The 144,179-nt window shown below is 37.7% G+C and overlaps 2 protein-coding genes and 1 long non-coding RNA gene across 6 annotated transcripts in view; 2 read left to right on the forward strand and 1 right to left on the reverse strand.

Annotated features, from left to right (window-relative positions):
• LOC134538803 (F-box/SPRY domain-containing protein 1) overlaps positions 1–32,987 on the forward strand; it is a 43,054-nt gene extending 10,067 nt beyond the window's left edge. The window contains exons 2-3 of one of the 2 annotated variants that reach the window (XM_063380305.1): positions 4,029–4,119; positions 6,590–32,987. In XM_063380305.1, the coding sequence (XP_063236375.1) occupies positions 4,029–4,119; positions 6,590–6,684 (186 nt within the window). In that variant the 3' untranslated portion in view covers positions 6,685–32,987. Of the gene's footprint in view, positions 1–4,028; positions 4,120–6,589 lie in introns of those variants that run through there. The other variant, XM_063380304.1, reaches the window with a different exon arrangement.
• A 6,868-nt stretch (positions 32,988–39,855) lies between these two features.
• On the reverse strand, positions 39,856–111,085 carry LOC134538804 (transmembrane protein 164). Of its 3 annotated transcripts, XM_063380306.1 has the most exons (6): positions 110,437–111,055; positions 109,208–109,294; positions 64,967–65,083; positions 56,012–56,090; positions 52,490–52,590; positions 39,856–49,986 (listed from the first exon to the last, which is right to left on the reverse strand). In XM_063380306.1, the coding sequence occupies exons 1-6, from the start codon at positions 110,746–110,748 to the stop codon at positions 49,783–49,785; spliced, it is 900 nt and encodes a 299-aa protein (XP_063236376.1). In that variant the 5' UTR covers positions 110,749–111,055; the 3' UTR covers positions 39,856–49,782. The 3 variants fall into 3 exon arrangements, with proteins under 3 accessions (XP_063236376.1, XP_063236377.1, XP_063236378.1); XM_063380307.1 differs by lacking the exon at positions 109,208–109,294 and having other exon boundaries at positions 110,437–111,085; XM_063380308.1 differs by lacking the exons at positions 109,208–109,294; positions 110,437–111,055 and adding an exon at positions 72,345–72,544.
• LOC134538806 (uncharacterized) lies at positions 96,941–103,083 on the forward strand. The gene is made up of 2 exons (XR_010076211.1): positions 96,941–97,213; positions 99,043–103,083. It is a non-coding gene; the product is annotated as an uncharacterized LOC134538806 (long non-coding RNA).
• Positions 111,086–144,179: the final 33,094 nt, after the last annotated feature.

The following is a 144,179-nucleotide window of genomic DNA, read 5'->3' on the forward strand; positions in this document are numbered from 1 at the left end:
TCTCAGATCTTCATCTTTAGGTGTATGTTGACTTATACTGTTAGTACAAGATTCACAACGGTTGGTCATACAATCTTTGGATGAAGCATCACACACTAGAGTAGTAATGAAGGAATCAAAATCTGTTGGCAAGTCTGTAAAGTCTTTCAGTGCCAGTAGCAACAATCTGACATTCTCATGATAGGAACATACACACACAAAATGTGGAATTTGAGAAAAAAGTTTACAGTGTTTAGGACGAAGTGCACAAAATTTTGCTCGACAAATTGTAACCTGTGGGTGTTTCTCTACAAATACCTTATACGCCTCACCTAGTGACACCAAGAGATAACGAGCCTGGACTTCACGTTTCACTTTATTTCCATCCTTGTCTACATCTTTGTATATTACTCTGTCTTTCTTTCCTGGTGCTTGCCAACTGACATCATCATTCTGATAAAATATATGAACCCATTTTCTTAACTTTTCTGAAACTTCATTTTGTCTGGTTCTTCCTATTGGAGGAGTTACTTTAAAGCCACATTGGTTAGCTAGACATTGCACAACATGTTGCCTTTTTCGTGGAGACTGTGGCAAATTACGCTGAGTTTTTTTCATAGCCTTTCCTAAAGACTGTTTTGTTTTAAATGGAGTTGAACACAAAGGTATGTCACTGTTTTTTTCAATTGTTGCTGGCTCACCTTTTTTGTTATGATACCAACATTTCACTCTTTCACTTTCCTTTGCACGTAACTTCTTCAGTTCTGGCTCAGACATACTTTCCTTCTGTTGTTTTCTATATTTAGCTTTCCTTAATCGATCTTTCTCTAATAATTCTGCTCTTTTTACTGGATCACCACCCTTAATTCTTGCTCTGCGACGTGCCATCTTTTCTTTGTTGCTGGTCTTTGCCATGACCTAAAAAGAAAAGAAAAATTAAATAAACTATAGAAAGATAAGTAATGAAGAGAGTGCTTCAGATATATTATAAAAGGGCGTAGGCCCTTAGGAAGCAAAAAGACTGTAACTGTTAATTTCAGACATAACATTTATTCCTCAAATAAGTTCCATTAAACTTTGGCTTATTAACTTTTCCCATGAAAGTATTATAAACATTAATTTTTAGGTTAGGAGTTACTCTATATAATATGGGAGTATTGTAAACAGATGTGTTTACAGTATACATCATAGTAAACAAATAACTGCCTACAATAATGAACATAAATTACTTACACTGCTGTTGGTGTAGCTTTCTTTATCTGTTGAAGAATGTATTTCACTACAAAAATACTGCAGTTTCAACAATAGAAAGGACTGTGAAGGCCAGCATGGGTGACATGTGAATAACCAAAATGCACAAGTGCAGGTGTGACAACTTACAAAACAAAAATTATGTTCTACAAATATAAATAAAGATATTTACAATATAGGCGGTTAATTACTTCATAAAATCACTGAAAATATAATTTGGTATTAAATGTAAATATTATTAAATTTGGTGTCGGACGTAAAGTGTCGGACGTAAAATTATTTTTACGTCCCACCCCCCAGTTATATAAAAAGTTAATTCATAGCAATCTTTTGTTATGTATAGAAAGTAAAGATCAGTACAAACCTACTTTGTATGTGGGTTGTTAGAATTATATCACTAGCCTTGTGGGCTGTATAAAACTGAATACACATTTTGGTGTCGGACGTAAAACTAAAAAAACACCTGCTTTGAGGGAGGTTTATAGAACAGTTATATGATTTAGTCTTCTTAATTATAGTTTCTACGTGTAGCATTAGGCCACACAAATTGAATGGCTTAGAAACCAATCTAATATAGTATTAGTATGTCATCAAGATCAGCCAAGAAAGCAATTTGCGTACAATTGAAACTACTAAGAGAATAATTTTTATTAGGTTTGTTCATCATTATTAATTACATCACAAAGTTAAAGACTAATCTAAGGCCTAGTTTCTGGTAGAGAAATATGTTAGCTTTCCAATGATATAAAACATTTCTAGGTTATGTTAATTTTAATATTTGCTACCATGGTTGACCTTTTCATGGAACTGCCCAGCAACTGATACACCAACAAATCCACGCTTTTGTTAAATTGGTTGAACTTAAGTAGTAATTTGATGCAGAACTTACTAAGATTCACTAATCGTGAAATATCAGACTCTTGTATTGAAACCCGCACATACAAAGAGATGAACCTCAACATTGTACCAGATGCATCCGCCATGAGATCTAGTTTCGACAGTTCGGTTGGCAAATAAGGCATTTAATGTTGGGTACATTAAAAAATTCTTTGATAAAAGTTACAATTACTTTAGAGTCTACAGATACATGTTTATTACTTCTGTGTTTGAATTCAATTTGTTATAAAAAAAAAAAAAAAGGGTTGTCTGTAAAGTCGGTTTACGAACGATAATTTTACGTGATAATGTCATAAGAAAACATTAATGAAAAAATGCATACTTTTTAATTTTCAAGTATTATTTACAGTTTTTGCAAATTTAATTTCAATAATTTGTTTAAATATAATCACGAACAATCAGTTAAAAAGCCCGCCTTAACCTGTTTGATATTAATAGAAGATTTTCTCGCACGGTGGTTGGCCGGTTGTTGCACGCTCTGCTCAGGCAGAACATGACAGTGAGTCATGCTTTTTCGTGCATGCAGCCGGCATTTATCGATTTATAAGACGTTATTGCTTCAAAATGTTATGTACCAAAAATTAACCACATGGAGCCAGCCCACCTGCTGAGAACACACATGTTGCCCACAGCTTCAGAAGAATCCACGTGATTTGGAGTGGTGATCAGTTTCTGGATTTTGCTTTCAAACTGTAGTTTTATAGGAGAGAAAAAGACTTGAATGTGTGTTTTCAGAATGATTTTCAGGCATGAAACAACTGGTACGTATTCTTGAAAGCACCCAATGGCCTTACATTACACCTTTATCTTCATTTCTCCATCATGTAATGTTATGGGTTACCACTCAATTTTCATAGTTGCCCCATGCATGACAAGAAGCCTACACACTAGCTCAGAGCATTGTGCTTAGAGGTGATCCTGTTCTAGAAACACCAGCGAGTATCACACTTATGAACCTGCCTCACCAACATCCCAAAATAGGTGCCTCTTAAGTACATGTCATTTTAATACAATAGTTTTTTAAAGAGATTCACCCTTCATTTCTTGTTTTTACTAATATACACAAGATGCATGGCTAAAGTACATCTATGTATATTAGGCATATATCTGCGAGTACTCAAAACATATTTGGTATTCAGTGTTCGTAAATAATTTTATACTCAATTTGACATTTTAAAATGTAGGTACCTGTATGTATTTTTAAATATTATTTGTTTACCAATGGATATCCTTAACCATGTGGGACTCCACAAAAAAAAATTGCAAAATGTAACATGTATGAGGTTAAGATGATTTATTGAGAAATTTAAATTTGGTTTCTGTAAATTTCACACATGTTTTTATGTTTAACAAATTGGAGATTATGATTTAAAACTATAAATAATACTCTTTATTTTATTTATGTAATCATTTATAGAAACAAAACTATTTTCAAACTTAAAATATTACTGTTTAACAGGTTTTTTTAAATTATTCCAACAATTTACACCTCTTTGTTATGGTTCTATGTATATTCCTCTCTTTTTTTCTAGAGTATTGTATTTTGGATAAATTGTTCTTGGACTTTTGTGTTAATTGTGAAAAGAATATTTCACTGTAGGTATGTTAAAATTAGATCAGAAAACTACTCGATATTCGTGAATAGTATTGGGATATTCAGTTTGAAATTTTATTTGAATGAAAAAAAAAATAGTATTCACAGAAGCTGTATGTATATGTTTTAGTGAGTGTCAGATGTATTATAGCTAAATATAGGTAGTATTTATTTTTGTAAGTTATTAAATTATATCATTAATGGCTTTGTAATTGACCTAATTTTATTGCATGGGTTTGTCCCATCATGTGCCTGTGCCTTTGGCAGCTCAGTTGTGTTTGGATGTTTGACCTTGAACGTTGTGCAGGTTGGGGAACGGATACGAGTGATCCTAGACTGTGATGACAACACGCTGTCCTTCGAGAAAAACTATGAGTTCCTTGGTGTTGCATTTAGAGGTATTTCAGCTTATTCGTTTGCTGCATACACTCACCCACGTTACACTTCAGTCCACGCTGACGACACATCCCACATTTTGCAACATCTTCAGTCGAGGAGGAGAGAGATGGGTATCGAAAGATGCCATAAGTATTGGTTTTCAACAGGTTTTGGTCCCTAATATTTTTTTTTTATCATTTAGTAGTGAAAATTCTCCTTTTTTAAAGCATAGATCACACACCAAGAGATTTACAAAAACCTTAACATAATGTCTATTAACAGTATTATTAAGGTTGTAGTCATTCCAAAAAAAATTAATTATATAAACTAAAAGCCAAGGATTTTAAATAGGTTACTATTTGTAGCAGCCATTTATTATTATTGAATTCAGTCATTTCAATCCATCCTAAAATAAAGAAAATTTTAGGAAATTATGTACATAAAAAATGATTATGGACTCAAAAACTGTTAAAACCACCTTAATTTTAATGTATTGTGTCATTTTTTTGCTTTGTTCTCAAGTTGAAGATCGGCCCTTCAGTCTTAAAGAGGGTTCACAAATTATACATGTTGATTTTGAACTTTAGATAAATTCATATGTGGATTAGTTACCTAGCGTAAACATTAAGGTAGACGTGCAGCCTAGAAAATAAACATTTAATTTAGAAATACTGTTAAATTGAGATGATTATTATTATTGTTGTTGTTGTCTTTAGTTTTGTTATAGTTTAACTTCTTGTTGACAGCAATGTCACTAGAGACGGAAACCAAAACACAAGCCAGGAGTATTGGGGAAATTGGGGGAAGCAATCGGCCATGCCTAAAGTAAGGAACTGTCCCAGCATATTTTTGGAGTGGGAAACAGCAGGAAAAAGGAGTAATGATGGCCGTCTATTTGAACCGGAGTCATCTGGGATGTGAGTGCATTGTCATACCACCGTGCTGTCTTGCACCATAATCAGGTGGCTAGCAACATGGAAATAGTCAGGGAATATTTTTAATAATGAGGTTAATAAAAAAATTTAAGTTAAAGAAGAGAAGTATTTTTATTTGTACCGGTTTAATGTACACATCCTTTCTTTTCCCTTCCCAACCTGTGTGAGTGTCACAAAAAGTTTTCTTCCCGTTTCTTTTTGATCATAAGTACCTACATCAGTACTTCGACAATATGACGCTGACTTCTGCACTATTGTCAGTAGTGCGATGAAATAATTTATTGTTGTCCGTTGCAATAGCGAAATGTGTGCAGACGAGTTGCAATTTTCAATTTTAATGTTTGATAGTTAATGGCAAGTAAATAATTTCAGTGGTCAGGGAAATTTTTTTCCCAAGCCTAGAATAATCAGGGAATTTTTCATCACAGGTTTGCTAGCTACCCTGACAGTGGGAAACAAAGAGGGATATTTTTTGTATCTTTTTAAGAATGACATTAACAAACAAGGTAATATGCTTCTAGCCTCTTGCAAAACATATTAGCAGATGTAACACTGTACTTTCTGTAATAGTTCCAATGTTTGACATTGTAATATTACTTGATTGTGATCTTCAGACCTATGTGCAAATTTTAGGAGGTTTAAACCAGTGGTTCTCAAACCATGTACAAATTTATGAGAAATCTGTTATAATAAGTTAATTAGTCAAATATAACAGGGGAAAAAAATAATATGATTATAAAATGAAATGAAACATACGTTATGTTTACTCAGGGAACTCTCAGTTAGTACTTTAAGAAAAGTCACCGTGGTAAAGTCGTTAAATCGCTCGCCTTCCAGTAAGGCTATCTGGGTGTGATGATTTCCTGTGTTGTCGAAACCTGATTTCTGAAAGTTAGGAATGTGGCGGACATTGCTATTCGCTGGTGGATTTTGTTGATGGTTATGTATTCATTCGTTCTGTGAATGCTCCATGATTGTTCCTTATTGCATATCAAATTTACATCAAAGTTTTATGATTCAAATTTTCAAAATAAAATGGATTTTGGTAATAGTGAAGTTTATCGTCACAAACACGTTCAACTCCTTATTTTATTCTAATATTTTACATTAAAATACAGTTGAATACATTTTTTTGGAACATAGCTCCTGGGAACAATGTTCCTTATCCCGTATCCCGTTTATAACAAAGCTTTATAATGCATATCTTTAATATCAAAAATATTTTGGTAACTGTGCAGTTTCAAAATCACAAACACATTCAACTGCTTACTTTAAATTAATTTTTTATGTTGAAATGTAATTAGATATGTTGCATAGTACAATTGCCCCTTGGAATCATAGTTTTATACATATATTTAAAATTGAATATATTATGTTAATTATGTAGCTTACCATTACAACACATCAGTGCCTTTTTAATTTTAATATATGTTAAAATAACTCGATACACAGTAAGGAACAGTTAGGTTTTCATCATCTGTGGTGACTAAAACATCTACAAGTCTTTAAGCTCAGGCCTTTTCATTCCTTTATAATGTAACGTGGTTTGTTGCAGGTTTGCCGGACAAGAGATTGTACCCGTCGGTGTCTGCTGTCTACGGAAACACCGAAGTATCCATGGTGTACTTGGGCCCGCCGCTGGACGGCTAACGGTTGCGTCATGTCAACACGGTTAACGTTTCTGTCGCAACGTTTCGCCGGCGTGCCGTGCCTCGGTTCAGTATTTTTTCGCGGGGAGGTGGACTTTTATTTTCTACTCGTGGGGGAGAGAGAGAGACTTTTCCCGGTGCGGGCGCCGCGTCGCCCTGCCACCCCTCCTCCGCGTCGCGAGTCACGAGGGGACGTGCCCCGGCCGCAACAGTGCCTCCAGACACCCCGGGGTGCGAGGATGTCGAGTGTGCCATCTGTCTGTTTCTACTGCCCGTCTCGTTCGGCCAGGGTCTTCCCACCGGCGTCGCGACAGCAGTCGTCTGTAGTTTCCAAACGTGATGAGCGCGTGCATGGGTTTGTAGGAAGAATCTTTCGGCCAGCCCTTTTGCGGTAATTTTTAAACTATTCATAGATCGGCACAGAATTTAGGCAACAAATCCCTTCTCACCGTTTTAATATGTAATGCACCCCGAATTAGACATGTCTAGAAATCCTCTAGTTCCAAGTTACCCTTTGTACATCATGTGGAGGGAAGTTTGGCAGCATGCAAGTGTAAGGATCAGGTGATTGGCTATAAGGCTAAAATACGTGCTTTCATTTTACGCTCTTTGTAGAATCATTTACTTCTCGTAGAGGCCGGCGAAATTCGCGGATTGAATTCACGGTAAGATAAAATTCAAATACTTGTACATTTTTGATGCCTCTTCTATTGGCTCACAGTCTATCTGGATTATGATGATATTTATCCAAGCCAATGTGAAACACTCAACCAAAGAAGTGTTTAATCACAGGCTACCTAATTAAGAAGTTCTGATGTCTCGCAAGTCAGCAACCGGCGAATAGGCAATATTTGCCTGGCTGTGGAGTTTATCCTAAATTTAATTAAACCCGCGAATTTTTTCAGCCCCTACTAAAGTTTGTGCGGAAAACAGCAGATGATTTCATATGTGGTTTTGTCTTCCTTCAGTTTTTGATTTTAATCTGAGAACAAACTTTATATTTATTTTAACTCATCATATTTACTTGATTTGCTGTAAGGAATTGTAGCTAACCCTAAAAATATTATGTCTCTACTTTATATTTTCTTTTGCTTAAAACTACCTTGTAAGTATTTTCTCTGTGAGCATCCTACATATGGAGCTGTGTAGAGGTTGATGTAATTTGTGTGTGTAGTGAGTGCTATTTTAAAAATTTTAGTCAATATTTTTTCAAGCCTGAGTTGTTAAAGGTTTATAAAAAATTTAATAGCATATGCACACGCTTGGTGAGAAATTCTAACCAGCAACTGTTTTTTTTTATAATCTTGTTTCAAAATATATTTTTTTTTTATCTTTTTTCAATTCAAAATATGATGAAACTTTGTTTTGTAGTGGAGGATATTACTAAGACAGGGTATCTACAGATCATGAAAGTCACAACAAAAAAAAATCCAAAACTTTAAAACTTTAAAACTATCTCTGAAAAGGTTTTAGCATTCTAACTTAAAAATTGGCACGTTCCGGTGAAGAGTAGCTATATATTGTGATATGTTACAATTTTTTTCATTAAATATGAAAGTTTTACATTAAAAATATTTAGTAAACTTTTCATAAAAGGTCTTTGAAAGGTCCTGAAATAGATTAATCAGCTATTTGTAGAAACCCTGTAAAAGAGTAAATATTGAGTAAATTTGTATTTGAACTTGCTAAGTCAGACATATCAGTACTAAAAAAAAAGGATTTTATGCAGTAGAATAATTTTGAAATATGTTAATAGTATTTGTGCCACACACTTCAGGTTTCCTTGCTGTTTCAGATACACAATGTGTGGATGTATTAATTGCAAATGGTCATAGTGAATTGAAGAAATATGTACAAGTTTTATGTTTAGCTAGTTAAAAATGTGGAGCAGTTTTAAATAACTGCTTCTCTTTGCTTTTTTTTTTACTTTGATACAATCTAAAAAAAAAATTAACTTCCCCCCCCCCCCCCCCCCCCCCCCCCCGATGTCATTAAAAATGTGAAATTAGATGTTTACAGTTAAGTTGTATTGCATTCTTGCGTGTCTCATTTATACATATTGACATTTTTCTGTGGTTACTACAGGCTGTCTGTAAAAGAATTCCCCAGTTTCAACAGGTTAATTTAGACTATTTACAACAAATTATGCATCAAATTGAAGGTAAACTAACGTACGTTTTCTTAACAAATGTTCAATATGTGCACCTTTAGTTAAAAGGCACACATCCAGTCTAAGGTCCCAGTTCTTCCCTCACTTTGGTTAACACGTCCAGCATAATAGAAGCAATAGTAGCCTCTTCAATTCTGTGTCTCAACTCTGGCAAATCATTAGGTATTGGCGAAACATAGACACAATTTTTTATAAAGCCCCAAAGTAAAAAAAAAAATTGCATGGCATTATGTCAAGTGAACGTGGAGGTCAGCGAAAAAGAGCTCTGTTCTCGACCATTATGACCAATCGAACGGTCAGGGTCTTCGACGTTCAACCACTCTCGCACAAAGATATTCCAATGGGAAGGGGCTCCATCATGTTGTCAAAGTTTACAGGTTCACCTTCTACTATTCGGGGAAAGAGCCATCTAATTGTGCTGCTAGCGAGAAAACAACAAAGCAGTATTTGCGCATGCGCTTATGTAAAACTGTTTGAGTTACCCTTTGATTGGGACCTTTAACCAACATTCTACAACACTTATGGTTGATACTATTAAATTTTATAACCGGGACATTTTTATATAGACATACTATATTTTAGTTATGGTTGAGAATAGGAAATGCCATATTGGTTTAACAGTTTTTATGGCATATTTGTATTGCTTGATATGGAAATTTACTTTAGTTAAAGCAGAGTGAACATACATATTTAGAAATATTCAAAGGCCATGATATAGTGTATGTTGATATAATTTCAGTTATAGTCATTTCCAAAAGTTAATTCAAATACTAGTGACTTCAAAGTAGAAACTATTTGTAGCAGCCAGTGACTTTAAACTTCAGACATTCCATTGAATTGTATTACTATGCTTTAACAAAGTAGAGTCTTGAAAATTAATAAAATTAAACTAGATAATGGTTATGACCTAAGAACTATTGAAACTTAGAAACATCTTTTTGTTCCCATCTTTTTCCCTTAGTTACCGTATTCACCTGAATATAGTGCTATGATTTTTTTTTCCAAAACTGTGGAAACTAAAAGTGGGAGTCGCATTATAATAGCAAACCTGTACCTTGCCGATGGCTTAGTTGAAGAACTGCATGATCTGCCTGTAAACTGCATCACTCATGCCACTTTATTCCGGTTCTTTCTGAACCGCTGCACGGGCGTGACGAATGAGAGATGCAGGGTGAAGAAGGTGAAGTGCCCGCTCTAGGGGTCTCCTCCATCCGAGGCTTATTTATGTTTTCCACAGCATGGACGCATGTCGGGGTGGCTAACCCCTCACACGCCTTGCATTCCTGCCTGGGTTTCCAGCGATGGGTTAGTCTCCACTCCATGGGCCCCAACCTGACCCGCAGCCCTTTTCAGGATCTCACCTTTCCCAAGGGATCGATCACTGGGGACTAAGTCCCCCACCCTTTCGGCTTAGCCCCTGTTAGCAATCCAGCGGTACCACGAGGAGGTAGGGGTCGCCTTGCCCTGAGAGGCTATGATTGCACATCAATGGGCCTTTCCGCAACTATGATGGGCGCTAGTCTCGGATACTAGGACGACATGCCCCGACACCTCAAGCGACTGCATCCCGTCTCTCGAGATGGACCACTGTTGCCAGTAGTCAGAACTCGTTTATTTAACAAATAAATTTGTTATAAACATGCTTTGTAACAGGGTTACAGTAAAAATGCACAGGGATATAGAATAGACAAAAGAAAACAACACAAGATCCAGTAGTCTGGTTGAACAGCTGGGCTTTCTTCTCCTCTTCTCTCCGTCATCTTCCGGTCTTGGTGGGGTCGACATCTCTTCGTGCTTCTCTCAGGAAAATGATGCTGCAGTCAGTCAGCTGGGCCCTCTTCTTCTCTTCGCTCCAACATCTTCAAGTCTTGGTGATGAATCGCCTCTCTTATCTTCGACGTTGATTAGCTCTAATTGCATAATTATTCTTCCTCCAAATACAGGACATAAAGGTCCGATGGATCTTGACTCCGTATAACAAAACATTATGGATAATTATTCCAATCAGGGAGGCAGGCAATTTAAACCTTTTCCAAATAGCTTCATTTTCACTGAACCATGAGCCTCGAGCTCCGACCACAAAAGGAAGGTGGTATACCTCAGTAACAGCATACTTCGTTTGGACTTTCTCATTAATCTCAGCGATGTCGTACTTGCTCTTCTTTAGCAGAAATGCTGTCTGCAAGGAGTCTTTAAACTCCCAGCTAATAGTAGTATCTACTATGTAGGCTTGGTTGCCATCGATGACAATTATATCGGGCACGTATCGAGTAGACAAGGCATGAAGTCTTGGTTCCAAGAATACTTGAAATTTTTTCTCGGCAATAACCGCATACAGTAGTCCATTTGCCTTGTCGTGCCGTTCAATTCTCTGGAAGTGAGTAATTGGACATCTCTGAATAACGTGGGAGAGAGACTCCCTCACATTACAGACATTGCTGCGACATTTTGCGTGTTCTTCCTTGATATATGGTGGACCAATAGTGGGTAGTAGCCCCAGCCGCAGATGTAATGGAGGCGATATACTCCCTCCCTGACCACCAAGAGGGAGGGTTCAATATCCATTTACCCCCTTGGGGTACCATATTGTTAAGGCCACTACCCAAAGAAGTGTCATTATGTAGTAATGAAGTCCAGTACTTCTTACTTGCCGCCTTAGAGGGTCTAATCTGAGCCAAGATAACACACAATTTGTTCCGTAGTTGTTGCACAGGCATACTTTGCAATACTTCAAGTACACGTAGGTCAGTTGACCTTGCCAATCTATTAATTCTTCTTGTATATATTGCTCCAATTTGATGCCTCAGGCAGGGAATAGACAATCCTCCACTCCGGATTGGAGTGTAGAGGAAAGGTGAAGGCGTTGTGATAGGTAAATGTAATACCTTTTTAACGAAATTAGCAATAGCTCTATCGTACGCCTTAAGTTTGTGTACAGTGATATCCATGCACATGAGTCTATGGTAGGTCCTAGGTATTACATACCTACTGAGCATGGTTAACTTCTGCCATGGCTTTAAAGGAGCCTTCAAAAGCTTCATAAGCTTATCATGTAGGAGGTCAAGTCCTAAAGCTTGAGATGAAGCATTCACATAAATCTGCCCCAGGTATTTCCATTGGGACACTGTGTTCAAGGCTTTTATGTCGTCTCCGCAAATTTTTAACAGACTCTTGGTCTGAACAAACACCCTCTTAAGCTTGTAAACAAAACACTTATTCGCATTACATTGCATGCAAGTATCATCTAAGAATTTTTCTAATACGTATCTTAATCTTCTTCGTCATTTCGAAGGCATCCTTGGAAAGGAGTACAATGTCATCAGCAAAGGCCATTGTGTGCACATTCACCGTCTGTAGAGGGATGCCTTTTCCTTCCTTCTCCAGAGTGAAAAGTAGAGGATCAAGCACAAGGTTAAATAGGATCCCACTCAGGGGGTCATCTTGTCTGACTCCTCTATTCACGACTAGATCTTCAGAGTTTTCGCCTTTGCATTGCAATACAGTCACATTATTGGTGTACATGTTCATTATATGTCCGATTGTATGCTCATCAATTCCACTAGCATACAATGCATTTAGTATAGACTCAAAACAGACACTATCGAAAGCCTTACGAAGGTCGATACTTAGTGCAATTATAGGCTTCGCTTTATTCTTGTGTGTCTTCAGAATGGATTCAAGGATCAAGGAATTGCACAAGATTCCATCCTCTCGAGTGAATCCTTTCTGGCTGTGATGATGACTGGTCACAGCTTCCAACCTGTAATAAATGATCTTATCAATCATACTGATAAGGATGCTAGATATGGTAATAGGCCTCCAGTTACATTCTTGTTCTAGGTCACTATTACCCTTAGGAATCAAGACAGTGCGATTCTTCCTCATAACAGAGGGAATGTAATGTAGGATCCATATAACATTAGCCAATATGCACAAGTCCTTTTTATTCATGGACTCAAGATGTTCCTTTTTAAGGCCATCTAAACCAGGAGAAGAATCTGTCATAGTATTCAGTGCCCTCTCAACCTCTTCTTTAAGTAAAATTCCACTTAGATCATGCTGTGTATATGTCTGTTTCCTCACTTGTGGAGGATTATCAGGAGCTGCATACAACTTCTTATAGGCAGTGACAAAGACCTCCATAGGAGGTTTGACGTCAGATGTACTTTCGCCATCTAATATGGTGGCAGCATCCCTGGCTGGTTGCTTCCAATACAAGTGTTGCATTTGCGCATAATTAGCTCATCTTGCACTTTCCTTTACTGAAAACAAATTACGTTTACGTGTATTCCTTTTTCTTAGTACCCATGAAGAGGCAGGAGACTTCTTCTTCTTTACTGCATGGGAGTCAACTCCGCTTATATTGATTGCGTAAGCAATAAAAGTACATATAATTTGATCGATACAAACAATATCCCTCACCTTTGCTTGGCATTTCTTAATAGCCAATTGCATTGGTAAGGAAGGATCCGGGCAATAATCGCTCAACTCACTCAACATTGGTGTTATTTTATCTTCATCACTCTTTACAGAATTTGCAAGGGAGACAACTTCCTCTCCACATTGCAATTCTTTCTGGGTATTAGCATCCTCCAACTCACGCTTCAATCTATCCAAAACCATCTTATAGGTTTTGTACGAGCTTTCTTGATAGCTTCACTAGTGCGTTGCAGCTTCATTGCAATATCTTCATTAATTTTTGTTTATGCCCTTTGGGCATGCTCATTTCGATAGTCGCCATGAGCTGATAAGTCTCATCAGTGTACCGAACAGAAGTTCGCTGTTGGGCTAATTCAGACTCCTGTATATTATAAGCTTCAGTATGACTTCTTTTATCATGTTGTCGAAGTCCTTCAAATGTCTCAAAGGACAAGCTGCAGCCTGGTCTTTGGCAGTAGTATTTACCATCGCGGGCAACAGGAGTCTGAATACATCTGGTTATATGTCTTCTTCTGTATTCAATGTTTCGATCGGACAAGTCCCGCTTGCAGGTGGAACATTTGTCACAGTGGTCTTCTTTTCCCAGTCCTTCACCCCTGTGCATCCTTTGTGTCTCTTGGGCGTGGGAGATTACCTCCATTGCCCCCTCCCTTATTTATGGGGAACTCATTAGTTGAGCTTCCCCCATCTGAGGCTCTGCTTTATTGTCTGCAGCAATTAATGGGTAAACATGCCAGGGTTGTTAGCCCTGACATGCACGCAATCCTGCCGGTAATGCTTCCCCCTTACTCCGGGCCTGATGTTTGGGCTAGCGACGGGGGAGTCTCCACTCCATGAGTCCCAACCTGACCCCCAGCCCTTTTCTGGGCCTCTCCTTTCCCGAGGGATCAGCCACTGGGGACTGAGTCCCCCACCCTGTTGGCGTAGCCCCTGTTACAAAACCAGCGGTACCACGAGGAGTTAGAGGTCGCCTTGTTCCTGAGAGACTATGTATGACGCATCAGGGAACCTTTCCGTAGCTATGTTGGGCGCTAGTCTCGGATACTAGGACAACGTGTCCCGACACCTCAAGCGACTGCATCCCTTCTCCCCCTTAAGAGAGTCATAGTTACTCCCGCCAGGTGAAGAAGATTATGCAAATTTAGTTTGTCACTGGGTTCTTCCTCACTGTGGCTCCTCTTTCACCCCCCCCCCCCCTCTCCCCATGGGACCATGATATACCACTACATTTTTTCTCTTCTTTCTTTTCTAATTATGTCTTGGTGTTTCAGAAGAGACCATGTATATCACTCCACTGATGAAAGTAGCGCCAGAAAGATCCTAGTAAATTTGAAATAATTTAAATAATTTTCTGTATGTGTACATGAATTGCGATTTACAATCCATTAAGTCTTTTTCCTAAACTCATACTCAAAAAGTTTGGGATTGCATTATTTTTGGGTAAATGCGGTACCTTTAAGCTTTTTTTTTAATAACATCACTCCTTAAGGGGGCCATCTAGTCGGGATGTATGTGTGTTAGTGAGGCAGGATGGTAAATGTGACACTCGCTGGTATTTCTAGCACAGTATACCCTCTAAACGCAAGGCTCTAAACTGGCGTGAAATTTTAGCGGTGACCAGAACCTTATATGGGTGAGAAACGAAGATAAAAGTGTAATGCAAGGCCCATAACTGCGTTCAAGAATCTGTACCAGTTGTTTTGAGCCTAAAAATTACTCTGAAAACACTCATTTTAGCCGTTTTAACTCTTCTAAAAATACAGTTTAAAACTTGATCCGAAATCAAAAGTACTTTTCGGCCCTCAGCGAACTCTCAAATGCTGTTCGTAAGCAGACCTTACTCGGATATCTTGAGTAGTTTGGAAATTGTGTTGTTTTTTCTAAGGCTCTGCGCACCGTTTGTGTGTCCGGGTAGGCGGAGCCCTTAATATCCATTGTGAATTTTATCGCAGTTATTACGTTTTAATACTAAATGGTACAATTTGGATAATTTAACAACGAGGTGTAGCATTGGCTCCCAACGTGTGTAGATCTTTTACTCTTCTCTCTCACTGGGTGGCTCACATACCTCACACAGTCGGACTGCAGGCATGTCACAACGGACAAAGATCATGCTTATTTAGCATCAACACTTGACTTCTTCTTAAGTGAATGCTTGCTTGCCGAGGGATCACTTGTACAACTGTAAAGGAGCACAGCTGTTAAAATAGTAACAAAACACGAAAATTAGAACATTTATTTGCAAAATTATCCAAAGTTAACAACTAGATAATAAACATACTGGCATGTGTTAATTTTTTCTTGAATTAAATAATTTACATACTAAATATTTTAAATGCATGCTCAATTAAGGAGTCAAATCATTCTATTATTAATATGATTGTAAATATCTTACTAAGACAATTAAATGTTTTAATAATAAATTATTGAGAAATACAACTTACTGATCAGAAACATACTAATTGATCAACAAAAAAATTACTCAAAAATAGCAGGTCTTAATGGTCCTTAATTTTTTTCTGTCTGTGTGCAAGACAGTCTTCATTTCTTGAAACTAGCAACCGATTTCAGCCCCTGTCGCCACGTCAAAGTCTGGTTTAAATGTGCACTCGAACTCAAACTGGAAGTACAGAAATGCCTCAACTACACCAAAAACACGTAGCTTTCTAGGGCCAAACCATTGAAAGTTATTATATGTTTTTGCTCAATTGTCCAATCAAAATAATGTCATCTTCAACTTTCAGTCAGTAAATAAATAAAATTAATAAATGTAGTTACTCTTTTGTAGCCTCCAAACAACTTAAGGAAACCAGTAGTCAAACAAAGGTTAAAGTATTTGTGGAGAGAGTGAGCTAGTCTATTGTAAGTCCGTGAAAACAAACTACACCAAAAGATTTTTCCATCTGTATGTATTTCAAAATAAATACTTACCATACATGCACACTACACCTATACCTCACTTAGCACAAGTAATTTGTTCCTACAATCGCTCGTGTTATTCGAAATTGTGTATTCTAAAGCATTAGTTTCCATAAATTGCAAGGCTAATTTATTTAATGTGTCCCAAAATTGTGTAGGAAAATATAATTTATTTAATATAAATGCGTTGAATAACACTCAACTGTAAATATGTCACACCATTTATCTTCATATGCCTCCCATCGCACTTTGTATCACAAATACGACACTGTGTAACGGGAGATACCTGGTTATGTACTTTATCGTCAGTCGGCTGGCTGACTGGCCCGCCCGGGCGTGACCTTCAACTCACGTCGCGTACCTTCTCAAACCATCCTTTACTGACGGTGAAACCGATATTACTGTGACTTGATGTAAATTTTTGGACATACGCCATTGCTATGCACATGTATGTCTGTAGAAGAAAACTACAAAAAACACAAATGACAAAGAGTCCCACCTGTGTTTTCGTACCGTGTGCGTCTCTGCCTGAGGACGGGAGCAGATAGCAGTTCCCGAAACGTCGCTTGTTTCTGTTTTAGAAAACTGTTGTGTTTGTTTCGTTTTGTCTCGTTTTGACTGTTGTGCTCAATTTTTTTGGGTTAGATATTTTTGTGCTGTCATCATTTGTGGGAGTTTTTTTGTTCTCTTCTGTTTTTTGGAAAACTATTGTGTTTGGTTCGTCTTTTCGTTTTGCTGTGTTTTTGTCTTGTTTCATCTGTTGTGCTGAATTTTTTGGGTTCAGTATTTTTGTGCTGTCAACATTTGTGGGGGTTTTTTCGTTCTGTTAGTCCATTTTTCTTTGTTTTTCTTTGTTTGTTGACCATATTCCTGTTGTGGAGTATTGTGTGGTGTTTATATCCTGACAACAGCAATTTTTTGCTTAATTTTTTTTTTTTGTCATTTGTGTTTTTTTGTAGTTTTCTTCTACAGACATACATGTGCATAGCAATGGCGTATGTCCAAAAGCTTACATCAAGTCATGCACTCCCATTGCACAAATCTTTCAAAGATAGGATATTACTGTCCGGATAGTTACATTTTAATTTTTCAAAAATTAAAGTGCTTATTCGCGTATCACCTCCTGGTTCACACCAATCCTGTCAGGCAAATGATTATTTTTTTTCATTGCAACATTCATTTAACAACCTTTTCCATGTAAATCATCTGTTCATTTCTATTCCTGTATCTAATGTCAAATATATTCCCGCTAGTACAACCAACAGCATCAGACTTATATAAATTTTTGGTAAGAGACCTTATTTTGTACGATTGTGCGCACAATTGAATTGCTTAAAACTGAAGTGCGACCAACATAAGCGTGGCCTTCATGACAATCTGCCTGCCGTAATACTTCTAGTTTTGTCTCAAATACTTGAACACGATGCATTATGAGTGATCAAGCACGTACAGTTACCGTCAGCTGAATGGTCAGACGTTGCTTTTGTTTGAGTGAATTCCCTGCCACTGGCTAGACTGAGTTCACGGCCCGGTTTGTGGCCAGGCGACAACAGTACGGCACGGATGCATACGCACGGACGTAAAAACATTTGGTACTTTACACTCTATCGCCACAATTTAACTTGCCATAGCTGATGTTTGTACAACAGTTGATAGCGTAGTCTGACCAGCGCGCCCATCTCTTACCCCCTTGTTTGGCTAACTGTATGCCACGGCACATCTGTTGTTTACAGAAGTTGAAACAGACTTCGTGGTGTCGTGCCAGACTTTTTTTTTTTTTTTTTTTTGCCTACGGAGATTTCGTGCTAACTGAAATTTACAGACGTGCTATTCAAGACTGGGGCAGTAAAATTCACTTCACGCCAAATGAATCCGCGCAGTCTGAAGACATGCTAAGTGAAGGATAGGTGTATTGTCAAGTGCATGTTGAAACTATACTTAAGTCATTTCATGGCATCTGCTAAATAAATACTAAGTAAAATATCAATTAGGTAAAATTTCATCCAAAATTAAAGAACTCAACTAAAATGTTTTGGAAAAGTTACTGCTTAAAGAAAGATTATTTAACAGGCATTCAACAAAAAACATAGAAGGTACGAGTCAGTGGCGTACTCGGTGGTGCAAACCGTAATAATGAACTACGTGATCAATTCAATTTTTGTAATAAAGCTAAGTAAAGTATATGTTAGCAATCAGCCTGTTGCATACAAAGTCTCAAAAACAAAATCATGAGAAAAGCTATACCACCCCAAAATAATGTGGGAAAAAGCCCTCTCAGGTTCCTTCACAAATTTTTTTAAAATATTTAGGCTTGTTGAAGAATCAAAATAGAAGTTCTCACCAAGTGATGAATCGTGTAAGCTATTTTGGCAAGTATCCACTGAAAGATGAGTCATTGTCTGTATAAATTAAGGCGGGCAGGTATTGCCACATCGTTCGTTGTAGCCGCAAACTGTCCACCTTGTTTCACGTATCACATGGCTGTTGGCTCACAGTTCAAACTGCGACACCTGATCCCACATCACGAAGTCCGTTAGCAGACTGACACGACTCCGCCGCATAAGCATAAAACAAACTCCGGCTAAATTTCTAGCAATATAAACAAAAATGCTTTTAAAAAATGTGAACTGGTAAAAAAAATTCCTGTAAAATTTTTAAATAATCACTTAAAATACATTGATATTTATAAACAAACAAAATATTTTAATTTGGTGAAATCGAACTGACAAAAAATTTTGATGATAAAGAAAACCACACGTACCCATTTAACTTACCGGAAATAACTGACCTAAATCTTACCCAAAAAAACTTCAAAAATAGTATAGTAACAGTAAAAAAATTAAGTATAGTAACAGAAAAAAATCCTCTGAGGCAGATAACACTATGCCGTAAAGTATATCCTACTATCCTGAATAATTCTAAATATCTTATGTTGAGGAGGAGTAACAAACACAGATTACTTACAGAAGTAATTCATTCATGTAATGAATGTTCTGTGAATTTTTTTTTGCGACAAGGTAGCAAAATTTTGCCATTTCTACTCTAATTGATGCAAGTAGCCTTTGATGAAATCTCCTTCTGTTGCTTACTGCAAACCACTTGCAGATTTGCATTGTGTGTGATAAAAAAAATTATTTTGTGACAAGATGTTAAGTGTTGCATAAGCTGTATTCTGATCTATCCACTGCAAAAGAGAATGTTACGTCAGGAATAAGTTTTTTTTGCAGGCATCTCATAAAAGTGTAAAACTATATTTTTTTTATAATTTATAGTAAGTAAGGCTTTATTAATTTATTACATTTTCAGTAAGGTATTTTTAATTGGCAAGAAGCTAGGGAACCATATCCTATTTTATGATAAACTTCATATAACTATGTAGTGTAATCTAACTTTTATGTCTTAACAATGTTGAGGATGTTAGCAAATTAGCAAGTTCATTTTTTTTGTACTGATGTGTTTTAAGCAATTTAAAATGCAAGAAAATTCTTACCAGGATTGTACATAAACTTTTAGTTGGCATGAAATCTAGGATTCTTTTTTTTTATTCTTGTACAAATCTTCAGCTGCATCCATTTTTATACAAATTTGTATTTCTTCACTGCATCTTTGGTAATATACTCATGAGCTATTTCATTGTTCAGGGTCTGTGATCTATGGAATGTTTTGAAAAAGTACGATAGTTATGTGAATGAAACATTCATGTCAGTTGGGATTTTAAATTTTTAATGCCTCCCCTTCATTTATGGAAGGTTGTATTGTTTTTTATTTCACATATTTTGTTTATCAAGGCATAATTTTTATACAGAAGGTTGTCCATTTTCAGGATACCTAATCTATATATCTATAAGTATGTACATTTGTAGTTTGATCATGCCTGTGAAAAATATTTTACACCTTGCAGCTATAATCTAGCCTCGTAAATAATTTATTTTAAACATTAGCCCCTTAACATAGTTAATTTGCATGTAGTTCAATATTCTGTACATTTTACGTCAACATTTATTTAATATACGTAGGAATTTGTTCCATGGGGTCCTTTATTGTCGTGACCTATTTCATCACTTACGTACTTTAATGTTTTATGAGTATCTTTAAAGATTACTGAGGGGTAAACCTTGTTAACATGTCAGCATTCCTTTATGTTTTAAACTGAAATTTGTGAATTCAACTCATAATTTATTTATTTATTTTTTTTGGGGGAGGGGGGGGAGGGTGTGTTAGAAAATTTTATTCTGCCATATAAGTAGCATTTTGTAAATGTTATACATTTATGAAAAACAGCAAGTGCATATGATTAACAGTAGGTTCCTACCTTTCTGTGTTCTTTTTTTTTTTTTTTTGGGGGGGGGGGGGGGTTGGTTCTTTAAAACAGAGGCATATGAATCCATGACATTGCATTGTATTGTTATGTTGTGCTCTTGTTTGTAAAGTGCATAAGTAATTTTTACTTACTTTTAACTTCTGTAGAGCCTAGTTTAGATCATGAAAGGTATGTATTAAAACTGTTCAGATATGTTTTATGAACAAACCTCTCATTTAACTGTATGGAATATTATGTATGCACTACAGTATAGCCAACAAAAAAATTATGACTCAAAAAAATTATATTTGGTTGTTGATTTGATTTTATTATTTATACATTTTAAATTTTTGGAAGCAGATTTTTTTTATCGCAAACGTTCAAAAGAAACTACAGTGAAACCTCATTAATAAAAACCCAGTTAATACGAAATTCTCATTAACAAAAAAATTTTTCTCAGTCTCTAGAAATGCCATAGGGGTTATAGTGCTAAGTAATATGTTTAATACAAAAGTATGGTTATTAATAGACAAGATTTTATGGTTTTAATTTTAGGCCAATTTCATTTTTAAAATGAGAGATTTTAGTGTTATGGTTTTTATTTTTTTATGAACTGTGTTTACTCATAAAGTTATCTAAATTTTATTTATTTATTTATTTAAATTTTTTACATGCCTACCAACAGTCTTAAGACTTTAGAGGTGGGACTTTTCAACAAATACAACACTTTTTGGTTCAGTGATAAATACTTCACCAAAACAATGTAATTTTGATTGATACATGATAAAAATTTTTACAATATAATAATTTGTAATAAGCGTCTCTAACTACTGGTAACAATAAAAATAAATCAGCAATTACATGAGTGCTTGTAAAATGTTCCAATGTCGTAATGTCAAAATTAATTACTAATAATAGTTGCATTATCATAAAGAGCAAAAAAAATTCCATTCTAGTTACTACATTCCTTTTTGGTAAAAATATATCAATGTTAAATAATTTGTGCTCATTGAATTTAATTTATTAAAGATTTTATTTTTGTAATCTGAGTTGAGTTTTGATTAAATATGCTGATTAATTTCATGATTTTTGTTACATTTTGGTGCTTTATGGTGCATTGACACGCTTTTCAGTGTTATTTCGGCTTTATCGCAATTCACCATATAATCTTGTCCCTAGTTATTATGTAATAAAAAGTTGTTTTTGTTCCAAGGGTAATTAATTACATGTAGTAAAGAATGGTTAATACAAATATTCAAGAATAATATAAAGAAACAATGTGAAGTTTCAACTGAAATAATATTAATGCCATTGCTTTGGTTCATTGTAGGTACGCGAAAAAAGCTGAGAAATTGTTTTCTTCCAAAATGATGATAGTTTGTCGTTTTGTAGGTAATTTCAAGACCTTTGCTTTATTCTTCTGTCGTAAAAACAGTAGGGGAAAAAAAATTTTAAGACACATGTGTCGCTATCCTAAAATTATATTTTACAATCCCTAAAAAAAAAGGTAGATTTGGTTGGTATAAAACTGTGTGCAAGTTTTATCTTTATTTGAAATTTTATTAAGAAATTGTATAAAAATTGGGATTGTTTGGCTAGTGTAAACGTGGTTATTGCAAAATTATGGTCCCTTCAGGTTTGTATTATTGAGGATTTACTCTAGGTTAAACAGTGGAATGCCTAGTTTCGGAGTGTAAAAATCATTGTTGCTCTCCAATTTTGATATCCAATAATTACTTTACTTACTGTGATATGTGTTTTGTTATTGTATTGTTAAGTTTTTATGTGTACAGATTTTCTTTTTATACATTTTATAGTACAGAAATATATTTTGTCTCCCAGAAGATGGTTTTAAGCCATGCAGTAGTGTTTGATAAATGTGTGTATGTGTTGTTTGGTGGTCGTATTTAATCTACTGATGCTATTCACTAGTAGCTTGATGGAAGAATGAATATTGTGTTGGATGAATTTTGTGTGAAGTAAGTTTGAATTTGGGAACAAATTTTATTTTCCATTACTATTCAGTTGATGTTAAGTGTACATTTTCAGTGTGGCATCTGTTTAAAACTTTTTGTGTGGGTCTGAAATATGTGCAGCTGACATTCTGTTAGCTGCGAAGTTTATTTGTTAACCCTTTAGCGACGGACGCTGAGTGCGTCGTGCGCGACCTTGTGGCCGGGCATGTGGCCGGCCGGCCGAGCCCCCTGTACGGGCCTCTTCCGACTGGAATCCACCTGATAAGCGCGCTCGCTAGTTTTGTCCGCTCTTCTTAAAATAAATAACATTTTTACGAGTAATTTTTGATTTTCCAAAGAAAACGTTTTACATGATTATATTGTACATGCTACCATTACATTATTATTTAGTGAATCGGCAGCAGCGCACAAACATTATTTTAATTCGTATAGTTTTTCTTTGAATATTTACTGCGGTTTCTTAGCTGAGGTGTACTTGTAGAATAAGAACTTGGTACTTCTTGAAATAAACCTGGCTACTTGTCAAAATAAACCTTGGTTTGTAACAAAATAAACTCTTTCTTTGCAGTGTTTTAGTTTTGATTACAAACAGTCAATATTTATGTAGAATTAAAAACAAAATATTTTTATTTTAACTTACGAATCTGCTCCGCAGAATGAACAAAGCAGTTGTTAATTTTTTTATATTTGAAAACATTTTACACGTATATAAAGTTCATGTTATTTATGAATCTGCTGATGGGAATACATATTTCATTTTTTTTAATTATTAGCAAACCATAAGAATAACAAAGATACTTTGTTTTAAAGCTTCACATAATACTCTCACTTGCAGAGTACTCACATCGCTTACATAAAAACGTAATTGCCACTTGCTATCTTTAGCTCTGATATTATTACAAACACATATAAACAAAATATTTATAGTTTAAGCATATTATTTACAGCGCACAAAATATTTACATTGCAACCTTTGAATCAGCTCTGCATAATTAAACAAAGTATTTTTTACTGGAATTATTAGTCTACATTGAAATCATTACTATTATTGAATGGGCAAAACAAATGTCTTTCGCCTTCTTATGCATAGCAAAACAAACAAATTCACACAGTCTTTGCAAAGGATCCCAAAATTCAAAAACTTTTCAAACATATAATATTAGTTGATCAAAATATTAATTTTTTATGCATCGGCACCAGGGAAAATGTTTTTCACCTCGTGGTACATTGCAAAACAGGGAAATTCACAAAGTGTTTGCTTGCAGGCTTTACAAAATATTTTTGTTTGCTTTCTTTTCCCATGTTTCTTCTTGCAAACAATACATGTCGCATACTTTGACAGCTGTCCTGGAAGATGAAGTCCAGCAGTCAGCCTCTGTGGAGGATCACTACGTCTCCCAACCCCACTTGCTCTTCTGTCAACTTTAAACTTTTCCAGAACTTCTTGGATCAAGCCTAATTGAAAATTTGCATATGGCACTTTGCCGGAAGACAATTTGTATAGGCAAAATGCATTGAACAGAGACATGTCTATTATGTGGAAGAAAAGCTTTCTGTACCATTTGGTGCATTTCCTGACGCTTTCAACTGTTTTCATGATCATGTCACTTCGGTCAACACTTCCCATTGACTTGTTGTAGTCAATTACAACCGAAGGTTTGAGACATTTTGCACCTGTTCTGTAGTCCATTTTAGCAGTCTCTTGCATGTCTGCTGTGTGAAAAGTGGACAGCATATAAACATCTCGCTTGTCACACCATTTCAAAGCTAACATTAGGCCTGAAACAGACCTGAATGTCATTTCTCCTTTTTGTAATTTTTCTGCCATTTTTGGCATTTCCTTCCGGTTGTGCCGCACTGTGCCGCAAGCATTAGTTGCGCGATTGTACAGCCAGCAGAAAATAGTAGGACTTGTATACCAATTATCACAAAATAATGTGTGCCCATTCTGTAAGTAGGGCTCTACCAGTGTTGCAATAACATATCCAGAGACACCGAGAGATTGTGTTTTGTAAGATCAGTGTCAGTTCCACAATAAATGAAAAAGTCCAAAATATAATTTGTTTGAACATCACAAATCACAAAAATTTTGATTCCGAAACGACTTCGCTTTGCTGGGATATACTGTTTTATTTTTAAACGTCCTTTGAACAGAAGGAGTGATTCGTCCACACAAAGATTTTCAAATGGGTACAAATGTTCTCTGAAAATGCTCCAAAATGGGACGAAGTTTGAATAAATAATCTGTGGTTTCCACAGTATTGTCATTGAAGTGTAGGAACCTAAGGATTGACAAGTATCTGTCCCGTGAAAGAAGTTGAGAAAAAATCGGAGTTTCCAGAACCGGATTTTTTGACCAGTACTCCGATAAAGCCAACTTTTTTACCCTGGTCATAATGAGAGACATAGCAACAAAAATAAAAAAATCATTTGGGGTCAGTTCTGTCCACTCTTTCTTTGTCCTGTCCGTCAAATCGTCAGCCCTTTGTGTGAAATATTTGTTTGTTTCATGGCAAATATGAGCCACAATTTGTTCAGTTACAAACAAGGAAAACAAACTGAAAAAACTGTTTGTATCAACATCGCTTTTCAGTCCAGTCTCTGTGGAGGAAAACTTATGTTTTTGTGGGGTGAGATTTCTACAAGACCACACAAGTTTCCGTTTTGCTTCTGGAGATGTAATTGTTTCTTCATCCCCTTCCTCCCCCTCTGAAGAATCATCAGACAATTCAGGGTCAGGTGTTGATGAGGGGCCGGAAGACGCCGATGGGCCTGAAGATGTCGATGGGCCTGACCACGATTGTTGAGTAGAATTTTTTCGTGGTAATGATTCATTTTCCGATTCATCACTACTGACCTCAAAGTCACTGTCTAACAGAAGCTGCAAGGCTTCTTCGGTTGTGTAAAAACGTTTGCTCATTTTAAAGTCTAACCCACAAAAGTAATGCAATAAAACCGTCAGGGAAAATTCGTAAAAAAAAAAAACGAATAAATTTCCATTACAAATAATAATTGTCAGCTCACAACATACTCATACTCACGTTTCAACACAGTGATAACACAAAATAAACTTTCATTATAAGTTAACGTAAATAAAATAATTTAGCACCTTATTCCCATGTTTATACGTCTAAAACCACTACAGAAGGAAGCCAGAAACGTGAATTAGGCGCGAAAAATATTCGGCAGTGCCGCAGGTCGCCGAGTGAATGGTGATGACATCTAGCGGCAGAAAAATGTACTACTAGTATCCCGACAGCCCGCTAGTTATCGCCAAGGTCGGACTTCCACGGCAGTTCACCGTAGCGAAACGGGAAAGAGGTAGAGTCGTCAGGACTTCTAGAGCAGTCCACCGGCGGGAAGGCACTGCATCCAGTGGACTTCTGCAGCAGTCAGCCGTCTGTATGGCCCGACTTTGGCCGACTTCTACAGAAGTCAACAGGGGCTAAAGGGTTAACAGAGTTCTTAGTTTTATGCTGCTTTCAAATTAATTTACGTACGTGTGGATAATTAAAAAAATGTATATACGTTAAGGCGTTACTGCATTTTTTTCTACCATTATTTTGTTCTGGGACCATGATTAGAATTTAATCTCTTCATGGGTGCTTGAGTTTTTACTGTATATAACTAGATAAATTTGTTTACGTTAAGTAATTTAGTTTTTGTGTGGGTTATTATTTCATTGAATTTGTGTTGATATAGCACTGTACGAGAAACATGATAGTCTGTCTTTGAAATTGTTAGAAAATTCAATTGTAAATTTACTTTAACATGTAACACAGTTTTAAATGTTAAAATGGTATAAATTTATTGGCTATTTTTATTTACACCTTTGTACCAATGACATAACCTTCATGTTATATGATGTTAACTTTCTTAATAATATTTTAAGTTACTGTAAATTATATATTTTTTTACTTATGTAATCTAATAACATAACAGTAAAGCTGTTTATGTGCTAAATTCTATAGTATTTGTTTAATTTTAAGATGATAAGGCTTTTCAAACTTTAAACTCCATTCCAAATTTTTTATGGATAGTTTATTGTAATGAGCAATGTTCAGATTGCTGCTGCTTTTTTTTTTCTTTTTTTTCTTTTTTTTTAAATGAAAACTAATCAATTGAGGTGTGTGCATTTTAACTTGAGCATTTGTTGTGTTAAACAATTTATTGTGTTAGTTTTATAATAATTTAATAAAATAACAGAACTAGCCAGATTAGAGCAATGTAAGGAAATATTGAAACATGTATTGTTTTGGCTGTTGAGTGTTTGTTGTTTGTTGCCTATTTTCATTTTCAAAATTTCTTGAGAGTTAATGTCAAAATCCATAGGTCACAAAATAAATAAATGGTCACAAACATAGTATAGCTGTTTTTGAATCATACAGAAAGCGAACATCAGTTTAATTTTGTTGACAGTATGATTTTTTTTAAGTAGGTATTTCATTAGGCAGACCAACAGATTGGACCATAACTACCACAAGATGTCCAATCCATTTATTTATATAAAATGTTTGTTTCTCGAAGTCAAGTTACCTAAAGCATAGGCATTTTCGTAGGATAATAACTGGTTTGCAAAATTATATGCAGTTGTTTTGATCAAATTGTGAATTTACATTCAGTTTGATGAATACTGTTTTACCTTAGTTTAGTTTTGCTCGCCGTATTAAACAGAATACCAGTTAAATTATACCTGTTGCTTTTTTTTTTTGTTTATCCTTTTTTTTTTGGATGGTATATAACTATTTCAACTTGTAGATGTGGCTCACTGATGCCATGCACTGAAAATTTGTATGTACTGTATATATATTTAAAGGTAAATAGAATTTATTAATTTAACTATTGCTTTAGTGATGTATTGATTTTGTAAATGTATATATGGAGTATTACTTCATGTTGAAGGTAGAATATGCATTCAGCTAACAGGTTTTTGGGTTTCTCTTTTTTGAGAAATATGTAAATGGTTTTTTTAGGTAATTAACTTCAATTTCTATGATTCAGTCATGCATTACTGTATTAATCTGTGTATGAGTTTATGAACATTTCGCCCTTTTTTTTTTTTTTAATTTAACAATTTTTGATTTTGTTCATAGCTCATTTTGTACATAAGGGCTTGTGTGATTAGAATCATACAAAGTTCTGATTGTATGTACGTACATGTAAGCTTGGCTAAGAGAAGGTGAGTAGTCGTTTTTGCCATGTTGATTGGTCGCGACAGTTGAGTGGAAGCTGTAACTCCAGCTTTGTATACTATATTTAATAATTTATTTGTATGCTGTCTATATGTTTAGAAAAAGAGCAAAAATGTACGAATAGTTATGTATCGACAATTTTGTGTAGCATGAATTCTGCAATAATGGTACTTCCGATTTGCACTGTCATGTAAGTTAATCAAGATTTGTGGGGTTTGATTTCTTTGGAAAGAGGTCTGTTACTGCAGTTCAGAAATAGTAATTTTGGATTTGGGGAAAAGGATTTGGGGGGGGAGGGGGACCATATAAAATTTCTTGTTAGTCCATTGTTACGTACAACCTTTTTTGGACTGTTGTTAAAGTTAAATTTTAGGGCTACTTACCATGTTATCTTCCCTCGCACTTAAAATGTGAATGATAAATATTCATTTTATACTGCAAAACAATCAAGGCTATCAAATGTCACACCTTTTATGAATAAAAAAATAATGATGTGTTGCAACAATGTTCATCTGTATTGAATTACTTTTTGGCATAAAATTCATACATTTAGTTTATACTTTTATTTCCGCAAATGTATGCACACAAATTTTTTTCTCCTAAACACCATGAGAATGAGTGTGCTGCTTTCATGTCACAATTAGCAAAACATTTATAGTTATGGGGGGAAAACACAATTTCCGTCACACGTGATATAAATAGGCAATCAATATTATTTTCAAATGTAACTTTAATATGCAAATACATAATGTAGATGTGTCAATGCCATAATGTAACGATGTAAATAAATGCCTATATTTTTTATGTGAACTTTTCTTCACAAATAATTATTAGTATTCTTTCATCACCATTTTAAAATCCATTCACTTTAAAGTAAATCATTCTGTACAGGTAGATAAAAGTTTTTTTTTAAATATTTAAAAATTATTAAAAAGGTCACATTTTCAATGTTAGAGGTTGTATGAATGCCTTGTACGTGAAATACTTGCTTAGAAAACTGTGCACTAGGCCTATATTTTTTGTTTCGCTTACCAAACTGAAAATGGCTACATAGTACACTTTTTGTTGGGCACAACAGTAATAGTACTGTATCAAAAAAAAATTTATTGAAAAAGCTTAGAGGAATGTAAACTGATTTAAGGAGAGCCGTTGCTTAAGATACTTTTATTGTGTAATTCGCACAATTGCTTGTTCCAGGCCTAAACCATGTACCTAATTAACTACATGAATGCTAATCCAGGGCCTAAACAAACTGAGCTATTTTATTGGCTAAAGTTTTAAACTATTGACCTGGGTGTACAGTCCGGCAGAAACTTTTTTTAATAGAGTACTAGCGACCCGCCCCGGCTTCGCACGGGTGCAATGCTGATACTAAATATACTACAGCATGTCTCTATGTAATATTGATATTATAATAATAATAATTTTCTGCTCTCAATTTAGTTTGATTATTACGGATGTAGGCCAATCTCTCAGATTCAATTTTCGCATATTGCTGTATTGCTTAAAATCGCTTCGTAAATAAGCCATTATTTCTCGTAAAAAGTAAAGGATAAAAAGTGGTTATTGTGGGTTATCCCTAAGAGATAGACATATACCATCGCGGACTTTTTTGTAGACCTTTTTAAGGTGTACAATACTGTAGTACATTATTTTGATCTATCTCGTAGGGTTCAGCCAGCGTTTGCAATGTAAAGCGCAAAAAATGTGTTTATTTATGACATCACATTAGAAACCTTTAAAATTATCAGTGTTTCTCTACTATATTATACATATATTATACATATAAACCTTCCTCTTGAATCACTCTATCTATTAAAAAAAACGCATCAAAATCCGTTGCGTGGTTTTAATGATCTAAGCATACATAGGGGCAGACAGACAGTGGGAAGCGACTTTGTTTTATACTATGTAGTGATTATGTACGGCAGCATGCAGTTAATGGTTCTGCATGCTGAAGTAGAGTTTTACAGTTTATATATTATTAGTAGGGCCTGGAAAAATTAGCATCTATTTATTACATAATTAGCATTTATGATGTTGAAAATTAGCATCTATTTTCCAGAAATTAGCATCTATTTTTGAGAAATTTGCATAAGATATTAAAGTTACATAACAATACAAGAAGTTGTAATAGTGTTTATACCCATTATGACGAATTTTAACACAAACCAAAATCATTAAACGGTATTTGTAAACAAACGTTTGACCACTAGTAATTTCAGATGGAAACAAACTGACGATTCGAGTTGACCAACTTCAGTACGCTAAATGTGCACCACAAAATGTATGATTTGTCCCTATGTAAAATATTGATCAGAAAAAAAATTTGAAGACTAAAGTGATTATCAACGAATGTAAAAAACCGCGTACTAAAATATTTGTAGTAGTTTTCAGCATTTAAAATATTTTCATTTTTATCTTTGCAAGTTCACTACGATCCCGTCAACGACCTAGATATTTTCTAGGTTGTTGGTTTCCGTGATGCGCTTCCCGGGAAATTTTGTTTTGTTAGGTTAGATACTCTTCATGAACAGGCAACACACGATGCAATGGCGAACGTAGGCGAACGTGATGTGATCTAACAAAACAAAATAACTGCGTCGATAAGTAGTGTGAACATTCTTTTCTAAACAACATTCAACGGTATCTTGAGTAAATCGTAAAGAATAAATTTACAAAATTACTTATTCTATACTATCATGCGTGATATTTGGTTAAGGAATGTTTTATAAATAAAGGTTAGGATTCGGATTTTATTCCTTCAACAAGCCTTGTCAGAAGCTATTGTTTACGGTAATTGTGTTATGGTGGCTATTTTCAAAAAAAATACTTTGAGGAATGTGTGTTCAAGCCATTTTGTTGCATTCTATAGTGGTTTTTCGCCCGATAATGGCAATTTTACCGCGATTTCGCAAATATAGCATTTATAACAACAATTAGTAAAAAATCGCATCTAACCTCAAAATTCGCAAAAAAATCGCATCTATCGCAAATTGCGAATTTTTCCGGCCCCTAATTATTAGGCACTATTTAACCATTTATATTACTTTAAAAAAAAAACCTTGCTGTGCATTACAAAGAAGAGAACATTTCTATTAGAGGAAAATATGCAGTAAAGTTACTATAGGTTTGTTTTAATACAGTAGTGTCTCGATTGAGTTAACGTGGACCGTTGCTACCTCAAATAAGAATCTTGGATTACACCGATATAATAAGTGCCCAGTTGTGTCATTTTTCGAGGTTATGTTTTTCCAGCTTTTCTGCAGTGTAGATTATTTCATGTCACCCCATGATTTGCCCAATTAGTGAATGTCTTATTTGAGGTTATTTTTCGTTTGGTTTTTGACAACAGTTAGATCATTTTCTAGGTTCTCAAGCAAATATTCCTACAGTCTGCTGGTGTAATTCTGCTTTATGTTAGCTTGAATAATCCAGAACCTCGGTTAATCCTAGTTCTGTTAATCAAGACTACTGTATGGTTTTGGTGTTCAAACTCTGTGAAAACACTTGTAAACAAAAGCTGACGATAAAATTTTTACACCCAAAATGTCTACAGGTCACGAATGTCACGTACAAGTAGGTAAAGGTTACTAATATCATAGAAATGCCCCAAAATATACAGTAATGGTACTGTAAGTCACAAAAAATTAATATCCTGCAGTTTTCAGCTCTTTATTTTATTCTTTACCTTAGTCAATATTGTACATGAAATTAAAAATAGTTTGAAAATCTTAACAGAGTGATATGGAAATCGTCTAACTTAGTTTCTAATTGGCTTGTTCCTCCGATTAGTAGATCCAGTTAGCATTGCATTTGCTCACGTTTTATGCTGCTTGTATGTGAAATTACTCTGCGATATAAAACAATTGTCAGTATTTTTATTAAAAGGTCCAGTAATTGTCATGAATAAGTTTTATTCAGGTATTGGTAGATGCCGCTACTTTTTCACTTGTAGTCATGTTCTTTCCTTAGCAATTCACTGAGCTGTTTTCGTTCAAAAGTGATATTGTGAAAAATGGCACCGTATCAGCAAATAGTATCTAATGTTTTAATTTCCATCCCATCGCATTGCTTAGCCTTTAGGTAGGTGATTTTTGGGAATATTATGTTCTGGCCTAATGAAAGCAACTGAAAAAGAGGAAATCTTCTGAATAGTTCTGATTAGACCTCGCTGGGATTCTAACCCAGATCCCAATGGTGAAAGGTGAGATGCATGACCAATCAATTGCCATCTCGCCTTTATCCAACAGTAACAGTCCGGACAGGGCTACACCATGGCGAATTTCCATGGCCAACATATACTGTGCTTGCAAACACTGATACATCTCTGGCCCAATCAGCATCAAGGATGAAAACCAAAAACATAATAATATCTTCTGGGAAACAAATTTTTTTTATAAGCGTAACATTAGTGACACCACCGAGATTTGTACATTAAAACCACATCTTATATTTCATCTACAGAAATTATTTCTACTAACTACAAAAAACCCCGGTAGAAAGACTGAGTTTTGCAATCGCAAGCATGAAAAAATGTTGAATTTCCTGGAGCTCAGAATTCACCACCATTATTCACCAGTAAAGGAAAAAGAAAGTTTTTCCGACACCGATGCATTGCTTGTCTGAAGTCTAAACATGCTCTTTATTTAACAACACTAGATTTGAACATAATTATATTTTTCGGTGCTGGGTTTTGAATAGGTTTTTGTGAATTTGATAGATCAAGTTTGTTTACTTAAAGGAATAATGTTGAAAAAAGTATGTATTATGTGGCCATTTGGAGTTAATTTTATTATGAGACAAACATATGTAGGTTTTTGAAGTTGTACCTTAACACGCACTTTACTTTCATTAGAAGTGTTTGTTTAGTGTTACTGCTCTGCAATTATTTTTGAATGATTAGAAGCTTCCCATGCAATAGCAGACCTCTTTTTTGATCATTAGCATAGGGTTAAATCCTTTTTGTGCCAAATGTAATGGTAGCTGTCTTGTCGCCGAATTGGTTTCTTGGTTTTCTGGATATAGTACAATTAATGTCAGGATTGAGTCAGCACTACTAAAATAATTTATGAAAATTAATACTCATTTTGAATCATTATTTTGATTGTTATCCCATTGTGTGCATGTTGAACCATGTAAATGTTTAGTCGTTAGGTATTTTGTCGAAGTTCTCCCTGTGATTGGTCTCAGCTGTGTGTATGTGTGTGTGACATAAATATTATTGTTTTAAACCAAAGTTTTTGTTATGGTATTCAGATTTGTACAAACTATGTTAACTACGAAAGAATACAACAGAACATTCGACTGAGTGTTTATTATTCACCAATTTGTATTTTTTTCCCCCCCTCCTTTCCACAATATTTATGAGAATATAAATCCAGAGTTTAATTTCATAGTGAAATCATTAAGTCTGAAGTATGTTGCAGTTTTGAAACTTAACCTTTGAATTTACTCCAAACAGCTATTGACTTGGCTGACCTAGATTTGGACTGTTCTATGTTTAATATATATATATATATATATATATATATATATATATATATATATATATATATATATATATATATATATACATATATACATATATATATATATATATATATATATATATATACATATATACATATATACATATATATATATATATATACATATATACATATATATATATATATATATACATATATATATATATATATATATACATACATATACACACTATATATGTATTATTTTAGAATTGTTTTGAATCCAAAGTAAGTGTATGAATTTTAAAATATGATCTTAAAACTTCTCGACACTTCTGTGCCCATTTAACAAAACCACATTTACTTACATATATTTGTCATTAACACTTAATTTGTGATTACTTTCAAATTATTTTGGTCAAATAATGGTACAAAGACCAATCCAGTTTTTGGCCGCCCAGTCTTGATGAACAGTGGTGTTCCAGTGTTCAAGGATTCGAGATGTTTAAAACCTGTTTGATTAGTAATTGCAGCTTTGATTTTTGTGGTCCTTGGTTTCCGTGCTTGTCGAGGCATCGCATACTCAAGTAGTGAATTCATTCTTCAGGCATTACTCAGTTTATGCGCAATGATCAACTCTCAAAGTTGTTGGAAGCTCAACATTGCCTGTAACCTTTGTGCATAGTCATACAACTAACCTTTTTCTTTCTGACAACAGTTTACTTTAGCTGAATTGTACCAGTCATTTTTAATTAGTGGCTGTAAGCACAGTATCGTCTTTGTTTTAGCTAAGCTGAAATACTAATGTTCATTGGCAGTTCTCTATTTAGTCTATTTATTTATAGATTGGTGCTTCAATCCCTTTCAAATATTTAAAGTTTTTTTATGCTGGTTTGATTCATCATTGGGAACTAAATATTTTCAACTTATTTAAATGGTGATTGCAGAAAAAGATGTGTAGAAAGGTAGTAAATTTAAAAAGTGAAGATTAAAATAGTACTATAACATCAATATTAAGTAATCATAAAAAAAAATTAAAATATAATATTGTTCTAAATGATGTTACATGTTATGGAGCAAGTCGGGATTGTAACCTGCACACAATTTAAAATTCTTCGTAAAGGATTCTATTAAATTTTTGGAAGTTAAAGCTATGAAACTACTTGTGCGTCAAATTTATTTATGTTGTACTTCTTGTCCACGAGGCTGTCAGACAGGGACACACGGCACGCACGTAACGGAAGTTGGGGAATAAATTGGCCGAGGCTTAAGTAAGGTACTGTTCTGGCAATTGTCTGGAGGATTTCGGAAAAAACTTGGGAAAATCCAGATCAGGATGAATGGAAACAATTCAGACACCAAATACTTGTCTTGACGCATAACCTTTGCATTACTTTGCGCTGCATTGAACAAAGAATATTGCTGGCAGTCGATTTTTGAAGTGTTGGGTTAAGTGCCTCCCAGCCAATCTGATCAGACCAATCAGCGGTGTAACTGGAGCAACTGCATTGTTTCTTCTCCCTTTCAAATGTATAAAAATGGTGTTGGTTAACGTAATATTGTTTCTTTGTAAATGTGACAGTTTACATAAAAAGGTACATAACATTTTAGCTGAACATCACAAATTTTAACATCAGTCGAGCTGTATTTTGTGTGCAATTATTTTCTTCTTAAGACAAAAAGTGAGAATATACCTAGTCTAAAGTTATATCAATAATTTCCAGACATGTTTATGTAAATTTAGTTTCATCAATTCAAAAATGGTATTTAAAACCTGCTTTAAAGTTAAAAATATTTAATAAATCAAGACAGTAATTGGATAGTGTTATTCTGATTTAACAATTTTCTTACATGGCAGTCATACGTGCTAACCTTCTGTTACAGATGTTTTGTTTAACCCTTACCTAAATTAAATCTTGCAACTGCTAAAACCTCAGTGCAGTGGTTTTTTTCACGGGTGCTGCTATATTAGTCAGGCTGAAGTTGTCCGTGGGAGTGGCATGACCTTGTAAAGGAGTGTCTGAGCCCAAGGCCCGCCTATAACCTTTCACCGAGCCCAAGGCCGACCTATAACCTTTCACCGAGCACAATGCCTCGGTTGGCAAGTGCAGATCTTTTGCTCTTTTGCAACATATTTTTGTATTTTATTTCTGCGTGAAGAAAGTAGGTTTAAAGCACTCTCACACAAGTTCAATTCAACAGCATGAAGGTCTGTGTTCTTTTACGCACCTTGGTTAATGCTTAATTGGCTATTTTGTTCATAAATGTAACATGGAATTTTAGTGGCAAGCTCCTTCGATGTTCTTTCCTGGTTCTCTCAAGAACTGGATATATCAAACTGAGTTTTAGCTGCAAAATTTTAGTTTAGCTGCAAAATTTTAGAATATAAATTTGTGGGCTCACACTTAACTCATTGCCTTGAGTTTTTAAACTTTAAAAAAATTTATAAATATAATTTTTCATCCACAAGCTATTAATTTTTTTTTTCTTCACGTGTACTATGTGTTTGTACATTTTCAAATATTGTGCTTGTACAAAACATTTCAAACCAGTTCGGATGCTGGCTTCAGCTTTTCTCACTCTTGCCAGTATTATTGCTACTGTTGTACTCCTGAGCAAACTATTTGAAAGATATTATAGGAGAAATAATAAGGAACTTTGCTTTGTGTATTAATAAAAAATATATACAACTGTAATGTATGCTATTTATTTCAGAAACAATTTCAAAATAACAAATTACAATACGTGCAAACATGGTTTTCTAAATTTTAATAGTAAACATTTTACTGTACCACTTTATGCAAGTTGTGTTTTACCACAGTTTCAGATTAAATATTGAGACACAATTTAGTAATTGAATGTCTAGTTGTGAAAAAAAAGTTGCAAACATGAAATTTTTTGGTGTTATCTAGGTGTAACATTGCAACACACATGGATTTATAAATCATAAAATGAATGATTTAGTTAATGTTTCTTTAGAAATCCTAACTATCAACAAAGTTGCCAAACATTAACCTTACAACAAACAATTTCCTCATGCACAGAAGTGTGATAAGTGAAATTATGTTCGACTACACCAAAGAATGTTGCATTTTAAAGTGAGACTTGGCAATATTTATTGATAACTTAGTTCAGAACCTACATATTACATTTAAATTCATAAAAAAAATCTGGCACCACATATCTTCTCAAAACAGTGGTCCAGTTTTTATTTTAGTTAATTAAAAAATTTTAAATCGCAAAACATTTAGAGTACAAAGAGTGGGAAAAAATAGTGAACATGCATCTATGGGTATTGCAAATTGAAAAGCTAGAAATTATCAAATAGGCATGATAATCAAAACTAAGCAGTGCTGTAAGTTTTGTACTTCAGCAACCAACATAAGCCAATTCTGGTTTGCAGTAACTTACCAAGCATTGGAAGTATTACAGTCATTAAATCACTGTTATTGCTCCAGCACATGATATGTTAGTTTATACAAGTCTTGAAGAATAACGGTTAAATCTCAAACATCAATGTTCTCTCAAAATGACAAAGCCACAAAGTTGATATTTATTATTTGTAAAAATCTGTTATCTATCAAGCAGAAACACAGTCTATTGTACCCCAATTCTTTTTAACATAAAAAAAACACAAACAATCAAGACAAAATAACTATTAACTTTCAAAACAATATTTTTTTTTAAGACAAATTCTAATTTATAATTCTATCATGCAGTAGTGGCATAGTTACTCATAACTGTCAGTTGAATGGTGATAAGGAACCTCAGTATGGTTTCATTATCCATACAAACCAACATTGCTACGAATTTTACCCAAATTCTGCAGGAAATTCACAGTCATTTAGACTACTTAATTCTATCCTATTAATTATTTAATAGCTTCATAGCCAACAAAATAATTATTTCAGAGCCAGGTATGAAAGGCAACGTAGTCCATATTCAAAACAAAAGTAGGGGGACAGACAAATTGAAAATGAACAACAGGCCGATGTAGTCTTGCCAAGCTCGTGAATAAAAGTAGTTTAAAAGTAAGAACTGATGAATTGTGGGCAACTGCAGGTCCCTTATATTTTCAAGAGGAACCTTACCGAGCAGTCTGGGGTATCCAGACAATAGGATAAAAAAAGGGGGTTGGGGGATCCTCCTCCAGAAAATTTGAAGAATAAACTGTCTATATTAATGTTTTAGGCCAACTAGGAGCTTAAATTTCGATGATGGTTTTGCTAATTTTATTTATATGTTGTTAGTGTGACAAAATAATACTAATAAGAACAAAAAAGATTTTTGAAATTTTAATAAATTACGTTTCCATCATATATTAGAAAGGAGTCTGCCATTTATTGATTAAACATTTTAAGTCACAGACATGTCTGTAATCAAAGGGCGGCTTGGGGTCCGATTGTTGCCCGGCTTAACTGTCCCAAATGAAACAACCATTCTAAAGTTTCTTGTTAAAAATAAATGATCAGATTTTGGCATACCGACGCTAAACATGCTCGTACCTTCACTGATCATGTTCGGTCATGCAGTTAACTGGACCAGCTCGCATTTGAGTGGTCGCGAGTTCCATCCCGGCTGTCTGCACTGGAGGGGAAGGGTGGGGGGTCATTTTCTCAAACTTCACTTCAGGCCAATGCCAGTGCATTTCCTTCGGCTAGCTAAAAAAAAATTTTTAAATTATTTTTGATTGGAAAATTACACACTAGCTTATCAAAATTACTTCAGGATAAAATTCTAACTTCAAATGAGTGCAATTTTTTTTCTCTTATGAGGGAGTTAGTTTTTTTAAAATATAGATTTGAAAATAAAGATATATTCCCTGGTACTCCACGTTTTGTCAAATTTAGGCCATTAATGGACTTCACCAAGATTTTCCATCTTTATTTTATGCATCAGTCGGAAAGTTATATGTAACAAGCTTCTATCATTTCAGTTTATAACAATATGCACAATTATAAGCCATAGCTAATATTTTGGCTATTTCACTTATTTTTCATAACCTTCAATGTGATTTGATGCTTTCAACACAATTTTACTTTGAGAAGCAAAATAAACAGCTAGCTCATCTATGAGAAAAAAGTGTGCTTGCATTGTTTTTAACGCTTGGATTATTCGACCATTAGCCAATTTATAGAGACGGTTTAAAGGAAAGTGTGTGTGTATGATTAATTCAATGGCTCTATGGTTAAATCTAATTTAAATACTTTCATCCCCATATAGGAATAAAAAATTAATTCAATAGTAATTTTTGTACATGAGCGTCGAGAGCTGTTCATAGTTCGAAGTATTTTTGACTAATGTGCGGAGGATAAATGTGCATGAAACAACTAATTGTGGCGTAAAGACGTCTGGGTGAAAGTGGCATTAAATAACTATTGCATCTGTACTACTACTGTGTCAGTACTTACACACTAAAACTAAAAACATGAGGTGCTAGTCTTACCTATAGCAACAAAATTACACACACACAAACACAAGGAGTCTACAACACAGCAATGGTGCAAAATAACACTCTTAATTGTAACACTGTTGAACCTTGAGATTTTTTACCTTTAAGGAACGTAAAAAAATAATGCTAAATTACACACATTGAGAGCTTGTAAAAATAAGGTAAGACTGTTTCAGCTTTCACTGAACTACAAATATGTCTCCTTTGCGTATAATATAGGTTCGTGCTAGAGACAGATGAGTGTAAAATGTACAGTGGAAGGTGTATAAGCCAGCATTTTATGGTTACGCCCATTCTGCAGTCCGGCTCCTACAGAAACACATTCAGATTTTTTCAGGTTGCGTTACTGGGCTGCCAGAGTTTTTAGTTCGCTTGGGTTAACTGTTTCAGTCAGTTTTTATTAGTGTCGAGTCAAATACCCAAATTTCTGGAATCCTAATGCCAGAGAGTACCTCGAACATACCCCTCGAATCTGAATCTAGATGTCAAGGGTCAAAAATAAAACAACGTACAGTAAATGAAAAATACTGCCTATAGTGTTGAAACATTCTACCCTTTAAATGGTTGTTTCACAGACTAAGTCTCCAAAAATCAACACACATCGCAATATTATTTAAATAATACCACGTTAAAAGTACAATATCTGGGGAAATAGTAACAGGATAGGTATGTAGAGAAAAACTGACATAGTAAACTTCACAGGTTATCAGTGATGAATTTTTTTAAATTTACTTGATTTCTTCTAATATTGTTCTTCACATCTTTTTCCTCAAATATCGAATCCTTCGAATACTAAGGATTTAATGGTATTTGAGGATCTGAATGGCCCATCCCTAGTTAACATTTGAAAACAGTCTTTCCCGTTTTCTGGCAGGTTACATTTTACATTCTCACAGCTTTGTACGAGTATTTATTTTTTTGTATTGAGCAGCTTATTTAAAATTCTTTCAAACACCATTGCACTGTATATTAATTTTCCTTTGGTATTCCTGTTAAAGTTGTATTGATGTTATATAATCCAGCAAAATTGCAATCCAGAGCGAGCTGGATTTAAGACCTTTCACTGTACTACATTTCAATCACTACTCAAGTTATACATAAAATATTAAATAAATAGCACAACATTAAAAAATATCCATTGTTTTCATCTTAAATAAATAAACAACCTAAGCATTAACAAACATAAATGAACTATAAAATATAAATTAAATATATATATAAATAAAATATAAAATTTAAAAAAAAACTAAGCATTAGGAACTATAAATGTGATGTGTATTTCATTACTGCAAGAAGGTTGTAACAACAGAGAGAAATGAGACATAATTGTACTTGACAAAAATTAAAAATGAATAATGTAACATCCATACAAAATTTTCTTTACACTTCCTAACTTATTTCGGACACAGAGATTATATTCTTTGCCTCGGTTATTACAAAAGACCAGATTTCAGAAACTGTACTTACCAACTTTTTCTAATAACCCATAACGGTAACACTCTTAATTTTTTTAAAAGAAATGAGCAAATGAGAATGAACAGAAAAGAAGGTCCTCCAAAACATATTACAATAGTTTTTAAACACGTAACAAAGATAACTGCAGATTATTAATTTAAGTGTGTAAAGAATTAGTAAGGAAAGGAGTTTTACAATTGCAACTACCTTAAGACATAAGCCCAGACAATGGTAAATGAATCCATACTATGGAGAGTAACTCCCTCAACCAACAGAATCCATCAAGAACCGGGCAACATGTTGAAAATAGGCCATCTGCTAGTGTCGCAGAATTACGAAGTGCCACTGTCATTACACAGTTCCATTTTAGCTGTGCTCTATTTCAGTTGGTTTTATTTTATTTATTTATTTATTAATGTTGTAACATGCCTACCAACAGCCGAGGGCTTTAGCGGCGGGCACGATACATATATACAAGGACAACATATAAACAATACAAACAAAATACAAACAAACAAAGTTTAAAATATAACTATTAAAAATAAACATCAAAATATAAAATGCATAAAAAGAAATACAAAACATTATAATAAAATTACTAATTGCAGGCTTATGTAAAAAAAAATTTAAAAAAATACATTACATCACTTTTACAGATAAAGATTATCAATTTTATTGAAATTAGAAATGAGTCGAAAAATTATATCATTCTTTTTATGGTATGTACCTACATAGGGTAGATGTTAAACAGCTGTTAAATTGGGGAATTCTAATGCCAGTATTATCAAGAATGAACTTACAATTCAATTTTGAACAGTAACAGTTTTTAATAAATACATAATCCAGATAGATACGGCGTTCAGAAAGAGAATCTATTGTAAGCTGAGAGAAGTTTTTAAGTTTAATTATTTTATAAAATTTATTCTGAATGGATTCTAATTTAATGCTATCGGAAGCATTAATTGAATTCCAAATAACTGAACAATATTCTAACTTAGATCTAACAAGTGACAAATAAAGACAAAGAAGAGAGTCACTGTTTGTAACATAGAAAGTAATATATTTAATTGATTTGTAAGAAATAAGGTTTTTTTTAAATTAATGTTAGAAATATTCTTGCTAGTACTACATAAAAATTATTCATTATTTAATTCATTAGTGTACAACCAAGCAGACAATCAGTAAAACATGTTCCATAGCTATCTTTGTCACCTTAACATTTGCACAAGTAAAGTGCACGGAGTTGTGGTAGAAAAACAAGGTTATTTCTTCATTTCACAGTTTGGCCCAGATGGAACATACCAATTCACAGAAAATGTAAATATTGTAGTGTAGAAATATAACTGGAACTTTCTGTTACAATTATAGATAACATATCAGCAGCTAGTTATAAATCTATAAGCTGTTTACACCAAGATACTGTTTAATATCAATGGAAATATAAAGAGATTATTCCACATCTTTATCATTATGGCAAATGCTGCAAGGAGAAAATTACTTCTATGTATCACTAACCTATGCCTAATACAGGGTAACTGGAGTAAGTAAATTGTTTACAAGCAGAAACATTCTCCAGTTTTTTGTACAACATTACCACAGCACAAAAACATTTAACTCAATGGCAGTACTGCATAAACTCTTAATATCATAAAATAAAACTTATGTCTTTTCTATGCCTTAGTCTTTTAATATGGTAACTCTGTTACTGAAGCAAAGAATAAGTCTTGTACTGGTAACCTAAAATTCCTAACTAGAAAAAAAAGTTACTGCCCTGAATAACTGGAGGGTTGAATTATTGTTTCAAATACCAATATGGTACAAGTAACTGAAAATTCTTTAGTATACTAATACATGCTAAAAATCTTTAAACTATCCCAACACATACATGGGTTCGAAACAGCCTAAAACATTTGAGAACAATGAATGAAGTTGCCAGTTTGAGCTTTTAAACTTTAAATCACCCAGTAAAATTATTGCATAAATGTTCGTATGTACTTTTTTTTATTTGTTTAGTAGAAACTTTATACCTTAATGTACAAAGGTAAGATAACAATATAATTAATTTGGTGAAGACTTAGGCCGGCCGCACACCGGATACGGCGCGGCACGGCACGGCGCGGCGAGACGTTTTGCCTTGCCGCGCCGCGCCCGATGGTTAAGAGCAGCACGCGGCGCGGCACGGCGCGGGAAAGCAATTTGAGCAGACGCTCAGTGGATTGAAGAATTCAGACAAGTGAACCTGTGTGTTTGATAGATTGATACATATTTCGTGAAATCAGTTTTCAGTCTGTGACACGTGAAAATGAACGCAGAAGAAGAAGAGGCGACTGTAATAGCGTTGTGGTACTTCCTAAAGTCAATAGATGATTCCCCCAAGAGACAAATCTGGGTGCATCCTATCAATGAAAGACGTAACATAAAACTGTTTATTGCTGAGCTAAGAGCAGATCCGGAAAAGTTTTATAATTATTGTCGTATGAAACCGGCAACGTTTGATTTCATTCTTGGATTAATTTCTCCATCCATCCAAAAACAAAACACCAACTATAGGCTGAGCATAACTCCAGAAGAACGACTACTGATCACATTAAGGTAAGATTATTTTTATTAACTGCACATTATTCAATTTGTTAACTATAATTCGTTCATGTAGTATCCCCTAAAAAACAAATAATTACTTAAAATGTATAAAATAACCTGTGACAACCTCGGGTAGTAAAATGCCAGGTTTCAAACGTTACAAATGCTATTTTTATTGAGAAAACAATACAAAATATTTGTGGTCAATCATGGAAATTGATGATATTGTTCACCGTGAGTTGTACCATCATTATAGTTTACGCCATGCAACTGGTTAATCAGAGGAAAGAACTGATGGTTCAACGTTGAGCTTGAGGACGAAGCCACTGAAGCAGGGGACGGAGTGTAGCGACTCTGCTCACTATCTTGATCCTCCAACAGGCTATGCAATTTTGCCATGACCGATGATTTGAAGAGGCGTTGTCTTTTTGGAGAAAGCGTTTCGGCTTCGGACACTAAACTTTTAAAAAATGTTAACATTGCACTATCAGAATTTTCCTCTCCAGCTTTACGTTTTTCTGTGACAGTTTTTAGGTATTCCACCATTGGTGCAGCCACTATATCTGCTGTAGTTCTTCTTTGTTTTTTTGAGGGGTTAAAGTTGTTTTGCTTTTCAATAAGTGGTTGAGGATCGTCTTCAACCTCTCCCTGTACTTGTGATTCGTTTAATATGTCTTGGGTCACATCGGTGTTATTTTGCAAAAAGTCATCTAAACTACCTGTCATTTTCCGCGTAGTACCAATCCAAGGTTGGAGGAAGCTCATAGCATCAAATAAGTGCCACTTTTTCTTTTGTTGCTTGGAACCACTGGGTGTCTTTTTCAACTCCTTTACGTATCTAACGTATGAGCCACGTAGATTGGTCCACTTTTTCTTGCATGTGTTACCTAAAAAGAAACCAGAAGTTACGAAAGAGCACTAAATAAAATAAAAGTGGTAAACTTATTTTCCATACTGAAACAAATCAATTCCACATCTTAACAATATTATTTGTAATATTTAATTGTGGGAAAAATTGTAAGCAACTCTATTATCTTGTCCTTTTTTACAGATTTCTTGCAACCGGTGATCGGTTCCAGTATATGCATTTCAACCATCGAGTTGGCGCTACTACTGCAGGAAAGATTGTAGCAGAAACATGTACTGCCATTTGGTCCGTAATGTCTCCAATGTTCCTAATGACTGATCCATCACCAGAGAAGTGGAAGGAAATATCAGTGAGGTTTGAAGAGCTATGGAATTTTCCAAATTGTTGCGGTGCTATTGATGGCAAGCACGTACGCATTGAAGCCCCATGGAATAGTGGCTCATTATTCTTTAATTACAAATCATACCACTCTATTATTCTACAAGCTATTGTTGACGCGGAAGGTAAATTTGTAGCAGTCGATGTTGGAGAAGCTGGAAAACACAGTGATGGAGGTGTATTTAATTCTTCAACATTTGGTAGTTTGTTTAACGATGAAAAACTGAACTTACCAAAGCCCAAAACTTTATTTAAGACAAAGACAACTGATTTTCCCTATGTCTTTGTTGCGGATGAAGCCTATGCCCTCAGCAGACACATGATGACCCCCTTCAACAAGAATTCTTTGACACGAGAACGAAGGATATACAACTATAGACAATCTAGAGCACGTAGAATTGTTGAATGTGCTTTCGGTATGATGGCGAAGAAATTTCGTGTTTTCGAATTGGCTATGTTAACTCATCCAGATAAGACAAAAATCATTGTGTTAGCGTGTTGCGTTCTCCACAATGTAATTAGAGTAAAAGAGGGTACTATGAGTCAGGTGTATGACGAAATGATGAACATTGAAGTTGAGTGTGACAATAAACAAGAGACTTCGAGGGCAAGAGCAGCTAAAGCTGCTTACAACATCAGAGAGAACTTTAAAGAATACTTCAACACTGAAGGTTCAGTACCATGGCAAGACCAAATGGCTTTTGTATAAACAACATGATTTGTTATTGACTGTATTATGTATAGAAGATGTGTTAAATAAAGTATGACTATTTCTGAATGAATTAATGTTGCTGTTATTTTATTCTTAATGTCTTACAATATGCAGTAAGTTTCATCAATATCGGTCAATAAACATACTTAAATTTTGAATTTCGGTAGCCACAATCGATTTTCGGCCGTTATTTTGGATTTTGGCAGATTGAATTTTGAAATTTCAAAAGAAATTACATCATATTCGTTTTAGCGACCAAAAATACAGCGTGAAACATAGTTTCATCAAAATCGGTCAACAAACAACAAATATTGTTTTTTTTTGCCGCCATATTGGTTTTTTGAAAACTAGGGTCACTAAAAAAGATATTGTTTTATGTCGTAAATAAGTGTTAGGGTTTACAAGTGTGAGCGCTCAGTTTGGTAAAATTTTGCCGCTTTATTTATTGAGGAACCTAAAACTCACAGTAGTATCAAAATTAACATGTAATCTTAAGGATGCAAGGGTATTTTCAGCCCCACATAACAGCCCGCACTATAAAAATGTTCAATTTTGTGATTTTTTTTTCCAGTCCAAATATAGAGGAGAACCCACATTTCAAATTTCAAGTTTCTACGATATCGGGAAGTGGGTTATTTTTAATTGTTTCAGTGATTTTAAGGTGATGTTTTCTTGTAGTGACGTCATAAAACTGGCCGCTATCTTAAAACGGACGAGAGAAAGTAAAAGTCTTATATCTACATCGATCCGCTTAGGTATAAGGAACATACATGCAACAAAATATAAAAATCGGTCAACGCGTTTAGCCGTTATCGTAGGACAAAGAGACAGACAGACAGACAGACAGAAGTTTCTTGTAGCCATTTTTGGCCTATGCAACAATAACAAGTGCTAATATTAGGCCTAGCTTAAAACTTACAGGGAAAATTCTTAGCATATTTCGTTGTTGAACTATCTTACTATTAAAATACTCGCACAACAGATAGTACTAAAGACAGGCGTATAACAACATTTACCTGGTACACTCAGCTCTTTGCCAATGTCGTTCCAAATTTTTGAGATGACGTCCACATTATGGTGTTCCTTTAACGATGTATTGTAAATTGGTGGGTTGTTTTGTACATAAAACAACAACCTGTCAACATCAACACTAGTAACTGCATCAACATCATCCTCCTGGCTTGCCATTTTCGTTTGACAGACAAACAACTGCTACACGCCACTACCACTGCCTCTCAACTACGATTCTCGCGCATGCGCAGAACGCTTTGCATCAAGCCTCTTGCCCGAAAGACGAAACTTGACAAGGCAGTACAAGGCGCCTTGCGGCGCCGCCTCGCCGCGCCATGCCGTGCACGATGCAGTGTGCGGCACCTCCATTGATAGCAATACAAACCACATCGCATGCGGCGCCTTACGGCAAAACGCCGCGCCGTGCCGTGCCGCGCCGTATCCGGTGTGCGGCCGGCCTTACACGAAGGCATGTAAGGAAATGTACCTGCTTTCTTCTCAACTCTGGATTTCATTCGCAACTTAAGAAATGTAAGTCACATATTTTACTGCCAGTACGCTTGTCAAAATTATGTGGTAACTAGCCCACTTTTTTTTTGTTAAAAATTATTGAGAAATTTATTTAAGAAATACTGGTTAGCACCATTAATGTGGCTACATCCACTTGAGTCCCATACATCACAGCCTTACTTGCTTTAGTTACGTGTGGGGCGGCCAATCGGTGTTTGAATAGCGAGCCACCAAGGACAAGTGAGTGCCGTTAGAAGCAGTCTGGGAAAACTGTCCTGAAATATACAATGATATAGCGCCTCACATTTATTTGGTAAGGAGTCCAGACTTGTAATAGTTCAAGCTCAAAATTTAAATAGCACAGTCCTTCTCTGCACCGCCATCCAACACAAAGGTTGCTTTGAAACTTTCATCCAAACCAACACTGCTTGTTTCAAACTTTGAATTGGTCTGAATAAAAAAAAAAATTGTTATTTCTAACCATTGAATTGCAAAATTCATATTCTTTTATGTACAGCCTGTCAAGATGTGTTCACGTAAGCACAAACATAAGAACCTGCGTACCAAGTAAGAAAAATTCTTGAGCCATACATATCTCATATTTAAGTTTTATAAAGTTCATATTACATTTACAAAAAAAAATTTATCTAATCACCAAAAAAATAAATCATTACAAATTGAAGTTTTAACAGTTGCGTTGAGCTTGTTTGTTCAAAAACAAAGTGACATTACATGGTTTGTGGTTTCAATGCCAGCAAATGTTAATGTATTTTCTTGAAGCATATTTATCCAGAGCCTTCCTACAATAAAGTTATGTTGCTGACTCGGCCTAATACATAATATAAATAATTGAAACAGCACTTTTCCTTTCCCCAGAAATTATGGTTGCCATCGACACTACTCCCAAACAGGGTGTCCACAATTAGTACTTTCGTACTAGATCTAGTACTTTTATAACTTTTTTAGTGGTCTAGTACATTTACGCTCAGATATATTACTTTTTCCTTTAATATAATAATAATATAGTAACTCCAATATGTTTTATTATTAAGCGTAATTATTTTTAAAAACTATGGAATGTATGTGTGTGTGGTGCAATATTTAAGTTCGAGCATTGCAATGTCATAATAACTTCCTAAATTGTTAAAAACCATAACAAATTATAATTTAGTACTTTTTTTTTCAAATCTAGTACTTTTTTCTCGCCTAAGTTGGTACGAAATATTTTTTCCTTGCGGACACCCTGCTCCCAAACTGGCAGCTTCATCCAATCCTTGATATCACTACGCTCTACAGACTGGTTGCCGATACTGCAGCGGCTTTGTTAACTACAGGTAATCACAGCTGTGTCGTGAGCATAGAATAACGATGATGTAGACAGACCCACTCTTGGACGTACCATTTGCCCGCCAAGCCGTCGAAACTCAGCCAACGTAAACGATGACACGCGTATCTGTTCATCTGTTCACATGTGCTTCTCCAACTAGCTTGCATGTTTGCAAAAAAATATTAAACCTGAAGTTGTTAATTTCATTCATAACATATTTAAATGAACTTGACACTAGATACCATAAACACTTACTCCATTGAAACTTGCACCCTTAAGAATGTGTTACTGTACAGACCACTACATAAGATTTTGAGTCCTATCGGTAGACAAGCTTTTCAATGTTGGTACCACGAATCTATTACTTGTGCAGTAAAAAATTTGAACCCCTACATTGAAAGCTTTTGTTGTTAAGTTTATAAAAATCAAATATCACTTTGTCAAGTGATTTTCACTGTAGTACATGTTTCATTTTCCGTGACTAGTGCATTTAAATAAGTCCAAACTATGATAAAAAAAAACTGTATTTTATCATTTTAACACAAGCATGTGTGTTGGAGTAAGTACCATACTCATAAACAAACATGTCACTATTTACATTCCTTCATAGGCACTTTTAAAAACCTTACAAGGTTATCTCAATCAGAGTTAAAGCTCACTCTACCTGTTCATTAAAGTTACCCAGATAGTTTACCTGTGTTCAATATCTGGCATCTTTACATGATCAAATATAAGTAAAATATAGCAAATGATGAGCACAAAAGAGCAAGAGAAATCATAAACAAATACTTATATGAATACCTTTACCAGAAGTCGTTTCCTTAACATAACACCATTATTTATGTTCAACATAATAGTATGTTGATTCAATCTTCTACAATGGAAAAACCATTCAAAAAAAGTAGTTCCATTGTTTAATGAGATCATGGGAACTATTATACAAACCATATGGTGACAAAATTAAAAATAAAATAAAAAAATAAAAATTTCATTTGTGATGAAAATAAAATATTGTTATTTATGGTTATGCATTCAACAAACCATTTTTAATTAGTGAAGACAGTCTTAAAAACTAATTGTTTGTCTGGTTAAAAGATTACAGCTTGCAAATTAAGACTTGTTTCTGAATTGAGAAAATTCAAAATCTGTAATAAAGAATACTCCTTCTGGTTAGCAATAAATTTGTCACGTGACAGAATTACACCAAGTGAACTAAACAGGTTAGTTTTTCGTGAATATTTCTCTCTCTTGACAGTTCAAAGGCCCGTTCTACAATCACACGCAAACGGAGATGGATCTCATGGAACAGTGTGTTCTACAACGACAGGCAGACGGAGACAGACTCGGCAATGCTGAGCTCTTATGTTTACGTTGCTCTGTGCGACCAATAGAAACTTGGTAGCCATGTTTGCTTATGTTCTGAATACTTTAAAAATTGTTTCAAGTACAAGAATATCTTTTGTTCTATTATTACTTTGTTATTTATTTTTAATGCACATCTAAATTCTGCCCATGACATATTCTGCGTAATTTTTGACGTGATAACGACTTATAAATTGTTGAACGCCAGCTGCACGCACGAAAAATTGTCACATTTCGCCTGAGCCGAGCGTGCAAGAACCAGCCAACCGCCGTGCAAGAAAATCTTCTATAACATCAAACAGGCTTTAGGCAGGCTTTTTAACTAATTGTTCCTGAATATATTTAAACAAATTATTTAAATTAAATTTGCAAAAAACTGTATAAATAATATTTGAAAATTAAAAAAGTACAAAAATTTTCATCAATGTTTTCTTATGACGTTATCACGTGAAATTATCGTCCGTAAACAGACTTTACAGACAACCCCCTTTTTCTGAAACTGTTCTACAAAGACACGGAAACGTAAAAACCGGCAACCAATGAGATTGAACCTCACGGTTACTAACAATTTAACTGAAAAAAAAATAAAAGATCCAAGAACAAATTAGAAATTACATTATAATAAATATACACTACAAAGTAATACAGAAACCCAGTTTTTCTTATACTTAAAAAAAAAAACATTTTCACGTATTTTAAAAACGTAAACATGCACGGCTACAGCCACGGCCAAAAAATGTTCGACAACTATCGGTCGCACGGAGTAACGCAAACGGAATTCACGTCTGCAGTTATTTTTGGCTTGATTATCAGTTCACGACGTTTTCTTCAAAACACCTTCATTTGCGTGTGTATGTTACTTAGCAAACGGTGGCCCTGATTCCAGGCAGCTGTTCCCGAACCGAGCATCGCACATCTGCCAGGCATCGAGGTTAAGGTGACGTGTCCCGGAGAGCAGACGCTTGGGACCAGGGCCTCACTCGCCGCGCAGGCGGCCGTTGGCGGTGGCAGCATCGTCGTCCCGGCGCGGGGCCAGCAGCGACGCCGCGCAGCAGCACAGCTTGTAGGTGACGGGGCAGAGCAGCGCCTGGTGGAGCACGGCCACCGCCCGGTAGGACTGGCCGCGAAACGGGTCCGAGGTCGCGGGGCACAGCATGTTGTTGAGGTTCACCTCGGTCGGCTGCGACAGGCCAGCGCTATCTCACCCAGTGGCGTAGCCAGGATTTGTGTGTGTGGGGGTGTTAAGAAGCATTGCCCCCCCCCCCCCCCCGTATTAAAGCGGGAGGTCCGGGGCTCCCCCCCCCCCCGCGAAATTTTGGATTTTAAGGCGTAAAATAGTGCTATTTTAGCAGTTTTTTGGTACTTAAATTTAAATATTGTAATGGTAAAAATTTTATTAATTTTAATATGAAATTCGTTTCAGTGATGAATAAGATATTAATTAAAGATTTGGTGCTAAGGAGGGAGGGGGGGGTTTTGAACCCCTAACCCCCCCCCCCCCCTCCCCAGCTACACCCCTGGATCACCCAACCTCTCGTCTTGCATGCCACAACTACCGGATTTCAGCGGCAACCGTACACTACACGCCTCTGAGAAACAAAGATGAAGGAGTAATGTACATCCCTCGAGTCTTTCAAGAATATGTACCGAGTATTTAATGCCTAAAAATTATTCTGAAAATAACCGTTTTGGCCATTTTCACTCTCCTAAAAAAAAAAAATTTTAAAAACAAAATGTTGAAACGGAACCACTCATCTGTCCTCTCAATGTATTCTTAAATGTTTTTTCATAAACAGCCACCACTCTGATACCTTCAGCAGTTTCACACCGTATGTGTGCCCGGGGAGGGAAGGGGGAGCGCCTTTGAGGTGGCCATCTGGCCAGACCGCCAAAGGGCATGCAGAGCTCCGAGTGTTAACGCGCCATTCACAAACGGCTCACTATTTATTTATCGTGTTTCATTACTAATAGATTTTAAGAACCACTGCCCACAGAAGTTTCATTTTATGGTTCCATCTTGAACATGTAATTTTTGGACAGTGAAAAGTAGACCGTGAAAAAGAAATAGGTGTTTTAAGGGCAATTTTTAGGTACATATATGAAAAATTATAAACACAGTATTGTAAGTAGTGTTGAGACATGCAGGTAGTTTATCTTTAATATTCCAGCGTAAAATGATAGGGTCGCCACTTAAAGACCCCATAAAGATGTGTTACCGACACGAAGACTGCATGCCAATCAGGTGCCTGGTGCGTAGAGGCGAGGACGTTGATATGCGTGAGCCAGTGTTTCCCTTAGCGTCCCAATGCTTTTAGAGCTCACGAATTCAAACAGGTGGATGCTTAAGGCTCAGTTTTGCATGCTACACCCACTAACACATTTTTAATGAATTTTTATCATTTAATGTCTAGCCCTCAATAATCACCAGATATAGCTCCATTGCATTTCATGTTTCATCAAAAGTTTGGCCAACAGATATTTATTGAAGTGTTATTTAGTAGTGGTGAAGTCGTGCGCTTGTTCATTCATAATTATAACTCCGTAAAACCCACCTAAGAAAATCCAAATTCAGAGAATTTCCTGCTTAGAAGTTTGAAAAATTTAGCATTGGAACTATGACTATATAGAATTTTAAACATTTTAATAAAATTTTGCTGTTAGAGAGTTTAAATTTCTGTTTCCCTTGAGTAACTTCTCAACAAAGATTTACTGTAAATTGCATGACTTTTTAAAGCTTGCAAATAAATTTTACAAAATATTTCATGATTAAATTTCAGACAAAACAATAAATGCAAAACATGTATCCTGATAAAATTCCAGGAACAACCCTTGAGTAATAATAATGATAAAATCAAATAACCAAAATGATGCATGAAAACACACAGCACCTGCAAGATTACCGTGAGTTCAAAACCATTTGTGAATCTGCTGGGTGCTCATGTCTGCATGTTGGGATCAAAGGTAATTGTTCTTTATTGCATATCAACTTTATATCAAAGTTTTATCATTCATCTTTTCAAAATAAAATACATTTTGGCTATGTTGAAGTTATGCATAATATCAACTGCTTTACTGTATTTTAAATTTGATACATTATATAGAAGAATTACTCTCAGAATACCTAAAAATCAAAAATATTTTGGTAATTATACACCTTTGCATCAGTAACACATACAATTCATTTTTTTATTGCGATATATTATGGTAAAATACAACTGGACACACAATAAGAAACAATCACCAGATCAAACCCATTGCCACATAAGTGTGATGTGTTAGCAAACAAGACCACCAAACAACTTTTGTAATGTTCCAAGCATCAACGAAGGTGCAACAACTTTCAAGAGGAACTGATTAGGGTGCGACGTATTGTCAACATAGAGCTCATTTTACATGGGCAAGGGTTTAAACTGTGAGATGGAGCCGTCGTGAGGGGCTGTTTCGAATCGGCGTAAGAGTATATCTTTTACGCCATCATGGACCAGGCTACTAACTCTGTTCCAGACCGTGACGTGACCCATGTGGAGCTGCAGACACCCTCTCCCCCTTGCTGTGCGTTAAAATTATGACCCCCTCACCATCTCCCTACATCCTCATTTTCTAATGTCTGCTGATGTGACTTTTAGTTCCAAATTTTTTTTTTTTTAAATATACTTAGTTACAAATATTCATATCCCACTTACTATCGCAACAGCCTGGAGTATCACAAAATGATAGAGAAGGTTGATTCCATACGCCAGAGAACACCAACTCATGTCAAGTATACTCTCCACATTATAAGGACCTGTAAAAAAAAAAAATGAATTGGAACAATATTAGTGAAAACCACAATCACCATTTTCCAGCGACAAGCATTAGAATGCAAATAATCATAAAGCATCAACACACTTGAAAATTTACTTTGCTGATAAACCAAATTTTTATAAATAATAAAAAAAAATTTAACTATAATAAAAAAATATTCAATACGAAATAAATCATATACACAATAAAATAATACCTTACCTATACACAGCAGAAGCATTAGAGATTACATTCACATAAAACATAATTTTCACTTTTAATGAAAAAAGAGTTTTAAAATATGAAAATGACTTTTAAATATGTCTATAAATAAATAGTTTTATCATAAGCCAGAGAGGTATGAATGAAGTGAAGCTGGATACTTAAGTGAGAAAAATTCAAAGTACATGCATGTACAATACTTTTTTTTTTCAAGAGAGATGAGGTTAATGTGAGCCCAAATTTTAAATTTCACGGCACCCACTATATAATCTTAGGGAACAAAAATACGCAGGCTATTTAATATTTAGGCATAACTATTCTTGAACCAAGAGTACCATCAAATTAAAGTTCAAGAATCTCTGTAAGCTACATACGTTACTGCAGTCTCTTCAAACAAAATAATAAATATATCTTCTTTTGGCTGCCAATTGTCCGTGGGAGTTTTTTTTTTTTCCAGTTCGTTTGTGACTAAATGAACATTTAAGAAAATTTTCCATAATGATGTCTCTCTAAATGATTTGCACCTTCCAATTTCATGGAAAAATCAACATTGTCATGGGCACGTTATTCCTCAAACATGTTAGTAATGTAAAGTTGTAACAAAGTAACACTAACCCTGGCACAGCCTGCTTCACTGGCTTCAGCGACAGTGCCGCAAAAACCGTCACACACGGGAACTCGACGCAACAGAGATCAGCAGTTTCTTTGAACGATGAAAGGTTTCAAGGTGATAGGAAGAGTGTTTTTTTTAGCGAAGAAGTGATGGTTCAAATACCAATTTCTTGAATCCAAATCTCAGATTTGAATCACAAAGAGAACTTTGAATGTACCCCTTGAATCCTAATATAAGATTTCTAGAGTCAAAATTAAAATAATTAAAAATATTAATCACCACGGTGTTGAAACATTCGACCGTTCAAATGTTTGTTTCACAAACTCAGTTTTCAGAATCAATACATATTAAATTTATTTATAATTTACGTACATATTAAAAGTACAATATCTTGGGTAATGGTAGCAGGATAGGAATGGAGGGGGAAAAAAATTGGCCTAGTAAATTTCAAAGGTTATCAGTGTTGAATTTTTTAAATTTACTTAATGTCCTCTAATATTTTTCTTTGAATCTTTTTCCTCAAATATTGAATTCTTTGAATACTAAAAATTTGATTGTATGTGATTGATCCATATTAAGTTAAAAGTGATAGTGATCTTGCGGAATAGTGATCAATGGGAAATCATGGCTGAAAATCTCCCATACTGCTCCTGCTCTGGAGTCTGTGCCCTGAATAAATGATTGCTAACAATATCATGTACGTATGTCATTGTATGGGAAGAGTGAGTGGGTACATGATTATGTTTTTTATACTTACATATTTACAGATGTGTCTCTGGTATAACTTTTAATTTAAAGTTTGCCAACACTTCAATTTGGCTTGCATGGTTAAGCCGGCAACGCATACGATTCTTTGTGCTACCATACAGTGCCTTCGTCTTGCCCATGAAAAAATAAGATTCACGTAATGTTACATATTGTGTTACTTTCAGATATATGGCTTAACTCATATTCGTTTCTTCAACTGCAGTTGAGAGCAGCTGGAAAGATAGGCAAAGAGGGCAATTCTAAACTCACTCGTGCATTGCTTTTGCCCCGCTCGTGAATTGGCAGGCACGCCCAATACTCGTCACACGCACACGATACTCGGTGCAAATTTGTATAATTTCACATTTACGAGTAGTTTACATATTGCATTTGCCTACATAGGTGGGAAGTGCACATGTATGCAATACACATTTTACACATACACACATTAGGCCTACCATTACACTCACTCCATACTGATTGCAAATTTAATGTATGATGTGTAGGATGTAACAAATACCGATTGGGGGAGTGGGGCAGCTGGGGAGACGATACGTGATGGGAAAACCTAGAAGCAGGAGGGAGCACATTGGGAGACTCTTCAAGGTGCCAAGCACATAATGTGGAACTCGTAACACGGGTGACTTCTCCCTCCGTTCTCTCTGCCTAGGCATCGGAGAACAGTGCACTAGAAGACATCAGCGAGCATATAGCATTTTTTAATGGACTCTATACCTCTCTCTCTATCTCACACACAGCCTCTCTTTCTCGGAGAGAGGCATGTTTGTACATGTGTAGGAATATGAGTGCAAAATTATATTTTTTTATTTTTTAAAAAGTATTATTGATATCTGCAATGGGTAAAAAATCGGTGGTGGTTGTGAGAACGATAAGAGAATGTAATGTACTGGAGAAGGAGTGCGAATTGGCTAGGAGTGTAGCACAGTTCAGGAGAAAAGTGAGATTAAAGTAGGGAGAATTCTTGCCACCGGGTTTCTACCCATTGCAGATATGAATAATATTTTTAAAAAAAATTTTAAAAACTGATAATTTTGCACTCATATTTCTACACATGTACAAACATGCCTCTCTCCGAGAAAGAGAGGCTGTGTGTGAGATAGAGAGAGAGGTATAGAGTCCATTAAAAAATGCTATATGCTCGCTGATGTCTTCTAGTGCACTGTTCTCCGATGCCTAGGCAGAGAGAACGGAGGGAGAAGTCACCCGTGTTACGAGTTCCTTAACTCCCGCCCCTCACTCACCCCTGCTCTCATACAGCCTGCGTTCATTCCATTTTAATGTCAGCCAACGGAACATACAACTATGTCATTGGCTTTTCTAATGTTACATAAGTAATGTACACATTACAATAAAAAACACATGAGAAAAAATAACTTACAAGGCCTTGTAAACACAGAACACAACATATCTTAATTGACTTGAAAAAAAAATTCTACCACGCATCATTTAAATACATAAAATAACATCAAACGAATTTGAATTAAATCAATGTTTGGGGATGAATACAAAAATATTACAATGACACAATAAATTTATGTAGGCCCCAATGACATTAAGACATGTTCAATTGCAAACTTCTAGATATTTATCAAGTGTATAAAATCATTTCACTTGAAGTAGTATTCTTATAAATTTATAATCATTTTTTTTAATTAATATTATTTTACTACTCTTTTCTTTCATTTTTTTTTTTTAAATACTAGATTAAGAAGTGCCCACCCATATGTTTTTGATGTACGACTGGGGAATACACGCAATAGTAGGTAAAGCAAACTCACTTATATCACTTTTGTTCTATTTATCATCAGAGAAAACTTACCTCCTAAGCGTATTAAGTAGTAAGGCACTACCATCATCATTCCATGCTGGATCCAATATATAGAGGTTTCACATGGAAGCTAGAAAACAAATTATTAAAATGTTATCAGTTACTTATTATTTAATTTGTTTTGTAACAATAATTTAACATACAGTCAAACCTTGTAGAAAACATTTAAACAGTTTACTTACTTGGGTCAATCTTAAAAGTTTTTCTTTGAAATTTCTTATAACTGTGCCATGGATTTGGAAAAAAAAAAAAAACATTATTTACATAGTTTTCGAGTAGGCCAATAAGTGTCATGCTATCTCCAGAAGCCAATATAATTTTTTGAAATTTGTTTTCCTTTAACTTAGATTGTGAAAAACAACAAGAGCGACTTTAGATGATGACACTTAGCAAGTTCGTAAACTTTTAGTTTGAGATATTTTTATGTTGCATAATTATGTCCACTTTAAATGTAAATTTGTGAGATACTTTATATTTAATTACACCCCATTAAAGATTCTTCCAAATTTGGTTTTGAACACCCATCAATTGAACAGCATGCTAATTTCTGATTTGGTTGCTTTTGATTTGAAGATCATTCTATTGAAATAATATAGTATGTCTAGTAATACACTGATACATCAATATCCTAAAATTGTTCCAGAGATTGTAATTACTTCTTTAAAGATGTAGTTTTTGACACATGCCATTGCTGATTACACTAAATGTCATAAGAAACCTAAAAAAAAAAAAAACAAGAAAGATAATATGCAAACACACAGAAAACATGCCAAATTCAGGCAATGTCAAAAGAATAAATAAATTAATAATTATTTAAAAAATAATATAACACATTTTAAAACTGACTAAAAAGTATAAAATAATTTCCCTTAGCCCCATACAGATTCTTAACCTCATTGTGATTTTCCTTAAAATTTGTGATTGTGAATTTTTAATACCTTTGAAAATACTTGTCAGATTTAAAACTAACAAAATGGGGTGCATTCTATAGATAATAGAAAGGAGTGTTGGGAGTATATGTCATTGAAAAACACACACAATAGCTCATTTCACTTGCAGTGTAATAAAATTGTTAGTGAATAATTAGTTGAAATATTCATGCATCAATCATCTATTGCATGCGCACCACATTTTTCATCTTAAATCTTACAGTTATTTTCATAAGTATTAAAGTTCACAATCACAAATTTTCAAGACAATCTATATGGGGTTGGAAATCCATATGGGGTTATAAACCTGTATAAGGCTCTTAAGTCAGTTTTGAAAACGTAGTACATTAATGTTTTATTCAAATAATTATTGTTTTTTTTTTTTGCTTTTTAGTCTTGTATGTGCATTGTCAGCCAGTTCTGAGCTATGTTAAAAGTTTCGAGTCAGGAAGTTAAATGCGTTGATTAATTAGTAAAGAGCATTAAAAAAACACAGCTGGAGAATTTACAAAAGATTTTGGTTAAATGTTGCACTTGGTTTTTATGAAGTTATTCCGACCTACATCCTAATGAAAACGTTGAAAAGGCCAAGAGCAGTCGGTGATTTAGACACCGCCTGCGGAGCGCTGGGTTATGCATCCCGCATCACTGTACTGTTCGACGCGTAGCCTAAAGCCACGAATCTTTAGGGCATTGCAAAACAAAACAAAAATTTCTACCGAACAGACAAACCATCAGACAGACCAGAAAGCGAGTTAATATTGAATTGTTATCCAGTTCTGAGCTATGTTTAAAGTCTCTAGCTCATCGGGACGTTAGTTTAAAATCTAATCAGAAATTTTTACCGAAAAAAATTGGTTGTCTGTAAAGTCGGTTTACGGCCCATACAGCACACAATGTTTCAGTAACATGTCTGTGATATTTCAGTAACATGTCTGTGATATTGCAGTAACATTACTATGTTTCGAATAGATTACATTTCATCTGTCATGTTTCTGGAATATTTCATAAACATTTCATTGGACACATAGTACTCATGTCTATAAATGAAGTTTCAGATACATTTCAGCAAGATTCGTTTGGCAATGTTACATTGTGGTTGATTCTGAAATGTATCTGAGACATTATATTGAAACTTCCCATCATGCTTGTTGGCACTGAAGTTTAGAAATCTTTGTCTTTGTGTATTATTTCTTGTTTTGGCGCAGTATTTTGGTACTTGGATTTTTATATGTGGTGAATAAATTGTAAGTTTTAACATTATTTATTTCATGTTAGTTTACTTTTTTTTTGTTTTTACTTTCGCACTTAAGCAAGTACCGGTATAGAAACATTCTTTTATGCGTCTTCGAAATGTGTAAAGCTGTAGGTTAAGGAATGTCTTTTTTTGTCGGTATGCTTAACATTCCCGTGCCATATTTATATGTGCGCTGTTTTCAGTCTGATTTTTTAATTTATGTGATGCATTAACAGGATATTCGCGATTTAATAAAATTGCGAAAGCATCTAATGAGTTTTCTACTTACTGTAGCTATATATGGTCGTTGACTGTAGAACACGAATGCTAATGTATGGGTTATTTATTATCTTTAGTTAAAAATCACACAAATATAGGCTTATAGGTTCCTAAATATTTTGGTTTTAATAGCATTTGATTAAACCAATTTATTTCGGGCTTTTATAATATACTTAAGTAAATATATTTCATAACCTATAATATGTAGTTAAGGGTAATTAATGTTTATTTACTGTGCACAACACATAAATTAATTATGTTGTGTTTATTTTAATATAAATATTGAAGTGTTTTATTTGAAATAATTTACAATTCTACTGGTTAAGTAATAACTTTTATTATGTTATGTTCTGCACTCTGTAGTACTTACATCGTATGTTGTAGGCCTACGTATTACTATTAACGGAAATTTAATAAAGCCTGCTATTATATCTGGCTTGTCATAAATGTAATTTATTGTAAGTGAATGCACTAGGCCTACACATATAATTAGACAGCGGTTTCATTAATTGCCATTTCGCTTAACAAAGTTATTTCTGCAATCTGGCCTTCCAAGTCTTCGAGTTGTGTTGTACTAAGCATAAGCATCATTGGTTTTTCTATTTAAATTAGTTTTTCTTATGCTAAATTATGGTAGTAACCAAGTATGTTTGATTTGGAGAGTTTGACAAAACCTAATTCCATCCATTAAATGACAATAAAGGAAACACATTAAATGATGATTTATTAGATTACATGTGTATAGTTATGTAGTGGTAGCAATTTAAATAATGAAAATAAACATTAAATGTGCACTACAAAGGATAATATTGAGAATCTGCTCAAAAAATTACTAGAAATTTAAGAGTATTATTGCACAAAAACATGGGCTGAATTGTAATGATGTAACATCACAGGCACTGTTCACACAGACACTTATTAGGAAATCATTAGGTTTTAAATTTAAGTTTTCTTTTAAAACTTTGCTTAAAATGTGTTATTATACAATGTCATGGGCCTCTTTGCATTAACCAGACACCATTAAATTGATTATTAGGAATGTAAATAGCATGTTAAGAAATTCCCAGTGAAGAAGTATTCCTGCTTAATAAGTTTGAAAAAAAAAATGCATAGGTTGCAATACCAATTTGTCCATTTTAAGATGCTTTCAGTTTTGAAATTTATCATTGGCATCAGAAACTTTTTTTTTCTGTTTGCATGGTAATTTAAAAATAAATAATGTAACAACTTAGTGTCTACATGTTTAAAAATCTCACATACATGTCATAATTGACCTGAAACAAGTTAAAAATAATTGTTTTTTCTTCTTTTTTTTCCAGCAAAAATCTCCAAGAACATCTGCATAGAGAGTCAGTTAAAAGTTTCATGTATTGTATATATTATTTATATATATATATATATATATATAGTTTTTTTTATTAAAGTCTACTTCTCAGACTATGTTGTTATTTGTTATTGAAAATACCCCTTTGCATCTTTGCCTCTATTGTTAAGTATTCAAATGGAAAGAACCTGGTTTGACCTGGTGTGGCTTTCTGATTATGGTTATACATGGTTCTTAACTTACTTCAGGTGCATTCTTGGCTGGTTTCATAACATAGATCATAGAAGTTACAATCCAAAACCCTATTGTCTGTTTGAATAAGTTTCTCTATCTCTAATGACTTCATTGTTGACGAGTTAGGCCAAACTAGCTACCTTCTATTTTGTACAAAGTATAACTCGCCATTCATATTATTTTAAAATTTTGTACTGCATATTACAAAATTATTTATATTATAGTTTACAATAAATTAGTGATCTCATTTGAATATAGTTTGTGTGGAAGTACTGTTGTGTTAATATTATTTTGTGTATTTACTTTGAAAATTTGGATTTTAGAGACCCTATATACTATTGCCATATTGTATTTGTTGTTTTATCCTTAGGCTATTTAGTCAATTTGGTAGTATTAAAATACAAATATAAAACCTAGCTTAATCCACGAACTTTAGGTAGATTAACATGCTATCTATAGAAAAAATTAAGGAAACCAGATTTTTTATGGACTGCCACTATTGTATCTTCAGCAAGTCACTGGCCACTCAATGTTAGGGAAGCTGGATCAATTTGAGCTCTTGTCTGATACAATAAGTCTTTCAATAAAGGAAAGTGACATTACAATGTTAAAGAGTATTTCTCATTGCACATTTGTTTCATTCCTATTTATATTCCACTACTACACCACCATCTCACTTCATTTAGGCTGGTCAGACAAGTTTTTTGTTTAGTGAGGACAGCCGATTCTAGTCCAGTCTCATTTATGTTGAGCTTGTGTGAAATGGAAAACAATATGTCGATTATAAAGCTATATGATGAAATTGTATTAAGACTGCATTGTTTCATATTTAGACCCTCTGTAAATTAGTATATGTGTGTTTAAGAAGAAAAAGACATTAATTATAACATAAAATTGTTACATGTCTTTTGAGGGTTTTCAAGCGCACATTTTTTCTTGCAAATGTCCAAAAAACAAGCACCAGCCATATATACTTACTATAGCATTAAATAAGGAGAAAAGTACATCACAATACGAGCACAGGTCAAGTCTCATGGCTGTTCATTATGTTAATACCGGTTTCCTGTGCAACATACAAGTAGGAATTTTCTATTATAATATGTTAGTGTATTGTATATAGGTATATTATTTTTTTATTTCTATAACATTTCTTTGAGGTTGAATGCGATTTTTTTTCTTGTGTGTATCAAGTATTTCAAGTTAATGTAATACCACATGATTATCTAGACCACTGATACCGTACACAATAACAGTGTCGTGATTTTTGAGAATGTCAACATCTGGAATGCAATAGAAAACCATACCCAAATTCTCAAGACATTGTTCAAATACAGATAAAGACATCGATGGACAAGTGCTCATTTATGATACTCAAAAACAAACTTGAAGTGGCCATAACACATTGGGTTGTGAAAATTTTATTTTAAAATGCTCAGTAATCATGTCTCCTATGCAAGTGGGGTTTGGTTGTTATGGATTAAGTAAATATTAGCATACTTTCTGTGCTGAGCATAAGGAGATCACATCCAGATAGCTTGGGGAGCCTCAATTTAATTTATTCATTACAAGATGACATTGTCATTGTATTTAATAATGGAACCTTTGTGCATTAGCTTGTCCCTTTTTCCCCATGTACTGATGTAGATGCATGCCTGCCTGCCACTATATCACATTCAAATTCCCCATTAAAATAAAATGCAATGGACAGGAACCATGGACACCAATGCTGGGCTACCTATTACATTCATGTAAGTTTCATTCACTTTGCAAGCATACTGATGACTTATTTAAATTTTACTTTTATAACCATAATTTGTTTTTAGAATAATAAAATAGTTTGTAAAATTAATGTTAGGCAAGTCTGGTACGCTGACCTGGGAAAACATCTGATGTCTTTATTAATTAAATTATTTCTTTAACTTGGTTCATATATATATATATATATATATATATATATATATATATATATATATATAAAAATTATAAATTAAGCTCAGTAGGGTGGAGAATATGGTTTCATTAATTTACCTGAATTGTTGGATTTTGTCGGCAGGCCTTTTTAATCTTACATTAGAAATTATAAGTAAATTTTTAATTATTGTACAAGCCAAATTATTAAGTAATATAATCAATTATCATTACATTAAAAACGACAAAAATTTACATTCTATGCCCTACCAGAGCACATCTTTAAAATAATTTCAAACAAAATAATATTACAATATCTATTTTTTTATATAATCAAAAAATTACACATTACTATGGACAAGCAAAACTTGACGAAAACAAGAAGATACGAACAAGATCATATCAATCCACCGATTAACACTTTCAAAGGGTGTGGTCAAGGGGCATTATGCACAAAATGATCAAGAGGAAGTGTACGAGGGAATGCTGTGATGAATTGGAACACAGTCACTGCACTTCACTGCAACTAGCTGACCAATGCAGCTGTAACATTATGGTATCTGTTAAAGTGCAATACTCTTTTAAATTATAAATATACCCTCAGTCATCCTAATTTCCAGAGGTATTTTGGGTCACATGATACATTTTATATGTATTTCAGAACATTTATGGAAATATTTCGGTTAAATGTTTCAGAAATATTGATGGGACATTAGTGGAAACATTTCAGAAACATTACCATTTGATGTTGCAGGGAGGTTTCATTGAAACATTTCAGAAACATTACCATTTGATGTTGCAGGGAGGTTTCATTGAAATATTTCACAGGGCGGACATTTCGACGTTTCTGAAGTATATCCGAGATGTTTCAGGTAGGTTGCGAAATGTTTCAAACATGTTACAATGTTTCAAAAGTTATATTTCTGAAACATATCTGTAACATTTTGTGCTGTATGGGGGACGATAGTTTAACTTGACAATGTCATAACAAAACTTTGATGAAATGATTGCATACTTTTATGAATAAAATTGAATAATTTTTATTGACTTATTACTATTTTGTACGGATACAAAGAAGGAGTGAAATGAAATCTACAATTTAATTGATAAATTTACTTTCATTTGCACTCATTAATTCAAATATGTTTATTACTTTAACGAAGAGATTATTTTAACTATAACTTTTATACATGTTTGCTATTTAACTTCTTCCAATCTGTGTTATTCTGTTAAGGATAGGACGATGATAGGAAAAGTAGGAAACGAATGGGAGTGTTTCAAGTTTAATGTGCCTCGAAAAAGTCAAATCGATGGTTGTTCTAATCGAGTGGAAGAGAGATAGATTAGGCGCAAGCGCACAATGAGCGTAACGGGACAATGTGCGTTACGGGACACTTTTCGTGCGTGCAGCCAGCGTTCATCGATTTATTAGACGTTGTCACATCAAAAAAGAATGTTTTTTAAGAGTAAATAATGTACCGCGGATCCAAGCATGTCTAAGTGCAGCATCAGATATTTTCGATTTATAACAGATCATGTCTTTAAAAATACCTTTATTTTAGACCACAACATCGTTAACTCATACTTTTTTTTCCAAAGCGTGTTTATAAATGCCTAGAGTTTTTCGTTGAGCCAGATAAACGTTATCTCAAGTTACAAGGCTATGTAGCCAGTGGCTGATAACTAATTTGGAAGAAATTAATTAATTACAAGTCTTTTCTTGCCAGCCCAACGCGTAAAAGAGGTTGATGAAAAACACGGTATCATTGGACGTGAGTTTTTATTGTGATTTATGCTGGTTTGGGTCTGTAGTACAGAAACGATCATCAACATGGAGGTTGATACAAACGAAAACACGCAGCACAATTATTCATGAACATTAGGAAAGTATATTTGACCAAAGCACGTTGTAAGAAACATGCAAAGCGGTTTCTCTAAGAACCGCGGGAAACCAGATATCGAGATGGGCAAGAAGGCATTCGAGCCAGATTCACGAAGTGAGTAGTCTCTCGATGTATGGCGCCATTCTTCCTCGCAACTGGATGTGCTGTGTTCAATGCAAGGTTGCACTTCTGTTTTTTTTTTTATATAGATACCTCAACGAACTTTTAAAATTTTTAAAGCTGAATATGGTGACCCGATTTAAAAAAAAAAGTATATATCCGTCCTGTTTAGACACTACCAAATTTCAAAGTAAAGTCCAAGGTAAGTATCCATACTGTTTGGACACTACCAAATTCAAAAGTCCTAGGTGCGTATCCGTCTTGTATGGCACTACAAAATTCAAAGTCCTAGGTGAGTATCCATCCTGGTTGGACACTACAAAATTCAAAGTCCTTGGTAAGTAGTATCCGTCCTGTTTAGACACTATGAAATTCAAATTCCTAGGTGAGTATCCATCCTGTTAAGACACTACCAAATTCAAAAGTCCTATGAGAGTATCCGCCCTGTTTAGACACTACCAAATTCAAAATCCTAGGTGAGTATCCGTCCTGTTTAGACACTACCAAGTTCAAAAGTCCTATGTGAGTATTTGTCCTGGTTGGACACTACAAAATTCAAAAGTCCTAGGTGAGTATCCGTCCTGTTTAGACACTACCAAATTCAAAAGTCCTAGGTGAGTATCCGTCCTGGTTAGACAATACCCAATTCAAAAGTCCTATGTGAGTATCCGTCCTGGTTAGACACTACCAAATTCAAAAGTCCTTTGTGAGTATCCGTCCTGTTTAGACACTACCAAATTCAAAATCATAGGTGAGTATCCGTCCTGTTTAGACACTACTAAATTCAAAAGTCCTATGTGAGTATCCGTCCTGGTTGGACACTACCAAATTCAAAAGTCCTAGGTGAGTATCCGTCCTGTTTGGACACTACCAAGTTCAAAAGTCCTATGTGAGTATTTGTCCTGGTTGGACACTACAAAATTCAAAAGTCCTAGGTAAGTATCCGTCCTGTTTGGACACTATGAAATCCAAATTCCTAGGTGGTATCTGTTTATTTTTCGGGAAGGGAGCAAGAGGGACTCAGAGACTCACCAGCCGGGACTCGGTGACGGGGAACACGCACGCCAGGACGGCGCCGTTCAGGAAGTTCATGTGCAGCCGGAACAGGACCGTCACGGCCCGGCTGGGCGCCGCCGCCAGCAGGTAGATCTGCGAACAAGTCCCCCCCACCGTGACAACCCGCGCACGCACGCGCCTCGCTTGTTTTAACAAACCATTGTGTTTGTTTCGTCTTTTCGTTCTGTCGTGTGTTTGTCTCGTTTCAACTGTTGAGCTGAATTTTTTTTGGGTTCAATATTTTTGTGCTGTCATGATTTGTGTTTGTTTTGTTTTTTTCGTTCTGTTAGTCCATTTTTCTTTGTTTTTTCTTTGTTTGTTGACCATATTCCTGTTATGGAATATTATGTGGTGTTTACATCCTGTTGACAACCACAATTTTTTTGCTTAATTTGTGTTTTTTGTCTTTTGTGTTTTTTTTTTTTGTAGATTTCTTCTACAGACACATAAGTTTTTAGCAATGCCGTATGTCCAAAAGCTTACATCAAATCATGCACTCCCACTGCACAAATCTTTCAAAGATAATATCAGACGCTCGCGTGAGGCGGCGAGCCCGACTCTCCGGCCCGTATTCCAGGACGTGTCCGAACCGAACACGAGCAAGGGAACAGATCGGCGACCGATTTAACAAAAAAGTGCGTTTCAACACATTACAGCGGACGTTTTTCAACCATCGATACAATTGTTACGAAAAAAAAATGTACTAGAGATGGCAGCACCACCGCACAAAAATATCACCAACATTTCTAGTTTTCTCAAGTACGTTTTTTAAGTAAAGATCATTTCTTGTTATGACCATTAAAGTGTACAAAATGTATTCCAGGATAGTTTCGCTAACGTAAGTTTTCATTTGACACACCAACACGCTTGCTATACGTCCATCGATGATCACAAAAAATGACTATATATGAGATAACGGCGCCACAGGTGGACAAAATCAAAGAAGAAGTGAGCTCTGCGCATACGCGGAATTCGGGCAACATATCGGCTACGGACAGGACACCAAAACCCGTTCCATAATAACAAGGGACTGGACTGTGTCCTATCGTGCACTAGGAATACGGTTAGGGAACAGGTGTAGCATATTAAACAATGAAACCGTTATTTTTGAGTCTTGGAATACCGGCCCCATAACACGACGGACACAATGCGACGGCTAAATATCGCATGGCAGTGACCAACCGCTTTCCATCCAACCACGCTACAAAACAAAAACAAACTTTTATCAAATTATCTTCCCCCATTGCATCCGCATTACATAATTATGTGACAGTGGTCAATGTTTACTAGTTTGTTCTAATGAGTGTGTTGAAAAAAAATATCTAAATTTAATTCGGAAACATATTATGAGAACTAATTTAAAACCTCAAAAATACACAAATCATGATTAGGCCTAAGTGATAATTCACTAGTTGAACCATTATTTGAAAACCAATTTTTGTGGTTTATTTAATCAATTTAATCAATTTCAGGCCATCGACGCGTACGACAATTTTGTCGCAGACATCGCGTCGCGCGCCTCGACGTTGTGATTCCATCACAGACACGACAGCTTCAAACAGTTGTTGACTGCAAAGAAGCCAAGGATCGTAACGTCGATCAAAAGTACTGGGGGAGAAATTCGTTCAACACCTTCAAGCAAGGCGTTGGCCCACAGTTTTGTCTGAGGTGTTTCCGAGACAGTGTGCGGGTAAACAAATTACGATGGTCTAGTTTGGGATCACCAACACACTTGGCTCCGTGTATCGCTTTTGAAGTCAACCTTGGCGCAGAAGATAAGGAGGTGGTTTATTGTCCTATGACGTGGTCCGGACTTCTCGCCGATCTATACGTCCAAAGGCAACAACAACTGCCAAATGAGCAATTGTCAAGTAACGAAGAAAAGTATTTAAAAAAATATAATAACCACGGTAGTTATCCAAAGGATGTATATGTTCTCTGAAAGCAAATTCATTTAACAATTGGGAGGGGTTAAAAAAACACATTCTCTCCGTAAATACCGGCCACCTTTAATGTTAAATAAAAAAAATTGGTTGTCGGTTTATGGACGATAGTTTAACGTGACGTCATAACAAAACATTGATGAAATGATTGAATACTTTTATGAACAAAATTGAATCATTTTTATTGAATTATCGCTATTTTGTATGGATACAAAGGAGTTAAATGAAATCTAAAATTTAATTGATAAATTTTATTTTATTTTCACTCATTAATTCAAATATTTTATTCCTTTATCGCACAGATTAACTATAACTTTTATACATGTTTTTTTTTATTTAACTTCTTCCAATATGTGTTATTCTGTTAAGGATAGGAAAAGTAGGAAACGAATGGGAGTGTTTCAAGTTTAATGTGCCTCGAAAAAGTCAAATCGATGGTTGTTCCAATCGAGTGGAAGAGAGATAGATGCGGCGCAAGCGTACAATTAGCGTAACGGGACACAGCGTAACGGGACACTTTTTCGTGCATGCAGCCAGCGTTCATCGATTTATTAGACGTTGTCACGTCAAAAAAACGTTAGCGATATTTTTCAGTACTCGCTAGAGATGTGTAACATCTAACATCGGTAACGGTCAATTCGTGTTTTCTCGTGTTGCAAATACGCTTGTAATACGAAACTCAGATACGATAACTAACGTAAAAATAAACATTAATTTGGCTTAAATTTAAGAAATATATCTGCCAATTCGAACACGGCCAATACATAGTAATTGCGTAGGTCTATTAGCTTTCGTGATCATTTTTGTTGCCAGCTAGAGGCCAAGGTTAACATGTTTGTTTGTCATTTGTAAAAATGAAAGCATAATAAATTATTTTGTAAGTAATAAGCTTGACCATCTGTAAGAGAAAATTTGGCAAATTTAGTTTTCAGCTACAGTACAACAGTTATGCATAATACTGTGCTGTGTACGCGAAATGCTCATGTTCATTGTGCTGGAGCCTTAACAGACCTTAAACTTAGCACAACTTAATAAATAAATCCGAACTTGCAAGATCGCGTACTAGCGTGTATTCACAATCTAAAATGTAACTGTAACAGCAGGTCGTGTACTCAAAATGTGACCACGTTTTAGAACCTAAACTGATTCAGAACACATAGGACTCGCTCATACATATATGTACGTATACATACATATACATACATATAGTATACACATACATATAGTATATACATACACATACATATAGTATATACATACACATACATATATAGTATATACATTCATATATATACATACACATACATATATAGTATATACATTCATATATATACATACACATACATATATAGTATATACATTCATATATATACATGCACATACAGATATAGTATATACATTCATATATACACATACATATATAGTATATACATTCATATACACATACATATATAGTATATACATTCATATACACATACATATATAGTATATACATATATATAGCATATACATATATATACATATATGTACATATACATATATGTATATATACTATATGTATGTATATATATTATATACATATATATAGTATATATACATACATATATATATTTATATTATACATATATGTATATATATTATATACATATATATATATATATTATACATATATATACATATATATAGTATACATATATACATATATATAGTATACATATATATAGTATACATATATACATATATATAGTATACATACATATATATAGTATACATACATATATATAGTATACATATATATAGTATACATACATATATATAGTATACATACATATATACATATATATAGTATATATATACATAAATACATATATATAGTATACATATATATATATAGTATACATATATATATAGTATACATACATATATATAGTATACATACATATATATAGTATACATACATATATATAGTATACATACATATATATAGTATACATACATATATAGTATACATACATATATACATATATGTAGTATACATACATATATATATAGTATATATACATATATATATAGTATATATACATATATATAGTATACATACATATATACATATATATAGTATACATACATATATATAGTATATATATATACATACAGCAGGCAGGGAGGGCAAGACAGTGACCAAGCACCACCAAGTTCCAGAGGGAAAACAAGGAATGTGAAAAGACAGGAAGGGGGGGGGGGGGGGAAGAGACCCAAGAGTCGCCGCAGTGCGGAACAGCAGACGCAGCACGAACAACCCCCCCCCCCCCTCCAACCGACCACGGGGCGAACTTAAAGCTGTTACGTCCCGTTCCAGATTCATACCTACATTCCACCACGGCTACACTTGCCGACTGTTCGGGTGGCTTAACTTTCCCAAAATTATCAAATAAATACTTCGCACACTTATGGCATAATTGTGTGACAAAGTTGCAATTTTAAAAGAATTTGTGCAGCATGGATAAGGAGAATCAAAAGTAATATAAAACTGGAAATTTTTAAATTTACAGAGAATTTTACTGTTTAGTGATGTGGTTAAATTTATTTCCTAAAAAAAAAATCATCCATTTTTATCTAGCCTTTTAAAAATTTCAAGATTTTTTATTTTTATTTTTAAAGGATAATTAATATTAATAAAAAAATTTCTAAAAGAAATTATAAACAAGCCACGCAGTAGCAACCTGCATTGCCTTTAAAATCGAACACATTGTTTTTTTTTTTGTTTTTGTTTTTTAAATTCCATTTGGTTCTTCTTATCCGTACGATAAAAATTTAACTTCGCCAGCTATTTGTGGAAAAACACATGGACTATTTTTTCTTAATTTTGTTGAAAATGTGTCCACTAATTAAATCTACAATTACAACCACATTAAACGTAAAAAATAAAATAATGCGCGCTCTTTTAAAGTCTAGAGTTTTTGCTCAGGGGTTTACATCGATTTTGATATAACCACATTAAATAGTCTCTAAAAGTTTTTCGGACACAATAAGTTTTATTTGATGGTTTTTTAATAACTTAAATTAAAATTTTATGTCAGTCCTAGCATGTACTGAAAACATGAAATCATGTGGCATACAATTTTGGATTAACCGTTCATAATGTATTATATAGCTTCGAATCCTTACATTCATGTTTTATTTTTCGAAGTGATTTTTTGGAATTCTTTTTAGTATTTTTTTCTTCTTAATTTATATTATTCCTTAAGCTTACTTAATTTATTGTATTCAATAGTGTGGTCCCAATGTTCAGTGTAAAAGTGTTTTTATAATGCAGTGTAATAACACGAGTAAATTGCAAACCGGCCTAGTGCTGAATTTTGTTCGTGTATAAAATAAAATAAAAATAAATAAATAAATAAAGTAGCCTTCGTCTTGAAACTTGTTCATAACTTTTATTGATTTAATGGATGATAAACCAAAAATAGAGCTTTTTTACATCCGAACAGTTAGTGAAAAACTGTGTATCACACGATTTCATGCTTTTAGTACATGCTAGGACTGACATAAAAAAAATGACTGAGTTCACAAAAACCATTCAATAAGAATTTGTTTGGTAGAAAATTTTTTTTATAAATATTAATTGTGGTTGTATTATGAATTATTTAAAAATAATACGCTAAAAAAAAAAAGGAATATTTTAAAGAAAAATCATTTAGAATACCGCCCCTATAAGATCCACTTCATAGTGGAATAGCAGCAGAGCGACTAGTGAAGAGACGGCAAAATATTGCGATAATGTGTATTTAATTAGCGAAATATTTGATGTTTGAAAGAGCGGCGCGAGGATGAGCCTTAACCGACCAGGAAGCCTTCATTTCACAGGCGCTTTTTTTTTCCCCCGTTCTATCTCATTGTACAAACCGGTGTGGCATTAAATTTTGCGGTCGATTAGGATAGATTCGCTACATTATAAATACTTTAAAACATTGCGGACTGTTGATTTGGTTAGGATAGCTACATTAAAAATACTGTAAAATCATTTTATAGTTGCTTAGCAAATAACTTTTTAATCTATCCAGGGCTAGGAAACCGTTTACAAGATTTCACAGTATCTTTAATGTAGCTGTCCTAACCAAATCAACCATCCACGATGTTTTAAAGTATTTAAAATGTAGCTAACCTAACCTTTTACGACGAGCCAAAAAAAAAAAAACCGAAGATGCACGATTGGGCGTTTGGCTCTCTCGTCTGTGAAAATAAGGCTTCCCTAACCGACCCGGCGAAGGGGCGTCGATCAATGACGCCGCCGACTAGAGACCACCTTCCACGGCCGTGGGCCGGCCCATAGGGGCCCGAGGAACCGCCTTACATGGACGTAGGCCGGCCCATAGGGGCCCGAGAGACCACCTTACATGGCCGTTGGCCCGCGGGCCGGCCCATAGGGACATGTCCAAAGGAACGGGAAGCCTTCTTTTCACCGACGAGAGAGCCAAACGCCCGATCGTGCATCTTCGAGTTTTTTTTTTTTTTTGTTCATTGTAAAAGGTTAGGTTAGCTACATTATAAATACTTTAAAATATTGCGGACTGTTGATTTGGTTAGGACAGCTACATTAAAGATACTGTGAAATCATGTAAAAATATTCCTAGCCCTGGATAGCTACATATTAAAAAGTTATTTGCCAAGCAACCATAAAATAATGTTACAGTATTTTTAATGTAGCTATACTTACCTAATATAACCAACCATCCAAGATGTTTTAAAGTATTTATAATGTAGCTAACCTATCCCAATCGACCGCAAAATTTAATGCCACGCCGGTTTATACAATGAGATAGAAAGAAAAAAAAGCGAGCATGAACTTCGGGGAACTTCGGGTGTGGCTCTCTCGTCTGTAAATGAAGGCTTCCCCAAGGGAACAGCCCAAGGGACCCGCCCGCCGTTGTGAACGTCGCACGGTTAAAAGATACCTGCACTAATCTATAATACTACTTTCGTTGACCCAAGAAAAATTTACAAATAATGGGCCCATCTTTCAGTGTTTTGCTTCTACGCGACGAGAAGCGTTATAAGAAACAGAATATATGGACCCAAAATGGTTGCAGGAGAGGAAAAAAATTGTCCATGACAACGGGCTCCGCCTACCTAGGCACACATACGGTGTGCTGAGCTTTATATAAAACAACGCGACTCGAAAACTGCTCAAATCATACGCTGATTGCGGAATAGTAGCTTTAATTACATATTTACTTTAATAAATGTATTTTTTAGAATAATGAAAATGGTTAAAACGCGTGTATCCAGATTTTGTTTTTTGGCATGAAACGCCCAGTACAGTCTATTGAAAGCACTCAATGGACTTGCATTACGCCTTTATATTCATTTCTGCACCATACATATTTTGGTTATCATTAAAATATCATAGTTACCCTGTGCAATACGAGAAGACTGTGTGTCTGTCCACAGCCTGAGCTTAGAGGCGACATCCCGCTAGAAGCACCAGCGAACGTCGCACTTACGATTCCGCCTCATGAATACAACCCCTTTTCGTGAAGGAGAAGCCACAGTAAGCAACGTACTAATAGAGAAGCTCTGTATGTGTCTGTTGTACGTCCGACCACGCTACTACACATTGCCGGCTGTAAAATGTTTCTCATCCAAAATAGTAGCAGGTGGCCAAATTTAAAAAAATCTAGTAGCCAATCGAACGCTTGATCTGGAAACTTTAAATACCTCGCTCGCTCGTAATGGCGCGTAACAGCTGTGGCTAGTCCGACAGTTTATCAAGCACATTCTCGAAACTAGTGGAATAATCTTTTTAGTACTAGCCAGTGATGTGTAAATTCTAACCTCGGTAACGAGCAATTGCATGTGTTCTCATGTTGCAAATACACGGGGACGCACCACAACGCCGAACGTACAATAACGCCGAAAACCATAACGCCGAATGCCAAATTGACTACAACGCCGACAGCTAGAAAACTGCTGTGTACCACAACGTCGAAATACATTAACCACGAAAAATGTCATTGCAGGACTGCCACAAAGGTTAGGTTAGGTTAGGTAAGGTTAGCACACAAATTCATTCAGTTGTTTTTCATTTTGCTCCTGTGGCCCCCCCATTCCCGCAGCAACATTTTTCGGCGATAATGTATTTCGGCGTTGTGGTACACAGCAGTTTTCTAGCTGTCGACGTTGCGGTCAATTTGGCATTCTGCGTTATGGTATTCGGCGTTATTGTACGTTCCGCGTTGTGGTATTTCGGCGTTGTGATAACGACCCAAATACACTTACAATACGAAACTCTGGACACGAAATTTAACGTGTAATTCTTTAAAATAATGCAGTGTGTGATAAATATACGAAAATTGTGTTTTCAACTACATGCGTTAACGCGAATCGCTTGTAGTTTCCGCGCTCGCCGCTAGAATTCGCTGCCGGAGCAGCTACGTCGACTATCGAATCATTCGATTTGCAAAGCTAGATGTTAATGTATGTATAATGAAACGGCTCATATAAAAGCGAAAGAGGCTTGGGAAAAAAAATACTAAAACCGGGCTTTGGCCTGATTTAGACACGGAGTTTTATTAAAATACTGCACATCTTGTTAAAATTCACTAAACAGTTAATAAGTTTCCCCTCTGGTTTGTGAACTTTTGGTTCGCGCCATCGTCTACAGATGGCAGCACCGTGGTTACACATTTCCGTTCCACTCATGAAATTACTCCTGCCAGATGTCGTATACAGAGAGCTAATATGTTTCACATCAAAAAAAAACGATAACACGGGAGAGTTGACATGCGAACAACTTCGCCAATATCCTGCGACAGCGTGACAAGCCATTTCCCCGGGGGGAACTGTTCCTGGTGGTGTTGGAAGGGGGGGGGGGGGGGGGTGGACTCGTGTAACACGTCACGATTACACGAGCCAATTAAACGCCTCCCAGTTCGGCAGACAACCGCGCGTCAACTGTCATTTGACACCCCCCCCCCCCCTCTCTCTCTCTCTCTCTCGCTTCAGCTCCGGGAAGCCGCAAGGATTCACTGAAACCGCGAATCAGTCTCCAACATATCCCAGGTTCATTAGGCATGCAACGCGCTGAAGAAACATTTTTTGTTCTTTTTTTTTTTTGACGTGAAAACGTCCAATAAATCTATGAACGCCGGCTACACGCACGAAAAAGTGTCCCGTAACGCACATTGTCCCGTTACGCGGTGTCCCGTTACGCTCAATGTACGCTTGCGCCGCATCTATCTCTCTTCCACTCGATTGGAACAACCATCGATTTGACTTTTCCGAGGCACATTAAACTTGAAACACTCCCATTCGTTTCCCTACTTTTCCTATCATCGTCCTATCCTTAAAAGAATAACACAGATTGGAAGAAGTTAAATAGAAAACATGTATAAAAGTTATAGTTAAAATAACCTCTTCGTTAAAGTAATAAACATATTTGTATTAATGAGTGCAAATAAAAGAAAATTTATCAATTAAATTGTAGATTTCATTTCACTCCTTTGTATCCATACAAAATAGTGATAATTCAATAAAAATTACTCAAATTTATTCATAAAAGTATGCAATCATTTCATCAATGTTTTGTTTAACCACAGAGATTCTAATCCATACTTTTTAACCATTACCAAAAGTTTGAATCAAAATTTTCTCAATGTTTTGGGCGAAGCAATATGGCGATGGCGAGGTAAAAAAAAAAAAAAACCAACTACGTCAGAGAATGCCATCTCCTAGTAATTAAGAACTCCATGATAATACCCACTCAATTTACATTCGCACTTCCATCTCTGTTTGGTGTACATTTTTGCTTTCTAATTTGCATCTCCTTACGATAATCATAGTAGTATATCTTTGTCGGTCCGGGGACAGGGTTCAGGGTGTGATGGTGGCGGCGGGGTCTGCTGCCTTGGAACCTACATCTCTGATGACGTCATGGTGGCCATCTTGGTGTCAACATTCTTAAAAAATGACTCAAAATATCTAAAAATGTCTCCATTTTGAGGGAAAAATTCCCGGTTTCAGGGGAGATTTCCCATTTTTATTAACAATAATTCAAAAAATTCGAGATTCGAAATCCCGCAAAATACATTTGTCTTTAAAAGAACCAAAATTCCTTTAAAAAAAAAAAAAAAGCTTAAGACTCCTAATAGCAGGCCATCCTAATCCACTGAAAATATAAATATATTTAAAAAATGCTAACTTTAAATGTTTAGTTATCGAATCAAACTCAGTCCTCGGTTCGATTTACGGTAAGAGTAAACATATAAATGAATAATAAAAAAATTTAAAAAATTCTTAATTATAAATTCAATAAAATTTTAATAACAAACCTTGCTTGTAACACCTGCCATCTTGGATTATGAAATCACACAAACCATTCTGAAAAACTGTAATTATTATTATTAGAAAGAAAATTAGAAAATTTTCTAAAATTTTCTAAAATTTATTAAAAAGTTATTCAAATACACTTTTAGTAAAATTAGTATTCATTAGTAGACTATTATAAAAAAACACGCCATAGAGACCTCATATCAAACTCCGCGAGAGCAAAAAAAAATGGCGACGGACCATTCTTCCACGGAAGCCACCGGCAGACTGATCTCCAACCACTAATGCCAATGTATGTCTATCATCAGCTAGTATGAAGTCATGTCTACCATCTTGTTTTTGTCCACTGGAGGCCACCATCTTGGATCCGATATATTTTTTTTCGTATGTTAGTGAGCACGATCGCCATGTTATTTTAATTTTTACCCGCTAGAGTAAAGTAATTATGTTTTGCCAGAACGACCGCCATCTTGACATTTGGCCGCCATCTTAGAAATCTGTATTTATTAAGCTAGAAATTAGGGAAAATTACATAATTTACCAAAAATTCACGAATTAATTAATTGATTGGATCGTTGTTTGATAAAAATATAGTTAATTTTAGGTAAAAAAATTATTCAATAAAATATGACGAAAATTCCTAAAAGCAGGATATATTCTTAGTCTGCCAAACTCCAGAAATCTGATGATGACATTGGCCGACATCTTGGAAATTCGCAATAATTAACTTATAAAAATTCCAAAAATCATTAAAAAAATTACTCATTAAAATAAAGATGTACTCGATCGATTACCATCCTTAGTTCGATTCTCCGTCAGTGACAAGAGAAACTAAAGCTTAAAATATTTTTTTTTTAATTGTTTCCCAACTACCTTTCGTAAAGTTTATTAATCATTCACTCTAAAAAATAAAGACTTTATTCAAGATACCTGTCTGACGAAATAAATACGTTGTCGCTGTGCCTACCGTGGAAGTCCAATTGTTTCGAAACGTTCCAACCAGGCATTGTTAAATGCTAGGCGTACAGACCAAGCATCTCCGAACCGAGAGGTGTTTTTTTTTTTCGATGATATCGTGACGTCACTCGACGACGCGGCATCGGACAAGAAGGAATGACGGATGACCGCGGACGGACCGTTGAAACCAACGTCACGCCACACTCGGCCAAATGAGAGAAGTGTAAAGGGGAAGGGGAGAGATAGAGATAGAGATAGAGACAGAGTCAGAGACAGAGTCAGAGACAGAGAGAGACAGAGAGAGAGAGAGAAGGAAAAAAAGTAAAGAGTATCGATTCTTGAAGACCCACGCGGTGTCACGCCACGTGAAGTGTGCGGCGGCAGGCACTCGGCGTGTCACAAGGCTAAGAAGGGCGACTCTGTTCGCGCACCTGTATGCCTTGTCGCCTCTACACCGTACTCGTGCGAACACGAACACCTTAAAATACGCTTTTCGAAGAACCAAAAACACACATCTGACAACTTATCAAAACCAATTAAAAATAACCATGTATAAAAAGGGGGGGGGGGGGGGGAACTTGGTGAATAAATTCAATAATTTTTTAAAACGACCTTTTAGCATTATTTTCCTATAGGTACCTAAATTTATTTGTCATCAATTATATAAATACCATAACAACGCAAATATTTCAATCCATTTTAGCAACAAAAAAAACACGCAGTTAATCAATATAAATTTGGTATAATGATATAATTTTTATTATTAAGTTAAAAACTGTTTGAATCAAAATAGTTCATTTTTAAATTGTTTTTATTTATTGAATTTCCATATTATTATTTAATGTCTTATTATTTTTTTGTTCGAGTATCGCGCAAAAACCACTGGACAAATTTTTATGAAACCTTTAGTGTTTAAAAGCTTATGATTAGAATTAAAAACTGATATTATTTATATAATATATATCGCTACGATGACGGGAGACGGAGATTTAATAACAAAACTACATTTGTTTCACCATCAAGTGCAACCATCATAAGATGAGCTATTTCTAGCAACATCCACGTCTACATAACATAATTATTTTATTCTATCACAATCAATAACTATTTCACGATTGATGATAAATTGTTTACTACATGATGTGATAATTAAATTTAAAATATCATCGGGCGATTTTTCACTCGAAAACACACAAGTAGTATATCTATATAACAATAATCAAACATGAGCAAATGCAATATGAAATTTTCTACTATTGACAGGAACTTGCCAATTTTTAAGATAGAAAGCTAAAACCTTATCACAGATAATTCAAAATGAATTAAGTGGATAGTCTCCAACTATTGATATTTAATGAGAGACTATAAACTGAATTGAGGCATTTAAAAAAATGCACGTTATCAAATGGCTGTTTGGAAATTAAAAGTGAATATTCGTGACATCCAGCCGCGCTGCTGTTTATTTCGGGACTTTTTCGTGACCAGTCTTTCAGTTTCCTTACTTTTTCGCAAATTTCGCGACATGCAGACAACCCTGAAAAAGCTGTTTCATATCTAAGGACGCGGTTACACATGACTCTAAACTACTTCATGTGCACATGTCGGGTCAAAAGTTGTTTTTTTTATTTAAACACGATATCATTTTAGGAATTTATTAAAGAGCTCTACATAACATTCGTGTCCGTGTACAATCAACATGAGAACACGTGAATTTGCTCTTTATCGAGGTTAGATGTTACCAGGGGCGGGATTTCAGCATTTTTGTTGGGGGGGGGGGGGGGGCAACGGAAAAATGAAGTAACACCAACCCAGCGAATAAAGCGGGAGGTCCGGGGGCCCTCCCCCGGAAAATTTTTGAATTCAAGGTGCAAAATGGTGCTATTTAAGCAGTTTTCGGCCGCGTTGATGTAGAAAATACTGTAGGGAAAAAAAAGGGATTGAATCTCAATAAAAAAAACCATGATTTTAACACTGACTCCCATTATAATATATGTAGCCTTATTAATACGAAGGTTTTTTCTTACAGAAAATATATTATAGTGACATAAGTAACAAAAAATGTAGTCATTTAACTGTAAAAAACACACAATTTCAGTTAAGTTTTTCTATTTTTTCTCATTCAAAGAAATGTAATCTTCGCTTACGACTTGAATTAAAAGCAGTAATCACATCCGATATGTCAATTTTTATGTCAGTAGTATACGAATGTATGTTCTGCGGCTGGCGCGGGCGCGTGGTTGTGGTGGCGGTGTCAGCCATATTGGATTGTGACGTCACGGCAGCCATCTTGGATGCAGCGTAACGGGACAAAACGTAACGGGACAAAACATAACGGGACAAAACGTAACGGGACACAGCGTTACGGGACAAGTAGATCACGGCGGCCATTTTGGATCCGCCATCATGGATCCGACATTTTGGATGACGTCATTTTGTTTTCTCGAACATTCCGACATTTTGTTTTCCGCCATACTGGATGATGACGTCACCGTTGCAATTTCCGTTACGGCCGCCATCTTTAAAATCTTTATGTATTATCCGATTTTAATGAATTTTTTTTTAAATTATAAAAAAATTTAAATAATAAAATTTTAATATATTTTTTTAAAAAAACTAACATTTACGACATGGAGCTCGGAGTCCTCGGTTCGAACCCGACGGGTGCAAAAAAATTAAAAATGGCGACCGATCCTTCCCTCACAGTGGCTGCTGGCATACTGACCCCCACCACTTATGTCAAAGTATACATATCTTCACCTAGTATGACGTCATGTCCGCCATCTTGAAATTTGGACGCCATCTTGAAAATCTTTATTTAAAATCCGATTTTAATGAAAAAAATTCCAAAATTCATCAAAAAATTAACGTATTTGAATTCTGTTTGATTATATCGATGTGCGTCCTTAGTTCGATTCCCGACGAGAGTAAACGGTCGATCCTTCCTCCATGAAAGCTACCTAGACTGATCTACCACCACCAGTACCAAGGTATATATCGTCAACTGCTATGACATCATGTCCGCCATCTTGTCTCATCCGCAGGAGACCACCATCTTGTTTTCATCTGCTAGAGTGCCGATACCATGTAGTATAATTATCTGGTCACCATACTTTTGTCCTCAACTGTTGACATTGATCATTGACCTTGACCTTTGACCTTGACCTTGAACTTTGACCTTGAAATTTGACCTTCACCTTGAAATTTGACTTTGTCCTTGTCGACCATCATGGATTAGACATTTTATGTTCAGTACATACTACCAGGAGCTACCACCTGCTGGAGTACGCCATCTTGTGTGTGTACTTGTATTATAGAGTACATTTCCATCTGGATAATTTTATTCTAACCCGCTACAGTGCAGTAATCATTTGTTATTGCTGTGACACACGCCATCTTGAAATTTGGATGCCATCTTGAAAATCCGTAATTATTTAGCTAGAAATTCGGGAAAAGTTCCAAAATTCATTAAATAATTTACTCATTAAAGTAATGATTGATTAGATCGATTCCCGTCCTTGGTTCGACCCCTGATAAATACCAAACAACTTTAATTTTAAAAAATACCACAAAAGCGACAGGTTTGAGAAAATAAAAACACCACAAGTTCTTTTAAAAAAAACTTTTATTACATAGATACTACACTACTACAAGTACAAAAAAAAACAGACAAAGTACTAAAGTCTTGTGGATTTCTCGATTCAAACAGTCTTCTTATTGTACGGACTAAGCCTTTGACATGACTTTAAATGTCTATCCGATCCGTTCATCACCGCAGCCAGAGTCGGACTGAAGTTCATATCACTTATATAGTCTCATTAGCCGGTACAACACATGAGTCAAATCAATAACCATGTTCATTATACTTCTCGGAGAATTTTTATAATGACGATGTAAGCTATCGAGACATGAAATTAGTTTATTGCACTTATTGCACTGAAATTGTATTCTTTGAACATTATTAGAACATCCGCTTCTTTCATGTCTGCGAGCATTTGAGGTGATAGTAAATGATGTGCCACAGTATTTGCACTGATGCGAAGTACGCTCTTCATTAATTGAAGTATTCAATGCTGATGAAACTTCAGCTGATGGTGGAACAGCACATATCGAAGTCTCCTCCAGTGTTGTCATCGACGTTGCCAACGGGATCTGCTCCAACATCGTCGTAGCTGTCGTAAAGCTTCCCGTAGACGAAGGTACAACCTCCGAGTTCAACGTTAAAGTCGGTAAAGATGCCATCGAGGTCTCAAGAACAGGCAATTACACGACTTATGCACCAGAAGAAACAAACTAGGTGATCTTTACACCGCTGACGTAAGTAACAAACTGAGCGTCCTGCTGTCTAGGACTCGCTTATATACATGCACCGTATGGAATAATACGCTAGTCAAATTAAGATCCATTTACAATATTACTAGAGTCAAATCTACAAATTAAAAAAGAGGATCATTTGATCAAAAAATATTCGATCTCTCCAATATACACCAGGCTCCAAGAGCTACAATTCACGTCATCAGATCCATCTTCATTTTGCTCCTATGCTTCAATTGACCATTAGCTGCAAGTGCTCCAACAGCTCCATCAGCTCCAACACGTAATGTACGCAATGTACGCACAATACATGCAATTTACACGCAATAAATGTAATGATCACACAGTACACACAGGAAACGGAACGTACACACAGTACACACAGGAAACGGAACGTACACACAGTACACACAGGAAACGAAACGTATACACACAGTACACACACGAAACGGAACGTACACACAGTACACACAGGAAAAGGAACGTATACACACAGGAAACGGAACGTACACACAGTACACGCAGGAAACGGAACGTACACACAGTACACACAGGAAACGAAACGTACACACAGTACACACAGGAAACGGAACGTATACACAGTACACACAGGAAACGGAACGTACACACAGTACACACAGGAAACGAAACGTACACACAGTACACACAGGAAACGAAACGTACACACAGTACACACAGGAAACGTATACACACAGTACACACAGGAAACGGAACGTACACACAGTACACAAAGGAAACGAAACGTACACACAGTACACACAGGAAACGAAACGTACACACAGTACACACAGGAAACGAAACGTACACACAGTACACACAGGAAACGTATACACACAGTACACACAGGAAACAGAACGTACACACAGTACACACAGGAATCGAAACGTACACACAGTACACACAGGAATCGAAACGTACACACAGTACACACAGGAAACGAAACCTATACACACAGTACACACAGGAATCGAAACCTATACACACAGTACACACAGGAAACGAAACGTATACACACAGTACACACAGGAAACGGAATGATCACACATACAGTAGCGGAAACACTCAGGCTTAGTTGGAAATCAGATACAAGAAATAAAAACACTACATTTTTACTTTCAATATTTAATTACTTCTCAATATTACACAAATACAAGTAAAAGAAGCCATTATTGTATGTAGCCAGATTTCCTCAGTTCTTTGAGTATGAAGGATATTTCTTTGATGCACGAATAGTTTCCTGCACAAAGCGAGCCATGCAGAAGTCTTAGCCGGTCAACCAATATGTTTGGATCTTTCCATGATGTGTAATCAATCTCTTCTACCACCATCTTACTTGCTTGTTTATTATAAATACTGTTAATATCACAATCGTCCCAGTGATCATAATAAGCATTATCAGATTTATTTATTATAACCCGACGTTTCCATCGTTTCGGTCTCATGACATCGCCACATTCTTCGATCTTGTCAGCTCTAGGTGCTTCATCACAGGCTATGCCTTTGTCAACAGCCTCAGAGACACTGTAACAATCACTGTAGAAGACATCCTCTTCACCCAGATTACCGTATGAATTCGCTATCGTTGATGTCGAAGTGTCTTCATCGTCGTCTTCATGCTTCCTTTTTAGAAGTCCATCATTTTTACAAAGAATGGAGGATCTACTGAACATAGGCTTGAATGTATTCTCACTTTTCACGGTGTTGATACTTCCATTAGTTTCAGTCTTCCCGAAGCCATTAGCATCCTTCAATTTATGTTCTTCCTCACGATCGGGTGAGCTAATACCATCACGCTCAGGACAAGGAAAATTATTGTCGTAATGCAGATCACTCTTCTTTAGTCTAGTGGATCCATCGGTGTCCTCTATGCCGTAAGTAGTCTTGACTTTACATGTTCTACCATGTCTTTTTAAGCTGTCAATTCGTGTTAACAACCTGCTACAACGATTACAGCTTAACATGTTGCGTAGTGGGTTTCTAGCACAATCATTCTTCTCATGACGTCTAGCATTCCTTCTCATGGCAAAATCCTTGCCACAGTATCTACAGCAGCTTCCTTCCGATTCAGCTGCAGATAACAAACCACGATCCATGGTAGCTTCTGTGACTAATGTTAGATACAAACTGTCAGTTTTCTCCAATTGGAACCATTTCTTAAATAGAGTTTTTGAAATATTTCATCAGCGAGAGTTAAGTTATCTAATGCAAAGCAAATTGATGCAAGTAGTTCTGGCTGTCGTCAACAGATGTCGCCACGTGTTGCTTGCAGGTAAATAATATCTATTTCATTAATGTGGGATGCGGAACGCTCACTATCGATCGCAAAGGGAGGTTGGCTTCGATAGTCTCCAAGGAGAAAAAAGTTCGTCCTTCCTGCTAGTGCTTCTCAGATTTCTCACGGTCCACCATCTTGGATTGCGACGTCACGGCGGCCATCTTGGATGGGTGTGACCTTGACCTTTGACCGAAACCGCAGGAATGATCGCAAGCACACGGATTAACCATCAAAATATTGATAAGAATAATCAGGAGCACACGGAGAAAACCATCATAATATTGGCAAGAATTATCAGGAGCACACGGAGAAAACCGCCACAAGTTTTCTTTGATATCATAAAAATACAAAAAAAAAATAATAAAAAATTAAAAATAAAAACGAAAAAAAATTCAAACATTCTGGCTTGTACTAGAACTCTATCTTTGCTCAACAATGAGAAGTTTACAAGCTAGCAGAATGTTTGAATTTTTTTTCGTTTTTATTTTTTATTTTTTATTATTTTTTTTTTCGTATTTTTATGATATCAAAGAAAACTTGTGGCGGTTTTCTCCGTGTGCTCCTGATTATTCTTGCCAATATTATGATGGTTTTCTCCGTGTGCTCCTGATTATTCTTATCAATATTTTGATGGTTAATCCGTGTGCTTGCGATCATTCCTGCGGTTTCGGTCAAAGGTCAAGGTCACACCCATCCAAGATGGCCGCCGTGACGTCGCAATCCAAGATGGTGGACCGTGAGAAATCTGAGAAGCACTAGCAGGAAGGACGAACTTTTTTCTCCTTGGAGACTATCGAAGCCGACCACCCTTTGCGATCGATAGTGAGCGTTCCGCATCCCACATTAATGAAATAGATATTATTTACCTGCAAGCAACACGTGGCGACATCTGTTGACGACAGCCAGAACTACTTGCATCAATTTGCTTTGCATTAGATAACTTAACTCTCGCTGATGAAATATTTCAAAAACTCTATTTAAGAAATGGTTCCAATTGGAGAAAACTGACAGTTTGTATCTAACATTAGTCACAGAAGCTACCATGGATCGTGGTTTGTTATCTGCAGCTGAATCGGAAGGAAGCTGCTGTAGATACTGTGGCAAGGATTTTGTCATGAGAAGAAATGCTAGACGTCATGAGAAGAATGATTGTGCTAGAAACCCACTACGCAACATGTTAAGCTGTAATCGTTGTAGCAGGTTGTTAACACGAATTGACAGCTTAAAAAGACATGGTAGAACATGTAAAGTCAAGACTACTTACGGCATAGAGGACACCGATGGATCCACTAGACTAAAGAAGAGTGATCTGCATTACGACAATAATTTTCCTTGTCCTGAGCGTGATGGTATTAGCTCACCCGATCGTGAGGAAGAACATAAATTGAAGGATGCTAATGGCTTCGGGAAGACTGAAACTAATGGAAGTATCAACACCGTGAAAAGTGAGAATACATTCAAGCCTATGTTCAGTAGATCCTCCATTCTTTGTAAAAATGATGGACTTCTAAAAAGGAAGCATGAAGACGACGATGAAGACACTTCGACATCAACGATAGCGAATTCATACGGTAATCTGGGTGAAGAGGATGTCTTCTACAGTGATTGTTACAGTGACTCTGAGGCTGTTGACAAAGGCATAGCCTGTGATGAAGCACCTAGAGCTGACAAGATCGAAGAATGTGGCGATGTCATGAGACCGAAACGATGGAAACGTCGTGTTATAATAAATAAATCTGATAATGCTTATTATGATCACTGGGACGATTGTGATATTAACAGTATTTATAATAAACAAGCAAGTAAGATGGTGGTAGAAGAGATTGATTACACATCATGGAAAGATCCAAACATATTGGTTGACCGGCTAAGACTTCTGCATGGCTCGCTTTGTGCAGGAAACTATTCGTGCATCAAAGAAATATCCTTCATACTCAAAGAACTGAGGAAAGCTGGCTACATACAATAATGGCTTCTTTTACTTGTATTTGTGTAATGTTCAGAAGTAATTAAATATTGAAAGTAAATATTTAGTGTTTTTATTTCTTGTATTCTGATTTCCAACTAAGCCTGTGTGTTTCCGCTACTGTATGTGTGATCATTCCGTTTCCTGCGTGTACTGTGTGTATACATTTCGTTTCCTGTGTGTATTGTGTGTACGTTTCGATTCCTGTGTGTACTGTGTGTACGTTCTGTTTCCTGTGTGTACTGTGTGTACGTTCCGTTTCCTGTGTGTACTGTGTGTATACGTTTACTGTGTGTACGTTTCGTTTCCTGTGTGTACTGTGTGTACGTTTCGTTTCCTGTGTGTACTGTGTGAACGTTCTGTTTCCTGTGTGTACTGTGTGTACGTTTCGTTTCCTGTGTGTACTGTGTGTACGTTCCGTTTCCTGTGTGTACTGTGTGTATACGTTCCGTTTCCTGTGTGTACTGTGTGTACGTTTCGTTTCCTGTGTGTACTGTGTGTACGTTCCGTTTCCTGCGTGTACTGTGTGTACGTTCCGTTTCCTGTGTGTACTGTGTGTATACATTCCGTTTCCTGTGTGTACTGTGTGTACATTCCGTTTCCTGTGTGTACTGTGTGTATACGTTCCGTTTCCTGTGTGTACTGTGTGTACGTTCCGTTTCCTGTGTGTACTGTGTGTACGTTCCGTTTCCTGTGTGTACTGTGTGATCATTACATTTATTGCGTGTAAATTGCATGTATTGTGCGTACATTGCGTACATTACGTGTTGGAGCTGATGGAGCTGTTGGAGCACTTGCAGCTAATGGTCAATTGAAGCATAGGAGCAAAATGAAGATGGATCTGATGACGTGAATTGTAGCTCTTGGAGCCTGGCGTATATTGGAGAGATCGAATATTTTTTTATCAAATGATCCTCTTTTTTAATTTGTAGATTTGACTCTAGTAATATTGTAAATGGATCTTAATTTGACTAGCGTATTATTCCATACGGTGCATGTATATAAGCGAGTCCTAGACAGCAGGACGCTCAGTTTGTTACTGACGTCGGCGGTGTAAGGATCACCTAGTTTGTTTCTTCTGGTGCATAAGTCGTGTAATTGCCTGTTCTTGAGACCTCGATGGCATCTTTACCGACTTTAACGTCGAACTCGGAGGTTGTACCTTCGTCTACGGGAAGCTTTAAGACAGCTACGACGATGTTGGAGCAGATCCCGTTGGCAACGTCGAAGACAACACTGGAGGAGACTTCGATATGTGCTGTTCCACCATCAGCTGAAGTTTCATCAGCATTGAATACTTCAATTAATGAAGAGCGTACTTCGCATCAGTGCATATACTGTGGCACATCATTTACTATCACCTCAAATGCTCGCAGACATGAAAGAAGCGGATGTTCTAATAATGTTCAAAGAATACAATTTCAGTGCAATAAGTGCAATAAACTAATTTCATGTCTCGATAGCTTACATCGTCATTATAAAAAATGCTCCGAGAAGTATAATGAACATGGTTATTGGTTTGACTCATGTGTTGTACCGGCTAATGAGACTATATAAGTGATATGAACTTCAGTCCGACTCTGGCTGCGGTGATGAACGGATCGGATAGACATTTAAAGTCATGTCAAAGGCTTAGTCCGTACAATAAGAAGACTGTTTGAATCGAGAAATCCACAAGACTTTAGTACTTTGTCTGTTTTTTTTGTACTTGTAGTAGTGTAGTATGTATGTAATAAAAGTTTTTTTTTAAAAGAACTTGCGGTGTTTTTATTTTCTCAAACTTGTCGCTTTTGTGGTATTTTTTAAAATTAAAGTTGTTTGGTATCTATCAGGGGTCGAACCAAGGACGGGAATCGATCTAATCAATCATTACTTTAATGAGTGAATTATTTAATGAATTTTGGAACTTTTCCCGAATTTCTAGCTAAATAATTACGGATTTTCAAGATGGCATCCAAATTTCAAGATGGCGTGTGTCACAGCAATAACAAATGATTACTGCACTGTAGTGGGTTAGAATAAAATTATCCAGATGGAAATGTACTCTATAATACAAGTACACACACAAGATGGCGTACTCCAGCAGGTGGTAGCTCCTGGTAGTATGTACTAAACATAAAATGTCGGATCCATGATGGTCGACAAGGACAAAGTCAAATTTCAAGGTCAAGGTCAAGGTCAAATTTCAAGGTCAAGGTCAAATTTCAAGGTCAAGGTTCAAGGTCAATGATCAATGTCAACAGTTGAGGACAAAAGTATGGTGACCAGATAATTATACTACATGGTATCGGCACTCTAGCAGATGAAAACAAGATGGTGGTCTCCAGAGGATGAAGACAAGATGGCGGACATGATGTCATAGCAGTTGACGATATATACCTTGGTACTGGTGGTGGTAGATCAGTCTAGGTAGCTTTCATGGAGGAAGGATCGACCGTTTACTCTCGTCGGGAATCGAACCAAGGACGTACATCGATATAATCAAACAGAATTCAAATACGTTAATTTTTTGATGAATTTTGGAATTTTTTTCATTAAAATCGGATAATAAATAAATATTTTCAAGATGGCGTCCAAATTTCAAGATGGCGGACATGACGTCATACTAGGTGAAGATATGTATACTTTGACATAAGTGGTGGGGGTCAGTATGCCAGCAGCCACTGTGAGGGAAGGATCGGTCGCCATTTTTAATTTTTTTGCACCCGTCGGGTTCGAACCGAGGACTCCGAGCTCCGTGTCGTAAATGTTTGTTTTTTAAAAAAAATATATTAAAATTTTATTATTTAATTTTTTTTATAATTTTAAAAAAAATTTCACTAAAATCGGATAATAAATAAAGATTTTAAAGATGGCGGCCGTAACGGAAATTGCAACGGTGACGTCATCATCCAATATGGCGGAAAACAAAATGTCGGAATGTTCGAGAAAACAAAATGACGTCATCCAAAATGTCGGATCCATGATGGCGGATCCAAAATGGCCGCCGTGATCTACTTGTCCCGTAACGCTGTGTCCCGTTACGTTTTGTCCCGTTACGTTTTGTCCCGTTACGTTTTGTCCCGTTATGCTGCATCCAAGATGGCTGCCGTGATGTCACAATCCAATATGGCTGACACCGCCACCACAACCACGCGCCGGCGCCAGCCGCAGAACATACATTCGTATACTACTTATGTCTCTTTCAATGGCTAACAGAGCCAAAGAAGAGAGCCTTTTTTTGTCCTGAAGAATTCCTGCAATATGTTTTTAACCGTCTCAAACATGAAAAGGATCGTTCACAAGAAGCCGAGTTCATAGGTATGGTAAGATACAAACGAAACAACTCGAAAATTAATGGAAAAATGTGTTTCACATTATTTCCTACACATGCAGATGCAACCACTCTTTCTTCAATGCACTTGTTCTTAATAATTTCCATTTTATAAAAACACTGTAGTCCTGCCACGAGGCATTCCTTGTCTAGGTTGTAGTAGTTGCAAACAACATTTACACTAGAGGCGTTAATTTTATTTTCACCTAGAATGTTACTCAGGTGATTTAGGACATCTAAATTGTTTTCATCCAGCCGGTCTCGTATTTCTTGGACAAGAATGTCAAGAAGAGGGAAATGTATCGTAATTTCTTAAAACTGTTCCACAGTTTCAAAGGGAGTTTTACTACCACCATCTATTTTTCGTGGTATTCTGCCTTTTCTTGGTAACTGTGCTGGCTGGAAACCATACTGTTCGGCTACCTCAGTGCAGTGATTGAACAGTTGAGTGAAAAAGGCATCTGTCCTAAAAGAAAGCAAAACATCAATAGTGCTGTTCGCCACACTTTTTACTGTTTCATAGCTCACACTACCACTTTGAAGGGAGTTAGATAGGATGCTGCACTGAGAAAGAACTCTTCTTAACAACAAAAGATCAAACATAAAATTGAAATCTTCCATGCATTTAAGTAGGGCACTGGCCTCGCCACCAAAGGTATGATCAGTTGCTGCGATTTCGCTCAAAGCTGTCAATGCAGTTTCAAAATTGTCAAGTAATGAACGTACAGCTTCAACACGACAGGACCATCTGGTGTCACTCAGAGACTTCAATGTTTTTGTTCCACCATTGAAAACTCTTGTGCTTTTGCGAATTTTTTCAAAAATTGTGCCTGATTTTTCGATGAAGTTGTACAAAGTTTGTACAGTGGAAAAAGTATTCCTTATTGATGTTACCCCTGTGCAACAGCTTACAATGCAGAAATTTAAAATGTGTGCATTGCAGTAAATGTACATTGGCAAAGGGTTTTCTTTCTGGATTCTTGCCGCAACTCCTTTCTATGGCCCTCGCATATTCGATGCTCCATCGTAGCATTGAGCTCGTATGTTTTGTACTTCCAAATTTAATGAAGTTAAAACATCCTTCAATAGATGTGCTAACGATTCACCATAAGTTTTTTCTGTATAGTAAAATCATACAAACAATTCATGAACCTCTAGATTGTCGTTCACATATCTTAACACAACAGCTACTTGCTGTAGTCTGGAAATATCTTGTGTTTCATCAGCAATCAAGGCAAATATTTTTGCCTGTCTTATTTTATCAGTGATTTGAGTCTTTATTTGCTCTCCCATAATGGTTAGCAGTTCATTCTGAAATTTTCCATCTGTGTACTGGAAGTTTTTGTGTCGATCAGTGAAGAATTATTTTATTAATGTGCTGACTTTGCTGCGAAGCTCCATCAACTCCAAAAAATTCCCTTCATTTTTTGAAGCAGTGGTCTCATCGTGACCTCTTAAGGCAATTGCCTGCCTTCCACAAAATATCAAGGTTTCGCACACTACTTGTAGGTACAGTCTGTTTTCTTGAACGTCTTTGGAATATTTATCAATCACCCTTTCGGCAATGCTTCCATCTTTTTCGGCCTGCTGACATGAAGCAAATTTCACTTTGTTTCTGATATGTGTGTTACTCTTCTGATGGTTCTCGAAAGCTGTAGTAGCCTTCTTCCACTTGCAAAATCCGGTGACTGTAAAAGCATCTTCAGCTGTTGTTACCATTTCTGATTGGTGAAATAGTCGGCATATGAAACAGTAGACTTTGTCGTTCAGTGGGCTATACTCCAGCCAAGTATATGTTTTGTAGCATTCAGCCCTAAATTTCCGACCAACCGTAACAGGAAATTTTAACTTGTCCGGCTGAAATGGACCCTCTTTGAAGTATTTCATAGCTAGAGATGGATGATGACAGGGATCACGTTCGTTTCTGAGTAATTGGTCAGGCACACAAGAGTCGTCTTTAGTACAAAAAGCGGAAACATCTCGTTTGAAAACAGATCAGCCCTAGATGAAGAAGCACGGTCACTCAAGTGAGAGCAAGGAGCGGGTAGTTGATGAGAAGACGAATCAGATGCCTCATCCTCTTCTTGCTGACAGCTCTCATTTCGCTTCTTCTTACTGGGTGGTCCAAAAAAAGACAGTAGTGAACTCTGTCCTTTTAGTTGAGCCTTGAAATATAAACACGCCGACTTAACATAACATAAAAAAATTACATAAAAATACTATATGTGAAAATATAGTACAAGCATAAATTCAGTGGTTTTGTGATTCTGTCAAAAACTTTTGGTTATTATGGCAGTATGAAAGTACAAAACAAAAAAAAATTAAGTACCATCGATGCGGGTGACTTTGTACCACTTAAGGCATGTTTACATGTATTTATAGAACCTAATTTATTTAAAACTTATTTATTAAATACGTGTATGGAAGTATTTTTAATGTGCTTTCTTTAGCAATATAGAACTTAATTTTCTGTGTAGTTTTAGAAAATTAAAAAATAGTAATGTTGTGGTACAAAGTCACCTACATGTGTTGGGTGACTTTGTACCGTGTTGGTAATTGTCGCATAAATAGTGTTGTATTGAGAACAGTTGTACAGCAGGTGAATTTGTTCCACTTTAAATATTAACTCCACACACAATATTAATGTTTTGGTTTAATTTGACTTCAATTATATTAACAAATTACATACTAAAACATTGAGAGCAAACTAAAAATGTCTTGAATAGGTGTTAAAACTTTTTTTTTTTAGTTTAACACTACACAGACCAATGCTGGCTCAAAATTAAGTTTTCGATGGAAAAAAGGCCTCTTTTTGATACTTGCCGCACACAAGACATGTTCACACGATCAATCACTGCACTAATGTCATAAAATATTTCGTCTTTATCTTCAGGCCATTTCCAATATCCTTGCCCTGCCCTTTTCATACAAGAGACTTTAAGTTCTTTCTTTTGCCTGTTTATCTCAGTGATCCTCCCTGGATAAAATGTCCCTTCATAGTCTACAACAACAAATTCATTTACACTGTAGAGATCACCCTTAGATTGTGTTTTATTTTTCAAAGTTTGGATTGAACTGCTGGAACATGGCTGTTCTGTGAAGCTGTCAAACTCTTCAGCAGATTCATCAGGTGTATCATCAAATATGAGTTCACAGTTACCTGCTTCAGAGTCTGAACTAGAACTGTCCTGAGTATGACTTGCCTTTCTTGGTGCAAATTTCTTTCTTAAACACTTTCCTTTCACACTTTTGGAGGACTTCTTCTTCAGTGCAGATTCTTCCAGATATTGTGCCACCTCCTCACTGCTAATACTTTTCCCAGGTTCTACTGGAAGTCGTTTCCGTGAAGTAGACTTCGGCGATGTGAAATTCTCAGTGATGTGTTTAATGTATTCTTGAAAAGCTTGTCCAACACCATCAGAAATATTCAGGTCATTTAGTCCAAACTCCGGTAGGCTACCAATGGGCTGCCGACGATCCGTGGGGTAAATTCCAGTTTTCCTGAAACCAGCACGTACATTATCTGATGCTTTTGGAGCATTTGCTTTAAGCAACTCATGCAACAACTCAGGAAATGCTTGCTTTGTTACAGTAGTGTACTTCTTTCCTTCCTTGGTTTGTTTCCATGAGTGAAGAAGCTTTCTCCAATGGCTTTTTAATGGACTGAAAAAGGAAACATCAAAAGGTTGTAGTATATGTGTGCTATTGGGAGGTAGGCAGATAAATTTTGTTTTGACTTTGTCACATTGCCGCAAAACATACAAACTGATGTGTGATGTAAGGTTATCACATATTATAACTTTCTGTCCATCTTTCTTTTTTAACTCTGGGTAGAGAACAGTGTCAAACCAATTTTCAAAGGTGGCTTGTTCAAACCAACCACTCTTTGAAGCAGCATATCTGGTTCCGGGTGGGCCACCTTGAGTCCATGTTACCAAAGGTTGAGTTCCTTTATACACTACATATGGTGGTAGCACTTCTCCATTAGCAGTACCACAAAACATTACTGAATAGTTAACTTTACTGCTGTTCACAACCAACTGTGGATGTTTACTTTTTCTTGAAAAGATAACCTTCTTTTTTCTTGGATCATCATTGATGCCAGTCTCATCAAAGTTGAAAATATTTTCAGGTGGTACTCCATCCAGTTCCTGTTCCAAATGATCAAAAAAGTCTATTACAATTTTCTCTGTTACATTAGCACGTTTCTTGCTGATGTTGTGTGCAAAACGTTCACGCAATTCCTTGTCATGTCGTTTTAAAAACAGGTTACACCACTCACGGCCGGGATAGTTGTTTTTAAAGCACTTGATATTCTTCTTTTTCTTATCCAAGTAACTCTTGACAATGAAACGAAAATCAGTCTTAGTTATTGGAAAGCCCAAATTTGCTACACACGAAATATGTTGGACAAACTCTTTTTCTTCATCATCAGAAAAAACCTTCTGACCGCCAATTTTGCCACTGTGTAAACCTTTGGTCTTGTTTCGTATAGTCTGCCTAGGTATGTTGTAATGTGCAGAAGCTTTCCTTTCTGACATCTTTCCTGTTGCAATGTCTGTAAGGCATGCTTCCAACTTTTCATCTGAATATCTTCTGTAAGCCCTTGAGTCAGGGTGTGGCACATATTTATTGGGCATTTTGTGGATTTATATATCTGAAAACAGATTAAATCTGCTGTACTTAAATGTAATAACCTACTTGTTATTTAACCTACATACACAAAAAGAATATTAAACCAAAATATTAATGCCAGGGTGGATTTGTACCTGTGTGGATGACTTTGTACCACGTGGTACAAAGCCACCCTTGCTGAAACATAACCTTAAAATAAAATATTTTGAAGAAACAGTTCGATAAAACATTCTGGAAGTGGCTAAATACATACCTGGTGGTAGAATATCAAAGGAGCCAGTTTTAAAATCGTAAGTCTTTTATGTTTTTGTACAACACTTCACAACACTAACAAAAACAATGAAAATATTGACCATCATGCATAGCAGCCATTTTGAAAACACATGTATGATGCAGAGTAGTATGCAATGTTGTCATATTGCAGCACCAACTGTGCAAATTTTAACTATCGTGAAGGACAATTTTTTTTTTTGTTTAATGGTTATTAAATATTATTTGATAAAATGCTCAATGGCACAAAGTCATCCTCACAGGACAAAGTCACCCGCATCGACTGTATAGGGTTAGGAGGGGTAGTAACGAGACATGGGAAATACGAGGGAAAGTGATAAATAGTGCACTTTGTTCCCCCCCACCCCCCGGCTGGTCCGAAATAATTTTAATGTGTATTACATATAAATGTTATGACGTACTGTTGACACATACCACAAATGGTTTTTTTTTTTTTTTTTTTTTGCAATTCACATTCACTGTTTTGACCCGTGTCACAGAATAAACAAGTAACAGAAGCGACATGGTGTGGTTTTTAACGAACTCGTTTATTTCTTTGTTGCCATGGCACCAAAGATGGATTACACTGAATGTGGATGTTATGTTATACTAAAAATTTTACTTATTTCAAGTTTTTTGAGGAAACATTTACCAAGTAAGTATTACGACGCATACAATTTTCAAATGAATTATTTCGGGATAGATATATTACAGAACTTGTGGGCGGCCGTGTTTACATTTAATTTCTGCACGCCCCGAGAGCTAGTACAAAAACTACAATGAAAAATCTGTCTAATGTCACTTCTGTTAGCTTTACTTATTCTGTTCCCGTATCCCATTATTACCCACAGACAGAGAACCTTTATGTGTGCGTACATACACAGAAAGGTTCTCTGTGTGGGTAACTTCGTAACTCATCTCCCATGATTAAGTAAGTTATTGTTTATTTTTATATAGTCGTTTTAGAAGTTAAACTAAAATTATAGCTCATAAAATCATTTACAGCAGTTGGTTTACTACGTTGAGTATTAATTTTACGTGAGACGTAATACAATAATTGTAAGAAGTTTTGTTTTATGTATACGAAATTTATTATTTTTACTGCTATGTTGCTATCTATCGGTGACATTGTAACTAACAACGAACTTGGAACGAGTGTAATTCACTCACAGTGATTCTGCATAAAAATAAAAATACAATATAGATTTAAGATTACTCACATAATGTGAATAATCTTAAATCTCACATAAAATATAAATCTCTGTTATTTACCATCCCAGCTCAAACATACACAAGTAATGTAAGATAACTTCGAAACATCGATTTACTCACTTCTCACTTCACAAACTTATTATACCTACACTGATTTCTGATTCCATAGACTAGACAAAATAATATACTGATTTTGACACAATTTGGACAGTGAAAACCTGAAAATACCTCTGCTTTGCAGTGCTGCTATCTATCGAATGGTGTGAAAGCATAATCCACAATACTATGATAGATGGCAGTACCTACCATGATATAGGTGCGCCGTGCGCCAGCGCTAAAGAAAAGTAACTATCAACACCTGCAAAAAAGGTTTTTTTTCTCTAAAATTTTTGGGGTGGCAAGTGCCCCCCCTTGCCACCCCCAAATCCCGCCTATGAATGTTACACATCTCTGGCGAGTAGTACTCTCAAATACTAGCTCACTTTTTTTTTCCTTCGTTCAAACGCATCACACTCGTGTGATGAGGATCATGGCATCGATCCAAAAAATTCAGCATGACTCAGCTTTACAAGCACCGAGTCGAAATCCAAAGTAATTCGGAGCCCCAATGTGATCCTGGAGATCCCATTGCTCGAAGCTCGTGTGCAAGAGTTGTGTTATGTACGACCATGTACAATCAAGTCGAACCCACGGCAATGAAGATGGCACGACGAAAACTGGTGCGTTTGCACTGAAGATCGATTTCTTAGTAGCCAGCGCATCACGTGAACGACGGCCGACAACGCTAAGATCGATTTCTTGGTAGCCAGCGCATCACGTGAACGACGGCCGACAACGCTAAGATCGATTTCTTGGTAGCCAGTGCATCACGTGAACGACGGCCGACAACGCTAAATTCGATTTCTTGGTAGCCAGCGCATCACGTGAACGACGGCCATCAACTCTAAGCTATTTACTACCAGAGTTCGATAAACACACAAACATACCACACAAACTGAGGTACACTCAATCTTCACAATTTTATGAGTATCGATAGGCTAGATAAATTAAAACAGATTTTTCTGAATCTGTTCTACAAAGACACGGAAATATAAAAACCGGCTACTAATGAGATTGAACCTCGCGGTTACTAACAATTAATTTAATTGAAAAATAAAAATAAATACAATATCCAGGAACAAAATATAATTTACATGTATCATAAATATACACTACAAAGTATTACAGAAACCTAGTTTACTTGTATTTGAAACAATTTTTCACGTATTTTAAAACATAAACAAACATGGCTTCCACCGCTGCCAAAATTATTCGGCTACTATTGGTCGCAAGAAATAACGTAAACGGAATTTACGTCTTAAGTTGTTTCAGTTTGATTATTAGTTAAATGTTTTCTACAAAATACCTTAATTTGCGTGTACGCTACTTAACAAACGTTGCCCCTGATTCCAGGCAGCTGTTCCAAACCGAGTATTGCACATCTGCCGGGCATCGAAGTATTTTGTGCTACAATTTATTTTAGTTTCTCGTTAAAACGGTGGTTTATAGAGTCATACAAAGTAAAATTTTTAGATAATTTTGACATGCATTTTAAAAACCAACATTATTCCTCCGCGTCACCAATATTTATGGGAAATAACAGCGCTATCCTTAATCATTTCCATTAAATATTTTTACTTCAGCGACAAGATTTGCTGGTTTTCTATAACTTTATTCAATTAGACATTACCCAGATGCTTGTGTTTCATCATAAATAATTTATTACTTAAAAAAATAATGATCGGTTCAACTGCATCTTTACATGTGTATACCAGTTTTGGGAAGCAAGCTTATGACGTATTACGTTTTCAACTTGTTTGTACGTGATGTCCTGTTTGTATGTGTATGTGTGAGTATATAGTGAAAGTTACACAACTGAAAAAAAAATCACGTTAAGTGTGATTATGAAAATAACATGGAATTGGGCGAAATCCCTTAAACGTAGTGGGGAAAACTTAAAATCATCATAAAAACCAGATCCAGCCAGTTTCATACATCATTCTTAATACAATAACAGTACAAACAGAGCACCCAATCTAAGGAAAATAATTTCACTGCCAAATATTTACCCTCTTTACCCGCATGAAGTTTAAATAATATGATTACAAGTGGGGAAAACGGGATCATAAGGATAAGCCAATTATTATTTTTTTTGTTTTATTTGCTACTAATATTTACATTACTAATTAAATCACCACACTTAATGTTTGTTCACGAATCACTAAAGTATCTGTCAAGTCCACAGTTCGCAATCCTCACTGGAGCTAGACTCAGCAGTGGTTCGCCCATTACCACGCACCTAGCCACACCCACACACAGTCTCCTTCCCGCCACTCGGTCACACACGCGTGGCATTTGCGCCGAACTTGCTTGTTGGAACTCCCGCGGAGGCCGGCGTCGCCGCTTTTATATCCGTCGGCTGTCTTTCTGGAACTGACTGGGGTGGCTGTGACGTGTCGCGTCATCCCGGGCCTTACCCGGCGCTCGAAGCATCCAGAATAGCGGCGCTTGTCCGCGCCACTCCACGCGGTGGCCTCAGTAAGACCGCAGAACTCCCCGGCCGCCGAGGAATGACGCCGCGGGGTGCAGGGGGTAGCTAGGCCGAGCGGCTCTAATCCCAAAGGTAAGCGCGTGTGACGTCAGTGGCCGTGCGGGCCCACCAGGCGCGCGTCGCCCCCCCCCCCCCCCCCCCCCTCCTTCCCTTGCTGGCCACGTAAAATTATTTCTTTCGAAACTGCTCACGAGAACGATCACAATTGCATACAACAAGTTTTCAAAAAATTTCCCGTCTGCTTGCTCATACTTGGTGGCACGCTCATGTACTGCATGTGTGGCCGCTTCACGTGGCTGCACTGACAGTCTTTGCTTGCTGTTGCAGCATGCGCGATACTACAAGTGCAGACGTTTGGTGAACAGAGTCCTTACGAAAACTGTCATAGACAGGCCTCGATTTTAGGTAGCTAGAGCTCTGGGCTCCTTTCATATATGTACACATGTATGTTAAAATGTTCCATTTTAGAGAAAAATCAACCTTTACCCTATGCATAAGCATTGCTTTCGATATTGTCACTGAATTGTAAGGTATGGTGAACCTCTAAGTACTGTGTGTGATATCTCAGAAATTAACGAAAACATTTTGCCTTAATGCATTGCTTAAGTAGAATTTAGTAAAAATAATTTTGTGGTGATTTTCAATCTTATGTTCTGGTGGATAAGATCTACAAATGATTATTTCATAGGCATTGCCTGATGAATTTTAGTATCCCCCTTTTTCTTAATCATACCCTTCATCAATGCTTACTCCTTTTTAATCCTTAACAGAGTCCAAGGGTCCAAGTTCAATAAAAAGTTGTATTTAAAGCAATTTTTGGCCTAAGGGCATAATAATTTATGTGTGGGCTAAAAAAAAAGTGATATCTGGTATAATGTTAATTTGCAAGTGGGACCATTGCCTTCACGAGCATATATTACAATTTTCAAGAAATACGGAACTTTGTGTAACAGTGCATTAGGTCATGACGTTATGTGTCAAATAATTTCAATTACACATAATTTTTTGCAATTTCATAAAAATGTTTGACACTTTATTTTTCTACATTTTAAGGATAGTGGTTTCTTGAAATTAATTCTTTTAACACCAATATTTAAACAGTATGTTATATACTTTAAATTCACTTTACAACATTGAAATTTTTATAAATAACTACATGATGGCAGTTACCGTACATCTAAAAAACGAAAATAACATGTGAACTGCAACTTTCATGGTGATGGTGATGATGATGATGACTTAAACATTTTAAAGACAACCTGAAACTAAGATTTTGATGAAGGTTTTGCTAATTTATATTAGCATGTTTTGATATTCTTTCCTGATAAATTATCCTGGGGTCAGTTTTATAAATGCTTAAGATCGAAATTTTCAATATAATCACACCATTTTACAACACAATAAAACCTTCGAAAGGTTTTTCAAATACAAAATAATGAATTGAAATTGAATATGACCAGCACATTAAGTTACAGGAAAACCAAAATTTCATATTATTTTTCCCATTAATGTCCATATTTATAACATTACACTGGAAAAACTAAAATAAATAAAAATGAAAAGCACCATCACGGGGCCCGGATGGGTGCACGGTCGTTGGGCGATTGCCCGGCTTGAACTGCCCTATAGCCGCCCCTGTAGGCTTCGTCCAACCATTCAATTTACATTACATGGCTCAGATTAAGGAAAAAAAGCTGGTTTAAAAAAACTGTTTTTTTTTTTTTGTTTAAACCAAGTTTTTTTACTTTTAAAGTATGTAATTTTTTTTTACGTTAAGTTATTTTGGTTCTCAGCATGTTCAAATGCCATTGAACCACGCTTGAGAAAAGTGGCTTTCAAATGTTATGTTTAAACCAAAACTCGTGATGAATAAAAAAAATTTATAATGGTCTCATCTTCCTGCATTACATTTCATGAATGGTGAATTTCCAACTCAAAGTTAGCTTTCTCAAATTCAATAAATGCAAAAAAAAAAGTTTCAAAACCTTCCTACTCCCACACTTACCCCAGCTGTTAAGTTTAACATGTTAAAGATTATTCAAATAGGATTGTATGCAAAAACAAAATGTAAGTAGGTATGCAAAAACAATAGTGCTACACATGAGTGCTGGCTAATGCTGTGTATTAGGTATATTGAAAGTACATAACATTGGTAGTTACATATCTACTGGCACTCTTGTCTTGAAAAAAATTCCTTCATTCCTCGCCATTCTAATGTTTTTTTTTTTTTTCAGATATACGTATGTACATTCGTAGGTAGAAATCTCAACATTACACATTTTCAAGTGGCCAAGACATTGGAAATGGGCATTCCCACTCTAAATGTAGTCATGAATCATGGGACAATTTTACAGAAAATTGGCAGTGTCTGTTTACAGAAAGAAAAAAAGCTGGAATAACCAAAAAGTTGAAAAATTGTTTGCTTGGTTATGCAAAATTTGAGATCTCAGTGTACCTACCCATATGTGGTTTTAACAATTTGTTTACATAGAGTCCACTAGTAACAAAGTTCAAGTGCTGACAAGTGCAAATTGATATTTCCTGTTTATAACATTTTCCTGCTTTTTTTTTTTCCTTACGCCCCCTTGAAAATTTTTATAACAGGGTTCAATTGTATTTAAAGCATTCAGTAATTTCATACAAATCTAGAATATTCTCAATAAGAATGACCTCAATATTAGCCCGGTAGAAGTTGGTAGGTTCTTTGCTGTGCCACCAGTGAAAATTCTCATGAAAATTACATACCCATTTACTGCTATCAAGCTCAGATTAAAAAAATAAAATTAAAAAAATAAAATAAATCTTCTTGATTGAAGTTTGCAATTCTCAACAAAAAAAAATTCATAAAAATGATTTTGGTAATATTTTAGAAGAGTTATAAAAATTTCAAATGGGCTTCGATATTGTGAGTACCAAAAGAAAAATTATTTTTTTTTATTTGCAAGCTAATTTCAATTAGGTACTCTTTGATTAAGGCTGGGTTGTATCACAAATTGTTTCAAACATTTACAAAAAATATTTGTAATGTTTAGAATGTTTACAATAAATTTTGATGGATTGAATAATGTACTTACAAGTTAGTTTTTATGTCCTTTAACCCATATTTCCTCACCAGTTGAGCTAATGGTTGGAGTTAAAATGTTTCCACAAATATTTTGTTATCACACTTACATAGGAGGTACAATAACTTAAAACGAATGGATTTATATTCATTCTAAGGTAATTATTATAGTAATTTTTAAGTTTTTTGAAAACCTGTCCCGTTTGTCAAAATTTTGCACACTAACAAACCTACCAAAATGTTTCATTCTTATAAATTATTTATATTGGCCTGAAATAATTCAACAAAATAACTGCAGTATTCTTGACCATAAAAATAATATAGTATGCGTACAAAAACAAATATTTATGGATAGTTATTAAAGTATAAGGTAAATATCTAGGAGAATGGCGCAAATTAAAAGGCAGTTTTTTACTTCCTTTAAGTGCTGTTTTTCCTACATATACGAGCACTACAAGCATTCTTTGATTTTCCCCAGGAAAGGTCATTGTTATATTCACACTGGTTCCTGAAATACTTGGTAGTGCGAAAGGGGATGAAGTCCAGCAAAATAGTGTCGTAACAGTAATTAAAAACAAGACGAACATCAATTTGAAAATTATTAAAATTGCTGCAACAAAACAATTTGAAAATATTAAACAACATTCATTAGAATTTATGGTTTTTAAATTACTAAATAAAGTGTGTGCCAATTTCAACACCGTTCTAGTGTGTGGAATTTTCTATAATCAAGTCAAAATTTAAAACACAATTTTGGGCGGAATTTTTTTTTTTTTTTAAGACATTTTCATGGTATTTTTGATGTAGCTGATTCAAGTAAGCAACTAACTGTTCACTTTGTTTTAAAACCTCAATGAGTGCAAAACTCAGAATATTAACCTTTCACCTAATCTAGGGAATTAAATGTTTCACCCAATTGTCAGTACCAATGAAAACATTGTCCTCAAAAATACAATCGTCTTCCTACTAACAATACAAATTCTAAATCTGTGTGTTACCAATCAGTTCCTTAACGACTAACAAATTTGCATGAAATTTAGTATATAGATACTTAGGTATAGGGATATTATCTAAGATAATTTTCATTCTAGAAGTGGGATTGTAACAAAACAATTTCTAAATTTCTAAACAATTGCAATTTCAAAAGAAATATTTTAGCATATTCAATAGGTGTACATCCTGCAATAACAAGATATTTATTCCAAAAAAATTTAAGTACCTGCCTACAGTTACAGTACAGTAGTATCTCAAGTCGACTTAGCTTTTTATAAATTAAACTTTTTTCATTTGGACTTTGTTGATTTTTCTTTACGGATAGTTTGTTCTATTAAGCATCTGATGCTCTCTGTTTAGCCTCAGATTTTTTTGTACTTCGTTTGTTTTGTATTTTATTGGTTAGGTTTTGGCTGTAGTATCTCAATTCTACTTAGACATTTGTATCACGAATTTTATTATATTTGTGTGATTTGGTTTTTATGTATTTATTTTTCAGAATTATGACTGGCAAGCTTAAGATAAACGTTTCGCAAAGCTCAACCAAAGCTGGAGTTACGAAGGTAGTTAGATGACTCGAAACACCGCCTCGAGCGGCACTGCGGCAAATGGAGCAGGTTAGGTAGAGCATCAGGCGGACGCCAGAGCTGCTGAAATTCCGAAGCAGTCGCAAGAGAGGAGACAGCATAACGCCGAATATATTGCGTGTCTGTGTGCTGCTGAAACACGACGTCAACGGCACACCAAGAATATTGCGCCTCAGCGTGCTGCTGAGACACCAGCGCAGTCTGATGCTCAAGATAAACAGAACGCAGAGAATATGGGATCTCGGAGACAGTAGTACAGGTGGATCACGCCGAATCGCATCTGCTCAGATACGAGCCGAGTAACGACAAATATTTTCAAGAAACACTCGACTATGACAAAATCTTAAATTCCAGTCATCACAGGCTCATAAAAATTAATAAGACTCTAAACAGTACACGTAAACTTTGTTGGTCATTAATATGGAAGAGAAAGATGGCGGGAATGAGTTGCTCAGGGGCCAAAGAAGGTTATTCCTCTATTAAAAGAGCCTGTAGAACCATTCAAGAAACTAATTTCTTCAGAGACAATGAGTCATGGATTTTCCTCAATCAGATCAGAAAATATAATTCATAATTACTTCATAGGATTGTTACGATGCCAGGATTTTCACCCATGTTTACTGTGAGGGGGCAAGTCTACCACACAATAGGATCATTATTATCAACCTCAATTGGCCAGCCACGAGGAAGCCAAAACAGATAGATGTTGTCAAACTATTCAGGGGGTTGAAAAGGAATACTGTGCAAAAAATACAGTGTGTGCTTCAAGACAATTATTTATATAATACTTCTATTGACTAAAGTATTTCAATCCATACACGGAGACCTGATTCACGACAATTCATTCTGAGGCCGCGTTCGTGCATGTTCGGTTTTGTTTCTTCTCAGTTTTTTATCCGTGTACCTAAAACCAACACGTAGAGGATTTGAAAAGATTCCATTCATAGGGTATTTGTTAGAGTTTTATTTCGATTGGTTAAAACATTGGTAGTTTCTTAGAAAAGTTACATTTCTGAATCTTAAAAAAAAAAAATTACAATGGAACTAGGCCTACTTTTAAAACTGCTCTCGAGAACATGACCGATGACAGTTGCAAAGTGGTCATACATGCAGACTTTGCGCAGCGCGGACAGTACGCGAGGCTCTACAATGCCCAGAACACCAACGAGATTGCAGTCGTGGTAGCGGAGTCACCACCAGGCGCAATAACATACTGCGCGCCCACGACAATACACTCACCAGGATCGCCGACAGATATCAATACTACGATTCTCTCAAGTATCCTATTATTTATTTAACCAATAATGTATACTAAAACTTAATTGGCTCGTGCGAAGCCAGGTACCATAGCTAGTAAATTAATTAACTATTATGATTTTCCTTTCACATAAGAATTTTTTTAGCACGAAGTCTAATTTTTTAGATATAAACTATAATTGAATTGTTAAATGGCAAAGCTGTTATTGTATTATTTTGTTACCCTAGACAGAATAACTTATCTGTAGCATGTTCATGGAAGGGTATGATCATCATGTTGAATATTTTAACAAGATGTCACTTTAAATGTTGATGCTGAGAGTGGTTAAATTGCTGTGAATATGAGTTATACATATATTAAATCTACTTTTTTTTTAGTTTTGGTGATTGTTTCATTTCATCAATTTAGATTTTCTGGCGGTAAAATTCTAACATCATGGCTTTTCAGTAAATAAAATAAAATTCCTAAAATGGTATTTTTCACTACTAAAAGTTCCTCTCCTCTATTTACCTTTAAATCAACATTTCCCAATTTCTACTGGTTTTAGAAAATTACTTTGTACTGATTACACTAGGCAGCCTGTGCAAGTGTGCGGTAGTCGCCATTGTGCTTTAGTGTAGCAACTTGGGAAATCGAAGATTCACACCAGTCCATTCCGAATTTCAGAGAAGTTTGCAGCTCACTCGTGCAACTTCAGTAGCACATATTATAGGATTTAAATGTGTGGGATAGCTGTTGATATTGTCTTTCATAGACTGAAGTGACAGAGAAATAAAGAGAATCATCGAGCTACATTAAATATACTTAAAAATAGTGTGGATGGTTGATTAGGTTATGTTAGTTAAAAATATATATTGTGAAATCTTGTGAATGGTTGGTTAGGTTAAGATTGCTACAATATAAATACTATAAAAAAAATCTACGTATACTAACCTAACTACTTTAGACTTTTATAAAAGCAGCTAACATAACGAACCGTCCACAATATTTTTAAGTATTTTTAATGAAGTTACTACTAACAATTTGTATTTTTTTTAAGATTCAGAAATGTAGCTTTCCTAAGAAATTACCAATGTTTTAACCAATCAACATAAAACTTCTAACAAATTCCCTGTGAATGTAATCAACAATTAAAATCTTCAAAGTGTTGGTTTTAGGTACACAGAGAAAAAACTGAGAAGAAATAAAACCGAACATTTACGAACGCGGCCTCAGAAAAACTGTCGTGAATCAGGTCTCCATGTATGAATTGAAATACTTTAGTGAAAACAGTTAGCTCATACTACACTCTATAGCACATAACAATTCAGCACTCTGCACCTCCACACTGCAAAAAAAAAAAATTTGCCAAGGGTTGATATTTGGGTTTAGATGCACAGTAGGGACAACCGATTTTTAAAATATTTATTAACCTTCTATTGCATCACAAAATCCAAAAATACAAAATTTACACGTTCTTATACATGGGAAATCACTGGATTGGCAATGCAATTTTAAAAATAGAGGAAGCCGTGTAAATGTACAGGCATTGTAATTAACCTATAAACTGTAATATCTAAGAAACCAGTGTAAATTTATCAATGCTATTTTCAGGGTCAAACAAGGAACATCTGTAGTACTAAAAAACACCATTTTCAGGGTTTTATTATTTTATTCAGGGAAAAGCTGCGATTTAAGAATTTACCTTACGGGGTTAGATTTTTGTATGCACCACAGATTCTTGTAAAAATAAAGGTTTTATATGTTTACATCATAAACATTAATAAAATGTATTTAACACAAAATAACAAAATTTATTCCAAATTAATGTAGCTGTTACAAGTTTGACGTCGTACCTCCTCTTTATTAAACAAAAAACCCGGGTCACAATCCTGTCCGCGGCGCAACACTCCAGCCATGGCCCTGGTAATGCCCCCACTCGTCACCATGCTAGCGACTCTTCGTGAGACCACGGGCATCCCTCTCTCCAACTTCCAACCTTTCCGCTAGCGACTCTTCGTGAGACCGCGGGCTTCCTTCTCTCTCTCATTCTACCTCTCTCTACCCACCCATCCGCTAGCGACTCTTCGTGAGACCGCGGGCATCCCTCTCTCCAACTTCCAACCTTTCCGCTAGCGACTCTTCGTGAGACCGCGGGCTTCCTTCTCTCTCTCATTCTAACTCTCTCTACCCACCCATCCGCTAGCGACTCTTCGTGAGACCGCGGGCATCCCTCTCTCCAACTTCCAACCTTTCCGCTAGCGACTCTTCGTGAGACCGCGGGCTTCCTTCTCTCTCTCATTCTACCTCTCTCTACCCACCCATCCGCTAGCGACTCTTCGTGAGACCGCGGGCTTCCTTCTCTCTCTCATTCTAACTCTCTCTACCCACCCATCCGCTAGCGACTCTTCGTGAGACCGCGGGCATCCCTCTCTCCAACTTCCAACCTTTCCGCTAGCGACTCTTAGTGAGACCGCGGGCTTCCTTCTCTCTCTCATTCTACCTCTCTCTACCCACCCATCCGCTAGCGACTCTTCGTGAGACCGCGGGCATCCCTCTCTCCAACTTCCAACCTTTCCGCTAGCGACTCTTCGTGAGACCGCGGGCTTCCTTCTCTCTCTCATTCTAACTCTCTCTACCCACCCATCCGCTAGCGACTCTTCGTGAGACCGCGGGCATCCCTCTCTCCAACTTCCAACCTTTCCGCTAGCGACTCTTCGTGAGACCGCGGGCATCCCTCTCTCCAACTTCCAACCTTTCCGCTAGCGACTCTTCGTGAGACCGCGGGCAATCCTCTGCTAGCGACTCTTCGTGAGACCGCGGGCATCCCTCTCTCCAACTTCCAACCTTTCCGCTAGCGACTCTTCGTGAGACCGCGGGCAATCCTCTGCTAGCGACTCTTCGTGAGACCGCGGGCATCCCTCTCTCCAACTTCCAACCTTTCCGCTAGCGACTCTTCGTGAGACCGCGGGCATCCCTCTCTTCTACTCCCAATCTTCCTGCTAGCTACTCCTTGTCAGCACATCCTCGGTCAGCTGCACTGGGCCGAACGGTCCACTCCTGCCTCAGAGTGTGAGGCTGCTCTACCCAAGAGCTGGCGCCGGGCAAACAACACAACAACTGAACGACCGAGCGACGTCCACCCCGTCTCCACATCTTCACCAGAGACGAGGCCACGACAAGTTTTATCAATATTTGTTAGGAAGCTAACCTGAAATTATACCTACACAGGATTCTACAGCATTTTATATGTTAAAACTGTTAAGTACTGGATATATTGCAATGTTCTTTTGCAGAATCATTATAAAAATGTCAAGCATTAAAAGAGAATATCTGGATTTTTTACTTGCCAATTTTCCACGGCACCCTTAAAAAACTTTATTACCTATTACTGCCATATTAAGCTAACACAACCTAATCAACAGTGCACAAATTAAAGTCATCATCATCACCTGCTTCCAGCGTGTGGCCGGGTCAGTAAAGTAAAATGCCTCCTTCATCTGTTCCTCTACCATTCCTCATCCTTCACTTTAATCCAATCTTATCCTCTCTCCTGCACTCCTTTAACTATCTGCTCTTCCCACCTCCTTCTTGGTCTTCCTTGGGGGTCTTCTTCCTGTGTACTTCAATTCCATCATTTTCCTAGGCAGCATTTCTTTTCCCATTTTCTGCACATGTCCATACCATCTCATTCTTGCTTTTTTCAATGATCTCATTCAACTCATGTACTCCTGCTCTTGCTTGTACCATCTCGTTCCTGATTTTGTCCCGCCTCGTAAACCCCAACGTACTCCTCATTAACTTCATTCCTATTGCTCTGATCTTCCCAGCATATCTCTTGTCAACAGTCCAAGTCTCTGCTCCATATGTGAATATGGGCACATAGTAGTTGTACAACACGTGTTTGCATTTTAATGGCGCCTCCCTTTTCCATACCAAATCTCTCACACACCGGTAGAATGCAACACCTTCTTGCCTTCGCCTTACAATTTCCTCCTTGTTTTCGCTACCTCCCTCCAATACACTTCCTAGATACTTGGAGGTTTCCACCTGTTTAAACCTGTCAGAACCACTTTGTCATCACTCTTTCTGCTCTCTCACTGCTTCTGTTTCCCTTGTATACTCATCACTCTACTTAATAATTCTTCTTTAGTTCCAGCTTCTTCCCATAGCTTGTCAAACTCACTGTCTTTTCACACTGACGAATGCTTTCTCCACATCCAGGAACAGCATTACTTGATCTTTGCCAATTTCATGTCTTTTCTCCATCAATTGTCAAATGGCAAAAATAAAGTCTATAGTAGACCTCCCTTATCTTAACCCATGCTGCTCCTCACGCCATTTTCTTGTCATACCCTTCCTTATCTTCTTTTCCGAGATCTTCTCATACACCTTGACACATTGGCACATCAGAGTGATACCCCTTATACATACTGTAGTTCTTACATCTTTTTTCTGAAACACTGGCACAATTTAACGTACATTATTTTTAAAATACAATTTTAAGTACACATTTTAAATGTAGTTAACTGAACCGAAACCAATATTCTCAAGATTGAACGGTATTTATAACGTAGATGACCTAACCACTCACTAAAATGGTAAACTTTAAAGGAAGTACTATGCACTTTTAGAGAACAATTGAAAACATTTATTAAATTTTTTAAGGGAAATTTACTCTGCTACAGAATTACAATTTTAACTTTTGAGTTAATGGATATGGTTTCGAGGTCTCGCCACTATGAAGCAAAACGCAAGTAGAAATTTTACATAAATCACACCATGGTAGTGTTTCTTCATATTCTACAATGAGCATTTCTTCCAGTACTCGCCAGTGATGTGTGAAAATCTAACATCCGTAACAAGCAAATAAATTCATGTGTTCCATTGTTTCAAATAAACTTTTAATACGAAACTCAGACATGAAATTTAAAGTAGAATTCTTTAAAATAATGCCGAGCGTGATAAATAAATACACGTAAATTGTGTTTTCAACTGAATTTCTGGACGTAAATCACATGTAATTCCGCACCCGCTGGTAGAATTCGCTACCGGAGAAGCTACGTCAACTATTAAATCATTCATTTTCAGAATACAAGGTTAAACTATGTAATGATACTGCTCCCATAAAAGCGAAAAGAACTTGGTAAAATACTGCCCATCTGGTCAAAATTCATTAATCATTTAATACCATAAAGTTTATGCATACATTAAATGACAATAAATTATAAAATTAAGTATTTAAGGATAGTTACGTACTATTATAAGGACTATTTTATAATACCTATGTGAATTCATGAATACCTAATCATTTCCTAATGAACATTATTTATTTTATTTTACGTATAAAATAATCCAATGGACTGAACTATGTTATAAAATATATTAGAGCAATAAGATAAAAAAATTAAATGAATATACATTTTATTATATTATAAATATATATATATATAAATAATTTTAATTATATATTTGCTTAAAAGACAATTTGTATAATTCAGTAATGTTAATAAAATAAAGTTATAAGAAAACATAATACAACTTCAAAAATACCTTTATTTATTAGCCAAGAAAATTGTGATTCGATGAACATGGTGTCAAAGTTTTTTAACATTTTGTTTATTCTGTAAAGCATTACGAACATGCTACTATCTTTCATGTATTTTTCAAACTGAAAGTTTGAAAAGTCCAAGAGATCCCGGCTTTGGATTTGATTTACGACAAAGAATTTTGTTAAAATACTTGTTAAAATTCATGAAACAGTTAATACTATGAATTTTTCACACACATTAAGTTATACTTCTACTAACCTGAAATATTAACCTGAAACATTTTCAAACACATTTTATAAAACTAATTATGTCTATATGTTTGTTTATTTCTTTTTGCTTAAATGACTGAAATCAGTCTGTAAATACTTCCTACAAACAAACTTATTAAGCCGATTCAATACTATTATTATAATATAATATAGGCTACACGGTTTGTCCATAAAATACTGAGACTAGGTCTCGTAAAAAGAGTTTATTGATCCGATCGGTACATATTGTTAGAATTCTTCAAAATAGTTTCCATGGGTGTCGATACACTGTTGCCAACACGATTCCCACACTACAAAGACTCCCTGGAAGTAAGCTGTCATAATCTCTTTCCGAGACACTGTGACAGCCCATTCGATGGCGGGAACATCTTCGAAACTATGACCTTTCATTATGCTCTCGAGTTTTGGGAACAGGAAAAAATTTTGCGGGCTGACATCCGGGTTGCACGGTGGCTACGGCAAGGTTGCAACCTTTATCCGGGCCAGGTAAGGCACTCACAACAAAGGCGGTGTAGGCTGGAGCATTGTCGTGGTAGAGCATCCAGCAATCTGCCAACTCCAGTCATTTCCATTTGACAACTGAGCAGGCGCGCAAGGACTTCTTTGTAGAAAATCGGCGTTGACTGTTTGTCCCGGAGGTACAAATTCTTTGACAAACCATCCCACACTTGTCAAAAATGACAAAGAACATTGTCTTTACCTTGGACTTCACAATTCTCGCTTTCTTGGGTCGTAGGGAGTTTGAGGTGTCCCACTCCGAACTTTGGCGCTTGGTTCCGGGGTTGTACTGGAACACCCATGATTCATCACCTGTTACTACGTTTTCTGGAAAGTCCGGTTCACTTTCCAAATGCTCCAACATCTCACGGAAAACATCAACTTGTTTTTGTTCACGACACTTTTGGCACCAATTTCGCACAAACCTTCCGCATGATAAAATTTTCTGAAATAATTTTGTAGACTGTTGTTTTACTCAAGTTTTGGTCTTTGGCGATTAATCTTACGCTAAAACAACAATCGGAGTCCAGGAGATTTTTTTTTACTTTGGCCACATTTTCGTCCAAACCACTCGTTGAAGGGCATCCAGATTGCTCCATGTCTTCAACTGTCTCCCGTCCATTCTTGAACTCACAGGAAATACTGGGCCCTTGACAGGGAGTCATCTTTGTAAGCCTCCTTAACCAAAGCAAATGTATAGGGAGCAGTTTTGCCCAGCCGAAAGTGAAATTTAATTGTGTATCGCTGCAACAGCGAATGCTCCATTTTGAACGTTTTCTGCCGTGGCAAAACTCAAACACAGCTTGTGCGCCACACGTGATCCTCACTGTGTCAAAACTAGAACGTGAATGCCACCAGGTTCATCGCTTAGTTTAGACCCCCCACCACAAATACCCCCGCTGGGGACCGCCCTCCGTACGATTGGAGCACCGTGGAGTGGCCAGTATTATTACTTTACGGACAAACCCTGCATTATGTTAAAAAAAAAAGTAAAAAAAAATTCCCAGTGCCGAGATTTGGGCCAAATATTTTTTAATTAACAAACGCTCATTCTAACACTAAGCTATCGGGACAATTTAAGTTTAGCAAAGGGATTATGTATTATCAATAGTATAATGTTAATTTACTAAAGCTTTTTAAACTTGAGATAACTTTTATTATGACTACTTTTTAGTTTGCCAAAATTATTCCAGGGTAGTTTTACTATAGTAAAGTTTCATTTGGCACTCCAATACTTTTGGTATGTAGGTACCAGTTTTTTTTTTTATAAATGGGTTTACATTGCTACACGTGAATCTGTCATCTTTTCATAGACTTCAGTTATATTTTTCAATAACTCCTACCAAATACAGTCTACCGTTTACACATCAAAAAATAAGAGCTAGGAGACAATGCAATTTAAAATCAGACCATGCTGCAAAAATGTCTCACCTGCACTGCAGTGGTGACATGGCAAGGATTCAACAAATAGATCACAGTTTGGGAGGCCAACTTGAAACCAATCTCTATGCCCCAAATGATGCACACGAGAACCAGCACTAAGTTCCCCCGTCGTTTAGGCTGATAAAAATCATCCTTAGGAATGGATAGGCTCTTGAAGCCCCACGATATCAGGACTAGCGCAAAAATAACAACTACTACAGTCTCCACTATACGCCTGCGAGCAGACAGAAATGAGGCGCATTCGACCCCCCCATTTCCTGGAACGGATGAGTCTACGCCACTATAGGCCCATTCGAACATTGCTATTCCTAAACCACGATATGTTTACTCGAAACAAATATGAATTAAACTGCACGTTTCTATTAGACTTAGGTAATAAAGCGGTAGGTAATCTAGTAAACACTATAAAATTCCTCTGAACTAAACAATCAATGTTAATTACTTTGGTTTAAATTGAATACATCAGAAAAATGAGAACACCGCACTCAAAATCTACTAGCAGAATATTTTCCTAACACGCATTACAGTTACATAAATCCTACAATTTCGGCAAGCCGGTACGGCATTTGACGCAAACATCGACAGTTGTTCAGTTGTGAACTGTGAAGTAACAAACGACTCCGGTCAAAACATATACTATACTACCAATCTCTTCAATCTAAATACGGTTTGAAAAACGTATTGTAAAAATATAATTCACTTCTACCTTTAAATATATACAATTTAAATAGTGAAACTTGTTATGTAATAAACTTTTAAAATTTCTTGTATAATAAACATATTTACTATTTTTTCACATTTACCATTTTAGCCTCACCACAGGTTGAGGAGATTAGTGTGATCAATTCATTTGTTTTCATGTAATCAAGTCTTTCGTTTGCGAATTTGAAATTGCAATATTATATATAATTATGTTAAACCCTACAGTACTTTTGGTTTTAAATTGTATACAAAGGCTTAATATTTATCTCTTATGTGTTCCAAAAGATAAAGTAGCGAATAAGCACTACATTATTGGGATACAACAGTAACATAACTCACGGGCCATATTCTAGGCCATGTCCAAACCTAATCCCAATTAAGGAACAGAAATTGGGCTATTTTAATAAATGGCATCATGTGCGAAGCTAGAAACTGGTTTCAAAAATTCTAGCAGATGCTTCGCAACCATGGAATGGCCGACACCTCTGAATGGTCGATTGCTGCCAGGGTGGCAATCGACTATTACAGTAAAAGTACTTGCATTTGTGTTTTCCATTATTTATTTATTTATTTATTTATTTGGTTGCCTCATCCTGTTTTCTCCAGTACATACTAGAAGGGAGTTGTCAATATACAAAATACAAACAAAAAATTAAAACATATAGACAAACACAAATCTTAAATACAAAACATAACCACACTCCTGGATACTACAATCTTTGGCTGTATCCGAATACTGGCCTAATGGATCCCTTAGCTAAGGGATCCACTAAAAGTGCATCGTAGTGGACGCGGCCATCTTTGTGTTGAATCCGAATTCTCACAAGGGATGCCGATGCATCCCTTCACGCATCCACTAATTCGAGATTTCTAGGGATGCGACACTCGCATCCACTAACGCGTCCCTACATCCATTAGCTTCGGAATCGGGTTTTATTTTGTTTGTGTATAATATTACTTCAGATTTTCAGCATAAGATTTGTTTAAAACATTATAAGCGAAAGTGATAACTTAAACAGAAACAAATTAAGACGTTAATAAATATAATAAAAATACGAATTTAAACTTAAAGGATAATTCAAAACTCATAAGTATTTTTAAAGATTACAATTTATAAAATGTATTTTAATTGGATCGCTAAAATGTATAACATACACGTTACATCATTTTTTAAATGGTAGGTATTTATTATTTACGTTTTGCTGAATATTCGTAGATATCCCTACACAAAATGGCTGCGTAAACATTAGTACGACTGAGAATAAACAGGTGGTGCTAGCAGTAAAAGTATTCGGATACTATCCATCCATTAGAAATGCGTCCTCTACATTGTGGCTGCATTTGCTAAGGGATGTAGGGATGTGTGTGCTAAGGACGCATCCCTATGTATTCGGATACAGCCATAGTCTTGGCAATATTATTTAGGTTGCTGATACATCCTAACCACCATACTTGCTGAAATACAAAAACCAACATATTAATATGCTTATACCCTAAGGTATTCTTCAGTCGGCAGTCGTCTCTCGGGGCGTGCGCATCTCTCTCGTGGGCTGTTGGCTGGGAGTTCCCTGCGCCCTATTGGGTAACCGAAGGCTGGCAGTGCGTGTTGGTTTTGTGTGCGTGCTGGGGGCGGCCTAGCAGCGCCAACTGCTACCGACCGCGTCCCGCGGGTGGCGGATACGGGAGCCCAGCCCGAGAGTTGCAATCTCGCTGGGGTGGCTGTGAATAACCAATAGCAGTCCGCGGACCAATGGCCGGCCTGTGGAGTCGTTATCACGGCTGTCGGGGTGAAAGGTAGCCTGAATGTAGCTCGGCGCGCGGCAGAAAGCAGCTTCGTCGGCGAAGGCCCGCAGGGGAGCTCGATGTGCCCTGGATGCGAAGTGTAGACGAACTGCGGGCTGGAACTTGCGGAGCTGTGGACTGCCGCGCGCGCAACGGAACTGAACAGCATCGGAATTCTGAAGGAAGAGATGGCGGCGCCTTTAAGTTGGGGCCCTGTTGGAGCCAGTGGTAGCCTGGGCGACGCGACCTTCAACCGACCCGGGAATTTGGGGGGCAAGAGGGTCCGACTCGCAAGATACTTCATTCGCCTGAACGACTTACCCCCACCCTGGCTTGAAAGGTCGTTGGCTGTTGACTGGAAGAAGGAAGATGAAGATGGCGCAATGTCAGGCTGCCTTTCGCTCCGAGAGCCAGCAGTTCGAGCCGGTTTACTGGCTCGTCTGCCCACTTCTTTCTTAACTGTGGCTGCCTGGGCAGCTGTGGCTGGGCTGATGTGAAGTCGCCCGCCCCTGGGGGCGCATGCGCCCCTGGCTAATAATAACCCAGGAGCTCCCAACTTTAAATGCGGGCCGCAAGGCCCAAGCACCCAACTCCACCAAGGTTGATTTTTCAGCCCCTCCAACTCTTCTTACCTGGACCCTTCTTCCTCTTGTCCAGTAGTTACCTGCTTGCTTAATGCATGTTAATTGATCCCCGCATGAACCGGCCCAGGGTTTTCCCTGTGTCTATGCAGGTTTTACCTGGGTCACACTTAGCTAGCTTTTAAGCTAGGCGACCAATGGGGCGTCAGTCATGGCGCCAATTGCAGCCATGGCTGGCCAGTAAACCCCAATAAGCACATGATGCACGCGCCCTTGTCCTGCATGGTTAAAAACCCGCATGGTAGAGTTTATAGGCTTCGGCCTGAGACACACTTAGGTCCTCCCCTAACCTGGACCCTCCCCTACACACTTAGAATTAACTTAGGCTAGGAAAAAAAAAATTGTATTCTTCAACTGAATAAAAGGATTTTTTTACCAAATATTTCTTTAGTTCTTGTTTAAACCTATTTAAATGGACAATTTCCTTAATTTCAGTTGGTAATTTATTAATTAGTTTGATACTACTGTAGTAGGGTCCTTGTGAAAATAGTTTTGTTCTATGTGTGATTAAATGTAAATCACATCTATTTCTAGTTTGATAACTGTGTATATTACCATTTGATATTACTGTGGAGTTATGCATTGTGTAAAGTATAGTATGAAAAATGTACAGGCAAGGAAAAGTCATATAATTTAATTGTTTAAACAATGGTTTGCAGTGAGTCCTTTGTGTCTTACCATTTATTATTCTAACTATCTTTTTTTGAATTTTAAACACTTTTTTGAACAGTGATGCGTTTCCCCAAAAAATAATTCCATATGTTAATATAGACTGTACATTTGCAAAGTATTGACGCCGACCGCCAATGCTCCTCTGTCGCATAGACAGCTATGCCTTGACGCCGTCCCCGTTGCCTAATCTGAATTTACGTAAATTTAAGCTGGTAAGTTAATTTTGAATCTCAAGGGGGGGTTCCTGGCCTCGTGGCGGTAGGCAGGGATGCGGCGACAAAGGACTCCCCGGGCTGTTATGGCCTCCCAGGACGCCTTATTAATGAAACACACGAGTTCCTTTGGTGATTTATTACGGAGTACACTCTACAGGTCACACGTTCAAGTGACTGGCCGCTTCACCGTCGACCTAAGCTCCGCGCACCTGGACCTGCTAGGGTCACTGCGAGAGTATACGGACGTGGCGTGACGAGTGAGGACGAACGTTCCCACGACTTAATTAAGGGAACACATGACACTAAATTACTGTGGTTAGTCCGCACAAGAGAATGATTGGCTTATTAAAACACGTTACACTAAGTTACTGCGATTAGTCCCGCACAGGAGAATAAGCCACTTATTAAAACACGTTACACTGAATTACTGCGATTAGTCCCGCACAGGAGAATATGCATGAGCGGATAGTCCGCGGGGTGGCGATGGCCACGTTAAGCTGGGTACGGACACGGTGGAATCTGAAGCGATATCACACACGTGGCCGTGGCACGTCCCAGGTGAATACTCGTCCGAAAGTTTTGGTCGCGTTCGGCGCAGTGCCGCCCTGCGTGGGCAAAGAACTATGTCCCGTGGTGGGACGTGAAAGCGTGAGGCGCAGGTGCCACGACGGGTCACCTAATTGCAAACGTAAAATATAAAAATCCCTGATGGGATACACATGTTATTAAAAGACCGCGCGTGACTGCTAACGGCCGATTTGGGCCGACCGGGGAGCTGATATAAAACGTTTGGACTATATTTACCTATTGCAGTTATATGGCGTTGGTGCAAAAATTGAAGGCTCCCCGTGCGTGGGCTGCCGGCCCGGGCGAGTGCTGGATGGCGACTGACTAACCTCCCTGGCCGCCGGGGCCAGGGAGGGGGAAAATTCCGCGGGAAAACTGCGGAGCGCGGGAAGGTGACTTCGGCCAGTTTTGTGAATTATACCCTTTTAACATATGATCATTTAATTAACATTAATTATTGAATGGTTTAGATTTCTTAGTTTTTGTTTATATTATGAAATGCTTGAGAAACAATACCCTTGCGCAGTGCCACACCCGGCCGGGCGCTTTGCACACGTAGGAGGCCGTGACTGACGTCACGCCGTTCGGGGCACTGCACTACGTTGCGCGCGCGGGCGCGTTCGGGGCGCGGCACTTATCAGGTGTTGAGGACACATAACGGCCTGTGCTCTCAGAGGGAGCACTGACGGCGGCGTCAGCCTCATCAACGTCTCGTAAAAACGTGTGCACCGAACGCGCTCGTGCGCGCAGCAAAGTGTAGTGCGTGCGACGAGGCGAACGCCATGCAACGAGTGCTACGCCGGTGGAAGGATCCGGCCGGGTGTGGCATATCCCTCCGCCGCACTACAACAAATTATTTTTATTATGTTTTCCACAGGTTTTTATTTAACATTATTTTTCATTAATTAATAATTCAGTCTTTGCAAAATCATGTTTCACTGTGCGATTTGTCCCGAACCTGGCCGGTTCAGTTTCCCGCGAAATTCACACGTTTCCGCGGGAGGGCTGGCGGGGGAGGGGGGTCGCGCGCGGCGACACCGTGAGTGTCCTTCGAGAGCTCAACCAGGCCGGCAGCCTAGGCGCAACGCGGAACCTTCAACTTTTGCTTTCGCCGACATGTAGTTTTCAACAGTGTAATTTCTTTTCAACCTTTCACGTACAGTTCCGCGGTCGGCCTAATTTTACCATGAGGTACTTAACTTAATTAAATTAGTGCTCCGAGATGAGTGTTCTACGTCATACGTAAGTACTGTGGGGAGTTTATGTGAATTTACGTCGGCGCTTCACGCCCCAACCAACGCGTGCCATCGAACTTTATAACGAGTCAGTCCCTGGGACACACCTAGACACCACGTAGAGTCGCCGGAGACACGGGCCTACGTGCTGCTAGCCCAGTTTACTAAGAGCTAGGTAATAGTGTAGTGTATTGTTCGTCAAGATATTGTGTGCCATGTCAGAGTGTATTTTGTAACTTTCGCATCACGTGTACAAGTCCGCCCCTCACGCGCATTAAAATCGTGAGCCGCCACTGAGGAAGTGAGCTGCCCATGTGACTAGTCGCGTCGGGCAAACCGTTACGGCCAGAACGGGCAGCACCATGTATTGGGCTGTGCTGTATTAAATTCACCAACTACACTTTGTGTTATTCTTCAGGCGTCCCGAGTGGCCATAACAGCTCGGGGGGCCCTACTGCGTTAACCCCTACCTCTAGCCACAAGGCCGAACCTTCCCTGAGATCACGAACACGAACAAAATCACGTCTAAATAGTCAGAGGTAGCGGGGACGGCGTCAGTATAATGCCATTACAACTTCTAAAGAGCAGATTTTTTTGATAGTATGTATAACATAGCACATTGAACACAATTTTTTGTATATGGCATTTATATGTATATGCCAATTTAAATTTTTATCTATCTTTAGCCCTAAAAATTTAATATGGTCAGTCATGTTAATTTGTTTACCATTTACAGTAGCAAAATCATGTTTACTGGCTAGACTATTTACTCTTGTAAATTGTAATATAGTGGATTTTGATAAATTTAGTACTAGTTTATTTTTTATAAACCAATTATTTGCTTCCTCTAGTATAGAATTTACTTTAGTTATTAGTTATTTTTTATTTTCTGCTATTGCCAATATATTTGTGTCATCTGCAAACATGATAGCGTTTCCATTTATTACTGATGTAGGAAGGTCATTTATAAAAATTATAAATAATATGGGACCTAAGATCGAGCCTTGCGGTACCTGCTCCTATTAAAATAGTCATAGGTTTTGATATAGCATTTGCATATGTACCTTTATCATCACATTGACATATTAATGTTACTTGTTTCCGATATTATAGATATGATTTAAATAATTTTAAATGTTTATCTTTTATGCCATAACTCTCAAGTTTTTTTAATAGTAAATAGTGGTCCACACAGTCAAATGCTTTGGAAATATCTGCAAATATGCCCATAATATGGTTTTTCTTATCAATAGCTTTTAAAATATTTCCTATGAATTTGTAAACTGCTTGTTCTGTAGATTTCCCTTTTTGGAACCCAAATTGACTCTAAGATATAATTATATTTTTATCTAGATATAATATAAGTTGTTTTGAGATAATTTTTTCAAATATTTTTGAAAAAGATGATAGAAGTGCTATTGGTCTGTAATTGTTCATATCAGTTATTGCACCTTTTTTATATACAGGAATTATTTTTGTCCATTTAAGTCTGTCTGGGAAAACACCTTCAGTTAAGCACAGATTGAATATATCAATCAATTAATGCTAGACATTATTTTATTACAAAAATCAATGTAACAAAATGCAACAACTTTATTGCATTCGCGTCACTACGGTACGTCCAAAACATGGCTTGACCTAACCCACTGTACACAGCATGTTTGCGAACGAAGCTGCCCTGTTTGGCACTCTGCGAACCAGGAATTGGTAGTTCATCATCACACCTTAGCTGCATGTGTCACTCCTTGGAGCCCTACAACCATTGTCTCCTGTTTTAATCTCATTAATAGAGTACATTTTTTACAAATCATTTTCAATTGGGTTCATGTCGGCCTGAACTCACCAACAGATTCATATGTAATTGTATGTACCCTCGTAGGGATTTTCCTTTGTATTATGTAATTTTTGTTTAGTCGGGGTGCGGTTTATGCCCCAGAATTTAAGCCATGAACATTTTAAATCAGACGACTTTGCTATTTCGACCACACAGGGCTGTCATGTAAGGCGATGCATGGTAATATTCTAGTTTTATTAAGACAGCCCAAGGACTTTGCGGCCTGCTCTCTTAGCATCCATGTAGCTTTCAATTAATTTAGGAATATATGGCAATAGTTATTCTGTATTGTACATCATTTTTGTACCATGCAAGGGTTGTTGCTGCCAGTATGTTAGGGTATCAGTATGTATTTAGTGTCTATGTACTTCCGGGTAGTGAGCCACTGTAATGACCTCCGTGTGCCCACATGTTTTTTTATTTTTTAGTGTTTAGTTATGTTCGCAGTTCTATGTGATTATGCCGCTACTTGTAAATGTATGTTACAGCAACTAATTCCCTGTTTTTTTTTTTTTAGTTATGCTATGTTTGTACATATAACTTCCCTCATCTAGTGAATGTGGTGGACCAGGAGCACATGCATTATAAATGTCGTGATTACGGCTGTGCGCCCCTATGGATGGTGTCGTCGCCTGGCCGACTAGCCCCTGAATGATGGTATTTTGCCGGCTACTCAGTGTTCGGTAGAGAGGGGTTCGGGCCGCGTGGCCAAGGGACTTAGTCACCAGGATAGCAATTGACACACTCAAAGACAGTTTCCAGGTTCTTTATATACGGTAAATCAAACCCTTTACAAGGGGCTGCCGCATTCCCGCCTGTGACTGATCCTGTAGGGCGAAGCCCGGTTCCGCGCACTGTTACTGTATGGTAAAAATACGTGATGTCTCGTTCGTGAGGAGCAAGACCCGTGTCGCTAAGACTTGAACTATTTATGACTCGCACCCTAAGCTGAACGACTGACCCGACAACACAGTGCCCGGGAGGACCCGAAAATTACCGTGCAAACGATGGCGAAAATCCAGTCCGCAAAGGAACTCCGCGACTCGTAAACTACCGGAGAAAACACGCACGCAAGAGAAGTGACTGACTGCACGCCGCGACTGAATGACACAATGACACACTCGCCTAAATGACCATACGACTGTGACAGAGGAATCACTTCCTCTCGGCAAGGCATGAACTGCAGCGAGACACTGCGCCCGTTCTCACCGTCTCGGAGCGCTCTTGTAGACACGTCTGTTGCCTCCTGAGTCCAGCTGCCGACTCACTCCCTCCCCGCCTCGCGCGACCCAGCGCCCGCGTTCCACCCCTCCTCGCGAGCCCGTGGAACACACTTATTGGTCACAAGCGGAAGCCACGGCTTTGGCGCCCGGTGAACACGTGAGAACTTATTCTACATAACATGTCAAACAATATAATAAGCTATTACAATACAGAAAACACGACCCTTCAAATAATAAAATAATTCCTTTACAAATAAGAATGTTTCTTATGCATTTTACATTAAACTTTCCCTAGCGCGCGAATCTCCCCCCTGCCCTAGCCGCACTGCACATCGGTGCACACGCAACACTGGGCAGGAGAAGGCGTTGGCGCGGCATAATGGGCTGTGAGAGCTGGGTCGACACCTGGGTCGACGTCAATGGTAGAACCAGTATCGTCCTGCTACTATGCTGCATACATACATTTAACAAGCTGCCCTGTCAAACCCCGGTTCGGGCGGAGGGCAGGTCATGCACCAGATAGTGCCATGTACTAGTGATCGCACGGACTAAAACTATTCTAGCAGATTTAGTAGTATCTGATTGTGTTCATCAAACTGCCATCAACCCAGCATCCCTGGTGGCTGCAACAGCAGGGGGTGCCTCTGTTTAGTCATTAACTAATTCCTGCCTGCCATGTGGGGACAATATGACCCGAGCCGAGTCTCCCTCTGACTGCGAGCTATCCTGCAGGATCGTCAATGTAGGATAGTTGGCATCCTCAGCAATGTCAACCAATCACCAACTCCATCAATCGTATCACTGACTCCAGCAGGACAACAACAGGTCCTAATTAGGTTGCACAAAAACAATAACAGTTACACAAATATAACACTGGGGACTGTGTGTCTGGTGCTTGCCTGGAATAAGTTCAATATTATCTCTGGTATAATGTCCAGGTGGAGGGCACCTGTAGGGGTCATATCACTAGGGTGTGGTACATGGCCATCCACAAAATCCCAGGTTACTGACTTTCAATAAAGTTTGGTTACACATTTCACCCATAGTTGGCCCTGTGCATACTAAACCATAGAGCCTCGCTGCTAAGTCCACATACATGAAGTCTTGTCCATACCTCATATCCAGGCTACAAGAGCAAAAAATTATTTATGCAACAACATGTGGCCGGTCAGGCTGGTTGGGGTCTGCCACAGAACCAATGAAAAGAGATTAGTAAAAACTTACTGCAATGATGTCAAAGGATGGTGTAGACCCCAGGGTTAACGAATGCATCTGGATCTGATGCCACGAGATAAGCAATTGAAGTGAACCCGAATGGTGCTGAGCAACTAGGGGTCATGTTTAGGTGCAAAATGTGTCGAGAACCCACAACACACATAACTGGTTGTGTATAATAGGGCGGGTCAATTCGCAGTTCTCCATTAGGCCTATTAGTTTTCCACCTACTTTTCATTTATCTGTCAGATAGATCGGCTTGAGGAATCGTTTGTTGTGATGGTCCATAAACGAAAATTAATTACCACTCCAAACTGGGTAAGTAAATCTGTGCCACAATTAATGATTTTGCAATGCCCTTAACTACAAAAGCTGTCATGCTTTAATCTGGCCTGGTCCTCTCATACTCAGTAGAACTATTGGGCTGGCTCTTGATGTAACGCCAAACATTTTCAATGATGGATCAGGGATGGTAGGTAGTATTTGTCCTCACTGGACACCCCGGCACCACACCCGTTAATAAATATCACAGACGCTGTGGCGGGTCTTGGCGATGCCACCATCTTTTCATCCCTCGACTTAAAGTCTTGATATTGACCAGTGCCTCTCCGCCCAGCAGACTTCCCAAAGACAGCTTTCACTGCCCCCGATGCCTGCAGGTTCCAGTTCTGCGTCATGCTGTTCAGGCTGATAGATGCCCCTGCGACATTCCAGGCTATGATGGTCCGCGTCCTGGACGGGTTCGTTGGCAAGTTTGTCATGGCCTACCTGGACGACGTGATCATCTGGTTACGAACATGGGAGGACCATGCATGTCACTTAGCCATGGTCCTCGAGTGGCTAGCGAGTAGGGTTGCCAACCGTCCCGTATTGTACGGGATTTCCCATATTCTGTGACTAAAAGAATTATCCCGTAGTAGGCAGGACGGGATGTGATATTTCCCGTATCTTGTTTAAAGTTCAATTCACACACCTGCATAAAATTGAAAAAGTATTTTCCCGCCTGTGCCACACTACCTGTTATATGTATTGCGACATTGCGAGGCTCCGTTTACTCCGCAGTTCACTGGCCACCAAATAGTTCATGTTGACGCCGACAGGTGGCATCACTCGTCCGCGCTTAGTCTGTTATGTTTATGTTGATATTGTGTTGAGTTGAAAACGGATAAAGTTATCTTTATTATCATATCTTTATATATTAAATTCATCTCTCAAAAAATTATTAAGCCAATACAAAAAAAAAATATTAATATTTCAACCAGGTGCATAATTTATTTTCAGATACAAAAACTGCTAAAATAGCACCAATTTGTATCTAGAAAGTCAAATTTTTCCGGGGGAGTGCCCCCGGACCCCCGCTCTATTAGGTGGGGTTCAGTATCCCTTATGGTCAGGGTGAAATAGTTGGTAACCCTACTAGCGAGACACGGGCTGACCTGTGCGCTGCGCAAGTGCCATCAGGGGGCGACGGAGCTCCAGTTCTTGGGACACCTGACCAACGCGGAGGGGTGCAGGCCTCTCCCGGAGCATATTGACCTGATCACCGTGAAACAGGCCCCCCAAACAAGGAAGCAGCTGCAGCGGCTGCTAGTACTGCTTAACTGGTTAAGGACTTTCATTCCAGACTTTGCCTCAGTCACAGCCCCTATGACAGACTTGCTATTGCCCAAGACTAAGTTCCGCTGGACAGCGGAGGCCGACCACACTCTGAACACGGTCAAGCGCCTGTTCAGGGAGTGTCATACGCTGGCCCGAATGCGACCAGACGGACCTGTGTACTTGCAGACAGACGCAAGTCAGGTCGGTATGGGGGCCATCCAGTATCAGCTGGGACCCGATGGCGAGTGACAGGTCATTAAATACGAGAGCACAAAATTCGGCCCAGCTGCATGCAAGTATGATGTAAATAAACAGGAGTGCTTGGCCATGGTGTGAGCAGTAGGTCACTACCGGCACCATCTGGAGGGGAGATCCTTCACATTACGCATGGACAGTCAGTGCCTAAAGTGGCTCGACACAATGCAGGGGAGAAAGTCAAAGTTCACCAAGTGGACCATGTCATTGCAAAACTATGACTTTCACGAAGAGCATGTGCCGGGGAAAGCCACAACGACCCACACACAGAGTACGAAGACGAGGGGAGCTGGGAGGACCTGGTGCCTCCACAGGTCCACCTGCTGGCAGACGAGGAGGTCCCCGAGCCAGCTACCCTCTTGACAGTGACACAGCCAGACCCCGCGCCCAAACCGAGCCCCGCTGACACACTGAATGCTCTCTTTCAGACAGTGTGTCAGGCTCAGCTGGGTGAAGCAGATACGCAGGCAGCAGTGGCGGAGTGTGGCGAGCGCATCACGCCATTCCAGCGCTGTCTGGAAGGGGTGCTACAGACCCGGGTGCCAGGCAACATGGAAATGTGGTGTACCCAGGTACCAGTGGGGGTGCGGATTGAGGTTTTACGTTTTTTCCACGACTACACACTCGCAGGACATCCCTGGGCCGAGCAGAATCTGGAGGCCTTGAGACAGATGTTCTATTGGCCCGGAGTGACAGGCGATGTCAGGAACTACGTCAGGCAGTGCCACACCTGGCAACAGCGGAAGGTGAGGACGGAGGGGGCAGAGCCCCAGCGCCACCACGGGCCCCAGAAAGCCTTCAAGACTATTGCCTTGGATATAATGGGTCCTTACCCCAGGACATCCAGAGGGAAATGTTTTTTAGTAGTGGTGACAGACTTGTTTACCAGGTGGGTGGAGGCTTACCCCACCTCAAACGTTAGGTCCGGCACCTTGGTGTCATTGCTGGAATGGGAAGTGTTCCCTCATTTTGGGTATCCGGAGGTACTACTCAGTGACAACGGATGTCAGTTTCGAGGTCACAGGTGGAAGGCGGCATGTGGGAAGTGGGGTGTGAAGCACCACACTACCCCCACATACCACCCCAGGGCGAACCCGACCGAGAGGTGAAATCAAGAAATCAAAGCACTGCTTCGCCTCCAGTTGGGTGACGACCACAGCAAATGGGACATACACATTCCGAACTTACTCTACTGTCTACGACGACGAACCAGTACTGTCACGGGGTACTCTCCCGCGGAGCTGGTGCAGGGGCAGAATTTGGCCCTCCTGGGAGAGTGCCGGGTGGCATCGGCAGCAACGGAAGGAGAGTGGGGAGAGGAGCTTCGGAAGAAGCTGAAAGCTGTCAGGGAGCAGGCCAGGGCAAACCAGTCTAGCAGGCCCCCAAACATACTATGTCCAGGGGACCTGGTGTATGTCCGCCAACACCCACTGTCCTCACAGGCCAAGAAATTTCATGCCGGAATGGCCCCCAAATGGCAAGGACCTCAACGAGTCATCCGCCAGGCGGGGCCCACGTCCTACCTGGTACAGACATAAAGTGGCCGACTGGCAAAAATACACTGGGACGACCTGCATATGGTCGCCAGGGAGACACCACTGCCCCGGGCACCAAACACAGGAGCGGGACAGACCACTTCTCCCCCTACCACTCCAATCAGGCACCACCCAACTGAGGGAACCTGGCGCGGCGCAATCACGCCGGAACAACGTGCCAGACCGGAACAATGTGACACAGAGAGACAAGCCCCCAGACCAGGACGGGGGACATGGACAAAGCCCTGATGTGGGGGAGCAAGTCCCTATGGGCACGAAGGAGAGAGAGTCACTCCGGAACCTGGCCCCACAAGCCACGAGCAGGACAGACGTGATGAGGGGACAGACAGCGCTTGTGGTGTGCACGGAATTTGACACAAGAGAGCGGGATGAAACTAACAAGGGCACGACGTGCGAGAGCACAGATGCCGCGGGGACGGACTTGAAGGTCCCCGGGTTCGTCACCACACCAGTCTCTGAGGGGGACGACACAGAGGGGGAGACAGGGGCCCCACTCTGGCCTTTGGACATGATTCTAGCAGATGCTAAATTCTCTGTGACAGTTACAGAACCTGACTCTGAGGAAGAGGAGACGAGAGAGGAGACATGGGTCCCACACTGGCCATTGGACATGAGTCTGACAGATGCAACATTCTCTATGACAGTACCTGAACCTGACTCTGAGGGGGGAGGAGACGGAGGAGAGACACTACCCACAGCAAAGGCGATGGAATGCGAGGCGAACATGCTGTTCGAACAAGGGGGAACACTGGGAGGAGATACAGGAATTAGAGACGGATGAGCCGGCAACCCCGTACAGCGAGAGGTTCCCGCCTCCCCGAGCCAGGAGACTGGCAAAATTTTCACCTCCACCCCCATGGCTACCCCTTTCCCACCAGCTGGAGCAGAGCCGATGACGGGCTCCCGCCCTGCACGGACAAGGAGAGCCCCCGCGTACTTGGGGGATTACGAGTGCTACCAAATGTCGGTGTCATGGCAAGGGGACATGGCATACATTAGCATACAGCACTGGCAACCCTACTTCGCGTAGAACCATACTACACCCCTCCCTAATGAGGGGGCACAATTGTTTCCCTTATCCCCCAGTGCAGTGGCATGTGAATAAATGAGAGACATTGGCGAGCATAACGGTCTCTTGGGTGGGTTGGGGGCGGGGGGGAAGGGCATTTGATGTTGACCCAAGTGTCAACCTAGCTCTCACAGCTCACTATGCCACGTCAATGTCTTCTCCTGCCCTGTGTTGTGTGTGCACTGAATAGTGCAGTGCGGCTAGGGCAGGGGGGCAAGAGAGATTCGCGCGCCAGGTGAATCAACAGTTAAATACGTAAAGAATGGATGCTGTGTTACAGCAGAACAAATCATTGTAAATATTTATTAACATTATTTTATTGTAAATATTTAATTCTATCATCTGAAGTGCTTATGTGTTGTTCTTATCATTTTCACTGGGCGACTACGTCACACCCGTCTGTGACACATTAGGGGCAACGCGGGATGCGGGGAAGGGTAAGGGATGAGCTATCGCGCGCCTCGCCACAGCGCGGAGGGGAGATAGTCGTTGCCAGGCAGGCACGAGGAGCGGTCGCGTCACGAGAGGAGTCGTGCCTCGAGACGGTCGCTGAGCTGTGAGCCAACCAGGAGTATGTGCATCGCGATGCAGGCATAGTGGCAGCTAGGAGTCAGTATCCGAATTACAATTTGTTCTTTTATGTGGCGAGGATTAGTAGCTTCTACGGTGTATATAATATCTTGCGGGGCATTTATGTCTATGTACAATAGCTTGTGGCATAGTTTGTTAGTGTTGTGCCACCTTTCCGGGTGTCTCTGAACTATCGGACATAGTACGGTGCAGATTAGCCAGAACGTAACGCGGAGTATCCGATCAGGGGAAGAACCCTCATGTCGCCGCGCACAAACTAGACTGTCGCAGGCAGGGCTGGGACAGCCCCATGTACAGGGTATTGTATCAATAAATCGGGTGTTCGTCGCAGACTGGTGGAGAATAATTGTACATCTTAGCTTGTCTCTCCTTGGCCACACTGGCCGAACCCCACTCTACCTAGTACAACTGAGCAACCGGGCATCGAAGAACGAGGGAGGGCGAGCGGAGCGACGACAAGGATGTAGAACAATCCACGCATTATTATGAGTTACAATCATAATAAATGTTTAGTTCCCTAACATTGGCCATAATTGATGTAAAATTTACAATTTCTAGATTGTAATATTCACCTAGTATGTGAAATGTTAAAAAAGGACGGATAGGATTAATATTATCTTGAAAAGTGTAGTGCTTAATTTACATATCAAATTCTCAGGAATTTTATACTGTGCTGGACATTAGATTAATTGTTAATAGGGATAACTAACCTCAAAGTAAACATATGTTCGGACAGAATTTTTAACAGTAAATAACAAAAAGTCCATAAAACAAAATTGAACAACTTATATATATTTCAACTAAAAATCATAAGTCATTACCTGTCGGAAGTGAATTCCAAAAAGTGTTCAATGTTTAGCAAAACCTCATGAACAACACATGTCTTCATTCGAAATCTCATAAAGAAATAAGTTTCATCCAGTTCTACATAAAAATCAGGCATACGTTGAAATACCCGCGGTCGTGGCAGATGTTCCACAACTTCAGCAATAATATTTATATCAAAAATAAAATTTACATCTTTGGCTAGTTTTCTGAAGCCGATTGGAGACAAGTCTAGTCGACTACAGCTAACATAGATAGTGTGCAGGGGGGGGGGGGGGGTTACGTTAAAACCAAACAACAGTGGGAAGCTGGTGCAAAGCAAAAAATATAAAGCTTTATAAAAATACCAAAAATAAAAATAGAAATAGAAATACCAAAAAGAGAATTTTTTTTCATAATACAATACCTCTAGAGCAAAATACAAGTTTATAAAAGTTTATAAAAGTTTACAGTTTATGAAACAGATTATAATTATCATTGGGGCAAATCCTAAAGCGCTCCCACGGGACGGCGAAATAAATACAATCATACACACAAATACAACAAGGTAAGCAAGAGTAAAGCGGACATGGTGGCAAAGCGCTGTAAAGTAGCCGAGAAAGTAATATGGGCCTCTAGGCGAAAAAACTGAAGGCAAAATCAAGAGAGAACTTATAATGTGGCTTGACAAGAAGTGTCCAATGCCATCGTGGCATGCCCATCTACAGCCGCAGAAATGTTACAACATGCTACAGGCAGTACTCGGAGTGAGCAAGACAAACCCAAATCAAATGGCCTGAAGGGTCCAAACATTGGTGGCGATTACATTTAACACGGCAGCAAGAAAAAAATTAAGGCGTGGTCACAACGCGCAAGCAAGAACAATACCTAAATACAGACGTTAAGTTTCACAGCCGAGTACATATCGGAACGCAGAGCCACCGCCGCAGTGACAGTCTTCGAGTCCAGAGACCGAACGACTGCAATGAGTACGCTAGGGGCTGGGCTATATATGGGCCGGGTAAACACTCCGACAGAGAGCGCTGGTGAGGTGGTTGGGAAGGGAGTAAGAAGGGGGGTAGGAATGGGAAGCTGGAGAGGGAGGTTGGAGCTGGAAAGGAAAGGGTGGTGAGAAGAGGGGAAAGGAGGGGAAGGAATGCTTTACAGTACCAAAAACCAAGCAATTGCTTCAACCCCCCCTCCCTAAAGTGTCCCTGCCCTGGGAGCCAGAATATCCGGACAATGAAGAAAGTTCATAACGTTAAAATCGGAGACTGGAGACAGCATCGAACAGCAAGCTTCAGGATCGCCGCAGCGATCAACAAGATGGCTTCGAACGTAGTTAGACGTTATGCAGGTTGACGAACGCTGAAGAACAATTCTTCCGAACAGTGGTAGACGACAGCCAACGGCTAATACGGAGGAAGAGGTCCAGAGATGAAGTCGGTGATCAGCCCAGAACAAGGGCTCTGAACAGGGTGGCCCCACGAGTCGCAACCACCCAGGCATGGGAGGAGACTCCAGCAGGGAGCACCAAGTCGCAGTGCCTTGGCAGGCTGACGAAGGGGTCAGCTACGATATCAAAGACCCGCAAAGCAAGGGCTAGGGGTAGCAATGGACTCATGGCGGTGCGAGAGGCACTCAGCCGGAGTGTACATGGCCGCTCTCGAAGACCCAGAAACGGCGAAACAGCATCGAGCCTTCACGCAACCAGGAAGCCACCAGGCAAGCTCAAGGTAGCATGATGGGCTCTCATAGGCAGGTACCACCAGTAGGGAGGAGGCGACGAACGGAAAGCCCCACATAGACGTCTCTCGGCGAGGTGAAGCTGAAGATCGCTGGCCGAAGTCGGGCACAGCAAGCAAGGGTAACAGGGAAAAAGGATGGTGAGCCAAACTAAAAAAAGAAAAAGAGCCGCAACACCGTGCACAAACCCAACAAAACACAACCTCCAAACACAAGTTCCTAGGAACACAAACACTTAACAACAGGCCAATAGGCTAATCTTATATGAAAGGTAAAAAAGCTTACAACAAACCCATAAAAATCTATTTAACTAAAGGTTTCACCTGGGTTACATGAGCCTTTCGGAATTTAATCTTGCGCCTACAGCACCTTAACAAAAGGATGTTGACACCCAATAACTTGTCTACACAATAAGGTCCCTCATAAGGAGGAAGTAATTTCACATTTAACTGATCATCCAACTTAGGCAATTTAAACACCCTGCATAAGACTAAATCCGCAATCTTAAAACCATGAGGAGCTCTAGCTTTATTATAATTGTCAGAAATGGCCTTATGGGTCTTTTGAATATTACAGGAAACCATGTCGAGTACACGTTCCAATGCCTGGGCGTCCAGGCTGGTGTCGAGGGACGCCAAACCCCACTGGTTCAGTAAAGGAACAGTAAGCTCATGGCCTAGGAACGGGATCGAGGGTGGAAAACCGGTAGCAGAATGAAGATCAGAATTAAGTCCGACATTGATATACTCAATGTCTGAATCCCAAAGAGTCTGATCATACCGATAGAAATAAACCAGGATGCCTTTGAGAACCTTATTTTGCTGCTCTACCATGTTGCCCTGCGGAAAATATGCTGAACTATAGATAGGCTTAACGGCCCATTCAAAGAGAAAATTCTTATTGATAATAGACTGAAAATACGGAGCATTGTCAGAAACGATTATACATGGAGGACCAAACAACTTGAAAACCTGTTCCTTAAGCACCTCAACGATAGTAGCAGCCTTCATGTTTCTAAGAGGTAATAAAATGACAAATTTTGTAAAAATATCCAAAACAACAAGTAAACATACATTACCCTTCTTAGAACATGTAAGAGGACCAAAAATATCAATATGTAAGACATGCCAGGGGGCTACAGGAGGATCAGCAGCATACAGACCCACCTTAGAATTATGAGGCGGCTTAGAAATCTGGCAATCGAGACAAGATCGAACAAACTTCCGAACATCATCATGGAGCTCGGGCCAGAACAGGTGCGCTGAATTTCTGCGAAAAGTTTTACCTATTCCCAGATGACCACCTAAGAGAGATGCATGAAAATAGGTTAACACCATAGGCCTCAAGACAGCTGGAACAACAGCCTTTCGGGCTCTGCCAGAAGTTCCTGTAAAATACAACATACCAGCAGGGCCGCAACTAGAGTCTCTGGCACCCGGGGCATAAATGGATTCATGCGCCCCCCCCCCCCTCTTTTTTTGCACATACCACACCAATAAAGCGGGGGGTCCGGAGGCCCTCCCACGGAAAAATGGTGCTATTTAATCATTTTCAGTACCTACATGTAACAGTTTCTGTGCTACTGTAACTTCCATGTATGAACCCACTATGTCCATAAAGTAGTACATATAATCACTAGACTTGTTCATTAAATTGTCATCATAAATGTTTTTTAAAGATTCAAATTCAACTTGCGAGACCTTTTTGCAGCCAAGATTTTGATGATATTGTCGCAAGGGCCCTCGGTCTCCGTCAAGAACTACACGAATGTCACTCAAAATATAAAAAAATAATAGAATAACATCTTAAGATTTCAGAATAAACATTAGGGGGGGGGGCTGGGGGGGGGGGGGTGGTAGCAGTAGAGCTGGTACAGGGATTGTCTGACCTCCTTAGGACAGGGGGTGTAGGGTGTTGACTGAAAGAAAAAAAAAGTATTATTTATCTCACATCGTTACAGGTTTTATTTCCGGTATACTATGACCAACACAAAAGTAAATAATTAACTAATTAAATAAATAAATAAAGTCAATAATGTCAAAATACTCTGGTAACAAAAAAAATAAAATACTCCTTTTAAATAAATAAACAATAATTTATCCTCTTCTTAGAACGAGTATTACTTTTTTTTAAAATAACATGATTATTCTTAACGCACACCTCGACCCATCCTTAAGCTAAAATTAACGAAAGAAATTTTACATTACTGAATACTTCATACTGCCTGCACTCCTGGAAATAATTAAAACGTTAAGTCATCCTAACACAAGTTTGAAATACGCCCACAGATGTTACAAGAGGTGAAAGAAAATTACGAGTTCGCCATTACTTACAACACCTTCGAACGGCAGCACGCAGCTACCCGCCCGGCCGGGGCTCCGACAGACCTCCAACACCTCTCCGAGAAGAACCACCCCGGGCGCACCCAGGGTGGCCCCCTTTATTAAATTCACTTCACATCGTCATCAGGTCGAGAACACTCCACGCGAAAACAAAAATCCCGGCCGCGATTTCACAAACACAACCGCCATTCCGCCAACCGACGCTATCCCCCCCCTCCACCGGTCATGCCAGACTCGCACTTCTGCCACCTGGTAGCGCCAAAACACCAGCGCGTCATGCGCGCGCCTGCGCGAGAAACAGCAACACAGCGAAACCAACCAGGGCGGCCAACACTCCCGGAGATTCCAGGACAGGATGACGCAACCGCCCGCGCAGCTGGCCAGGCCCTCGGGCGGCGAATCACGCCACCGTCCCAGAAAAACAGAGAGCGCTAGCAATCTACCGTGCCAGGAAAACAAAAGTCAATGCCCGAGTGTCGCAAACAAGTGTCAGGAACTCACGCGGGCTCACAAAGCACTACATGCGCAAAGCCAAGTTCAAAAAACCCTACACGTAAAATTTTACCGCGTGACAATATCATCATAGCAAATAGAGGATGCTCTTCCTCGCAGCCAGTGGTACCACCCTCTCTGACAACATTGTACTGTATTCGTATAGAGGACGCATTAAAACTTTCTAACTTCTCCCTTTACAATTTTTTATGTTAATGATGAACTTAACATTTTTCTCAGAGTATTTTAAAATAAATATGATGAGACATTATATTGTAAATCAGATTAGACATTCCTGGCATGCAAGTTAAAAACTTTTTACTAGTTACCAGTTGTAGTAGGAATTACATTGCAAGCGATTTCGGCGCCCCCACAGCTTTGCGCCCGGGGCGTATGCCCCGCTTGCCCCCCCCCCCCCCCTAGTTACAGCCCTGCATACCAGTCTCCTCAACATAGGGGACTGCCTTCTTATCATGAAGATCTCTAAGTACCTGCTGGCAGAGGGGATCCTGAGTCTGACATACCTTGATATTAAAGAATGATTCAGGAAAAGATTTAAAAGCAGTGATAAATTTAGTAGCATCACATGAGCGGGGTTCCAAGGGCTCAAATTCATCGGTGCAAAACATGCGCGACAGAGAGTCGGCAATAACATTTTCTTTACCCTGAATATGATGAATGACGAACTGAAATCGTGATAACCTCAAAATCCAACGACCTAGCTTACCCAGCTGATGAGGATGATTAAAGAGCCAACTAAGGGCTCGGTTATCGGTAAATAAGTCAAACTCCCGAGCATCGAGATAAATTTCGAATTTTTCTAGGCCGAATAGGCAAGCCAAGGCCTCCTTCTCGTAGACACCTAATCGCTGCTTAGACTCCGATAGCGAGCGACTAGCATAGGCAATGGGCCTAATCCGACCTTCCTCTAGGTGTCCTAGGACTACTCAAAGTGCTTTGTGCGAGGCGTCAACCAAAACGGCAAACCGTTTACTAAAATCGGGTAGAATGAGAACTGGGGGTGAAGCCATACAATACTTCAGTGCCTTAAAAAGATTTCTCTCGTTCGGGACCCCACTCAAAAACTGAATCCTTCTTACATAAAACATTTAAGGGCGCAGATAAAGTGGCAAAATTATTAATAAACCTGGAGAAATAACATAACATACCCACAAAATGTGGGACTCCCTTTAAATTTACAGGCCTAGGAAACGGGATGATAGGGGCAATCTTATCAGGATCTATGAGGAGGGTTCACTATGAAATAACATAACCCAAGAATTTAACAGAAGTTTTTCCTAATGTAACCTTCTTGGGGTTAACAGTGAGATTAGCCCCTCGTAAACGAGAAAGGACTTCAGTCAGGTGAATAATATAATCCTCAAAGGTGTTGCTATAAACAATGATGTCATCGACATAATTAAACACATAATCATACTTGAGATCAGATAAGACTTGATCGAGGATCTGGCTCATAGCCTGATTGCCAAAACTAACACCCATAGGCACACGATTAAATTCAAAATGGCCAAAAGGAGTTGAAAATGCAGTATATTTGCGGCAACTGGGATCTATAGGGCACTGGTGAAAACATTGATTTAAGTCAATAACACAAAAATATCTGGCCTTACCTAGATGTTGAAGGGCACACTCAAAAGTGGGGAGCGGATAAACACCGTCCTTAGCAATTTTATGGTTCAAAGGAATATAGTTGTATACCATACACCAGCTCACACTGTCTTTTTTACGCACTAAAAAGGTATGAGTGCAAAAATCAGATGTAGAAGGAGAAATTACACCAGCGGCTAAGAGCTTATCCACTATGTCACGCATGGCCTGAAGTTTAAGGGGGGAAACTTTGAGATATTTAGCGCGGACGGGAACTTCATCCTTTAAGTAGAACTTATAGGGCAAAATGTCACAGTTTCCTAATTTAGAGGTGATGATGTCAGAAAAAGTGTGAACTAAGTCAGCAGTAGTGTGCCTTTGAGCAATGCTATCGCCATCACGACACTCAAAAATAACGGAATTACTAGGCTGAGATCTTAAGGGAAATTTCACAGAAGGAGCAAAGTCAAACCGGTGCTCATGCTGGCCCACATCCAGAACACAGCGTGTCTTGCTCAAAAAATCTAAACCCAAAATAAAATTAGGTGAAGACCAGGAACGACAATAAACTTCCAATTCCAGGAAAAATGCTTAATCTTGAAATGAATAACCACGAAATTATTCGCGCGAAGGCACTCGCCATTCGCCACACAAATATTAATATGATTTTCAGAAAATACATGAAAAGAAAACTTAGGAAATGTTTCAATTAAATTCTGAAGAAATGTCTCACTAATAGCCAAGTACTTAGCACTGGTATCAACTAAGGCCGAAATATAACGCTCGTGAATACACACAGGCAAAAAATTTAGAAAAACAGAGCTAGAGGCTCTTTTCCTTCCTGTCAATGGCCATTTCCCAGACAATTACTTTGGTAATGACCCAATTCCTTACAAGAAAAACATCTACGAGCATTAACATCAATGCGTGCCTGATCACAGTCCTCAGTCACATGTCCAAACACACAACAATTTGCGCAAAGAGCGCGAGTGTATGTTGGAACACCCTGTAATTGCTGCGCGGAACTGACAACAACGACCCCAGTCAAACGCCCATGCTGCTGCATAGTCTTAAGAGGCGGGGCGGACTGACGGCCACCGGGAGGAAATACACTAGCCGCGCCACCCAAACGTCCACACGGCTGCGTAGTCTCAAGAGGCGGGACAGACTGACGGCCACCGGGAGGAATAACACAAGCCGTGCTGCTGTCGAACCTATGTGGTGGCGAATGCCGCACACGTGAGCTGTCATGAAAGCGTGGTGAAAAAGAAGAATGCTGAAAACTATTATCCCCATACGTGCGTAAAAAACTAGAGTCAACATCGTGCACGTCACTACCACAAAAGTCTGAGGTAACCTCTAAGCTGTGAAATCCCCTGTCACGAACACGCGACACGGACGCAGACCTGGAGGGAGGCGAGAACTCAGCCTCCTATTTAGACACCGCTAATAACCGGGCCTCTACCTCACTACCCCAAGCACGCAAGGCATCAAAGGTGGTAGGTGGGGCTAACATACCACAGTAGGTAAGCACATGAGGCACAAAGTTGCCTAAAATAAGCTGTACTAACTCAGCTATGTCATTCTCCAAAACATCGGCATAGGTGACAACTTCATCAATATAATGAGTGACTGACTCATTAGGACGCTGAAACCTGAAAATCAAATCGCGCTTACACACGTCCATGACACGCGGCGAACACACAGCAAGAAGTACCGACATCTTAAATGTATGGAAATCTACCTTCTGTACAATAGCCTCTGTTAACCTAGACACATACACGCCAGTACACGTACTAAGCAGAGCCTTCATAAAGGTTCAATTTAGCGAGGCGCTCAACCTGTAAAAAAAATATTCTAAAATAGGCCTGGGCTTACCACTACTCAAAACAGGAAGGGATTTAAGAACAGAAAAAAACAATTTTTGGGAAAAGGAATCATCAGGAGCCGGACTTACTTCCAGTGTGGGCTCGCCGTCGGAACACCAGACGAGATGTCACTGACCTCGCGTATGAACTGAACGAGCTGGGCGCACATGTCGACCACGGTATCGCTCACCGCGGCAGGAAGCTGGTTCTCCTCAAGATAACGAATCAGCTCGTCGCTTTGAAGTCTGTAAATCCAACTGACTCCCATGCCGCTCATGGTCATGAAAAATAAAATCAAAAGGCACAGCAAAAACCACTGCCGGAGCAGAGTAGCGTAGAAGTTGAAGCCGATTGGAAACAAGTCCAGTTGACTACAGCTAATATAAATGAAGAAGCAGGGGGTTTTTTACATTAAAACCCAACAACAGTGGGAAGCTGGTTCAAAGCAAAAAATATAAAGCTTTAAAAAATACCAAAAATAGAAATACGAAAAATAGAATTTTATTCATTATACAATACCTCTAGAGCAAAATGCAAGTTTATATAAGTTTATAAAAGTTTCCAGTTTATAAAACAGATTATAATATCATTGGGGCAAATCCTAAAGCGCTCCCACGGGACGGCGAAATAAATACAATCATACACACAAATACAACAAGGTAAGCAAGAGTAAAGCGGACATTGTGGCAAAGCGCTGTAAAGTAGCAGAGAAAGTAATATGGGCCGCCAGGCGAAAAAACTGAAGGCAAAATCAAGAGAGAACTTATAATGCGGCTTGACAAGAAGTGTCCAATGCCATCGTGGCATGCCCATATACAGCCGCAGTAATGTTACAACATGCTACAGGCAATACTCGGCGTGAGCAAGACAAACCCAAATCAAATGACCTGAAGGGTCCAAACATTAGTGGCGATTACATTTAACAGGGCAGCAAGAAAAAAATTAAGGCGCGGTCACAACGCGCAAGCAAGAACAATACCTAAATACAAACGTTAAGTTTCACAGCCGAGTACATACCGGAACGCAGAGCCACCACTGCAGTGACAGCCTTCGAGTCCAGAGACCGAACGACTGCAAGGAGTATGCTAGGGGCTGGGCTATATATGGGCCAGGTAAACATTCCGACAGAGAGCGCTGGAGAGGTGGTTGGGAAGGACAAGAGGGGGGGGGGTAGGAAGGGGAAGTTGGAGAGGGAGGTCGGAACTGGATGGGGAAGGGTGAAGAGAGGAGGGGAAAGGAGGGGAAGGAATGCTGTACAGTGCCGAAAAACGAAGCAACTGCTTCACTTCGTATACCTCCACGGCATCCATTTTATTTTTCCCTTTTTGGGACAGTAAGTTCTGCTAATAGTTAGGGGCCCGATTTCCACCACCTAAACTACTGTGCCCGGCAGTTATCTTGGCGTCTCTCAGCGCGGTGGTGCGGTGACAGCGGGACCGGAGAAAGAAGAGGGGGTAAGCAGGCGCCACGTAGCCGAAAGCCGTGTAGTGGCTGTTAGGAAAATATCGCCCCTCAGTGTATATCTGAAAATGGAAGGCGAAGGTGGCAGCTCGCAGAGGCGCGGTAAAGTGATACATAACGGAGAGCGGGAAATAATAAAAACCGTTTATTCTATGGTATAAGTTGCTATTACTCCAAAAAAGTGCAAAAGTTGCTTAAATGGAAAGTTTAACATTGTAAGTTATATGTTCTGCATTGTTTGTACAGTATGAATGCTGACAATCGAATAGTAATAATAGTAATAATTTTAACTTAATTTTGTTTTTCGTCACCTAATACAATCAATTATCATGGAAAAAGAACTTCACACTTACATTAAATAAATCATATAATACATATGAGGTTTTAAAGGTTATAATATGCATTCTAAAGTGGAAGTACAATGCAAATTGTATTTACATTTGTAATAAATAATCGATTAAAGGTGTATTAAAATATAAAGCAACACAACACAAGCATTTTTTAAATGCCATTAACGTTGGTAGTCAGGTGTTTCCTAAACGACTGACATGAAGTTAAAGCAGCAAATATAACATAACAAGCTCCATGTTTAGTTAAATGTAAATGTAAATCCACACTAAATGGCACGTTTTAGGTACGGAAACAGGAGAACGATAAGGGCTAGACTGGCTCCTGTGTCATCAACTGTGAGATAGCTTTCGCGCGGAGAGCTACAATTGCGTTTGCTTTTTCTTGTAAGACTTTTTTTAAAAATAACTTTGAGAACACAATAAATTGAGAAGCATAGTTTTAAATTTATTTTACATACTAAGTGACCTAGTTTTCCAAAATAAATCGTTTCTGGTTTTCGATAGTTACTGAGTTAACAACATTTAAATTAATTTTGGTTATCATAATAATTAGCAGACACCATAAGTATATTTGATGGGACAAAGTAAAACGTTGCAGGTTTAGATAATAGTTTGTTACTTTTCCTGACAGATGAGTACAAATATTCGAGCACAACCACTGCAATTTACACAATGTTGCCGTCGTCCGGGGACTCGGGTTCGAGACCCGGCGTGGTTCCTGGCGGGAAAGGCTGTTATCAATGAAATGTTTCCGGGTGGGCGCCAGACTAGCTCTGTTCCTAGTCAAGAGGTGGGCCGTGGGGGCGGTTGCCCCTGCGTGGCCCACTAGGACCATCGGTGGTGTTGCGTGGGATATGAAGGATTCACTACTTGGTGGTGGTTGGGGGTTTGTATGACTGATTAATTAGGCGCTGAATTAATGCGGCAAATGACGTGCGCCGTTTATTCGTGCGACTGTGAGTTTGGCGTAATACAGTGGGTTACACACCACATCGTACAGAAGATGACGTCACGCAATACACAAGTTACACATTACACAGAGTCACTCTAAAATGTTACGTGAATAAGACGTTGCACAAATTTACTAAAAATGTTACGTGAATAAGGCGTTGCACAAAATTACTAAAAATGTTACGTGAATAAGGCGTTGAATGTGATTGGAGGCGGCCAATTCTGTATGTCTTTGCTTCAAGGTGGTCTTCGCGCCCACTGTGGTGGGGCGCGGACCGCAGCTAACTTAGTCCAAGTCCTACGTTGGTGAGGTCAGCGCCGGGGCGCATGACTTTAACAAAAGTTCGGGGTTTCGGGAGGCGGCCCGTGCTGTATGCTTTCAAACTGTCCCGCGGACCAAGTGTGGTGCAGGGAGTTTTAAATTTACGCGTCGGATTAAGTCCTAGACCAAAAGGTTGGACCGGGTACGCACGGAGAGCTTAATTAAAAGAAGTTTCGGTGGCGTGACTATATTTACCAGGAGTTACTTCAGTGTAGACAAAGGATGCTGCCTCTCCGTGGGACGTGCGTCCGCCCCGGTCCACGAGTCGCGCTGTACTGCCATGGTGTCATGGCGTCCGGCAGAGGTTCGATGTCCTCTCGCGCCGGGGTTGACCTCATTACGTTATTTTACAAATTAACAAGTTAACAAGAGATTTTAAGAGCGCTAAATTCTTACATTAATTATTCAAACTAAATTTAAATTACACATCCCTTCTACGATTTAGATTTAGCATGTTTACGGATTATGTTTTTGAACTGTAAGTCACACCAGAGACTGTTCGTCTTTTGCCGGACCGCTCTGGTGGGGAGTAAAAACCCAACATAGGGAGGTAACAATTATGTCACCTGAAACACTTAATTAATACAGGTAGAAGGCCGCCAGGGGGACACTCGCACACGTGCTGACACATTTTCACACGTGAGTGCCCGGGTACTCCTACGTCGCATTTTAATTGAGAGAACGTTTAACCTATACGCAATGTTGTTTTTATTCTGCGTGTGATTTATCAGAGGGATTGACTGTAGTGTCGGTCTGGTTATTATGGGGCCGGATTCTACCTTGTCTGCCCGTGGTTCGCCTGTCTCGGGTGGGCCATGGCTAGGGGCGCGTTGCGTTAGCGGGGTTGAATACTGGCGGTTGCAGGTCGGGCTTTAGGGTGGCCTTCGGTCGGACGACGTCAATGTTCACTTATGTAGTACAAGTACAATTCATAGGATTTCTCACTTTTGGTTTAGTAACCCAGCGCTCTTAGCCAAAAGACCTTACCGCCCTGAGGCCCCCACGGGCGTGGATACAGAATTACGTAGTGTAGGAAGTCACGCGCCGAATGTTTTCTGTTCTGCTATTACAAACCTGGCCGCTGACCTTGACAATAGGGTATCGCTTTCTCTTCGCCCTTCCCTTTCCCAAGACAGGACTAGGGAGCTCAGACGCCAAGTTATCTGCCAGGCACAGTAAAGGGATGGTTCTTTAAAAATTTAATGAGTCTTCTGTTGTTGAGGACTTAATTCATTTTTTTCTAAGGATCAGCCATTAACACGAATCTTAATTTCGGAAAGGTAAAATTCCTACAAGTTAGAAAATAAATTTTACAATTACAGATGACATAACGATCATGATATGAAAGAAAAGATGAATTGTTACCCTAAGTTTTCGTCCCTGGCACTTCGATTCCACGGCCTGTTCTGTCCCTGGTAGTTGGGCCTCTAGCGAGAAGACATAGTCCTCTATACCTTATCCTGAGTAGATCAAACTAATTCAGTAGTAAGCTTCCTTTGCCTATGGCTGCTGTAGGCCAAACAACTACAAAAAAAAAATTGGTTGTCTGTAAAGTCGGTTTACGGACGATAGTTTAACGTGACAACATCATAACAAAACATTGATGAAATGATTGATCCAGAAGAAAAGGAAATATATTCGGCCTGAGACTGAGCCGTAATAGGTTTTTGCAACCAAACCATCTAGGCATTAAAAATATTATATTCTTTGAGGAATGATATTTTTTTTAATTTTTCTATCTTTTGTATGATAAAATATACCTCTGCATACTTTTATGAATAAAATTGAAACATTTTTATTGAATTATCACAATTTTGTATGGATACAAATGAGTGAAATGAAATTTACAATTTAATTAATAATTTTACTTTTATTTGCATTCATTATTCAAATATATTTATTACTTTTGAAATGTTACGTGCACTGTATTTATTTTTAGAAGTACAAAAAAAAATTTCGCTTCCGCTGGGATTCGAACCGACACGTCTACAATTTAGAGAAAGCGCCGCTGATCGCTCACCCACGAGGCCATATTCGATAATTAGTAGTTTCAGATGTTATATATATATTTATAAAAATTTGGTTCACGGCAGGGGAATAATATTATTTCGTTTTTATAACACGATATTATAACAAATACGCCTCCCAAATACACCCAACTTATTTATAATGTGTTACAATATTTTTTAAAACATTGTGCAAAGATCCCGGGCGTTGTTTGAATTATTATGTGTAACTGTAAAACACTATTGTTGGTTCAAAACGTAGGTATGTGAATATTCAACATAACTATTTAATAGCTGTACCGATTGTGCTGAAAATCAGTGGACAATCGTTAAATTACATAATATTAATAATTCAAACGACGAAAATATGATTGAAAAGTCAAATCGATGGTCGTTCCAATCGAGTGGAAGAGAGATGCCACACATGCGTAGGCCCTACAATGAGCATGAAGAGAGATGCCACGCATGCGTACAATGAGCAAATAGGACACATCCGTAGTGGGACATCTCTAGTGGGGCACTTTTTCGTGCGTGCAGCCGGCGTTCATCGATTTATTAGACGTTGTCACGTCAATATTTTGACCTGTAGAAGAATTATTAACCTTGTCCGAATTTATAACTCCAAACAAACTCTTCAAACAATATTATCTTTGGATTCGGAAAGGTTAGTAAAATAACAATAGATCGCACTTTAAGTTAAAGCAATAAAAGTATTTAAACATAATGTTCTATGATAATTGACTTCACAATAATCAAAAATATATAATTATATTTTTATTTTATTTTATGTGTGTAATAACTTGTAACATTAGAACACTATTTTCTGGTCAAATTTAATATTTCTTTTCTAAGTATACCTAGACAAATGTAATTATCAAGTCTACCTATTACCAGATAAAATTGGTCAGCTTATGTACCATCTACAGTTATCTTCGCTCATGCGATAATTTTAATAGTCTTCTATGAAGGCTTAGTTAAAATACTCCAAGACATGCGCTTGATATTAACTAGAATCTAATTGATATAGTTTTTTATTGGATGATATTGTCGCGGGTTGAAATTTTGCAGGGTTGTTGAAATCAAATTTAGGGACTTTACTGACGGGACTCTGGGCTGGCTGCTCTGTTCACTCGTCAGCGCAAGTGGCGTGACCATGTAATTGGGGCACGGGGCCGGCGCGGCGCGCTGCGGGCTTGCAGAATTTTGTTTGTTTGTTTGGCCGCGCGCTGGCGCAGCCACGGGCCGCAGTTACTGGGGCGCGCTGTCGTAACAAGCCGCGCGGTGTGGCCTGCACATCGGGGTAGAGGGGGGGTAGTCTTCCCAGATGTTCTAGTTAGTTGTTTAGTAAATTTGACTTCAATAACGAGCTTTTGTTATGCTAGGCGCGGCAGGGCGCGCGAATTTAAGCGCAAGTGATTGGTGACTCGGGGCTCACTCAGGCGGAGGCTATGCGTCTCACCTGTGGTCACGAGTTGTTAGTTCGTTCGTGATGTAGGAATTCAGGCTCACTCAGGCGGAGGCTATGCGTCTCACCTGTGGTCACGAGTTGTTAGTTCGTTCGTGATGTAGGAATTCAAGCTTTCGGGCGGAAGCTATGGTCGACGCCAGAGGCCACGAGTCGTTTAATTTAAGTTAGGTCATAATGTAGTCGTCAAGCTTTCGGGCGGAGGCTATGGCCCTCGTCAGGGGTCACGCGTCATAGTTTTTAAAATGTAATGTTCGTTCGGGATTTCAAGGGCAGGAGAGGCCCCTACGTTATTTTTTTAAAGTAATCGATCAAGAAAGGCTTTTCGGAAAATGTGAGTATGGACTTATCTTGGTTTTAATTTTAAGTATTAATTATGATTTGAGGTATTCGGAAGGACTAGGGAAGTGTTTAGTGAAGTTCTCTCATTTTCTCTCTTGTGTAAGGTCGTTCAATCGTTAAGGAAGTAAAGAAGAGTATTGTTTTAAATTTTAATCCCGATGTGTAAATGTTCGTCAATAATGATGTTGATTATTTGACTTTAAGAATAAAATAATTTTAATTAAGTATTATGTTATTTTGCAAAATCTCCTTAGTTCAGCTCTCACCAGACATCCTGTACGGGATGACGAACCTATGATCCTAGGTACAGTAAAGTATTTTATGAAGTTAAGACTAGTTGATGCCAAGCGAGTTGTTTCTATGTAAAGAGCTACGATTCTCTCCCCCCTCCGAAAGTGGATCGTGACAGAAATGGCGGTGGCACCGGCTAGGTGCACGTGACAGAAATGGTAGAGTTCGCCGGATAGGTTCTATTTCTGGAGAGAGAGAGAGGTAGATTTTTATGTTTATTATTAAGTTAGTTTCAGCTTCTGATAGCAGGTTATTAAGAGTTTACTTGAGGAGAGGATTACGGAATTTAATCTAAGTGGAGGAAGTCTTTGAGATTTTTTTTTTGACGTAACAGATGATTATTTGAGTATACTTGTAAGGATAAAGTTTATAGTGATAAGTTGTTTTAAGTCGTTGAATTTATTGTAGATTTATATCGGGGATTATTACGTGAGGAGAATACGTTATAAGTTAAATGCTTATTAGAGATAATGCAAGTGGTTTAATTTAATTGAAGTTCATTTTAAGATTGTAGGTTAAGAGAATTATAATTTAAAATAAAGTTTTTTGTCGTAAATAGGAATTATTTTCAAGAGAAGTTTGTTTTGTTTTCGTGCGCGTAGGAGACGAGACGTACGAATTAAATCAGTCGAGGGAAGGATAAACGTTAGAAAGGAATTAAAGAGAAAACGAGAGTTTATGTAAAAGAGAGTTATAGAATTTATAGTGATGTTTTGTTTTAATTAGAAAAATGTTGAGAGTTGTTTCAGAACGACACGTCAGTGGACGTGGCAGAGTGAACACGTGACGGGGAGGTGCTGAGACCTAGCGGAGAACGGAGGAACCGCAAGCGAGGGTTGGCGCACCTGATGGAATTCGGTGACGTCACGGGCTCATACGGAGACGTGGACAGGCCGTGACCTTGTTTTGATCAGCTGTACGGTAACTTAGCGATAAGAAAATAGACTATTGGTTAAATAAATTTAAATTTAAGTGTGTTTTAGGAGAAGAGGAACTTTCAGTATGTAAGTAATTTATTTTAAGAAGTGTATGATGTATAGGCTAGAAGTGTTTCGTTGTAAGTTGTTTATGTTTTTGTTAGTTAAATTCTACCTCGGTTTTAAAAATATTTTTTTTGGGATTTGTAAACATTATTAAGGAGGTACACTATAAAATCGATAAGCATTGAGAAAAGTGGGAAGGATAGTTTTTGTGTGTAGAGGGAATTTACTCCAAGGGAACAGAGAGACAAAATTAATGTTTTCTTTAGGGCGAGGGACCCTAAGGTGAGGTGTTGTGTCCCTGGGAAGAAAGGGAATTGTAGCGCAGACCATAGGAGATGGGCTGACTACGTGAATTAAGGGTTAGGAGAATCCTGAGAGTTGTGAGTAGTTTGGGGCAGGAGTTCCCCATGGTAGTACCGAAGTGGCTATCCTGTATGGGATAGGGTACCATTTCAATGAAGTTTGTTGGTGGGGTGAGAGCCCCCTGTGTAGTGGGCCTATAGCAGATAGGCACTACAGTGAAATTTTTGGTTATTTTGTGAGGTAAATTCCCTGGAGGTTAAGTAAGATTGGATTCAGTTAGGAAGGAGGGAAATGAGAAACATTGCTGTAGAGAGTTAGTGTACTTGCCTAATGTGAAATTGAATTTTACTAAATTAATTTAGGAGAAAGTTTTGTTCGGTAAATAAATAATAATGGAAGATAGCTAGATAATTAATTAATTTTTTTTGAGTAAGGTGTTTTAAGTAATGAAATAAAATAAGGTGAAGTAATTTGAATAATTGGGGAGGAGTTTCTTTAAGAGTTTAGATAATTGTTTTTGAATTTATTGAGATATTCAACCAGTGAAGTTTGAGTGTGAGAGATACAGTGAGATTTTAAGGAAATCGGTTGTTTATTAATTAGGACAAATGAGATTTTATGATTAAGAGTCAGTAAGCATAGTTAAAATTTACGACATGATATTTGTTGACAGTTTACAGTTATTAAGGAGAAAACAGAGTAATCTATTTATTTTTATTTTAATGGTTTGAAGATAAGATTATGAATTTTTTTTGGAAGTTTCTTTGGCATGTTGGAATAATTTTTTTTGATTTTTAGAATTTACAGAGAAAATTTAATTGATTTACATTAGTTTGGAAGTATGGAGGTTTAGTGTTCGATTAGCCCTAACTTGATGGTCGGATCCCAAAAGAATGCCGTAAAACCGATAGCCAATTGAGAGGAATGCGGTAGGCGCTTGTGTAGAGAGGGGTTGTGGGAAAACTCCTTGGGACTGATGGCAGATCAGGGGCCCAAAATAGTGTGTGATGCTGTAAAACCAGTGCAGGGAAAGCCTGGTATGCTTAAATTTTTGGGCACAGGTTATGTAAACCTGGGGTTCCATGGGATTTAGTCATGTTAGCTGCTGTGAGACATTAAGATTTCCAGGCTCCATAGTAAATTCAATGTAAATTTTTGTTTTCTTAAAATAATAAATTTGTTTTTAATTTTTTTTGAGATATTTGATTTGTAACAGTGAATACAGACCCCGAGGAATAAGA

This window comes from Bacillus rossius, chromosome 14 (genome assembly GCF_032445375.1).
Source record: "Bacillus rossius redtenbacheri isolate Brsri chromosome 14, Brsri_v3, whole genome shotgun sequence".
Lineage (NCBI taxonomy): Eukaryota > Metazoa > Arthropoda > Insecta > Phasmatodea > Bacillidae > Bacillus > Bacillus rossius.

Excerpts from the sequence above, each read along its gene's own strand:
- LOC134538804 (XM_063380306.1), bottom strand. The coding sequence starts at position 110,748 with ATGTTCGAATGGGCCTATAGTGGCGTAGACTCATCCGTTCCAGGAAAT. Across the intron at positions 65,084-109,207 it reads CGAGAATTGTGAAGTCCAAG|ATCTACCTGCTGGCGGCGGC; the intron begins GTAAAGACAATG and ends ACTTGTTCGCAG. Across the intron at positions 56,091-64,966 it reads CCGTCACCGAGTCCCGGCTG|CTTCCATGTGAAACCTCTAT; the intron begins GTGAGTCTCTGA and ends TTTGTTTTCTAG.